At 44.1% G+C, this 105,153-nt stretch overlaps 4 protein-coding genes, 1 long non-coding RNA gene, 2 other non-coding genes and 1 pseudogene across 10 annotated transcripts in view; 7 read left to right on the forward strand and 1 right to left on the reverse strand.

Moving 5' to 3' along the window:
* The window catches only part of CCR8 (C-C motif chemokine receptor 8), a 6,488-nt gene extending 4,339 nt beyond the window's left edge, over window positions 1-2,149 (forward strand). The window contains exon 2 of the mRNA XM_027587212.1: window positions 1,052-2,149. Coding sequence (XP_027443013.1) covers window positions 1,082-2,149 — 1,068 coding nt within the window. The 5' untranslated portion in view covers window positions 1,052-1,081. The remainder of the gene's footprint in view (window positions 1-1,051) is intronic.
* Window positions 2,150-22,620: 20,471 nt separating this feature from the next.
* Window positions 22,621-32,993, forward strand: SLC25A38 (solute carrier family 25 member 38). 2 transcript variants are annotated; one of them, XM_027587629.2, is made up of 7 exons: window positions 22,686-23,007; window positions 27,069-27,190; window positions 27,771-27,855; window positions 28,546-28,725; window positions 28,970-29,138; window positions 30,606-30,772; window positions 32,201-32,993. In XM_027587629.2, the coding sequence occupies exons 1-7, from the start codon at window positions 22,939-22,941 to the stop codon at window positions 32,321-32,323; spliced, it is 915 nt and encodes a 304-aa protein (XP_027443430.1). In that variant the 5' UTR covers window positions 22,686-22,938; the 3' UTR covers window positions 32,324-32,993. The 2 variants fall into 2 exon arrangements, with proteins under 2 accessions (XP_027443431.1, XP_027443430.1); XM_027587630.1 differs by lacking the exon at window positions 30,606-30,772 and having other exon boundaries at window positions 22,621-23,007.
* Window positions 32,994-37,424: 4,431 nt separating this feature from the next.
* On the forward strand, window positions 37,425-62,661 carry LOC113918852 (caspase-14-like). Of its 2 annotated transcripts, none has more exons than XM_027587737.2 (7): window positions 37,425-37,954; window positions 39,432-39,484; window positions 40,691-40,840; window positions 44,865-45,090; window positions 45,536-45,652; window positions 58,812-58,921; window positions 60,626-62,661. In XM_027587737.2, the coding sequence occupies exons 1-7, from the start codon at window positions 37,600-37,602 to the stop codon at window positions 60,725-60,727; spliced, it is 1,113 nt and encodes a 370-aa protein (XP_027443538.1). In that variant the 5' UTR covers window positions 37,425-37,599; the 3' UTR covers window positions 60,728-62,661. The 2 variants fall into 2 exon arrangements, with proteins under 2 accessions (XP_027443538.1, XP_027443537.1); XM_027587736.2 differs by having other exon boundaries at window positions 62,287-62,661.
* A 2,676-nt stretch (window positions 62,662-65,337) lies between these two features.
* RPSA (ribosomal protein SA) lies at window positions 65,338-70,910 on the forward strand. 2 transcript variants are annotated; one of them, XM_035722025.1, is made up of 7 exons: window positions 65,338-65,488; window positions 66,279-66,444; window positions 67,364-67,482; window positions 69,075-69,320; window positions 70,067-70,195; window positions 70,303-70,468; window positions 70,737-70,906. In XM_035722025.1, the coding sequence occupies exons 2-7, from the start codon at window positions 66,312-66,314 to the stop codon at window positions 70,829-70,831; spliced, it is 888 nt and encodes a 295-aa protein (XP_035577918.1). In that variant the 5' UTR covers window positions 65,338-65,488; window positions 66,279-66,311; the 3' UTR covers window positions 70,832-70,906. The 2 variants fall into 2 exon arrangements, with proteins under 2 accessions (XP_035577918.1, XP_035577919.1); XM_035722026.1 differs by having other exon boundaries at window positions 65,429-65,556; window positions 70,737-70,910.
* LOC113919086 lies at window positions 67,147-67,297 on the forward strand. Its single transcript, XR_003518819.1, has one exon. It is a non-coding gene; the product is annotated as a small nucleolar RNA SNORA62/SNORA6 family (small nucleolar RNA).
* Window positions 69,385-69,540, forward strand: LOC113919085. The gene has a single exon (XR_003518818.1). It is a non-coding gene; the product is annotated as a small nucleolar RNA SNORA62/SNORA6 family (small nucleolar RNA).
* Window positions 70,911-78,882: 7,972 nt separating the features above from the next.
* On the reverse strand, window positions 78,883-83,342 carry LOC113917959. Its single transcript, XR_003518398.2, has 3 exons — window positions 82,439-83,342; window positions 80,124-80,268; window positions 78,883-79,518 (listed from the first exon to the last, which is right to left on the reverse strand). It is a non-coding gene; the product is annotated as an uncharacterized LOC113917959 (long non-coding RNA).
* Window positions 83,343-86,942: 3,600 nt separating this feature from the next.
* LOC113916014 lies at window positions 86,943-88,308 on the forward strand (annotated as a pseudogene).
* The last annotated feature ends 16,845 nt before the right edge of the window (window positions 88,309-105,153 follow it).

The following is a 105,153-nucleotide window of genomic DNA, read 5'->3' on the forward strand; positions in this document are numbered from 1 at the left end:
AGTATCATAATCTGTACCAGTCAGCTCAGGCTGCCATACCAAAGTGCCCCAGACCGGGTGGCTTAAACAACAGAAATTAATTTTGTCATGGTCCTGGAGGCTAGAGGTCCAAGATCAGGGTGCCAAGAGGGCCGGTTTCTGGTAAGACCTCTGTTCCTGGCTTGCAACCCTCCATTTTCTTGCTGTGTCCTCATTGGTCTTTTCCCTGTGCGTGCAGAGAGAGAAAGAGAGAGAGAGAGCTTGTATGCTCGGGTGACTCTTCTTCTTATAAGGACACCAGGCCTATGGATTGGGGCCCGACCCTTATGATATATTTAACTATAATTACCTCCTTACTGGCTCATCTCCAAATATAGTGACCTAGGTGGTGTCTTGGTCGGTTTGGGCTGCTATCACGAAATAACGGAGGCTGGGTGGTTCATAAACAACAGAAATGTAATTGTCGCCATTCTAGAGGCTGAGAAGCCCAAAATCAGGGTGCCAGCAGGCTCTGATGAGAACCCTCTTCCAGGTTGCAGACCGCCGACTTCTCCTTATAACCTCACGTGGCTGAGAGTGGAGAGAAGAAGCAAGCTCTCCTGTGACTCTTATAAGGGCACCCATCCCATTCATGAGGGCTCTAGTCTCATGACCTCATTTAACTCAATTACTTCCCAAAGAACCCACTGCTTAAAATCATCACAAGGTGGGGTAGGGCTTTAACATAGGAATCTTGAGGGGCACCTGGGTGGCTCCGTCGTTAGGCGGCTGCCTTTGGCTCAGGTCATGGTCCCAGGGTCCTGGGACTGATCCCTGCATCGGGAGGCCTGCTTCTCCCTCTCCCACTACCCCTGCTTATGTTCCCTCTCTCAATGTTTCTCTCTCTTTCTCCATCAAAGTAAATAAATAAAATGTTTTTTTTTAAAAAAACATATGAATTTGGGGAGGAAACAAATGTTCAGTCTGTAACGGGGCTTTAGGGCTTCAAAATATGAATGAGGTGAGGGGAGGCAGTTAGAATTCAGTCTATATTTTTAAATGAAAATATTTTTAAGGAATGAATCTCTCTTAGGCACCTCTCTGACCTGGTCCTCCCGCCTTGATGGATTATACACCGGAGCCCAATGTCACCACGGTAACTGACTACTACTATCCTGATGACATTGCAAGCCCCTGTGATGGGGAACTTATCCAAAGAGATAGCAAGTTGCTTCTTGCTGTCTTTTACTGTGTCTTGTTTGTATTTGGTCTTCTGGGAAACAGCCTGGTCATCCTTGTCCTTGTCACCTGTAAGAAGCTGAAGAGCATCACCGACATATACCTCTTGAACCTGGCCCTGTCTGACTTGCTTTTTGTCTTCTCCTTCCCCTTCCAAACCCACTATCAGCTGGACCAGTGGGTGTTTGGGACTGTAATGTGCAAGGTGGTCTCTGGTTTTTATTACATTGGCTTCTTCAGCAGCATGTTCTTTATCACCCTTATGAGTGTGGACAGGTACCTGGCAATCGTCCACGCTGTCTATGCCATGAAAGTGAGGACAGCCAGGATGGGCACAGCCCTGAGTCTGGCCGTGTGGCTGATTGCCCTCATGGCCACCAGCCCATTACTAGTATTGTACCAAGTGGCCTCTGAAGATGGCATTCTGCAGTGTTATTCGTCTTACAACCAGCAGACTCTGAAGTGGAAGATCTTCATCCACTTTGAAATGAATATCTTGGGTCTGTTGATCCCATTCACCATCCTTATGTTCTGCTACATTAGCATCCTGCACCAGCTGAAGAGTTGCCAAAATCACAACAAGACCAAGGCCATCAAGTTGGTGCTCATTGTGGTGATTGCATCTTTACTCTTCTGGGTCCCATTCAACGTGGCCCTCTTCCTCACGTCTCTGCTCAACATGAACATCTTGGATGGATGTGTCCTGAGCCAGCGGCTGATTTATGCCACCCATGTCACAGAAACCATTTCCTTCACTCACTGCTGTGTGAACCCTGTGATCTATGCTTTCATGGGTGAGAAGTTCAAGAAACACCTCTCAGAAATATTCTGGAAGATTTCCAATCATATTCTCTTCTTCATAGGAAGACGAATACCTAGGGAGGGCTGGGAAAGATCCCCCTCCTCCTGTCAGAACACCTCCCGTTCCTTCACCACAGACTACATTTTGTGACAGGGGTGCTTCTTTTAGGAGACAAAAATGATTTACACTGGAGTCTGAGGCTACATGAAGGGATACTCTTAGAAATGTGGTTACAGGCACAAGGCATATTTCATGACAGTTAATGAACTCCGACTATTGCAAAATAATCTTCTCAACTTTCAAAGATTTTGTTACTTTTTTCTGGAAATAGTCTATATATCTCACTATTAAGTATAATGTTAGCTTTGGGATTTGTTTTTTAGTTTTTGTAGTGTCTTTATCACATATCAATTTAAATTTTATCAAACGCTTTTTCACATCTATTAAGGTGATCATATAGCTTTCCTCTATTATTCTGTTAATTTGCTGAACTACATTGTCTGATTTTCTTATTTTAAATCAACCTGTATTTTCCCCGGAAAAAAATGACCTATTGTTCACGATCATTTTAATAAATAATTAGATTCTCAGAATTTTCATATCTGTGTTCATGAGAAATATTGACCTGTAATTTTCCTTTTAAAATGTCCTGGTGAGGGGCGCCTGGGTGGCTCAGTCGTTAAGCGTCTGCCTTTGGCTCAGGTCATGATCCCAGGGTCCCGGGATTGAGCCCCACATCGGGCTCCCTGCTCGGTGGGAAACCTGCTTCTCCCTCTCTCACTCCCCCTGCTTGTGTTCCCTCTCTCGCTGTGTCTCTCTCTGTCAAATAAATAAATAAAAATCTTTAAAAAAAAATGTCCTGGTGAAACACGCAGGACATATCACCACTGCTGTTCAATATAGTACTAGAAGTCCTAGCCACACCAATCAGACAACAAAGAGAAATAAAAGGCATCCGAATTGGCAAAGAAGCCAAGCTCTCACTCTTTGCAGATGACATGATACTCTATGTGGAAAACCCAAGAGACTCCACCCCAAAATTGCTAGAACTCATACAAGAATTCAGCAATGTGGCAGGATATAAAATCAATGTACAGAAATCAGTTGCAACGACGTGGATGGAACTAGAGGGTGAAATAAGGCAATCAGAGAAGGACAATTGCCATATGATCTCACTCATATTTGGAATTTAAGAAACAAAACAGAGGATCACAGGGGAAGAGAGGAAAAAATAAAACAAGATGAATTCGGAGAGGGAGACAAACCATAAGAGACTCTTAATCAGACGAGATCGGGCGCGTTCAGGGTGGTATGGCACAAACTGAGGGTTGCTGGAGGGGAGGAGGGTGAAGGGCTGGGGTAACTGGGTGATGGACATTAAGGAGGGCACGTGATGTAATGGGCACTGGGCGTTATGTAAGACTGATGAATCACTGACCTCTACCTCTGAAACCAATAATACATTAAATGTTATTTAATTGGGGACACCTGGGTGGCTCAGTTGGTTAAGCATCTGCCTTCAGCTCAGGTCATGATCCCAGGGTCCTGGGATCGAGTCCTGCATCGGGCTCTTTGCTCAGCAGGGAGCCTGCTTCTCCCTCTGCTTGCCGCTCCCTTTGCTGGTGTTCTCTCTCTGTGACAAATAAATAAATAAAATCTTTTTTAAAAATGTTAATTAGGGCGCCTGGGTGGCTCAGATGTTTGAGCGTCTGCTTTCGGCTCAGGTCATGATCCCAGGGTCCTGGGTTCGAGTCCCGCATTGGGCTCCCTGCTCCTTGGGAGCCTGCTTCTCCCTCTGCTTCTTTCTCTCTCTCTCTCCCTCTCTTCTCTCTCTCCCTCTGTCTCTCATGAATAAATAAATAAAAAATTTAAAAAAAATGTTAATGAATTGAATTTAAATAAAAAATTAAAAAATTAAATAAAATTGTAAAATAAAATAAAATAAAATGTCCTGGTCAGATCGGCAATAACATGGATGGACCTAGATGTATTATGCTAAGTGAATAAGTCAGAGACAGAAAAACAGATATCATGCAATTTCACTTGTATGTGGAATTTAAGAAATAGAACAAATGAACAAAGAAAAAAAGAGAGGAACAAAAAAGCAGATTCTTAAATACGGAGAAAGAACTGGTGGTTGCCAGAGGGGAGGTGGGGGAGGATGGGTGAAATAGAGGATTAAGATGTACAAATGTCCAGTGTTAAAATAAACCAGTCAGGGAGAAGAAAAGCACAGCATAGGAAATACAGTCAGTAATGTTTTTTGGTGACAGATGGTGGTGACTACACTTACTATGTATGATCACCGAGAAATATACAGATCTGTTGCATCACTATATTGTATACCTGAAACTAATATAATACACTGTATGTTAATTACATTTAAAAAAAAATGTCCTGGCCAGATGTGATCTCCAAAAATGTGTTGGAAAGTATTCCCTTCGCCACTACTCTCTGAAAGAGTTTGTGCAAAATATTGGGTGTTACTGCCCCCATAAAAGTTTGGTAAAATCCATTAGTGAAGCCATCTGGCATTTCTCTGTAGCAAGATTTCCAATTATGCATTCAGTTTCTTTGGCAGATAAAGATTATTCAGATTTTCTGTCTTTGCTTGTCTCAGTGTTGGAAAGTTGTGATTTTAAAGGAATTTTCCCAGTTTAAGTTGTCAAATTGGCATAAAGTTGTTCCAATATCTTCTTATAGCATTTTTATGAGAATATGAAGTAATGTCCTTTTCACTCCTAATTCACACCAAATCATTGGTGATTTGTATTTTCTCTCTTTTTTGTTCCTGATCAGTCTTATGAGGTTTATGAATTTTATTAATCTTTTCAAAAAACAGCTTTTGGCTTTGTTGATTTTATGTTTTTGTCTTTACACTGATTTCTGCTCTTATTTTTTAAAGATTTATTTATTTATTTGAGAGAGAGAGAGCAAGTGGGGGAGTCCTGAGGGAGAGGAAGACAGAGAAATCAAGCAGACTCCCCACTGAGGGTGGAGCCTGAGGGGCTCCTCCCTGCCCATGGCTGGACCTCACGACCCTGAGATCATGACCTGAGCCAAAAGGAAGAGTTTGGATGCTTAACTGACTGAGCCACCCAGGTGCCCCTGCTCTTATCTTTATCTTACCTCCTTTCCTTAGGTTTAATTTCTATTTTATTCTAGCTTCTTGAAATGGAATCTTAGATTACTGATTACCAATCTTTGTTCATTTTTGAAAGATGTCTTTAGAGCTACAAAATTTCCTCCAGCTCTGCTTACACTGCATCCCATACATTTTCATACAGTTGATTTTCATTGATTTCCAATTTAAATTATTTTCTATTTTCCATTGTGAATTCTTTTTTTTTAAGATTTTTATTTATTTATTTATTTGTCAGAGAGAGAGAGGACAAGCAGGGGGAGTGGCAGAGGGAGAAGCAGGCTCCCCACTGAGCAAGGACCCCAATATGGGACTCGATCCCAGGACCCTGGGATCATGGCCTGAGCCGAAGGCAGACGCTTAACTGACTGAGCCACCCAGGCATCCCATCTACTGTGAATTCTTTGTATCATGAGTTGTTCAGAAATGAATTTAAAATTTCCAGACATTTGGGAGGTGGGGGGCACCTGGGTGGCTCACTCAGTTAAGTGTCTGCCTTTGGCTCAGGTCATGATCCCCGAGTCCCAGGGTCCAGCCCCACATCGGGCTCCATGCTCAGTGGGGAATCTGCTTCTCCCTCTCCCTCCGCCCCTCCCCCGATCCTTCTCGTTCTCTCTTGCTCACTCTCTCTTTCTCTCTCAAATAAATAAATAAAATCTTTTAAAAAAAATTTCCAAACATTTGGGGATTTCCTTATGCTTTAGTTTCTAGTTCGACTCCACCGTTCTCAGAGAATATATATGTGTGCATTTGGTTTTTTGAAATTTACTGAGAATTGTTTTATGACCCCAAATATGGTTTATTATGGTAAATGTTCCATGTACACGTGAAAAGAATGGGTGTATTGAATGGTTGTTGGAGCTGTTTAATCAGATTGCTCTTTATGCCTGCTGATTTTTGCTGTTTGCTTATTCTATGAGTCACGGCAAATAGTATATTAAAATCTTGAACTGTGATTGTGAGTTTGTCTATTTTTCACTTTAATCCCATTCGATTTTGCTGTATATATCTTGAAACTATGTTATTAGGTCCATGCAAATATAAGATTTGTATACCTGTCTATTGAATTGACTCATCATTTTTTGAATTTATTTATTTATTTATTTGTAATCTCTATACCCAACATGGAGCTCAGACTCATGATCTCAGTCAAGAGTTGCATGCTCTTTGGACTGAGCCAGCCAGGTGCCTGGCTCTTTTATCATTATTAAATGTTTCTTTTCCTCCAACAATACTCCTTGTCTGAAAGTTTGCAAAGGTCAGCATTAATATAGCCACACCAGCTTTCTCTGGATCAGTGTGTGTCTGCTGTGTCTCTCTATACTCTTCTACTTCAAACCAAACTATTTTCTTATGCTTAGTTTCTCCCCTATAAACAGAATTTAGCTGGGGCTTTTCTTTTTTTTTTTTTTTTTTTTTTTTTGCTTTTTGCACAGTCAGGGTTTCATTACCATGAAGATACATAATATGTATAAAATCTAAAAATCACCTTTAGATAGACTATTCTGTTGGATCCCATTATATAGTATACAAAAGGTTGATTTCTGATTTCAGAACAATTTTTTCTTTTCTTTTCCAAGTTAACAACATAATTTCAATAACAGATGATACATTCTGCAAAATTGACACACATTATATTGACCATATTGCAAATAAATGCCTGGCGGGCAGCCTACTCATTTTAGGAAAGCATCCAAACAGCTTTATCTTGAAATGTTTAAATATGTGCTTAGGATTCACACACCACTCCTCCAAAAAGTGTAACTCCTGAAAAACATGAGAAGGTTGCTTCTTTCTCCTGCTTTAGACACAAACTGACTTTATTCTGACTCCTGTGAGCTCCATTATTATATTAGGTCACTAATAACAAAAGACAAACTCCTCATTCTGAATGTGCAGACACGGAAATTCCAGTTAAAATGTAACCATGTAGCAATTTCCTGATAACCTGTGTTTTGCTAGAATTTTCATTATAAGTCATCTAGGTGCTTGGTAGATCCTCTTTTCCTGGAGTAATTTCTTACACTGATGCAAGTAAGTGTGATATGTGCTTCATTAATAGTTGTTGCATGAATAAAGGAATGTGCCCCTGAAACAAGACAGGGTTAAGAACTAGGGTGAGGTAGGTACGCAGAACTTGTACCTGGCTCTCAGGCTAATGCAAGCCACACCAGAGAGGTGGGAGATGCTCTGGGGCACAGAGCATCTTTGAGGAAAATGCCCACACATAAGCAAAGTTTTGCCAACAGTTCTGCATTATTCAGAGCCCCCCTCCAGCCCACGTTAGGCACTCCCGATAGAGAGGTTCAAACTTATCAGGGACAGCTTTAACAATCCTAGCAAGGCCTGCCTCTTTAAGAAACTGCACAGAGCACCAACCTGAAAGTCACATCCATGACCCACACACCATCTTCTCCATGAGTTCTTTATAAAGCTCCACCATGGTGGGGCTCCAGGCAGCATTGGGATGGGGAATAATCCTTACACTGGACTGCAAGTGGCTGCTGGAAACCTGAAAAGTCCAAAAGAGGTGGCAGACTACACTTGATACTATCCTGATTTGACTCATTAATTCATGCACATATATAATACATGGACCTGTTTTCTGCAGGCAGAGCAAGTACCAATGTCCAGAGGTGAGAGGGAGCATGTCAGGTTCCCAGAACTGCAGAAGGAGAAATGTTTAATGGTAGGGAAGGGAGGCCAGGGAGCAAGTCAGAGAGAAAGCCCGGGGCCTCACCTGCCACGTTAAAGAATTCGGGCTTTATCCAGAAGAGTTATGGAAAGGAGAACGAAATGGTCAGATTTGCATGTTGGAAGGATCCCCACTTGCACATGGGGACTTATAGTCTAGTTAAGCCTCAGTGACCCAGTGGTACAAAATTCAAAGACACCAGTCTTTTCCCTGCCACTTTCCTGCCCTGCTCCCCCATGTCGTCTGGCTTTACTTCTGAGATGGTTCACCTTGGTTGGCCATCTGGCTTATCATGCCTCCTTACGGGTATGCCTCGCATTACAACTGGAGGCCCAACCAGAGACTCCTTTTTCTGGCAGACAGAGGAGAGGACCAGATGTAGGTGGCCAGCCCTCCTCCCAGGAATGCTGGATAACCCATCACATGGCAACACCTTCTTGTACCTTCTACCTGGTTACTGTTCATATTCACTGGTGTCAATCAGTCCTTCCTGTTCTTGGACAGTTTCTACTTTTTTCTGGCTTGCTTATTGGCTTACTCACAGTTTCCTGTACATGCCCTTCCTCACCTACACAGATGGAAAGAAATATAGATTCTCATTTATAGGACAGACAGGCCCGTAAGGGGGGAAAAAGCCTAGGAATGATCTCTAATCCTCACTGCCCTCCTTTTGGGGCTCTTTTGCCAGCAAGTAGATCAGCATTTGAATGCAGTCTCCATAACTTCTTCCCATTAGTACACTGTACTTCCTGCTGCTTGTCCCTTAACTGCACTGAGCATCAGTTTTCAAGTCTGTAATATGAGAGTAACACCATAGTCTGGTATCCTACTGTCCCAGAGTCCAGGAGCACAACCTGCGGGGGACTGGGCTCTTGCTCCCTCTAGTGGTCAGTTTGAGCCGCGCTCCTGAATGGTTGTGAAGGAAAGGGCACCCACGGAAGGGAAGGGCAGAAGCTCAGAAGTGGCCTTGAAGGGGCAGGAGGAGGCAGCTGGAAGACTTCTGATTTTATATGCCTAACCCGTCATGAGAATTTCTGCGTTGAGATGCTGGGCAACAATGCAGGTGTTCGACGAGTGTTTGGAAGCTTCACCCTTGAACTCTAAGTCGTCTAAACCTTCCCCATGTCCCTTGGAGATAATACTGTACAGGAAAATCTTACCTAAATTTCAGACCTTGGTAATGAGAGGAGGGGCATATTTGCTTACTTTACAGACAGGATTTTCGCCTGCCAAAACTCAGCGCATTTCAGATTAGTATTTGTTATTCAGTTGATAGAAACCGTGGCATCCCAAATCCATAGGCAGTCCACTCCTCACACTGCTAACGTCTTCTCCCCGGAAGCTGCTCTTCTCCCTCAGAGGAGTGCGGGGCTATTCCAGGAGGTGCAGGTGGGAAGCTAGGGCAGTGGGGTTGCCTGAGGGCCTTCCCCAGGGGCAGGGCTTTTTTACCTTGGAGACCTGCACCGCCTGAATTGTCAGTCCCCAGCCTCAGGTTCCCTCCCCTACCCGACTCTTCTCTCTAGTCCAAATGACAGAAGACGCCCATCTCCTTCTCTGGATCACAGAGATGGGGAGCCTTGGCTTTGAACATGTCATTTTCTACAGTGACTCAGAGAAGAAGTGTGTCTGCTAGTTCTAGCCTGGGCCCCTCCTGGAGGGGCCATCTGGGTGAGGCTGGAGGAACAGCTAAGCCGACAGCTCGGATGGGCTTTCTCTTGGCGGAAGAGCAGGGAGGGGGCCCCAGGCTCGCTGGTGAGCAGGTTCTCAGTTACTGTCCCACTGAGGAGCATCAGCATGCTCATTTTACTGGCTCCCTGGAGAAGGGTGGCTCCACGGGCCCCTCACTGACCCACCCCAGAGGGGCCCCTCCCTGTTTAGGGATTTCTTCACTGATCCTCAGCCTCCTAAATGGCTGTGGAACACACAGTGGATGTTAAACATGATAAGGGAGAAAATTATGCCTTTTCAGTGAGAGTACACACCCGACCCTGTATAGGGAGCTTCGGTTATGTAAATTGCTCACAAAAATTCTTAGAAGGAGACATTCCTTTTTCCTATCTTGCAGATGAAGACACAGATGCCCCCAGTGGTTATGTGACTGAGGTCATGTGGCTAGAAATGTGGGATTCCGAGTCGGGTCTCTATTGCTGCGTCACTCTGGTTCCACCAGAACTAACCCGGGCGGGAACGCAAGATTCAGCAAAATTTGAGGTTGAGGCTGGCGGTGGGGTGAAAGGCTTCTTCGGCCACTTTGAATAGTTCATCCCCTTCTAAGCAGGTGCAGCTTGTTTCAGACAACACTGCTTGTCTTCCCCTGGCATGGGTTTTCTCTGGCTTCTCTGCTCTCCCGGAGGGAGGTAAGAATCTGATCCTGGATGACAGGAGATCTTCAGCATTTTGCCTCAGCAGCACCTAGCTGTGCCAGGTGAAATCCCAGGTGACTATTTCTCCCCTCATCTGGCCCTGCAGGATTATCCACAGTGGTGCGCTGGGCACTCTGATAGACACCACGTTTTTCATGATGGCATACGACAGTGCCAATGCAGTCTTTACAGGGACTGTGAGCATCACCTTCAAGAGGTCTGTTTCCTTGGGGCACCTGGGTGGCTCAGTTGGTTAAGAGGCGGATTCTTGATTTCAGCTCAGGTCATGATCTCAGGGTCGTGAGATGGAGCCCCACCTCAGGCTCACACTGGGTGGAGAGCCTGCTTAAGATTCTCTTCCTCTGGGGCGCCTGGGTGGCTCAGTTGGTTAAGCGACTGCCTTCGGCTCAGGTCATGATCCTGGAGTCCCGGGATCGAGTCCCACATCTGGCTCCCTGCTCAGCAGGGAGTCTTCTTCTCCCTCTGACCCTCCCCCCTCTCATGTACTCTCTCTCATCCTCACTCTCTCAAAATAAATAATAAATAAATCTTAAAAAAAAAAAAGATTCTCTTCCTCTGCCCCTCTCCACCGCTTCTCTCTTTCTCTCTCTCTCTCTCTCTCTCTCGTACTTTCTCTATTTAAAAAAAAAAAAAAGAGAGAGGTCTGTTTCCTTGCCTGTGTCCAAGTTAGGTGTGAGCTGCTGTGGGGTTATTCTATGTGTTATCATGGGAAATAAGGGCTCATGCAGCAATCCTGATGGCAAAGAGAACTTAGTGCTTTCGCTTTTCTCGTGGACCAAACTTAGATGTTCCTTTTTTCTTCAAGGACAAGGTAACAATCTTGAAGATGGGTTATATGTTCAAACATAAACAGAAGCTACATGGGATGCTGATGAGCTATTTTTGGCCACCTCTGATTTAGGGAAACACCAACCAATGTGCTTGTAAATATCTAAGTCGGTCTACAAAAAATTATTGGGCCCCTACTGAAATGATCATTCCTTACATTTAATTCATCTCTTACTTAACACTTACGTGTACATTACTTCATTTGATCTTTACCGTAATCCTGGGAGGTAGGTACTTTTATCTCCAATTTGAGAAATGGGGAAGCTGAGGTGAATGCACTGCTAGCAGGTGACAAAGTCAAGATCAGATGCAGGCCTCACTGCCTGCTCCCAAGGGCCACTTTCTTTCTTTCTTTCTTTTTTCACATTTTTAAAAATTTTTATTGTTATGTTAATCACCATACATTCCATCATTAGTTTTTAATATAGTGTTCCATGATTCATTGTTTGTGCATAATACCCAGTGCTCCACACAGAATTTGCCCTCTTTAATACCCATCACCAGGCTAACCCATCCCCCCCCCAGAACCTTCAGTTTGTTTTTCAGAGTCCTTCGTCTCTCATGGTTCATCTCCCCCTCCGATTTCCCCCCCATTCATTCTTCCCCTCCTGCTATCTTCTTCTTTTTTTTTTCCTTAACATATATCGCATTATTTGTTTCAGAGGTACAGATCTGTGATTCAACAGTCTTGCACAATTCACAGCGCTCACCATAGCACATACCCTCCCCAATGTCTATCACCCGGCCACCCCCTCCCTCCCACCCCCCACCACTCCAGCAACCCTCAGTTTGTTTCCTGAGATTAAGAATTCCTCATATCAGTGAGGTCATAGGATACATGTCTTTCTCTGATTGACTTATTTCACTCAGCATAACACCCTCCAGTTCCATCCACATCGTTGCAAATGGCAAGATCTCATTCCTTTTGATGGCTGCATAATATTCCATTGTGTATATATATCACTTCTTCTTTATCCATTCATCTGTCGATGGACATCTTGGCTCTTTCCACAGTTTGGCTATTGTGGACATTGCTGCTATAAACATCGGGGTGCACGTACCCCTTCGGATTCCTACATTTGTATCTTTGGGGTAAATACCCAGTAGTGCAATTGCTGGATCGTATGGTAGCTCTATTTTCAACTGTTTGAGGAACCTCCATACTGTTTTCCAGAGTGGTTGCACCGGCTTGCATTCCCACCAACAGTGTAGGAGGGTTCCCCTTTCTCCACATCCCCGCCAACATCTGTCGTTTCCTGACTTGTTAATTTTAGCCGTTCTGACTGGTGTGAGGTGGTATCTCATGGAGGTTTTGATTTGGATTTCCCTGATGCGGAGCGATGTTGAGCACTTTTTCATGTGCCTGTTGGCCATTTGGATGTCTTCTTTGGAAAAATGTCTGCTCATGTCTTCTGCCCATTTCTTGATTGGATTATTTGTTCTTTGGGTGTTGAGTTGAATAAGTTCTTTATAGATTTTTGATACTAGCCCTTTATCTGATATGTCATTTGCAAATATTTTCTCCCATTCTATCGGTTGTCTTTTGGTTTTGTTGACTGTTTCTTTTGCTGCGCAAAACCTTTTTATTTTGATGAAATCCCAATAGTTCATTTTTGCCCCAAGGGCCACTTTCTTTGCATGCTAGTGCTCTGCCTCCGTGGGCTCCCAAGGAGGGGAAACCAGGTGCATTGGTCAGAGTTCTCCAGAGAAATATATATATATGTGTATACACATACATATACACTATCATATTAATATATTAATCAATATAGCTAGTATATAATATTAATATATTTATAGATAGATCTTAGATTTATTTCAAGGAATTGGCTTTTGCAATTGTGAGGATTGGCAAACCTAAAATCCACAGGGCAGGCCATCAGACTGGGAACTTTTGGGAAACTAAAGCTGTAGTCCTGAGGCAGAATTCCTTCTTCCTCGGGGAAGCCTCAGTTTTGTTCTTAAGGCCTTCCAGATGATTAGGTTAGGCCCACTTAGATTATTGAAGATAATCTCCTTTGCTTATAGTGTACTGATTGTAGATGTTAATCACATCTACAAAATACCTTCCCAGCAACTCCTAGATTGGTACTGATTGAATAACTGGGGATTGGGGCACCTGGGTGGCTTAGTCAGTTAAGCCTCTGCCTTCAGATCAGGTCATGATCCCCCGGCTGAGCGGGGAGCCTCCTTCTCTCTCTTTCTGCCCCTCTCCGTGCTCGTGTGGTCTCTCTCTCTCTCATTCTGTGCTTTCTCAAATAAATAAATAAAATCTTTTAAAAAAATGAATAACTGGGGATTATCACCTAGTCAAGTTGACCCATAAAACTCAGCATCTCACAAGGAATACTTGTTTACTGCTAGGCCCATTCTGCTGAAGATGAAGACAGGTTGCCATGTGTGGGTAGAGCTACTTGGGAGTAGATGGACTTCTGCAAGTGGGTCCTGCTCACCCCTGTGGGCAATTCAAGCTGGTCAGGAGCTGAGAGAAAACATGTGCTTTGTAAACTTTGTAAACTTTTAGCCAAAATGTAGTATATGTTTCCTCACTGGGAAGATGATAGGAAAACTCGAGGAGCTTGATCGTTGCAGAAGATAGGGAAATGGTTTGTCACAATGCTGATAGAAAGGTTTGTAACTTCTATGTGATGATTAAACACAAAATGCCACATGGCCCGGGTTTGCTTCGCAGCTGCTTTCTTTCATTGATCCTGATATTTGGCCATTGGAGTAGAATCCCAGGATCCCCAGTCTGCAGGGGCATCCCCCGCGACACACACACCCACCCACCATAGAGTCTTCCACTGCTTTCTTGGAGACCAGCCCATGAATAGCTCTACTTCATTGCTCTCTCTCATGGTCCACTCATCCCCGGCTCAGTGATGAGGCTGGAGGCAAAGGTCACTGGCACAGAAGGAAGAAAGATATCTCATCTCTCTCTTGCAAAACCCGAAACAGCGACAGGACTGTCCTCATTGCAGAAGCTTCTGGTAAAGGCATTAGAATTTTTTTTTCCTTCTGGTTGTGCCCATCCTTGAGACCAGGCACAGGGTGAATTCCTCCATTGCTGAGGTCAGTGTGTGCCCTTGGAGACTCTTTTTTTTTTTTTAATTTTTTATTGTTATGTTAATCACCATATATTACATCATTTGTTTTTGATGTAGTGTTCCATGATTCATTGTTTGTTCATAACACCCAGTGCTCCATGCAGAATGTGCCCTCTTTAATACCCATCACGAGGCTAACCCAACCCCCTACCCTCCTCCCCTCTAGAACCCTCAGTTTGTTTCTCAGAGTCCATCATCTCTCATGGTTCGTCTCCCCCTCTGACTTACTCCCCTTCATTCTTCCTCTCCTGCTATTTTCTTCTTTTTCTTTTTTCTTAAAATATGTTGCATTATTTGTTTCAGAAGTACAGATCTGTGATTCAACAGTCTTGCACAATTCACAGCGCTCACTTTAGCACATACCCTCCCCAATGTCTATCACCCAGTCACCCCATCCCTCCCACCCCCAACCACTCCAGTAACACTCAGTTTGTTCCTGAGATTAAGAATTCCTCATATCAGTGAGGTAATATGATACATGTCTTTCTCTGATTGACTTATTTCACTAAGCATAACACCCTCCAGTTCCATCCACGTCGTTGCAAATGGCAAGATCTCATTCCTTTTGATGGCTGCATAATATTCCATTGCGTATATATACCACATCTTCTTTATCCATTCATCTGTCGATGGACATCTTGGCTCTTTCCACAGTTTGGCTATTGTGGACATTGCTGCTATAAACATTGGGGTGCACGTACCCCTTCGGGTCCCTACATTTGTATCTTTGTGGTAAATACCCAGTAGTGCAATTGCTGGATCGAATGGTAGCTCTAATTTCAATGTTTGAGGAACCTCCATACTGTTTTCCAGAGTGGTTGCACCAGCTTGCATTCCCACTAACAGTGTAGGAGGGTTCCCCTTTCTCCACATCCCCGCCAACATCTGTCGTTCCCTGACTTGTTAATTTTAGCCATTCTGACTGGTGTGAGGTGGTATCTCATTGAGGTTTTGATTTGGATTTCCCTGATGCGGAGCGATGTTGAGCACTTTTTCATGTGCCTGTTGGCCATTTGGATGTCTTCTTTGGAAAAATGTCTGCTCATGTCTTCTGCCCATTTCTTGATTGGATTATTTGTTCTATGGGTGTTGAGTTTGATAAGTTCTTTATAGATTTTTGATACTAGCCCTTTATCTGATATGTCATTTGCAAATATTTTCTCCCATTCTGTCGGTTGTCTTTTGGTTTTCTGGACTGTTTCTTTTGCTGTGCAAAAGCTTTTTATCTTGATGAAATCCCAATAGTTCATTTTTGCCCTGGCTTCCCATGCCTTTGGCGATGTTTCTAGGAAGAAGTTGCTGCGGCTGAGGTTGAAGAGGTTGCTACCTGTGTTCTCCTTTAGGATTTTGATGGACTCCTGTCTCACGTTTAGGTCTTTCAACCATTTGGAGTCTATTTTTGTGTGTGGTGTAAGGAAATGGTCCAGTTTCATTCTGCTGCATGTGGCTGTCCAATTTTCCCAACACCATTTGTTGAAGAGGCTGTCTTTTTTCCATTGGACATTCTTTCCTGCTTTGTCAAAGATAAGTTGACCATAGAGTTGAGGGTCCATTTCTGGGCTCTCGATTCTGTTCCATTGATCTATGTGTCTGTTTTTGTGCCAGTACCATACTGTCTTGATGATGACAGCTTTGTAATAGAGCTGGAAGTCCGGAATCGTGATGCCGCCAGCTTTGCTTTTCTTTTTCAATATTCCTCTGGCTATTCGGGGTCTCTTCTGGTTCCATACAAATTTTAGGATTATTTGTTCCATTTCTTTGAAAAAAGTGGATGGTATTTTGATGGGGATTGCATTGAATGTGTAGATTGCTCTAGGTAGCATTGACATCTTCACAATGTTTGTTCTCCCAATCCATGAGCATGGAACGTTTTTCCATTTCTTTGTGTCTTCTTCAATTTCTTTCCTGAGTATTTTATAATTTTCTGAGTACAGATCCTTTGCCTCTTTGCTTAAATTTATTCCTAGGTATCTTATGGTTTTGGGTGCAATTGTGAATGGGATCGGCTCCTTGATTTGTCTCTCTTCTGTCTTGTTGTTGGTGTATAGGAATGCCACTGATTTCTGTGCATTGATTTTATAGCCTGCTACTTGACTGAATTCCTGTATGAGTTCTAGCAGTTTTGGGGTGGAGTCTTTTGGGTTTTCCACATACAGTATCATATCATCTGCAAAGAGTGAGAGTTTGACTTCCTCTTTGCCAATTTGGATGCCTTTGATTTCTTTTTGTTGTCTGATTGCTGTGGCTAGCACTTCTAATATTATGTTGAATAGCAGTGGTGAGAGTGGACATCCCTGCCGCGTTCCTGACCTTAGGGGAAAAGCTGAAAGCTTTTCCCCATTGAGAATGATATTCGCTGTAGGTTTTTCATAGATGGCTTTTATGATATTGAGGTATGTACCCTCTATCCCTATACTCTGAAGAGTTTTGATCAAGAAAGGATGCTGTACTTTGTCAAATGCTTTTTCTGCATCTATTGAGAGGATCATATGATTCTTGTTCTTTCTTTTGTTAATGTATTGTATCACGTTGATTGATTTGTGGATGTTGAACCAGCCTTGCAGCCCAGGGATAAATCCCACTTGGTCGTGGTGAATAATCCTTTTAATGTACTGTTGGATCCTATTGGCTAGTATTTTGGTGAGAATTTTTGCATCCATGTTCATCAAGGATATTGGTCTGTAATTCTCCTTTTTGATGGGGTCTTTGTCTGGTTTTGGGATCAAGGTAATGGTGGCCTCATAAAATGAATTTGGAAGTTTTCCTTCCACTTCTATTTTTTGGAACAGTTTCAGGAGAATAGGTATTAATTCTTCTTTAAATGTCTGATAGAATTCCCCTGGGAAGCCATCTGGCCCTGGGCTTTTGTTTCTTGGGAGATTTTTGATGACTGCTTCAATTTCCTTAGTGGTTATAGGTCTGTTCAGGTTTTCTATTTCTTCCTGGTTCAATTTTGGTAGTTGATACATCTCTAGGAACGCACCCATTTCTTCCAGGTTATCTAATTTGCTGGCATAGAGTTGCTCATAATATGTTCTTATAATTGTTTGTATTTCTTTGGTGTTGGTTGTGATCTCTCCTCTTTCATTCATGATTTTGTTGATTTGGGTCATTTCTGTTTTCTTTTTGATCAGTCTGGCCAGGGATTTATCAATCTTGTTAATTCTTTCAAAGAACCAGCTCCTAGTTTCGTTGATCTGTTCTACTGTTCTTTTGGTTTCTAGTTCATTGATTTCTGCTCTGATCTTTATGATTTCTCTTCTCCTGCTGGGTTTAGGCTTTATTTGCTGTTCTTTCTCCAGCTCCTTTCGGTGTAGGGTTAGGTTGTGTATTTGAGACCTTTCTTGTTTCTTGAGAAAGGCTTGTATGGCTATATACTTTCCTCTCAGGACTGTCTTGCTGTATCCCAAAGATTTTGGACAGTTGTGCTTTCATTTTCATTGGTTTCCATGAATTTTTTTAATTCTTCTTTAATTTCCTGGTTGACCCATTCATTCTTTAGTAGGATGCTCTTTAGCCTCCATGTATTTGAGTTCTTTCCGATTTTCCTCTTGTGATTGAGTTCTAGTTTCAAAGCATTGTGGTCTGAAAATATGTAGGGAATGATCCCAATCTTTTGGTACCGGTTGAGACCTGATTTGTGACCTAGGATGTGATCAATTCTGGAGAATGTTCCATGGGCACTAGAGAAGAATGTGTATTCCGTTGCTTTGGGATGGAATGTTCTGAATATGTCTGTGAAGTCCATTTGGTCCAGTGTGTCATTTAAAGTCTTTATTTCCTTGTTGATCTTTTGCTTAGATGATCTGTCCATTTCAGTGAGGGGGGTGTTAAAGTCCCCCACTATTATTGTATTGTTGTCAATGTGTTTCTTTCCTTTTGTTATTAATTGCCTTATATAATTGGCTGCTCCCATGTTCGGGGCATAGATATTTACAATTGTTAGATCTTCTTGTTGGATAGACCCTTTAAGTAGGATATAGTGTCCTTCCTCATCTCTTATTACAGTCTTTGTTTTAAAATCTAGTTTGTCTGATATAAGGATCGCCACCCCAGCTTTCTTTTGGTGTCCATTAGCATGGTAAATGGTTTTCCACCCCCTCACTTTCAATCTGGGGGTGTCTTTGGGTCTAAAATGAGTCTCTTGCAGACAGCATATTGATGGGTCTTGTTTTTTAATCCAATCTGATAGCCTGTGTCTTTTGATTGGGGCATTTAGCCCATTTACTTCAGGGTAACTATTGAAAGGTATGAATTTAGTGCCATTGTATTGCCTGTAAGGTGACTGTTACTGTATGTTGTCTGTGTTCCCTTCTGATCTTTGCTGCTTTTAGGCTCTCTCTTTGCTTAGAGGACCCCTTTCAATATTTCTTGTAGGGCTGTTTTCGTGTTTGCAAATTCCTTTAGTTTTTGTTTGTTCTGGAAGCTTTTTATCTCTCCTTCTATTTTCAATGACAGCCTAGCTGGATATAGTATTCTTGGCTGCATATTTTTCTCGTTTAGTGCTCTGAAGATATCTTGCCAGTCCTTTCTGGCCTGCCAGGTCTCTGTGGATAGGTCTGTTGCCAATCTAATATTTTTACCATTGTAGGTTACATATCTCTTCTCCCGAGCTGCTTTCAGGATTTTCTCTTTGTCTCTGAGACTCGTAAGTTTTACTATTAGATGTCGGGGTGTTGACATATTATTATTGATTTTGAGAGTGGTTCTCTGTGCCTCCTGGATTTTGATGCCTGTTTCCTTCCTCACATTAGGGAAGTTCTCTGCTATTATTTGCTCCAATATACCTTCTGCCCCTCTCTCTCTTTCTTCTTCTTCTGGGATCCCAATTATTCTAATGTTGTTTCGTCTTATGGTATCACTTATCTCTCAAATTCTGCCCTCATGATCCTGTAGTTGTTTCTCTCTCTTTTTCTCTGCCTCTTTATTTTCCATCATTTGGTCTTCTATATCACTGATTCTCTCTTCTGCATCATTTATCCTAGCAGTTAGTGCCCCCATTTTTGATTGCACCTCATCAACAGTCTTTTTGATTTCGACTTGGTTAGATTGTAGTTCTTTTGTTTCTCCAGAAAGCGTTTCTCTAATAACTTCCACGCTTTTTTGAAGCCCAGCTAGTATCTTTAAAGTCATGATTCTGAACTCTAGGTCCGACATTGTACTAATGTCCGTAATGAGTACGTCCCTGGCTGACGGAACTACCTCTTGTTCTTTTTGCTGAGGTGATTTTTTTCGTCTTGTCATTTTGTCCAGAGGAGAATAGATGAATGAGAGAACAAAATGCTAACAGGTTTACAATGTCCCCAGCAAATATACTGTATACAAATCAGAAAAGACCTTCCAGAAAGTGGTCGCTTCTCTGTTCAGAGAGTTGTTGCTACTCTCCTCTTCGATCTCCTGTTGAGTTCGTAGGTGTTCAGAATGGTTTGATCCCTATTCAGCTGAATTCCTGAGACCAGACGAAATCCAGGTCTCCTACTCCTCCGCCATCTTGCTCCGCCACCCTTGGAGACTCTTAAGACTGCTCTTTCAGACTGTGTTTGGGGTCAAGGGGATGTTTAAATGGAGAGGAGCTCCTTTTCTTTACACAATGGAGCCCGTTATAACATATCCATTCACCTCTCTGGGAGGCCACTAGTCTAAAGAGGCTCATGGAGATGGAGGGGAGAGGACTGTGCCCATACCGTGTGCATCATGTCTCCCCTATTGACCCCTCCTAGCGCCACCAGGCAAAAGTGGACTCATTGCTTTGCCAACAGTAGAGGGACTCTAGATATTTCCAGAAGTAACTCTGGCTCCAGGCACACAGAAAGGAAAAGTCTCCCTGCGCTGGTTTCCTGGAAGCATGGGGGGCAACTCATCGATGTGCTCTTCAGGATTCCAGCCACCTTCTTCCAAATGAAGGGACACAGGTTCCAGGTGCTGTAAGGCTCATCTCCTGCCCTGGAGGGCAGGAAACCGAAGCTTGGGAGCAGATTCTGTCTCCCATCCATCTCCGGTTTCCCATGCTTACTCCAGCTTTTTCCTTCTTGGATGGTGGAAACTCCTCCAGATGTCAAAGCTTGTTGTGAATAAAGCTGTAAAAGGGAGGTCATGTATTCAAATCAAAGTATGTGTATTTCTTCCTGGATTGAAAGTGACTACAGTCACCGGGATGGGAAATCATCATGAAACCTTAATACCCAACTGAGAAAAAAAGGGCCAGATTGAGTTTGGGGGATCAAATGTGTAAGTGGGGGAAGTCAGGTCATAGAAGCAAAAATCACCTTCCAGCGACTGCAGACAAGTCAGGGAAGCTGTGACTGATGTTAATGACCTTGTTTTGAAGTAAAGTCACATGCAATGTTTTCACCATATATTTTTCTTTTATTTTTTAACTCACCGCTCCAAGTTTTGCCATTAAGTAAATAAGTATTGCTCCAAAACCCTCTGTCATCTGCTAATGGGTAATGCTTCTTTCACGTGATCTCATACTCCACATCTCCAAGAACATGCGAGAAGGATTGAAGAGGATGGGGGGACTCTGAGTTCCAGGTTTGGGAGTGTAGCAGGAACAGATATAGTGGAGGAAAACCCAGCAGGCACCTACTACCCTTGGAAGCCAGCCCATTTCTTCTGAGCCCACAACCAAGCCAATGTACCTGCTGGTGGTGGGGCAGCCAAGCAGGCAGCAGGCTTTCATTGTGGGTTTCACCTCTGCCCCAACCCCAGAGTGGCTAAGAGCAGCCTCTGAAATTCACCAATCCACTGTTTCTCAAAAGTAGAAATCCTTGACCTCTGGGGGAAAACATAGCTGTTCCTCGAAAAAAGAAGTTTTAGCTTAGTCATCCACACTGCACAAAGAAAATGAAACTCACGCTTAAAACAAGGGGTAACAAAGTATTCAACAATCACCAGACAGATTTGTTTATGTATTTCTTACTGTTTATGCTTTGCTTAATCCCTTCTGAGGACAAAGAGCCACTTTTTTTTTTTAATTTATTTATTTGACAGAGAGAGACACAGTGAGAGAGGGAACACAGGCAGGGGGAGCGGGAGAGGGAGAAGCAAGCCTCCTGCTGAGCAGGGAGCCCAATGTGGGGCTCCATCCCAGAATCCTGGGATCATGACCTGAGCCAATGGCAGACGCTTAACGACTGAGCCACCCAGGCGTCCCCAAAGAGCCACTTTCTTGCCTGTTCCTTGTGCCTCAGTGGCACAGGAAAAAAATCTTAAAAAACAGCATCTTACTCCCTGAATTATCAGTTTCTTCCCTGACCTAGATTTCCCGGGTGAGGACTGGATACTGGAAAGTAGTGAAGCCTGTCACCATGACAAGTTTGCACTTTATTCTGCAGTTAACCAGGGATGTTGAAGGTGTGTGCCTGCTTTTTTCAACAGGCATGTCAGGGTCTCTGCAGCAATACCTTTCAAATGCTCCGCCAGACAGGAATAATGGGAAGCTAGGAGACCATAAATGTTATTCCCAGAGTCCAGATGAGAGATACACCATAATCTTAAACATATAGACCAGTGTGGTCTAATAGATATGTAGTGTGAGCCACATGTGTAATTTTTAATATCCCAGTAGCCGTATTGAAAAAAAGGAAAAAGAGTGGTGCCTGGGTGGCTCAGTGGGTTAAGGGTCTGCCTTCCACTCTCATGATCCCAGGGTCCTGGGATCCAGTCCCATGTTGGGCTCTCTGTTCAGCGGGGACTGCTTCTCCCTCTTACTCTCCCTCTGTTCTCGCTCTCTCTCAAAAAAATAAATAAAATCTTAAAAAAAAAGGAAAAGGAAATATGTAAAATTAATTTTAATAATATATTTCACCAAATATATCCAAAACATCATTTCAACATGTAATAACAATTATTAATAAGTTATTTTACCATATTGCTGTAAATCTTAGAAATGGGGGTGCCTGGCTGGCTCAGTTGGTTAAGCCTGGGACTCTTGATTTCCACGGAGGTCATGATCTCCGGTGGTGAGATAGAGCCCTGAGCCCCCGCGGAAGATTCTCCCCTCTGCACCATTGCCGGCCTTCTTCCCCGCACTTGTCCGCGCACTCTCTCGCTCTTAAAAAAAAAAAAAGAGAGAGAGAGAAAGAAAAAAGAAATGCGGTGTATGGATAACTTAACAGCACATGTCAATTCCTTCACTAAATTTTAAGCGCTCAAAGGGAAATGTGGGTCTGCCAAAACAATAAAGTTGTTTAACAGAAAAATATTCCATAGTGCTTCAATTTTTAATACAAATTAACTACAATTAATTACAATTTAAAATTCTGGTCGTCAGGCACACGAGTCACATTTGAAGTTTAACAGGCACAGATGGCTACGGCAGAGCAAGTCTGGACTGCAAACACGTTCACAGCTTGCACCAGACCTTGGAAACCGCGGGTCCTGCAGTTCTGGACATGTTCACCAGGTGGCACTAAAGCTAACACCCTCACCAGCTCGAGACAGGCGCCCAACCCCGGAAGCGAAATCCCACGGTTGCACGCCGTTTCCTCCGGCTTTCTCCACCTCCGGATACACCCTACCTGATCTGGGGTCGAAAAGCGTGCAGCCGGGCAGGATGGGCAGGAGAGCAGAGCCGCGGGGTCTGCAGAGCGAGTGAAGAGCTGTTAGCAGGTCCCGGTGTGCCACGCGGAGCCACGCAGGGGCGGTGGGCGCGCAGACCCGGCGTCCGACCGCGCGGACGGCAGAGCCCCAGCCTGAGAGCGCGTCGCCTTCTCCCGCGAGGTCGCCAGCGCTGGGCCCGAGCTTCCACCAACGGCACCCAGAGCCTGGCGTCCTCTCCAATGTTTCAGAAGTCACGCCCGGCGCTGCTGCAGCCTCAAGATGTCGGAGACAGGGTGGAGACGCTTATGGTAAACTGCGGGGAAGGGACACAGGGGTTCCGAAACCGCCGGCTCGTGGAGGGAAATTCTCGGGAGGTAGCCAAGGGTCAGCGGCTCTCTGGGAACCTTTTCCGCTCTCTGGGTGTGCGCAGAACGGGTGGGGATGTGGCGCGAGAGGGATGGATTGATCAAGGGGATTGAAAAGGGAAGGGCGAGGGAGGAGAGGAGTTGCAGCCCCCTTGGGACAGACAAGCGACGGTCTCGCTGCTGCTTTGGCGTCCGGGTAGAGTGGGCGGAATTGCCGGGACCTTGGGAGTGCGAGGGAGTGTGCCGGAGCGAACTGAACAACGTGCGGGCGCTACCGGACGTTGCTTTGAGTTGGATGCCTAGGGCGACAGAGGTGGAAGGACGCTCGGGCAGGTATTTGGACCATCGCAAGGCTCGGTAGTCGCGCCAAACCTGAGAAGCGGTGGGTGCCCGAGGGAGGTGAGTTAGGACCGCACAGGGTCCCCGGGCGGGGAGGGAGGACACCCTCTGGGCCTCCACCTCCTAGCCGGCGAGGAACTGGTGGGGCCGGTGATGCCGCGAGGCCACACCCCTGAGTCTGGATTGGCTGCCGCGGTCGTGCCGCCGGGCCTCCATTGGTGGAGGCGGAGGCGGGGCTGGACAGGCGGGCCCGGAGGACGGTCTGGCTGAGTAACCGCTGGCGGTGGGTGGAGGCGCGAAACGCAGGATTAAGCCGCGAGCGCGGAGTCGCCGCCACGTTTGCTCCGAGGTCCCGTCTGTCGGCGCCGGCGGGCGGGGTATGGGGTTGTTTTTTTAATCGTTAAAAAAGGTAGCGGCTGCGGCTCCACTTTACATCTTTGAAAACGTGCTTAATCTATTTCTCTTTCTGGGTCCTCCCGCTCTGGCCTGGAGACTTTTGGATTAAGAATTGCTTGTGGAACCTGTTTGCTAACTACTTAAGTACTATTTACTGCCTTTGTATACTGTATGTTATTTGGTTGTTTTTGCTCTCCTCCCTCAAAAAACCGAATTGTTAGTCATTGTTTTTACCTTGAATAACTTTAGGCTATTTTCATCCCTGGGGGCCTCTGCTTAGATCGCTGCTGTGGCAAAGCCCCTAAACCCCCCATTGGCATTCAGTGCTCCTCCTCAGTACTTAGAAAAAAAATCAAACATGCCTTCAAAGGATGCTCCATGTGACAACATCTTAAAACTATTCAAAATGAAAAGTGTAAATTCTGTTTTTTTTGACTCTTGGGCACCTACTGTGCACCAGGCTCCGTGGTCAGTGCTGGAGGTACCATCGTGAAAAGGACAGGTAGTGGCCTCTTCTGTACTGGATCCTAAGGGAGATGGGCTCAGATGCAGTGGAAGTACTGAGGAGGCGTCCTGAATGCCAATGGGGGGATTAGGGGCTTTGCGGCAGCAGAGGAGATCTAAGCAGAGGCCCCCCAGGGATGAATCAGACATGGGAGGAGCCAGGATGGGAAGGCAGAGAATTCCTGATGGTTGCACTGTGAGTTAGAGGTAGGAGGCTGAGAACACAGGCTGAAAAAGTAACAAGGGGCCACATGATTCAGGAAGGACCTTGTAAGCCTAGCCGGTGGCCTCAAACCCTGTGACGTAGGACACGTTCGTGACCTCTGTGAGCTCCATTTCTTTCTTTCTTTTTTTTAAAGATTTTACCCATTTATTTGACAGAGAGAGACACAGCGAGAGAGGGAACACAAGCAGGGGGAGTGGGAGAGGGAGAAGCAGGCTTCCTGCCCGAGCAGGGAGCCTGTTGCGGGGCTCCATTCCAGGACCCCTGGATCACAACCCCAGCCGAAGGCAGACGTTTAAAGACTGAGCCACCCAGGCGCCCCTGTGAGCTCCAATATCACCTGTAAAATGGGTTTAAATACCTAGCTTTTAAGAGTGTTGTGAGATCTCAAGGAGGTGTACATAGATGCCTTATCCAATGCTGCTCCGGGAGCTCGGGAGGGTGGGTTGGTAGGGTTGAGGCTGGAGACTGCCAAGGAGGTCACTGGAATAGATCGGTGTGGGCTGGCTCTGGCAACACTGAGGGGTCATCAGCAGGACTGGGTCATGAAGCCGCAGGTACAGTGAGGATTTTTATGTGTCTCCCAAACTTGCCGCAGGAATATCTTGTGGATTGGAGTAGAGGCAGGAGTGTGGTGAAGTATTGACTGGGTTTCCATTTTGGAGTGAGTCGGAGCTGCCTGGGGGCCTCTCAGGGAGGGGGTTGCTGGGCGTTACGGGCGCGGTGCCCTGTGGTGTGGGTGAGGTGGCCTGAGGGGCTGTGGCCGGGCGGAGATAAGAAGAGCAAGGTCTGAGGCTGAGGTAAAGGAGCAGCCTGAAAAGGAGCCCCAAACCAGCTGTTTGAAATGCACGGGAGCAGCCAAGTAAGAGAAGGCCTAGGGTGGGAAAGGGCTCCTGGGATGGGCAGGTCTTTGGTGAGCAGGAGAGGCAGCTTTAGCTGGATGGCAAGTGGTGGGGGCTGAGGGGTGACTAGCCCAGAGGGAGTGGAGGTGATGTGTCTTGGGGCTGGAAAGAGAGGGGCTTTGCCCAAAATACCAATGGAAGGATGAGACCTAGAAGCACAGACTCACGGGAATAGGGCTTAGCATTAGCCACTCCCCACCCCCTTGGGGGACAGGGAATGGTATGCTGACAGACTGGCAAGGCAGACACATTTTACTTGGTTGGATGTGTTGTGTTACCACTTTTGTCACCCCTGGATACTTGACAAGCCATTTGAACAGAGTTGTGACCTCCGCTATTACGTGAATTTTTTTATCTTTTAAGTGATTCCAGTTCTAATTTGAAACTTGCTCATTTGGTAGAAATGTGGAGTGATCCCTGTGAAACAAAAAAACCCACAGGTTACAAACATTTTAGTTCTGGGTTGGTGGCTATATGGGTATAACCAGCAACTTCATCTTCCGAGTGTCTTAGGACAACAGTTGTCCATGCATTCAAGAATAATAGTCCGAGTACCATTTAATGAGGAGAGATCTTTTTGGATGGAGTTTGCCAAGCCGCTTGTTTGGAGAAGAGCACTTTTCTTTCCTGGTTGGATTTTTAAACGTGTCTTTTCACAACCATTTGTGATCGAGTGGATTCTGAGGCAAGCCGTGAGGCCTCTAGCGTGGTGGGCTCAAGGAAGTACATTTAGTCTCTGCCCTTCCAGGTGGTGCCTCCAGATTAGCCAGGGTGTGCAACTGGCCTGGTTTAAGGGAGAGCCAGCAGACCCAGGGGGAAGAGGTGACTGCTGGTCTACCACACCATCTGCGATCTGCTTACGTCCCAGTGAGAGGCGTGGGTATAGGAGAAAGGGAAAGCTTTTAAATTAAGGAAATTCAGGGGCGTCTGGGTGGCTCAGATGGTTAAGCGTCTGCCTTTCGGCTCAGGTCATGATCCCAGGGTCCTGGGATCCAGCCCCACATCGGGCTCCTGGCTCAGCGGGTAGCCTGCTTCTCCCTGCTCATGCTCTCTCTCAATCTATCTCTGTGTCTCAAGTGAATAAATAAAATCTTTAAAAAAAAAGTGTTAAAAAAATTAAGGAAATTCATAGGTTTCACAGGGAGTGGTCCATGTTTTACATTGAACCTGAGCTTATGGTTTCATTTCCTATGTCTCGCTCCTGTAAATATCTACAGGTCCCATAACCAAGAGAGCCTAACAACCAACAGTTCAGACACTAGGTTCAGTTGATTTTGCTTCTGTGAAGATAAGGAGATGGCCAATAACTTTTAGCGTCAGGACAGAGAGGGAGGTGTAGTTGGCAGCCTAATTCACAGGTGGACATAGACATGCTGCTCAGGAGGATCCTCATTGCCCATTCTCAGTCCTAACGCCAGAGAGATCCCCTCCAGCTGGGTATTATGTTCTCCACACGGCATTCCAGTGCTGTTAATTCCTGGGTTCACTTTTGCCTTCTCTGAAGTGGGAAGATAGATAATACAGGGCACCAGCAGGTGGTTTTCTAAGCCACCCTTACAGGGGAAATGACTGGTCTCGGTGTGTAGAAAGCTGAGGCCCGCGGCCGAGAGTTGCTGACTCAGTGTTGTCTTGTCCTGAAGTTGCATCCGGTGATCAAGGCTTTCCTGTGTGGCTCCATCAGTGGGACCTGCTCCACCCTCCTTTTCCAACCCCTGGATCTCCTCAAAACACGTCTGCAGACTCTTCAGCCCTCAGCCCATGGGTAAGGCCCACTGTCCCCCCGTTTCTTTGAGGAACCGGTTTCAACAACTTCTCTCAGACACAGGAGCATCTCAACTGTGTTAAGTCAACTGCTGTTCTGTTGGATGCTTCAAGAGAAACACGGGCCATGCCCAACTTCTTTGACATTTCCTGTTAATGATTCTCTGGGGGCACCTTCCTGGGATCTGCCCTGATGACATTTGCATTTTATTGCGCTAGCCTATAATGTCATACTGTGCTGTCTGGTACGAGTAGCGTGGGTGATTTTCTGGAAATAACGTGTGTATTAAGTGTCTCTTTTATGCCCCACATTGGGCTCAGCACTGTGGGAAGTATACCAAATGCATATAACATGAGAGGTCATCCGATTGCTTGTGGTGTGAATCAACAGATAAAACACGTATGTACCAAATCATGAACATATGGGAACTCAGTTATTCCAAGATGTGTTGTAGAGATTCTTGAGTGCTCTTAGGGAAGAAGTCAAAGAAAGAAGTCTTTGGATGGGAAGTTCTTTTATGAGGATGGGGTCTGAGGGATTTTTTTTTTTCCTTCCCTGCCTCCATTTTGTCTGCTTTCAGATCCGGACGCATTGGGATGCTGGCTCTGCTCTTGAAGGTGGTTCGCACGGAGAGTATTCTGGGCCTTTGGAAAGGGATGTCCCCTGTAAGCTGCCTTTTGGGTCTTCTCTTGCACCCTCTGCTGTCATAGCTAGCCCTTTCTCACGCACCTCACATACCCCCTCTTGTAAGGATAGGTGAGTGCCGAAGCGGTGGGACGACTTAACGGTCTTCTCCCTGTCTCAAGCTACTGCTCACTCCTGTTGGAGGGCTCGGGGAAATAGCTTTATGCCCTAGATGCAGCTTGTTGGAGCTATAGCAAGTCTAGAGCAGACGCAGCTGGTGCCCCCAGCTGCCGGCGTATCCTTGCACTTGCCCTCCGATGCAAGCAGGCCACACCTGCAGCTCTTCACCTGCAGGCTTTTTCTGGCCCTAGGAACTCAATTTGCTGGGAGTGCCAGGGCATGAATGCTCACCCCAGCTGAATGGAAGATGACAGTTGACGTTTCCAAACCTCACTCACCCTCCTCAGCTGGAGGGCCAACTCTGAGGTGTGCCCTACACCGATTCCCAGAGTTCCCCCCAAAGGGATTCCATTGTCTGGGGCAGTAATGAGTTAGGTAGCCTGCCCTTCATGGGCTGCCTTCTCTCCTCACTTCCCCGTTCTCTTATTGGCGTTCCCTCCACACCTTCAATCAGCTACTTGGATGCAAATCTCCGTCTTTGGAAAACCCAGCTAAGACAGTATCTTAGTGTCAGTCTGTGATTTCTTTCCTCCCTCTGACTTGTTCTGCAGTCCATTGTGAGGTGTGTCCCTGGCATTGGCATCTACTTCGGCACTCTCTACTCCTTGAAGCAGTACTTCCTGCGAGGCCACCCCCCCACGGCCCTGGAGTCGGTCATCCTGGGAGTGGGCTCTCGTTCGGTTGCAGGGGTCTGCATGTCACCCATCACTGTGATCAAGACACGTTACGAGGTGAGTCCGACTGCTTTTGGCCTTCAGGGTGGGTAAACAGAGGCACTGGGCTTTTGTCAGGTGGCCACCGATGTCAACTCCGGATTTAGAATCCAAAATAGAGGCCGCTGTGGTCAGAGAATGCAAGCCATGTGGGAACCAGAGCCCGTGGTGCCTGGTAATGCCACGTAACCCGAAGTCAGGTGGGTTCGTTGCTCGAACCCAGGGTCGCCGCGCCAGCCACTGGTTCTGTGCTTCTTTGCAGAGTGGGAGGTACGGGTATGAGAGCATCTATGCAGCCCTGAGGAGCATCTATCGCAGCGAGGGGCATCGGGGACTCTTCAGCGGCCTGACGGCAACACTCCTTCGTGACGCACCCTTTTCTGGAATTTACCTGATGTTCTACAACCAGACCAAAAACATCATGACCCATGGTATGGACGAAAGAAGGTGTGGTGGGGAAGAGCTCTCTCCGAGACGTCATATCCTCACCACTTTCTCTGCAATCGGAGATTGTTTATTGATCTTAGCAGAGTTTTAGGAATGGAACCATGTCGGCCTCGTGTCAAGCATCAGACCGGGTGCTAGGACACAGTGGTGGTCGTGACAGACTTGGCCCCTGCCCGTTGGAGTTTATAGTCTATTAATGGCACTGTACTGGTAGTACTGTAATTCTTGAGTGGGGTGGGGGAGGTATAAAGCATGTTTTGCAATAATACATCGCAGATATGCCTGATTCTTTAGGTTGCTGGGTCCCGCCCTAGGGCCTCCTAAAATCAGAAACTTTGGGGGAAGACCTGGGAGTCTGTATTTCTCAAGAAGCACTTGATCTGATTCTTATCAGACAAGTTTGATGAGGTTAGGGAGGTTAGCACCTCCGCTTGCCGTGTTCCCAGTTAAAATGGTTTTGAGCCCTCTATTTGGGTGGAGAGCAAGGTGTCAGACCGCAGGCATTCTGGCAGACCCACACTGCCAGGAAGCTCAAGTTGGTCATGACAGGGGTACAATCAGTGGGCTGTGAACATCTACCCGAGCAGAGCCAGATTCCGATAGAAACACATCCTGTGGAATGAACCTGCATTCAATAAGGTGTCTCTGGAGAATTTGAGCAAGGAAATGCAACCAAAGTCGTGTAAGTGGAAAACCGGCATGCCCCCATCATGACAATGGTGATCAAGTAGAGTTGGGGTGCTTTAGGAGTTTGCTGCTCCGTCACAGGCACCAGGAGGCGTGACACTGCAGGTCACACCCTTATTTTGCCACAGAAAGGGCAGTAAGGGAGCTTGGTGTACATTTTTGACCTCTTTTTATGTGTAATTGTTTATTGCAATCCATTTAAGAGTAAGTTGCAGGAGTGATGCCCCTTTACCCTTAGATACCTCCATGTGTGTTTCCTAAGAACAAAGGTAGTCTCATAGAACCATCTCCTCAAAATTAGTAAATTTAACATAGATACTGTTCTTTAGTCTCCAGTGCCTATATCGGGAAGCTTGTGACATCGGTTTGACTATTGTGGGCGATGTTTAACTTTTTATCACTTGGACAAGATGGTGTCTCCAATGAAAACTCTTTTGTAATTGGGAGACATCTGGCGGGGGGGAATACTTCGAATCTGTATAAATCTATATAAAACATCCTGTTACTTTCTCCCCAGTGTTTGAGCCTCAGTCAGTGATTCTTTCCCGAATCAATTATGATGGTGATGGTTGTAAAAAAGGCAAATTTTAATTCCATGACTCCCATCCACATTTAGTTATACCTTTAAATGTTTACTTCTTAACCCTGATTGAATCTAGACCCTTCTGACTTTGCGGAAGAATTACTGGGCAACTTGGTATTGATATTTATGTGTTGAATATGAGATTCATTTGTCACTGAATGTTGCCTTTGTCCTGTTTCAGACCAGTTGGATGCAGTCCTTATTCCTGCTGTAAATTTCAGCTGTGGGATCTTTGCTGGCATTCTGGCCTCCCTGGTGACTCAGCCTGCGGATGTCATCAAAACTCATATGCAGCTCTCCCCAATGAAGTTTCGGTGGATTGGCCAGGCAGTGACACTCATTTTCAAAGTAAGGCTATGGAGTAAATATTGTTTCTTATTGTGGTTAAGGCTCTCTCTCTCTCTCTTTCTCTAGAATGGTAGCTCATGTCCTTTACACATTAGAATCAGCTGGGGAGCTTTAAAAAGTTCCCACCCCCAGGTCACAACCTGGGCTGCTTCTACCTGAATCTCTGAAGTGGGGGTGAAACCCGGATCAGTAGCTAAGTTCCCCACCGATTCCAAAGTGTTGCCAAGGTTGAGGATCACTGTTAAAAACCTATGGTTGGCCATGTGTTGTTTTTGTTTTTGTTTTTGTTTTTTGGGGGGTTTTTTGGTGGTGGGTGGGGGGAACTGACTACATTAGGACAACCTGTGATAACTAGTTAAACTTGGCAGATGGCTGGACTCCACCCCAGACCTATCAGGTCAGGCAATCTGGGAGGGCCTAGTCAGCTGATGATCAAGGACCTAGGAGGAACTCAAGTCAGAAAAAAATCACACACACATTATTTGTCTCTAGAAATTTGCTCTAATGCAATGGACAAAAGGTATTATTAAAGATAAAAAGTACAGTAGACATAAAGTACACTTAAGCATCATTTAAAAGCCACTGAGTTGGTCCTTTGGAAGCATGCACTGTTATCACATACCAGATATTCTTGTTCAAGCTAAGTTTGTCCCTACATTTTTATATTTTTCTGTACATCTCAGTTTTTCCACGTAGCAGAGGAAACAATGTGAGCATACGCATCATGTAGCTGTCTCGCCCTAGATGTAAACAGATATTTGTGAATCTGATCATATTCCTCACCCTGCTTGGGTTGCCTGCTTTCTTATTCTCTATACCTAAAAGCGTAAACTTTGAAAATAATATTCTTCAGTATGTATGAAAATGGAAGGAATAACGACAGGAATGAATAAATCAGTCCAGATTATGAAGGAGTTGGAGGTGTTTTGTCTTTAATGCTTATGTAGGATCGACAAGAGCATACAGTGAATTATGCAAATTAGGCAAAGATGCTTCCTCCAGGCAGACAAATCGCCAAAAAGACACCTTTTCCTCCAGCCTGGAGCCAGGGCCCAGGGCTTGGCATGCAGACTGTGGCCTAGATCTTGGCTGCCAGCTGGGGCTTGGTGCTTATGTGAGCTGCACAAGCTATCCAGCTCTATACGGCCACCCTGTAGAAAGATTTTCAGCTGAGAAATAAATTCTCCTGGATAAAGCAAACCTAAAAAGATAAAGTTTAGCAAAAAATAATTTTTTTCTTTCTTTTTTTTTTTTTTTTTTTTAGTTCATCGTCACCTTGGATCCATTATTCATAGTTTTGGCATTATCTATACAAATCCAAAACCCGAGGCTCACAAATGGGGTAACAGAGACCCTCAGTCTCGCACTAGGTGTGTTCATTGTTTTGCTACTCTGCTTCCAGACTGTTGACATTCGTTTTCCTCGTAGGATTATGGGCTGCGTGGCTTCTTCCAAGGCGGCGTTCCCCGGGCCCTCCGCAGAGCTCTGATGGCAGCCATGGCGTGGACTGTGTATGAAGAAATGATGGCCCAGATGGGCCTGAAGTCCTGACTGAGAGGGACTGGGAAAAGACGGGCTCTGTTGCCCTGTTGACCTCCCTGGCTCTTGCCAAGGGCTGCTTTGTCTCACTGTCCTGGAGTTATGAAAGCCAGGCAGATGTGTCCCCTTTCGTTACCCAGTTGGAATAGAGAGTAGATGGGCCTGACTCAAGCCTTCAGAATCTCCCCAAAGAGGAGTTACTGATGCCTACGGCACACGGGGAGTTAGAAGAAGGGCTTGCACATCCTGCTAGACTACTTGAAAAGGCATTTCTGGAAAGAGCTCTGTCAGGTGCTTCTGCCACCCACCGATGCTAGGCTGCCTGTTTGGATCTGTTCTTGGGCAAGGCATCGCACAGCCAGAGTTGCTGTGGCTGAAGAGCTCCAGCGGGGGAAGCCAGGTCCACGGAGAGAGGGCTTATTGTCACCCACCAGGCTGTAGTCTGTGTCTGGGATGCTGGTAGGATGAAGAAGAAAAGATGTCATTACTTAATTGGCTACTAATCCCCTTCTCAGAGGCCCTGAAGAAGTGGGGAGAGTGGCTTCTTAGCGTGTAAGTGTCCAAATAACGAATTTTGTTTTTGGCCTCTGCACTGTTTCAATTCCAAATTGTTCTGGCATTTTCCTGCAGCTAAAGTTCGCATAAATAAAAGTGAAGCACTTTATCATTGAAAACTGGAAAACCTAAATAGTGTCCTTCCTGTGTTCTAAAATAACCCAATCGTCTAAGGTGGCTGGCTCTTGACCCATATAGGTCCTAAAATCTAAACGTTTTTTTAAACAGCTTTATTTCACACATTGTATAATTCACGCATTTCAAATAAGCCATTCAATGATTTTTAGTAACTTTACTGAGTGGTGCAACCAATCACTATGAATCTGTTTTAGAACACATTCATCCCCCAAGAAGATCTCGGATTTACAGTTAATCCTCATTCTGAGCCCCAGCCCTCGGCCACCATTGATCTGCTTTCTGTCTATAATTTGCCTTTACTGTACACTTCATATAAATAAGTCATAGAGTTTGTAGCCTCTTGCATCTGGCTTCTTTCACTTCACATAATGTTTTTGAGATTTCTCCACGTGGCATGTTCAGCACTGTCCTTTTTTGTTTGTTTGTTTATGGTCAAATAATACTGTATGCCCCTATAAGATTTTATTTATCCATTCATCTGTTGGTGATTATATTATTTGAATGGTTTCCACTGGGGCGCTTATGAGTAATGCCACTATGGACATTCATGTACAGGTGTTTGTGTGGACCTATGTTTTCATTCCTCTTTCGTAAACAGATGCCCAGGAGTGGAACTGCCAGATCATGTGATAACTGTTGAACCACTTGAGAAACTACCAGACTGTGTACCATTGTACATTCCCACCCGCAGTGCAGAAAGGTTCGGCTTTCCCCACATCCTCCTCAACACTTGTTATTTTTTGTTTATTATAGCCACACTCGGGGGTTCCCAGGTGTTTCTATCAACTTTCAAACTTAGGAAAGAGCCATTATATTATCCAAACTGCAGGAAGGGGAATTTGGGTCTCCTGGTTAAGAATATGGGCTGTGTACTAGGCGGTTCTAGATGGAAAGCCTGGTTCTCTACTTTTTTTAGACACACTTGCAATTGTTCCTGGAAAGTGGTAATGGTGAAGGTGAAAGGAGATATTTCTGGCACCCTAGGTTAGTCTCCTAGTGCTGCCACAGCAAATGACCACAAACTGGGTAGCTTCTAGCAGAAATGTATTCTCAGTTCTGGAGCCTATGAGTCTGAAATCAAAGTGTCAGCAGGCATGTATGTTCCCTGAAGGCTCTAGCGGAGGATAGCTCTGGTCTCTCCAGGCTTCTGGTGGTTGCTGGCAATTCTTGGCATTCATCAGTCCAGTCTGCCTCAGTCTCCACAAAGCCTCCTGTGCATCTGTCTCTGTGTCCCAATTTCAAGGACACCGGTAGTTGGATTAGGGCCCACCCTCCTCTAGAATGACCTCAACCCGATTACATCTGCAGAGACCCTATTTCCAAATAAGGTTACGTTCTTAGGAACTAGGGTGGGGGTTAGGAGTCCCAGGATATTCTTTCGAAGGCCGGTCATCATGGATGTAGTGGCTGCCTCCCAAGAACTTAGGCTCTGACCCTCATCTTAGGCCAGGAGAGCCTAATGCCAGTGGGGGCCCTCCCAGGGGCCCTTGGCAGGGGAGGGGCAGAGATGAGGCCCAGAGGTCTAGGCTTCAATTTGCTCACCTTATACTTAGCTGGTGAATTTCAGTCACAAGGGTCACCTTCTAAGCTCATTGTGATGTGGTTTTGGAATATAAGTGAGGTTCGGTGGGGGGGGGGGGTCCAGAGCCGACGACCAAGAGAGACGTCTTTGGTGGTTTATTAAAGCACAGGGACAGAACCTGTGGGCAGAAAGAGCTACTGCAGTGGAATATGAGGGGTGGCGGATTATATACTTTGGGGTTGGGGGAGGTAAGGAAAAAGGTTTTCAAAAGGATTTTATATGTTAAAGTAGACTCTCGGAGGCCTTGCCATTGTCAAGTTAAGGTTGTTTTTCCTTCTAGCCTGGCATTAACATTGGGATAGTTGGGAACTCCCTGGAGGAACTTTATACTCTGCCCACTTCAAGTATTTGTCAATGGACTGCAGATTATAAGGGCATTTAATTGTACCTACATTTCCTACTGGAAGATAGGTTATTGATAGAAATGCTTTGTTCTTATAAAATGCTAAGACATTTGTAAACTGAGGGACACTCTTGTCTTGCAGGATTGTGATCTCTATTAGTTAACTGTTTTTCCTTTCCTTAGTTTTAGGGCAGCCAGGAGTGCCTGAGGAATGTCATGTAAATCCCATCTCGGGGGGAGGGGGGTTGTGGGGTGTCAGCTTCTGCTTTGTCTTCAGCTTGCCTTCTGTTCCATCAATTAGAACGTTCTTTGGGGCAAAAAAAAAAAATCATTAAGATTTGGAGAAACAGTCTAATTTCCTCTACACATGGAGTAAGACTGGAATTTGCCCTTTTTCTAACCTTGATTCCAAAGGCAAGTGGCCCTGGGTATCTCCATATCCCAGGCCCCAAGAATTTTTTTTTCCTCTTTTGCAGTCTGTCACAACTATTAAAGTTTGTGAGTTTCAGCTGGCTGGAAACAGTGCCCAGTGCCTTTTTAAGTTTATTTGTTATTAACTTAAATAACAAGTTGGCTGCCTCAGACTTAAAGCAAATTATTTAGAGGCAGAGCTTTGTGGAAGGAAACACTCATCTGGCCACTACAGATAAGGCCTGGTAAGGCATTCGCTAAAAAAGGACAGAAGCAAAGCTCTCAAGCTGATGTTATATTCAGTTTCCAAAAACATATTACAAAATATTTCAGTCACAAAGAGTAGAGCAAATGGTACATTGGCCCTTCATTCCCATCACTGAGATGAAATGATTAGCAGGATTTTGCTACCCTCATCTCTCTACACTCCCCTTTATGAAGTCTTTAAAAAAGCAGATTCCAGACATCACACCATTTCACCCTTCCATAGTTCATCTCTAAAAATTTGCATCTATAAAAATAACATTTTTCTTACATAACTACAATGTTATTATCCCACCTGGAAAACGTTAACAAATTTGTTGCCTATCATCCAATACCCAGCCCATATTCACATTTCCAGTGGTCTCAGAATGGATTTTTTAGGGGTGCCTGTCTGGCTCAGTCCGTGGAGCAAAGCCCCTAGATCTCAGGGTTGGAGCCCCACATTCAGTGGAGATGATGTGGGATACAAAGGCAGAAGGAACTGTAGATAAGATTAAGTGTCCTTATAACCTGCAGCCCATTGACAAATACTTGAGGCAGACAGAGTAGAAAGTTCCTCCAGGAAGCTCCCACCTCTTAATGTTAATGCCTTGCTAGAGGGAAAAACAACCTTAGTTTGACAATAGCAACGCCTCAGGTTTCCAGCGATTCTTCTTTAGCATATGAAAATCCTTTTGGAACTTCCCTGATCTTTATTTCCCCCAACCACAAAGCACGTAATCCGTTGCTCCTCACAATCCTGGGGTAGCAGCGGCAGTAGTACTTTGTGCCCTTGAGTCCATCCTCATGCTTTAATAAAATCACCTTTTTGCTTGAAAGACATCTCAAGAATTCTTTCTTGGCCCTTGACTCCGGACCTCACCAACATTCCAAAACTACATTATAGAGATTACTTAAAAATAAAATCTTAGGGGTGGCTCAGTTGGTTAAGCCTCTGACTCTTGGTTTGGGGTCAGGTCCTGATCTTGGGGCTGTGGGATGAAGCCACCCTGGGCTCAGCTGGGAGTCTGCTTGAAGATTCTCTCCCTCTGCCCCAAACCCCACATGTGTGCGTGGGCTGTCTCTCAAATATTTTTTAAAAATGGGATCTTAAAAAGAAAGGAAAAGTGTTTTTTACAGTTGGCTTATTAGAATCAAGATGCAAACAAGGTCCTGAGTTTCCTTCACCAGATCTCCCACAGGGTAAGTGATTCTGAGGCGAACCACAATTAGAGTGAGTTCCTGAGGGCCTCATCAAATCAGATAACCTAACAGCAGTGACAGTAATGGGCAGTCACCAAGCTGAGATCTGCTACCCCAAAGAAATGTCCCTTCCATGCCCCACAGGCTGAACAGTGGGCATTTCCAACTTCTTGCTGACTTCAAATTCTCAAATCTCAACTTTTCCACCACTCGGTCTCCAAAAAAAGCTGGCTGAATGCAGTAGTCTCTAGGTGTTATTTCAGCGTCCAAGGTCTTCCCAGTGGTTCTTCCAAGTGGGATCCAGGGGGTTAGGTAGCTAATAAACACTCTGGATCTAAGATCAGTAGTTCTTAAAGCAGGCTGCACATTGGCATCACCTGAAGAGCTTTAAAAACAGCTGATGTGTGGGTCTGCCACCCAGAAATTCGATTGTAATCAAGCTCGGTTGTGGCCTGGGCACGAGGTGTTTTAAAAACGTTACCCAGGTGACCCTAACGCGCAGCCGTGGCAGAGAACCACCGAAGAGCCCTGCAGGGCAGGGTTCCCACTTGGCTCTCCGTAACCTGCTCCAAGGGTTAAGCCGGAGCTAGCGGGGCGGGGGCGGGGCTTCGGGGCGGGGGCGGGGCCGAAGAGGAAACCGGGCGGGAGAGTCCCGGTCACCGCGGCCAGCACGCCCGGCTGTTGCAGAAACGAGCGGAAACGCCTCCGTTTTACAAAACAAAGCGGAGAAACGGAAGGCGTGCGCGGTCCGTGGGGCACGGACCTCGGCGGAGGGTCCCTCCAGTCCGGGCGCTTCGGCATCTTTGGGTGGCGATGGAGAGAGGCCTTGAGAGCTGCCGGCGCTCGGAGTCCAACGGCCTCTGGGCGCCTCGGATCACGGCGGTGGAGGAGCTGCAGAGCCGCGTGCAGAAGACCCTGGACCTGCTGTCCCCGCAGGAGCTGAGCAACTTCCGCATCTTCCTCAAGTCGGTGGACGAGGAGCCGCGCGTGACCCCCTGGCGACTGGAGTTGGAGGGCAAGAGCACGAAAGGGCTGGCCCGTCTCCTGGTCCAGCACTACTGCGAGCCCGCCGCTGCGTCGCGCGTCCTCATCAGGGTGCTGCAGCAGCTACGCCGCGCCGACCTGCTCCAGTGCTGGCAGGGCGCCGCCGCCGCCGCCGAGGACCGGGGTGAGCTGGGGGCTGCCAGGTACCCGGGCTGGGGGCGGGGCCTGGCGAGCCGGGGGGCCGCGGGGCCTGGGGCTGGGGGTGGGGGGGCCGGGCCCGTGTAAGCGCGGGGTTTGGCGGCGCCTCCCGAGCGTTCCGGGCTCGGCTTGGGGGCGGGGCACCCGGTTTGACTGGGGCTGCGGAGGCTTGCGGAGCGAGGGGCGGGCGGGCTTCCTGGGACCCAGTGACGCGCGGCGGGAAGTGGGAGCCTGGGGTGGGGGAGGTGGTCCCGAGAGTCGCAGTTCCCGAGCGCGGAATCCGAATGAGCCGTTGAAGAGCAGCCACCAGGATCTACCAGCACATTTTGGGATCAGATCGACTCAGCAGGCCTGAGATGCTTTGTTAACATGTACCTTCAAGAGATGATGATGTGGGAGATTTCTAAATGATGCAGTGCGGAGCATGGTGTTGGAATTCCCGCTGTAGCATCACCAGGGAGTGTATTTACGGGGGCGGGGGGGGAGGGGCCCTGTTCTTGCACACCATGAGACTGCCATTAATCTATGATCAAGAAATGCAGTATGTAACAGGTTAAGGGAGGTTGGGGCTCCCCCCCTCCAGATTTAATAAACGTATGTACACGTAATATGTGTGTGAGAGAGACAGAAAAAGCAGCTCTTACATGAGAGCCGTCGAAGTAGACACGAAAATATACCGTCCGTGACCTCTGCCATTAGTATGCTTACGACCTGATCTGATTGAGCTTTGAGGTGTGTTACGGTTGCTGATGTTTACACTTGTAATGAACGGATCACAGCGGTAATGGCTCAACGAACACGGCGTGTAGGCAGAATACCCGCTCAGTGGAAACGACTCTCCCTGCTTTGAGTCGCCTGTACAGAATTTGTGTTGTCCCTCCCAGCTCAGCTGTTCAGGTATCACATGAACACCTCTTTAGACTTTGAGTCTCTTACTGTTGGCAAAGTGTTTTTTTTTTTTTTTTCCCAGAATCATCCACACTACACAATATTATGGCTGTACCCTATCGGCACCCAGTAAATATTTGAATTAAATGCTAAGAGGTTATGTTAAATTAAAAAAAAATACCTAATTCCTTTACTTTATCTGTCCCTTTATTGATGTCTTGATTGCCTCTTCAGAAAGTACATGTAAAGTAATGTCAATCAATTACACCTTGTTCTTTTTATCTCTCGCCAGGCTCCTTCTGGCCTTGTGCCTAACTGGGGTCTAAGGGAGGTCTGTTTTAAGTTTCTAGCCTTGTAGGAGTTTGAAAGAGGGTGGGTTCATAATCCAGGGAACCTGTTCTAAAATGAGGTTAAAGCCTACAGGACCTGAAAACGTAAGGCAACAGAATTCTCTGGGAGGAGCTTCCTGTTAAGAGTAATGACAGTGGATTGATTGAAAAGAAAAAAAGTGGGGAAAAAATAATGCAATAATGCCCTTTTTTTGTTTTATTCTCTTTTCATGAAAATTCATTCAGGGATTCCAAGAAAGATTCCAAAGAGAAGCTATGATTGTGTGGATGGTGAACTGGTAAATATTTTTGCTCTTACTCCAGCACTACACACTGGTGAGGAACAATGGTATTTAGCCACTTTAGCTGACATTGGAACATTTTTTTGTGCTGCTGTCTTGTTAATTAAAGGAAACTGGTTGTCTCAAGTGGTCAGATCTCACTGCTTTCTGTTATGATTGTGAAAGATAAACATGAGCCATTTAAAACCGCTGTGCCTGCATTAACCAAATAGGTAGGCACTGCTGTTATTTCTATTTTATAAATCAAGAAAAATGAGGCACTTGGAGGTTCGAGGATGACAGGCTGTGTGGCCTTGGACGGCTATATAAATTGCTGGTTGTAGGGTTTTTTGTTTTTTGTTTTTTTTTTTTAAGTTTTATGATGGAAATTTTCAATAAATACTAAAATAGAATAGAAAAACAAATCTCTCAAACTCCAGCCCATTGTACTTATGAGCCTGCTTCAGCAAATTGGTAACATAGGGCCAATCTTGTTTTGTCTGCTTCGCGGCCCAATTATTTTAAAGCAAATCCAGATAACCTATCATGTTCATCTACAGATACGTTTGTATGAATCTCTAAATCTTTAGTACGAGAAAGAGGTTGTTTGAAACAACCACAATGCCATTATTCTACCTAAAAACAACTTCCTTAGTGTGTGCAAAGATGTGGTTGGGATTCAGATTTCATTGACTGGGTCCTATGTCTTTTGCAGGTGGTTTGTTTGAATCAGGATGCTGACTCATACAATATGTCAACACAATTACAGTCGATTGCTTTGTGTCCTAAAGCTCTTAGGATACTTCTCCCTTTAACCTTTTTTCTTATTGTTTAATTATTGAAGAAACCAGGTTATCTTGTAGCATGTCCCATATTCTGGATTTTGATGACTACAGCCCTGTGTGGTCATTTAACTCTGTTCCTCCATCTGCCATGCTTCCTTAAACTGATAGTGATAGCTATACATAGGAATTTAAAACTGAGATTGGCCTATTAGTCCTGGTGTAAGGAAGATATTTGAAAGAAGTATAAATCCAGTCATGCCTCCCCCCACCCTCCTTCCATAACTAATAAGAGAGACAGGCACTGTTGCAACCCTGATCCAAACTGGGAAACCTCACCATTGATCCCAGAAGAAACTCATTATTTCAGATCGATGACGTATTTGGATTTCTGAGTTTGGTTTGGTTTGCTTTAAATATTACTGGCTTTCCTGGAAAATAGGACTGTTATGACCTGAGGGGCAAGCGGAAGGCTTTTGTCATGTGCGTGGAGAAGAACAGACCAGGGGCTCAGCGGGACATCCATCTAATGGAGGAGTGGCTTGGCCAGTGCCAGTTTGAGCATACACAGTGCATCGATCCTAACAAAATGGTATAATTTTCCTTTTTTTTAATTGGGTTTTGGAGGGGCACCTGGGTGGCTTAGTCGGTTAAGTGTCTGACTCTTGGTTTTGGCTCAGGGTCCTGGGATCCAGCCCTGCGTCCGACTCCATGCTCAGTGGGAAGTCTGCTTTAGGATTTCTCTCCCTCTCTCTCTGCTCCTTCCCCTGCTTGTGCTCCCTCTCTCTCAAATAAATAAATCTTAAAAATAAATAAATAAATAAATAAATAAAAATTGGGTTTTAGTACCTGGCAAGAACCAGGACCTGCTAAACAATCCCACGCGTGTCCTGATAAGATTCTTGATGCTTTTGTAATCTTAAGTGTGTGATACCCTACCTCCCCTTCCAGTCAAGCAGGGACCTCTTGGGCTCCAGTCTTGGCTAGGGCTATGCAGTTGAAGAGGGAAGGGGACCCAAGAAGGTGTTCTAAGCAAGATGGGCAAGGAGGCCCAAGGACAAGGCGAGAGTCTGGAGTAGGCAAGTTCCAGAGCCTTTGGGAGCAGGAAGGACCAAGGAAACCCCTTTGAGAAGTCACCAGGAGGCAGGCCAGAGGCGTTGCAGCACTGTGAGTCCTTGTGGGATTCATTTGGAACCTGGAAGAGGTGTAGAGAGGGAGCTGATAGCCCTGGGCAGAATTGCACTGTGACCTAACTAGTTGATACTGAAAAAATAAGGTGAAAGAGCAGTGGTGGGAACTCCATTTGACCTCTCTGACTCTACCTGAGTCATGACCTAGACCTACCATTTTTTAGGGATAGTAACATGGGAAAGCCCTTCCTAGATCCCGGGAGTCCCTGCTAATGAATGTCCAGGAACAGTGCAGCATGGGGCTGTGGATGCCACATAGACTGCCTGGGCTGGAATCCTGTCTCTTCCTAGTTGTTACCTTAAATCTGGTTCTCACCCGAGGGTGATTTGTCCCCCTCACTTGGCCGTGTGTGGAGATGTTTCTGGTTGTCACACGTGGAGGGTACTGCTGGCCTCTGGTGGGTGCTACAATGCCCAGAAGAGCCCCCGCAGCCAAGGGTTTTCTGGCCCCAAATGTCCATAGTGCCATAATTTGAGCAGCCCTGCCTGAAACTGACTACTTTCCTCTCCCGGAAGCGGGGTTGATGAGAGTGGCTTATTTTGGAGGGCTGTGGTGATAATGAGCTGCTGTGTCAAAATGCCCAGTAGCGGGCTTATAGCAAGTGCCCAGTAAGCTTTGATTTTATTATTATTTCAAAGGTAAAAATAGACTCATTTTCGCCAAGGATTGTACGAGAATCTCTTACCTGTTGCATGGTTTTGAATCAGATGACAGATACGCTGCCGGTGTTCCTTTCGTTTATTCTCTTAGGGGTCTCCGGTGGCCGTTTTGCCTACATCCTGGCAACATTTAGTTTATTTGTAAATATTTAGCAGTATTACTGGCAAAAGTATTTCATCGTTCTTAGTTTCATTTTCCAGATTATTAGTTTGGTTAAACATCTTTTGGCCATTATTTTCCTTCTGTAAATTGTCTGTTCTGTTTCCTTTGCCCTTTTTCCTACCGGGTAGTCTTTTTCCTGCTCTTATAGTTATTTTCCTGGACTTTATTCATTTACAAAACGTAGTGCACATACTTCTCTCTTGTGTCTGTTACTTTTTTGATTTTTTTTTGTTGTTGTCTTAAGTTGTATAGAAGTCTTTTTTAAATTTTGTGTGAGTAAACCTGTCAATCTTTTTTGGTGGCTTCTTGATTTTTGTGTCTTGATTAAATCCCATGCCTTACCAACTTAAAAAATGTTTAAATTATTTTTCTGTACTATTTGTGTAGTTTAAGGTTTCCTTTCTAACTCTCTGGAATTTTACTTTTGACGTGTGAGGTAAGAAGTCTTACCTTATGTCCAGATGTATAGTCAGTTGTCTCAACGTTCATTGAATGATGTGTCCTTCCCCCACCTACTTGAAACTCCACCTTTATCGTGAAATAAAGTCCTATAGATAATTCGATTGGTTTCTGGAATCTAAAATATCCCATTCATGTGTTTATTTATACTTCTGCCAGTATATCACTGTTTCATTCACCATGATTTTTTTTAGGACATTTTGATGTCTGACAGGACCTATCCCTCCTTTTTTTTTTCCTGTTTGACTTCTGAATATTCTTGGCACTTCTTGAACATCATCTGTTCTCTGTGAGCTTGAGAATAATCTGGCTAAGTTCCACTGAAATCCTTTGGGAGTTTAATTGCCATGACACTGAACTGAGATGCATTTGGAGTGAATTGGCAAATTAATAGTGTTAACAGAGCATGGGCATGCATGTGTATGTTTCCTCTTCTCTGAAGCTTTCTTTATCCTTTTCCTCATTGAGGTGATGTGTGTTTCTTAGGTTTATTCCTAGGTATTGTCCTTGTTTGGGTGTGACCATGAACAGGACCCCCTTTTCATTATGTGGTTTAAATGATTGTTGCCAGGGCGCCTGGGTGGCTCATAAGTCGGTTAAGCATCTGCCTTCGGCTCCAGTCATGATCTCAGGGTCCTGGGATTGAGTTCTGCATCAGGCTACCTGCTCAGTGAGGAGCCTCCTTTTCCCTCTGCCCTTCCCCCTGCTCATGCTCTTTTTCTCTCTCTCTCGCAAATAAATAAAATCTTTAAAAATTAAAAAAAAAAAGAAATGATTGTTGCCAGGTAACTGGGGCGGGTGGTGGGTGGTGGGCATTAGATCTTTGTGAGTTAATCTTGTGTCCGGTCAGCTCGCCGGTCGCTAGTTCCAGTAGTTACTTGGTTGATTATTTTATATTTCTAGATAGTCATGGTATCTGTAAGTAATGAATTTTAGCTCTTTGTTTCTCGTATTTAGACTTCATTTAAACAAATTTTTTTATTTAAATTCAATTTAATTAACGTATAGTGTATTACTAGTTTCAGAGGTAGAGTTCAGTGATTCATCAGTTGCATATAACACCCGGTGCTCATTACGTCAGATGCCCCCCTTAATGTCCATCACCCGGCTACCCCATCCTCCCACCAACCGTCTCTCCAGCAACCCTCAGTTTGTTTCCTAGAGTTAAGAGTCTCTTATGGTTTGCCTCCCTCTCTGCTTTCATTTTATTTTATTTTTCCTTCCCTTCCCCTATGTTCATCTGTTTTGTTTCTTAAATTCCACATATGAGTGAAACCATATGGTATTTGTCTTTCTCTGACTGACTTATTTCGCTCAGCATAATACCCTCTAGTTCCATCCACATTGTTGCAAATGGCAAGATATCATTCTTTTTGATGGCTGGGTAATATCCCATTGTATGTATATACCACCAGGGTAGCTCTATTTTCAACTTTTTGAGGAACCTCCAAACTGTTTTCCAGAGTGTCTGCACCAGCTTGCATTCCCACCAACAGTGTAGGAGGTTCCCCTTTCTCTGCATCCTCACCAACATCTGTCGTTTCCTGAATGGTTAATTTTAGCCATTCTGACAGGTGTGAGGTGGACTTCATTTAACTTTTACTCACTTTACTGAAGTGAGGAGCTAGGATCTTGGCTACGAGGGCCATGGGAGCTGTGATAGTGGCCATTTCTGTCTTGCTTGCCTCTCTGTGGGGCTTGATTCTGATGACGTCTCCCCATAGGTCCTGGCAGACCTGTATTAGGTAGACACTTCCATTCCCTTCCATTTCTAGCTTTTTGAGGGCATTCGTTTTTGAGAATAACAATTTTTATATGTTAAAATAAGTTAATAATATAAAATTTACATACACTAGCCCCTTGGGGAGCTATCATTCTGTTGTATTTTGTGGTAGAGAATTGGAAATGCCCTAATTCTGTCCAAGAAGAACCAGTGGCACAAGAGGAAATCGTGTGAAATCTGAAAGCAACCGAAAGGGAAGTGACCAGTTAAGGAACTGATATTTATCTCATACTAAGCCTGTTTGAGATGTGATTATTTTTGTATTTGTCATGTCCTCCGATTGCCTAGGAAAGGGGCCATCTCTAGCATTTCTGGTTTTTCTTACCTCCAGTTCTTTTGAATATGTTATCCTATTTTACAGGTGTTAATTGAGAAAATAAGATCATTCCGTGATGGACTCAATGAAAGTAAAGATGATGTTGGCTGTTGTCTTGTTACCCTTATGTCCCACGGAGAGAAAGGGTTTATTAAAATGGAAGATGGTGAAAAAGTCAGCCTGGAGGACATTTTTGAAATGTTTAATAATAAAAATTGTCCAGCACTTCAGGAGAAACCAAAGATCTTTATCATCCAGGCCTGCAGAGGAGGTAAGTGAAGACTTCTTTGTAACAGTCATGTTTCTAGGAAATTCTACGGATGAGTGAGAAAAGAAAAAGAAGTTAAAAATATTTGTTTGTTTCTTTAAAATCAGAGGCCCCTCTGCTGCTGTGACTTTAGTTGTGTAGTGTACTAGCGGCTTTGGGCTGGGAGGAAGGGATAGAAGAAGAACTCAGGCTGAGGAAGGGTCCAAGTCCCTCACGTCGTGAGGTGGGCCAGGGAGCCTCACGTCTGAGAGAGATGTGTGCAGTTTCCAGGGGCCGTCCCACTGTCCATGGGATGCCAGGCGGCCGGCCTACGGGGCCGACATCCAACTTCTGTAGCTTCTGCGGATATTTCTGTCTCTTGTGGAGATACAAGCTTGTTGGGACTATGATTGAGGGCTCCTGGTGTCTGTGGTGTATTACTATAGTTTGTATTTTTGTTCTTCAACAGAGAAAAGAGACACCGGTGTTGAGACAGACGATGAACCCATGGAGTCTGACGACGTATCCCAGAGGAGGAGGCTGCCCACCTTCAGTGATTATTTCATCATCTATCCCACCCAGGCAGGTGAGACTTGAGGGTAGATGACAGTGACACACACTTTCTTTCAGAAGGCTTGGGTCAGGGGCGCCTGGGTGGCTCAGTTGGTTAAGCAACTGCCTTCGGCTCAGGTCATGATCCTGGAGTCCCGGGATCGAGTCCCGCATCGGGCTCCCTGCTCAGCGAGGAGTCTGCTTCTCCCTCTGACCCTCCCCCCTCTCATTCTCTCTCTCAAAAAAAAAAAAAAAAAAAAAAATCTTTGAGGAAAAAAAAAAAGAAGGTTTGGGTCATTCGTACCTTTTTTTTTTAAATTTTTTAATTATCGGTGCTTTACAAATTGACACGTATAAGGAGATTTTTCATTAACCCATCCATCTCTCTTTACAAGTGTTCCCACTTTTAGAGATGACAGGTTGGCATCTTACTGTTCATTTCTTCCGGGAAGGCACGAACCTCTGAGCAAAGTATCACATGGTAAATAAGATCATTGGCTCTCCTGTGAAAAAGATCTTGGCCCAAAACCTAGTTCTGCCACTTGCTATATGGGAGAATTTCAATAGTTTTTGATCTCTAGATATATCAGTTTCTTCATGTAAAACGGGAATGATGGAATTTACTTATGTCATTGAGATGTTACATAAATTGAATGCTATAACCACAGACGTGCTTATCATAATAACTGGCATAATCCAAAAAAAGAAATTAGCTACTGTTATTACTAATACATTATGCTAATAATATCATCACCATTACTTCATTACTAATACTATTATTAATAAGGTAAGGTCCAAAAGAATCTTGTGTGTGAAGAGCCACCCCTTCACTTGATTCACTTGTAGGAGAGAGAGAATTAAGAGGTCAAGGACATTTCTTTAGCTGGGCTGTTTTTTTGTTTCTGTTTTTTGTTTTTTGTTTTTTTTTAAAGTCATGTCTGCACCCAACATGGGACTTGAACTCGCAACCCGGAGATCAGGAGTCGCATGCTCCACCAACTAAGCCAGCCAGGTGCTCCCCTTTAAATGTTTTTATCTTAACAAAGAAGATTAAGGCAGTTTACAAAAATGTATATGGAATTCAAGATAAATTTTATTTTTTTATTTTTTAAATTTTTTTTAGAGATTTTATTTATTGATTTGACAGAGAGAGAGAGATCAGACGGGCAGGCAGAGGGAGAAGGAGAAGCAAGCCCCCCCGCTGAGCAGGGAGCCCAATGTGGGGCTCGATCCCGGGACTCCAGGATCATGACCTGAGCCAAAGGCAGACGCTTAACAACTGAGCCACCCAGGTGCCCCCAAGATAAATTTTAATAAAGAAATGTAAGCAAAGGAACATAGGGCAACAACTTAAAATGAAACACACTTAGTGGTAACATGTGAAAAACACCTCCATTAAAGTGAGATGTCAGATTTCACTCCTTGGTTATTTACCCAAGAGAGATGAAAGCATGTGGCCTCCCAGAGTGGCACACAAATGTTCATAGCAGCTTTATTTGAAGTAGTCAAAGACTAGAAACAACCCAAATGACCGTCAACAGGTGAATGAATAAACAAATCGTGGTATGCCATATATGGAATACAGCTCAGCAATAAAAAGAAATGAGCTGCTGATATAAACTAACCACAGAATTATTATGGAGCAGTTAAGGGTCAAGGTGAGGAACTTCATGTTCCAGTTTTATTGAATGAATGAATTTTATGACTGTGTGCTGGGCTATACATATTTAAGGGCTAGAGATTCAGTATTGAACAGAAGAACTAAAAATCTCTGCCTCCACAGAACTTATGTGCTAGTTGGAGACAGACAATAAACACATAGAGAAACTATATATTGTGCTATTTTATGATCCCATTTGTATAAAGTTCAAAAACAGGCAAAACTGATCTGTGATGTTAGAAGTCAGGATAGTGCTCGCCCTCCGGCATACAGTGCGTGGGGTGGTAAGGACCAGAGCGGGCAGGCAAGAAGGGGACTTCTGGAGTGCTGGCACTATCTTGTTTCTTGATGAGGGCACTAGTTACAGGGTGTGTTCGTTCCATGAAAATGTATTGAGCTGTTTTATACCCCTAAGCTTTGCACTCTTTTCTGTGTGATGGTTACCTTTCAGTGAAATGTTTACCAAAAATAAAGTATGTTACATGGTGACCATTGCTGTGGAGAAAAATAAGGTAGGGACAAGGGATATAGGGAGTGTCCAGGGGCAGGAGTGGAGATTGCAATTTTAAAAAAGAGACGTATAGAGATGTCCCCACTGAGAAGCTGATTGTTGTGTAGACACTTGGGGGACATGAGAGAGGGTGAGCTATGCAAATATTTGAGAGAATTTGTTTTGTAAGATAAGAATACTTCATATAGGGCGCCTGGGTGGCTCAGTTGGTTAAGCGACTGCCTTCCGCTCAGGTCATGATCCTGGAGTCCTGGGATCGAGTTCTGCATTGCGCTTCCTGCTCAGCAGGGAGTCTGCTTCTCCCTCTGACCTCCCCCCTCTCATGCTCTCTCTCTCTTTCATTCTCTCTCTCAAATAAATAAAATCTTTAATAAATAAATAAATAAAATCTTTAAAAAAAAAGAATACTTCATATATAGCAGTATCAAAAACTCTATGTATAGCGTGTCCCCACTGAGATAGAAGAGAGAACCTAGAGGCAGAACCAACTATGCAGGGAAACGAGACATGTGACAAGCCATTGCTGATCAGTGTGGAGCGAATGGGGGGCTGTTCAATATAGTGCTGGGAAAACCAGCTTCCCCGTGGGAGAAAAGTAAAAATTTATTTTCAGATTTCTTGGCCCAGGGTTCAGGGCCTCTTTAATCATGTGAAATGTCCAATCTATAGTAATGCTCCTTTTATCTCTGATATTTGTGGCTTTCTTCTTTGACTCTTTATCAGTCTTACCAGTAGTGTATTTAGTTAAGAACCTATTTTTAGTTTTGTTAATCCCCTCTAGTATCTGTTTTTGATTTCATTAGTTTCCATTTTTCTTCATTTGGGGGCTGTTTATGCTACTCGTCTTTCCCTGGCTATTTCAGTTAGGTACTTGGCTCATTATTTTCTATCTTTTTAAGCATATGAGCATTTTTAAAGCTTTAATTCCCTCTGAGGACTGCTTTCACTCTGTCCTTCACATTTTAACATGGACCAGTTTTATCCTTCAGTTCTAAGAGTTCTTAAATTTCCATTGTTCTTTTACATGTTAGAACTGTCTCTCAATTTTTGTGTTGGGATTTTAAAATTTGTCCTTTTGTTACTGATGTCTGGTTTATTTGTGTGAGGAACTGAGAAAGAATACGGATGACGGTACTGATCTGAAATATGTTGAGACGTGGGTTATGCTTTGGTCTTTAGTAAACTTATTTTAAAGATTTATTTATTTTTTAGAGAGAGAGAGTGAGAGAGAGCATGTGAGCCCCGGATGGGGGTGGCGGGGTGGAGGAGGAGCAGAGGGAGAGAATCTTCACATAGACACTATGCTGAGTGGGGAGCCCAACCCAGGATTCAGTCTCAAGACCCTGAGATCACGACCTGAGCCGTTTGAAACCAAGAGTCGGACGCTTAAGCGACTGAGCCACCCAGGTGCCCCTCTAGAAAACTTGTTAATGGCAGTTGGACTCTCCTAGATATTCTGTGTGTGCTTAAGAATATGTGTCCTGCACTTGTTGAATGCAGGGTTCTAAATATTTCTATCAATTAAGCATAATTGTGTTCCATTGTTTTATGTCTCCACTCAATTTGCTTGACCTGCCAATATCTGAGATAAGTGTTTCCATATGTCATGTTGTTGTGGTAGGTGTGTCTGTTTCTTCTGTGGTCCCAGTGTTTTTGTTTTCTTTATTTTGACACAACCTGAGTAGAGGCATACAATTTTAGAATTGTGAAATATATAGAAGAAATAAGATAAAATGTTCTAAGCACTCTTTAGTGAACCCACTGTCCCAAGTATTGCTTTTTTTGTGTTAGTTCCTTTTGTCTGGAATTTATATAGATACTTGAGTATTCTTTTGCTCCATATTGGCCTGGTATACCTCCTTCAGACTGCTTTCTATGAACCTTTCTGGGCCGTTATGTTTTAAGTGGGTCTCTTTTAGATAGGATATAGCTGGGTTTTGGTTTTGTTGTGTTTTTTTTTTTAATTCAGTGTGACATTATCAATCTTTTTATTGGTAAATTAGGGCAATTTGTCTTTATTGTGACTATTGATATATTTGCCCTTTTGCCATTTTATTTTGTGCTATTTATTTTTCTTTGCTTTATTTCCTTCCTTTATGGGTCTTGTGTTTGCTTGATTAATAGTTTAGTATGTTATTCTAACATTTTTTGACCCCCTACTGACCTAGAAGGTAGGCATCCCATAATTCTTTTTCTCATGGTTACCCGTGAAATTTTATACATGTGCAGTTAGCCTAAAGTTAATTTTAAAAAAGCTTATTTTTACTCCCTGATGATTCAAGGAACCTTAGAACACTAATTCCCATTACCTTCTCCCATACCTACGTGCTACTTTTAAGATTTATTTCTTTTCTTTTTGTATCTTGCTTAACATTGTTTATATAAAAATATTTATGTGTTCTTAAATTGCCTTAAATTATCCTTCCACTGCCCCCTGGTTTTCTTCTGAATTAAGACATCAATTTAACACACTTTCATCAAATGTGTTGGCACACACTAGGGTGGCAAGCACTGTTCTAGGTAATACCTAGTCCTTTTTTTAAAACCCCACAAATTAGAACATTATTTTTTTTTAGGATTTTTTTTTTTTTTTTTTTTTTACAGAGAGACAGCGAGAGAGGGAACACAAGCAGGGGGAGTGGGAGAGGGAGAAGCAGGGAGCTGAGCAGAGACCCCGATGTGGGGCTCCATCCCAGGACTCTGGGATCATGACCTGAGCCGAAGGCAGACGCCCAACCGACAGAGCCACCCAGGCGCCCCTGGAAGGAGGTGGAACCTGAATGATTATCTGAAAGGCACTTTGAAACTGCAGCCATTTAGTAGGTTGACAGTTGAGGAATAAGATCGATAGATCATTCCTCACTTCAGTCCCTTTTTTTTTTTTTTAAGATTTATTTATTTTAGAGAGAGACAGACAGAGCATGACTAGGGGGAAGGGCAGAGGGAGAGGGAGAGAGAGAATCTCAAGCAGACTCCCCGCTGAGCACAGAGCCCCACGCAGGACTCGATCCCATGACACAGATCATGACCTGAGCTGAAATCAAGAGTCAGATGCTCAACCAACTGAGCCATCCAGGCGCCCTCAAGTTAGAACATTATTATTATAAGTTTACAATCCATGTTTGTTTCTGTTTATTCATGTGATTACCATTTTCTTCTCTATTCCTTCTTGAATCTCAGATCATTTTTCTGGATTCATTTTTTTTCTTCCTGAAGTATATCCTTTAGAAATTCATTTAAGGAAGATTTATAGGTGAGAAATCCATTTTAGCACCCAAATCTGGCTGATTATTTGACAGAATATTTGCTTATTTCTTCTTGTGAGTCCATGTTTTATTTCTTTAAACATTTCAGGTGGTTATTTTATATTTTGTACCTAATACTTCCAACGCCTGCTGGCTTTGGGGGTCACTCATTGGGTTGCTTTTGTTGACTGTCGCTCATGGTGGCTTATTTGTGTGTTTGAAGTCTTAGTTCATTTGTCGAATCTTAATCTGTGTGACTCCTGGGAGCATGAATAGGGAATGCTTTTCTTTAGGGAGGATTATTACCCACGTGGACCACTGTAACCCTCTTTGGGGTCACAAGGTGAATGCAGGAATCTTAGGTTCATCTCCGGCACCTCCGGGCACATCTTAAAGGATTTTGTGCCCTCGCTGGAGGTGCTCCTACTCCCTCGGACGGGGTGCAACTCTGTGTTTCATGTTTACTTTCTGCTCTGAGCTCAGGTTTCAGTTTCCTCGTTTGGAGGAATAGGAGCCTTGGAGATTTCCATGAATTTCCGTCAGCCCAGGATAGCAGTAAAAGTTTTATTTTAATCAAGTTTTACATCTGGAGGAGCATTTAAAGTATATGGTATCGGGCTCCTGGGTGGCTCAGTTGGTTAAGCGACTGCCTTCAGCTCAGGTCATGATCCTGGAGTCCCAGGATCGAGTCCCACATCGGGCTCCCTGCTCAGCAGGGAGTCTGCTTCTCCCTCTGACCCTGTTCCCTCTCGTGCTATCTCTCATTCTCTCTCTCTCTAATAAATAAATAAAAAATCTTAAAAAAAAAAAAAGTATATGGTATCAAAAGTGGAAAATTTGGAATATGTGTTAAAATCTCTCAGAGTTACCCACTTTTATTTCAACACATAAATGGCCTGGCAGTACTGAGTATATGTGGGGATATGGAGCAACAAGTACTTCCATACACCACCAAGGAGAGCAGATTAGTTCTACTTCTTTGGGGAGCAATGTGTGATACCTAGTAAAGTTAAAAATAGGTTTATGCCATGACCCAGCAATTTCACTTCCACATATATACCGTAGTGCTGTGGTCCCCAACCAGGGGGCCACAATGAAGTCACATAGCTCTACTTAATTCTGGGAGCTGCTAGCTTGAGATCGTTTATGGTTTCTACAATTAGATTATGCTGCATTCTTTTCAATGATACCATATCTTGGGGGAGTTAAGTTTTGGAGGGTTGCTGAGATAAAAAGCAAGTACTTAGGTATCTTAGGTTGAAAAGTCATGCAATGCCCAACAGGTGCACACATCCCATTAGTAAGTAATTATGGTTCTTTAAGAAAGAAATTAAAATATTATTTGTCTTTCAATTTGTGTGAGTTCTTTCGCCCTAAATAAGTTATTTAGATAATAATACGGAGCTTAGACCTAACTACTTTAGTAAATGGAATTCTTAGATATTTCTTTTGGCCTAGGAGCAGTGCAAAAAAAGTTACAAAGACACTAAGGCACATGAACTGAGAAAGTCTGGGAACTTCTGCGTAGGGGAATCTTTTGCACATGTATATGCGTGATATGGGATGACCAACTGCTCTAGTTTGCCAAGAGATGGTGGGGTCTCCTGGGATACTGGACTTTTCAGTGCTAAAACTGGAAAGTAGGTGAATGAGGATGCGTTGAGCACTCTAATCTGGGCGCTCCTTGAAATTGTTTATAGTAGGGAAAGTGAAGAGGTGGGAAAGCTAAAAGCCACTGGGAGTGGTATATTCATACTGTAGAATATACTATGCCACAGTTGAAAAGAATCCGCGTGGAGAAGTTTTAAATGTAACAATGAATGAAGATAAGGCAGCTGTAACAGGATACAGATAGTATGCCTTTCATATAAAGATTTAAAAACACAATAATACAATATATTATGACTGAATATATAGCTGGTAAAAGTATAAAAATATGGCACAAAGAACAGCCAACACCTTTGTAACAGGGACTACCTCTGGTAGAGGTACAGAAGGCAGGGAAGTGGGGCCAAAAAGTAGTCAGGGAGAAAATTCAAATGAGGCTTCAACTGTATTTCACCAACAGAGAAGGGCTGAAGCAAATAAAGCAAAATGTTTCCTGTTTGTTAGATCTGGGTGGTAGATGCTCAGGTGTTCGATACACTATTCTGTGTTCTTCTTTTGGTATTTTTAAAGAGATGGGAGCTAAAGAAAGAAATTGGAAACTGCAGATGCAGCCAGCTCTGATGGAGTTTTGCTATAAAGGGAGTTGAGAAATAGACAATCTGGATGGTGATGAGGGATCAAAGGTTTTTTTGTTGTAAAGATGGGCAGTACTGCTGCACAGCTGCTGATGGAATGATCCAGTAGAGAGGGGACATTTTTTTTTAAGATTTTATTTATTTGTGAGAGGCAGAGGGAGTGGGAGAAGCAGGCTCCCTGTGAGCAGGGAGCCCGACACAGGTCTCAATTCCAGGATCCCGGGATCATGACCTGAGCCAAAGGTAGTTGCTTAACGGACTGGGCCACCCAGGCGCCCCAAGCCGGGGGGATATCTTTAGGAGAGATTGCAGGTGCAACAGCTGGTGGAGCTGAAATTTTGAGCATAGGCAGTGTATATCCTCCAGGGATTAAGTTAGACTGATTTTTCAAATGGAAGAAAGAAGTTGCCCTTTTCCTCTGTGGGGAGGACTCCAGGAATAAAAAAAGTCACAGTAGATTTGGGTTTGTTTTGGTTTTATTTATTTAAAGTTCAAGCAAAAACACAATGTGTTGTTCAAGAATAGCATACACATGTATGTATGTATATGGTAAAACTGACATTAGTGGTTTCTGTGTGGAGGAGACGGAATGGGGTCTGGGAGGAGCACACAGGTGGATGCTAATTTTCCTAATACCTGAGTCAATGAGCAAAAGACCTAATAGAACATTAGGTTTGGGCTATTAACGGATAATTCCTACGGAACACCATTAACATGGAGAAGATGCTCAATTTAGAAGACGAAAGTAAACAATATTGGAGTACCACTTTTCATCTATCAGATTGGCAAGAGATCAAAAAGTTTGAATGTATACAGGGAATATACTTCTTAATTCCTGGTGGGACTGTAAATTGGTAGCATTTCTTGGGAGGACCACTTGGCATCGTCTAGCAAAATTGTAAATGCACACATAATTCCTTGTCGAGGATTTTATCTTCCAGATATTTAGTACATGTCTGAGTGACATGTGCTCAACGTTGTTCAGTGACATTGTTTATAATAGCAAAAGTATAAGGACAACCTAAACATCTATCTATAGGGGACTCGTTAAATAAATTATGATAAATCATAGAGTAACAATTTAATCAGAGGAAGAAGCTCTTTATGTATTGATGGTGAGCAACCTCCAAGATGAACTGGCAAAAACAACAACAAAAAAATCAGGTCCTAGAACAGCATGTATAATATACTACTGAGATCGGGAGGAGGGTGGTTATGCCCTCAAATATGTATCAGCCTCTTTGTACGCAGCATAGATCTGGAAGGATACACAAGAAACAGGTAACTTTGGTTTTCTTGGGCATGGAATGAGGAGGGGAGGGAGACTTTGCTGGATTCCTTTTGTAATTTGAATTTTAAAACATTTGTATTTGAGTCTGTTTTTTTGGTTTTTGTTTTAATTTTTTATAAGATTTTATTTATTTGAGAGCTACAGAGAGAGAGCATGAACGGGGGAGAGGCAGAGGGAGAGGGAGAAGCAGGCTCCCCGCTGAGCCGGGAGCCCAATGTGGGGCTCGATCCCAGGACCCTGAGATCATGACCTGAGCCCAAGGCAGATGCTTAACCAACTGAGCCACCCAGGCTCCCCTTTTTCTTTGTTTTTAGATTCCACATATAAGTGAAATTATATGGCAGTCTTTCTCTGTCCAGCTTGTTCTACTTAGCATAATACGCTCTGGTCCATTCATGTTGTCACAGATGGCAAGATTTCATTCTTTTTTATGGATGAGTAATATTTTACTGTGTGTGCGCACATGCACACGTGCAAAATACGTAAAGATATATATATATGTATATATACGTACACTCTTATCGATGGATGAATTGTGAGTCATTTGAATGTATTATCCATTCAACAAATAGATTTAATCACTTCTTGGCCTTTTGGCTAAGATCATGTGCAAAAAATGGATTCAAAACGTTTTCAAGTTATCTTCTTTTAGAAATTGGAAGATTTCAACAAAATTCAGGTTTCTGACATCTTAGCTCACCATAGACATTTATACCAGCTACCTGACCGCAGTGAGTCCTTAGAGCTGTCTCTCCTGCTTTGTGACAGAGGCATGTCACCTGTATGCAAGAGAAGCTGCAACGTGCTTTCACCTGCTTATTGGCTATTTGAAGTTAGTCTTGTGATTGTCGCTCATATTCTATGGCCAGAGTTCTCTAAACAACTTATTTTTTTTTTAGATTTTATTGATTTATTAGAGAGAGAGAGAGAGATCATGAGCAGGGGGGAGGGATAGAGGGAGAAGCAGGCTCCCCACTGAGCAGGGAGCCCGATAGGGGACTCGATCCCAGGACTCTGGGATCATGACCTGAGGCAAAGGAGACGCTTAACTGACTGAGCCACCCAGGTGCCCCTCTAAACAATTTTATAATGCAAGTATGGGGAATCCCGGTCCTAACGATATTTTATTTGACCTTGTTTGGTAAATCTCTGGACATTTACTAGCTTTCGGCCAGAGTCTAAAGTTCTCCAATATCACTCATCAGACTCATTTTTTTTGTGGCCTAGAATCTGTCCTGAGGACTGAACCCGTGGCCATGAACGTAGGGTCGCTGATTATTTTCAAAGCAATGAGATTTATAATCTATCATTTGATAAGATACTTGGCAGGTACTCTGATTTTCGTTTTGCTGAGTGGCATGTGATTCTTCAAAGGTGTTGAGACTGTTAGGTCAGAGGTTTTCAAAGGTTAGTTGCCATAACCCACAGGAAGAAATAGCTATTGTGTTTCACTCAGTCTAATGCCTTGATTGTAAGACATACCATTATTTTGTATTCTCCAGAAGCTACCAATTAGTCTATGCCACAGAAGAGATTATACATCACATCCAGATTTCAGATTGGTGGGAAAAAGAAACTTCGATCTTAGAAGTGATAAAATACATAATCCATTGTAGTCTATGATATCTATTTATATAGAAGTATAAATAAACATGTAATACTAGTTTTATAAATCATAGCTGCCCTTGCTACATTTGAGCCACTTTGATATTTTCTATTACAGCCAATTTTATCCCATTATAAAAAAAGGCAGTTTCAGTCTGCTAAATTGATTTCTTGGCTGATTATTGGGTCACAACCAGCAGCTTGCAGCACACTGGACGAGATGGATTGTCAAGCTTTGTGATGAGGCATTTCTGACTCAGATTTACTCTCAGAGGGACAATACTGAAATTCCTGTGTAGTTCCTACACTGAACAGATAGGTTCTGTGGATTTGTTTACAACGTTATGGAGATGTAATTGAAGTATGAGCTGTACGTATTCCACGTATACCATTTGAATGCATAGGAGAATACATTCATGACACCATCACCATGATTAAGATCAGCGTAGACTTCTATCACCCCAAAAAGTTTCCTCATGTTGAAATCTATCCCTGCCTCCATCCCCATCCCTGGGTCACCACAGTTGTACTTTCTGTTACCACAGAGTAGATTACATTTTCTGGAATTTTAGATAAGTAGAATTATATAGTATGTATGTTTCCTGTCTGCCTGCCTGTCTTCCACTCCACATAATGATTTTGTGATTCGTCCACATTGTTTTGTCTATCAATAGTTCATTTCCTTTTATTTCTGAGTGGTATTCAGTTGTGTGAATATAACACAACGTGAACACAGTGTGTTCAGTCATTCACTGGTTGAACATTTGATTTGTTTCTAGTTTTTGGTTATTAGAAGTAAAGCTGCTGTGGGGGCGCCTGGGTGGCTCAGTCGTTAAGCATCTGCCTTCGGCTTGGGTCGTGATCCCAGGGTCCTGGGATCAAGCCCCATATTGGGCTCCCTGCTCGGCGGGAAGCCTGCTTCTCCCTCTCCCTCTGCCCCTGCTTGTGTTCCCTCTCTCATTGTCTCTCTCTCTCTGTCAAATAAATAAATAAAATCTTTAAAAAAAAAAAAAAGTAAAGCTGCTGTGAACACATGTGTGTAAGTCTTTGGGCATATGATTTTGTTTTCTTTGGGTACATACCAAGAAGTGGAATGGTTGGTTCATACAGTAGGAATATGTTTGACTTTTATTTTTATTTTTAAGATTTTATTTATTTGTCAGGGAGAGAGAGAGCACAAGCAGAGGGAAAAGGAGAAGCAGGCTTCCTGCCAAGCAGGGATCCCGATGCGGGGCTCAATCCCAGGACCCTGGGATCATGACCTGAGCAGAAGGCAGACGCTTAACCATCTGAGCCACCCAGGCACCCCTATGTTTGACTTTTAAAGAAACTGCCAAATTGATTCTTTTTCAAAGTGGTTGCGTCATTTACATTCCCGCCAGCAGTGTATGAGAGTTCCAGTTTCTCCACATCCTCATCAGTTGGTTTGACCTGTTTTAAAAATTTTAGACAATCTGATGGGTGTGTAATAGTATCGCCTTGGGGGTTTAATTTGCATTTCTTGGAGGACTAAAGATTATCTTTTCCTGTACATATTGGCCATTCATATATCTTCTTTGGCTGAATGTCTGTTCATGTCTTTTGCCCAATTTTTTATTGGGTTGTTTGTTTTCTTGTTAACTTGTAAGAATTATTTATGTATTCTGGATACAAGTTCTTTGATATGTATTACAGATATTTTTTTCTGGATCTGTGGCTTGCTTTTCATTTTCTTAATAACATCTTTCAAAAAAACAAAAGTTTTGGGAGCACCGGGGAGGCTCAGATGGCTAGGCATCTACCTTTGGCTCAGGTCATGATCCCAGGGTCCTGGGATCGAGTTCCGCATTGGGCTCCTGGCTCAGCGGGGAGTCTGCTTCTCCCTCTCCCTCTGCCTCTCCGCCCTGCTTGTGCACACACACACTCTCTCTCTCTCATGAATAAATAAAATCTTTAAAAAAAAAGTTTTTAATTCTGATGAAGTCCAATTTATCAGCTTTTTCTTTTTATAGTTTATGCCTTTTATGTTCTAAGAAACCTTTGCCTATGCTGAGGTTGCAAAGATGTCCGCGTGTTTTTTCTGTTCCAACCTAGATTTATTATCAGAGGGTACAATTTTGATATTCCCATCAAATTTCCACACTAAACCGACATATTTCATGTTTTTTAATCTAACAGTAAAAATAATTTCACTGAACTTTTGAGGACACCAAAATGAATTCTATATGGGTGTGTTCTGGGGGTATTTAGCTTAAAATCCTAAAGCAAAAGTCAGAAATTAAAAAAAAAATAAAGAGAATGAAGTAAATATGGCAAAATGATGGTAACTGTTGAATCTAGGGGATGATTATATGAGAATTTGTTAAACTTTGCTTTCTACTTTTGTGTATATTTGAAAAAGTTTTATTTAAAAAATTCATATAAGAGAATTGCCCTCTTGAGGGGTTACGTGCTGTGGTCACAGGAGTCCCCTGGGAGGCTCAGGTGCTTCCTCTTTTTGTGTCTGTGTCTCTTACAGCCCCAGACATACTTATTAATGCAAGAGTGCTTCTGTATTCTCAGTTCAAAGCCATTTTCCAGGTTTAAATGTGGGTAAAAGACAAAGTTTGGTGCAAAGGGAGGAGGAAAATGGACGAAATGTCTTGTGTTTGCTTTGTAGATCACGTTGCTTTACGACACCCTCGCACTGGCTCCGTGATGATTGAAGCGATGTCTAAAGTCTTTAAACAGTACGGAAATAAGTGGCACATTGCTGACTTCTTCACCAAAGTAAGTACATTCCAAGGGAACTCGTGCTCCATTTGTGCTGACGGTAATGCACTTGATGAGAGCATTTTCAGGAGAAGGTTGACTTTAGCCATGAAAACACAAGAGATGCTGAAAAGTTGCTTGGAAATGATGGGCCAATCATGAGTTTCGATGATGGTGGCATTCAGAAAACATGGTTGGGCCAGCTGCTGAGGGAAACGGATAAGTGACACTCTCTGTTCATTTGTAATACGAGTGCATTGGATATGAGGTGAGCTTTCAAGTTCCTTCCTGCTCTGTGGCCCACCATTGCAGTCAGCTTTGGCCTGACTCAGGACTTCTTTAATGACCGACTCTGGCTCACATTTGTTTCCCCATTTTGTAGCCCAGAGTAAACATTCACTGAATGAATGGGTGCCCAATAATGGCAGTAGATTTATACACGAACCATAGTTTGTGGAGAATGGCCCAATTATTGTAGTTTATCATATCAGGATTAAAGGGCAATTTTCTTCTCAATCTGAGAGTTTTACATCCAAAGAAAGCTAATTAGAAAAGACTGTCAGACTACAGTAACATGGGGCACCTGGGTGGCTCAGTTGGCTAAGCGTCTGCCTTCAGCTCAGGTCATGATACCAGGGTCCTGGGATCAAGCCCCACATCGGCTCCCTAATCAGTGGGGAGTCTGCTTCTCCTTCTGTCCCTCCCCCTGCTCCTTCTCTCTCTCTCTCTCACTCTCTCTCTCAAATAAATAAAATCTTTATAAAAAAAAAAGTACAGTAACAACAATGCTAACATCTATTATCTGTTGCATGGCTCACTCCATGTCAGTTACTATTCTCTGTGCTACACAGATATTAATCCATTTAAGCCTTCCACACCCCTCAGGTAGCTACTGGGATTCGCATCCACTGTGACAGGTGGGGGCTAGTCAGTGGCTGGGCTGGCATCCCAGCCTGGGCAGAGTGCTTCTAGAGTTCATGCTGTAATCACTGAAAAAATGTTTTGCCTACCAATGTTCATTAAACCTTTACTGAACACCCTTCATTTTTATTTTTATTATTTTTAAAGATTTATTTATTTATTTGTGAGAGAGAGAGAGAGAGAGTGAGTGCATGGGAGGGGCAGAGGCAGAGGGAAACAGAATCCTCAAGCAGACTCCTTGCTGAGGCGGGACTCGATCCCTTGACTCTGAGATCATGATCTGAGCCTAAACCGACAGTTGGCCGCTTAAATGACTGAGCCACCCAGGCACCACCCTTCATTTTTTTAAAGCACTTGCTGAGTAGGCCCTAGCAAAAAAAAAAAAAAAATCCAAAAATGAGCATGATGTGGCCTTTGTATTAAAGGCACATACAGCTTAGTTAGGTAGCAGATGGTAAATGTGCTTATAACCAACCCCAAGATTGTGGAGCTGTGGGATGTTTTGGACATAGCTTTATCCAACCCTTTCATTTTACCACGTGTTCCCAAGGCTTAGAAAGGGTTAATACCTTGCCTTCTATTACCCCAGGGCAAGTTGAGACCAAACCTAGGTCTGTGGACCTGAGTCTACTGTTCTTCTCATCCAGAGTGCTGCATTCCAAGCACTTGGTGGGACATGCTCTTTCAAATGCCATTTGCATCGCTTTCCGGAATGCATAGAATTCGGCCATTTCACTCTGTAGGGTTTACAAAAAGGCTTTTGCTCAGGGCTTTTAGACAGTTTGTGCTTTAATCTTTCAGGTGAATAATAGAGTGGTGCACACTGAATTTCATCTACATGAAGAACCAATTAAAGTATCACTCGTCATGGAATCAACTTTAACTAAATTTGTGTACTTCTGACATCAGGAAGATGAAAAACTAAGGAGTGCTTTGTAACAGACTTTGTAAAGAGCTGAGAGCATTTGTAGCATAGTATTCTTAGTTACCATTTTGCATTATTACTGTCAACAGCTGTATTTCTCCAAATCGTTTTGCATATATATAGTATTTTTCTAAGATTGAACCGTGCTTTTTTGACACTTAGAAATAATTTGACTTCTTTTAAAAGATCACTGTTTTTTGAAAATGATTTTTCCTGAACTGTTATCAAAACATGGAAGTCCAGCTCTATTTGTGGACCATTTTTATCATGTGCTTTTTTTTTTTTTTTTTTTTTACTGATTGCACCCCATCCTCTCCCACTTGGTGCTGGTGTTCGTCCTCATTTTCTTGGCTGTCTTCAAGAACTGTCTTTATGTAGTTTTGTCCTATGTTTCACCTGATTTCCCCCATATTCTTGTCTGTAGCCAGACTTGTCTCCTTTTGACTCCATAAGCCATTCTCTAGTCTTCCCTGGATGTTCTCATTTGCAGTCTGTGCCCTTGATGCCTCATGTTTCCACCTTCCCCCATCCCCCAGCTTCCTCCTGGCTGCACAGTACCTTTGAACTGCTATTTTCTCTGCCTGGAACACTGTTCCACCCCAATCTATTCAGTCCTTCAGAGTTTGGCTCAAGCATCCTTTGCACAGGGAGGCTTTTCGCAACCCCTCATGCTAGGTCAGCCTTTTCTATGTGCTCACAGACCCCTTGCTTTTCTTCTGCAGCAGTTAGCACTACTGTACTTAAGTGACTACGTAGTAGCTGTTAAATCTCTCTCTTCCAGTTCAGTCATAAGCTCCGAGAGACAGAGGCCATGTGTCTCATTCATTGGTGTGGCCCAGCTTCTATCCTTGCCTAAAGACACAGAGAAGCGCTGTGATGAAGGTTTACTGAATGACTGGCCTCTGTCTTTCAATTATTTTGTCCATTCCTCAGACCTCACCTCATAACCTCTGTGCATCTAGCCACCTTCTAGTCATCCCCACCTACTTGGACGTCCTGTGGCCACTTTAACTGAACAAGTTGGAAGTCGACCTTATGTTTCCCTTAAACCTCTTCATAATACCCATCTCATTGTTAATAATCCTTTGACTCCCCACTGCCGGCAGAATACACTCAAATTCCCCTAGGAGAATATCCCAAATCCTTTTCTGTCAGGCCTTAACCTATACTGCTTGTATACTGCCTACTTGTCCTGGGTCTTGACCACTCCAGGTGATTTGCCCTCCCCTCAATAACCCCCTCTCACAGAATCAGGCTTGTGGATTACTGAATGTTGAATGAATGCTCTTGGCTATGTTATCATAGTTCATTCTCTCCTTTCTGCCTGAAATGCCCTTTGTTCTCACTGTATGCTTCCTCTATACCATGCATTCCTTAGGGTGCAAGTTGGGTCCCATCCCACTAGAATGAAAACCTGTATGTAGGCCAGTGTTTTTAGAGTAACAAACTCCGGACTGAGCATGAGTTTTCATTGTAACTGTGTTCTAACTTCCGGTGTAACTTTGGACTATATTAAACCCCGGTTTCCACATCACAGCTGGAGGTCTGGTTCGGCTGGGAACTCATTCCACTGGACTTCGATGAACTTTGGCTTCTTAATAAACTTCGTGAATATCCTGCAGGTGTGGCTATTCCTGAACCTAGAGGTTCACACTGGCAGTTGCATAAGACTGTTGGGCCTGTACAAGGTTACAGGTGTTTGGTGAAAATGCTCTGAAGATTGAGGGTCACGATGACTGAAGCAACCCGGAATCTCCAGGCCTGTCTCCATTTCAAGGGACAGTTATGTCCTTTTTAGTTAATGTGATTTCTCAAGTATACATATGTGTGATTGAATTTTTTAAACTTTGAGTTTTGATATTTGATATGTAACTTTGCTTTTTTATAGAGCATTAAACTGTCACCTTGGTTCATAAAATATCTGGTGAGCCTTCTCTGTTCACTTGCATGCTCTGTGATCCTAGGATTCCCGGCACAGGTGCTCATTTCAGGGGAACGGCAGCAGCTGAAATAGGCAATAGCTCTCATTTCCTGAGAGAGGTTAAAGGACTTCTTCAGAGTCACACCATGTGGCGAAGCTGGGATTCTAATGCATGAGCACTTAACCGACTGAGCCACCCAGGTGTCCCCCTTTTTATTATTTTTTAAAGATTTATTTATTTTAGAGTGTGCAAGCAGGGGGGAGGGGCAGAGGGAGAGAAAGAACCCTGAAGCCGACTGTGCCCTGAGCGTGGAGTCTGACATGGGGCTCAATCCCATGACCCCAAGATCAGGAGCAGAAACCAAGAGTTGGAAGCTCAACGAACTAAGCCACCCAGGCGCCCCAAGTTTTTATCTTTTTAAATATGAACCCCAGAAATCAAAAGTTTACAAAAGATAGGCTCTGAGATTTTTATTAAAAACTGGCATGAACAGGGACCCCTGGGTGGCTCACTCAGTTAAGCGACTGACTTGGTTTTGGCTCAGGTCATGATCTCAGGGTCGTGACATTGAGCCCCTCGTTGGGACTCTGTGCTTAGCTCAGAATCCACTTGGGACTCTCTCTCTCTCAAGTAAATCTTTTTTTAAAATGGGCATGAATAAAAAATGTTGCGAAAACTTGTGCAGAGGACGGGGAGGCAGCAAGGTGGCCACAAGAACACTACAGATATTCTTTGGTAAATGCCTCTTGGGGCAAGGGCTCCTCACCATGGTTTACTGCCACCACAGTCAGGCATTCATCATCTCTGGACTTTTGTCAACTCATTTCCTCGCCAAGGATTTTCATCACACAGTTGAGTTCTCAAGAGCAAAGGTATTGGGGCGCCTGGGTGGCTCAGTCGGTTAAGCGTCTGCCTTCAGCTCAGGTCAGGATCCCAGGGTCCTGGGATCGAGTTCCGCATCGGGCTCCCTGCTCAGCGGGGAGCCTACTTCTCCCTCTGACTCTGCCTGCTGCTCCCCCTGCTTGTGCTCGCTCGTTATGTTTCTCTCTCTCTCTCTAATAAATAAAATCTTAAAAAAAAAAAAGAGGAAAGTTATTTTGTGAGAAAAATATTTTGTGGAGAAACACCTAAACATAATTACAGTACCATGTCCTCCTTGTAACAAAGGAAGTAGTCTTGGGACTGGAGTGTGCATATGGGAGGGAGCCTAGGGTGGCTTGGGAGTGTCCCAGAAGGCCCTCCAGAGGTCATGCAGTGACAGAAAACTGCCCCTAAAAGCCAGCCATTACCTTTTCATATAGCTACTTCTTTTTCTTGTGAAAGCCAAATTGTCCAGATATTTTCAGCAGTTTCTAAGGATGCTTATTGCCATGACTAAATTTACTTCTTTCCATCTGTATCAGGTTTTTAAACTGCAATGGGGTTTTGTTGCAATGTAAAACTGTGTTCCTCAGAAAATTTCAAAAATACTAAAAATGAGAGGGGAAAAAAACTCACCCAGTTTCTCTACTTGTACATTAGCGGTTCTCACCCTGGCTGCACATTAAAATTATCTAGGGAGCTACTTTTAAGAATCAGATTTTTTAAGTCCTGGAAATGCAATATAATATACAAGGTGGTGACTATAGTTAATACTGTGTTGCATATTTGACAGTTGCTTAGAGGGTAAAAGTTCTCGTCACAAGTACAACAAACTTTTTAACTGGATGGTGACAGATGTTAACTGGATTTATTGTGGTGATCATTTCACAATATATACAAATATAGACTAGGTAGTACAAGTGAAATGTTTTATGTCAATTATACTTCAATTTTAAAAATCGGATTTTTAAAATTGAGGCTGGGCATATGTTTAAAAGCTCTCCAAGTGATTCTCAGGTGCGGCGGAGATTGAAACCTACTATGTAATTTAATAACTCGGCTATTTTTTTTACCATCATCTTTTAATGTATAAGGCTTCAATTATTTATTTATTTCCAGAGAGAGACCCCTCCCCAGGGAGCAGTGGAGGGAAGGGAGAGAATCTTAAGCAAGCTCCATGCTCTAAGCAGGGCTCGATCTTACGCTCTGAGATCATGACCTGAGCCAGCATCAAGAGTCGGTAGCTTAACCAACTTAAACTCTTTTTTTTTTTAATTGAAGTACAGTTGACACGGGTTTCAATTTTTTAAAATAATCTCCCTCACCCTGCAGTTGTTTGTACGTAAAGTATCTTTTGAATATTTCTCGGTGGCTGCACAGTACTGTATGAACAGGATACATTTTTCATAACTAACCTATTGATATTCCTTTTCTTCTATTAAAAAACAAACAAACCTTGCCATCTGTACAGTCTTTTCCTTTTAATTATTTCAGGAAATTTCCCGTAAGTCAACTTTAAACATCTGAATTACGTACTGCCAAGTTGTTCTCCAAGAAATGAAAATAATTCCAGCTTTTGTTAATCGAATATTTAGGCACGTTGTGTTCAACAGCTTCATACGTAACGGAAACTGCAACTTAGGACAGATAGGTACCGGCTCAAGCTCCCGGCGACCCAGGCCTGAGCGAAAATCGGAACCGCTCTGATTGGCCGCCTGCAGGCGCTCGATTCTGACGAAGTACTGGGGTGGCGGCTGCCCGGCGAGGAACATCTTTGCGGCGCCGGAAAGCACTAACGGTCGCAAACGGCCCTGCTGAGTTAGGGCGCCCATCCGCCCTTCCGCTCGGCTTTTTTTTTGTTGTCATTGGTTGGCGGAGGAGTATATAAGAACGTCATTTCCGCCCGCCTGTCCTTTCCGAGCTACCCGGGGAAGGGTCCATACGGCGTTGTTTTGCGTGAGTGCCTTATGGGGTTCCCCAGCCGCTCCGAAAGCCACCGGAACAGCTTCCTGCCGGAGTGAGGGGTGCGAGGACTGGGATAGAAGCTAGGAGGGAGAGCGGGTCTGTCTCCTGCCGACGCGCTCCACCTCGGCCCGGCCGCCCGCACGTGGCCGGGCTCCGGCCCGCGAGTTCCCACAATGCCCCGGGAGCGGGCGGAGGTCGTGCTGGAGCCGGGGCGAGGGTGCGGACCGGCCTGCAGCTGGGCGGCGGGGCTGCAGAAAGCATGGCCCACGCCCTGCGCTGCGATCGCTTCGGACCCTGGCGCTCGGCCGTGAGTTCGGGCCCAGGCGCCAGTTTACAACAGCGGTTTAGGCTGTTGGTTTTTCCCGTTTGTGTTAAGATTCTTGGCAGGGTTTTGCAGAAAAGTAGTTGTAACCCTAGAGAGAAGGAATTCTGAAGCGCCCGCCTGCAATCTGTTTGAAAATAGACTTGTTTCGCATCAGCACTCGCGTTGCTCATCCATACCTTCACTCCAGGTTACTCTGGAGTGTTACGTGGCAATTCACCATTTTCGTCGTTTAATTATTTAGGTGTTTTTCCCATCTCCACACTCAAAGATTTGCTGTAATTTTACAATGTGTAGGATATGTCTGTCTCATCTCACTAGATTGTAAACTGAAAGGTGTGGTCCTTGGGTTGCATTTAAATATGAAGGTGTTGGCTCTGGAGTAGTTAATGCCTCTGGTCCCTTAACCCACCTAAGTCACTGGAATGAAAATGAATGGGTCATTAACTTGTTTTTCAGGTTCCCGTCGTAACTTAAAGGGAAACTTTCACAATGTCCGGAGCCCTTGATGTCCTGCAAATGAAGGAGGAGGATGTCCTCAAATTCCTTGCAGCAGGAACCCATTTAGGTGGCACCAACCTTGACTTTCAAATGGAACAGTACATCTACAAAAGGAAAAGTGATGGTCAGTCATTCCTTTGATTTGTGGGGAAGGGCATTCCAACTAAGAAATAAATGAAACCAGATCACTACTTTGGAAATAAGCTTTAAAACTAAGTAAAAGTGGGGTGCCTGGCTGGCTTAGTCGGTAGAGCATGCCACTCAATCTCAGCGTTGTGAGTTTGACCCCATGTTGGATGTAGAGATAACTTGTAAGAAATTAAAGTGTTCTGGTGGTTTTGGGAAGGATAGCTTTCTGGGCTTCAGTGCAAGAGTATGTCTATTGATAGGTTATGGGACTTGGGTTGCTCCATGAAAGAGCTGTGAGATGATGAGGAAACTCATTAGTTTATTTTCTAGAGTGCCTTGTATTTCACAGGTACTGATACAGGTTCGTTTGAGTTCTGAGAGTAAAGTAGAGCAAGAGATAGGAAAGAACAATTAGGCTTGGAAGGTACTAGAAAATGGAAGGTAGGTTGTGAAGCCTTTATAGTAAGGCATGTTGGGCAAGGGAGTGCTTCACTCAGAGATGCAGCCACTGAAGGACATAAGCGTGGGAGTGGCATGTTGTAAAGCAGTTTTGGGTGAATCTGGCATGGAGGTAGGTTGAAAGGAAAGTGTGGCTAGAGGCCAGGAAGTGGGTAAGAACTTGTAGGAATCCATATGGGGGCCTGATGGAGGCCTAATGCAGGAAAAGAAAAAGATGCACTTTGCCTATTGAATCAAGGGTGCACACTATTAAAGCTCAAGGTTGAGGCCAGCCGTGGCCAATGAACTTGTGAGTGTCGGAAGTGTGCTATAAAAATGGCAGGATTTTCGCTAACACCAGTAGAGCTTGCCTCTATGACTGGAGTTTGATAGTACTCTCTGCTACATTCAGTTTTTTAAAAGAAAATCCGTTGCAAATTAGGTCAGGTGTTACAAAGCTTTCTGCTATCACCTAGGTATCTACATCATAAATCTGAAGAGAACCTGGGAGAAGCTTCTGCTGGCAGCTCGTGCCATTGTTGCCATTGAAAACCCAGCTGATGTCAGTGTCATATCGTCCAGGAATACTGGCCAGGTTTGTAAACAATATGCTTGGTTTTTATTATAAAAAATAAGCTTACAGACATTGTGGGATATAGGGGAAAGTATAAGAAAATAAAAATAGTCTGTAATTTAACTACTTAACACAAATCTTATATTGCCAGTATTCTATGTCTAAAATATACATACTAGGCATCTGGTGGTTTGTTGCGCTTCAGTTTTCAAGAAAGGTTTTCTAATAGGATACCAGTCCTCCAAGGCTCATCACGTCTCCTAAGAGTAAGAATCTTTGCCATCACAAGTAACTTAGTTTTTTTTAGTGGCCAGGGGGGATAAAACTTGTATTTTGCCCCATTTCTGTTTTGACAATTTTTCTGTTGAGAAAACTAGTGAATTTCTTGAAAATTGATTTACAGTTGACCGTTGAACAACACTGTGGATTAGGGGCACTAACCCCATGCATGACTGAAAATCTGTGTAACTTGACTCCCCAAAAACTTTACTAATAGCTTACTGTTGACCTTCAGAAGCCTCACGAATAAGAAAAGCAGTCAGTTAACACATTCTGTATATGTATTATGTATTATGTTTTTAGGAATACAGCAAGCTAGAAAGGGAAATACTCTGCAGTACTATAAAAAAAAAAACACATAAGTGGATCAGTGTGGTTTAAACCATGTGGTGTCCAAGAGCCCACTAGATTAAGAGCTCTAGTAAGGATTTCAGTCAGCCCATTTCTAATTTGAAAAGGATGTTTGACTTGGATTTTGACAGGTACTTAAATTGTCTAGTGAGACAAGTTCTTCTGTACTTGTTTAGATTGATGGTAAAACTGGTTCCCATGAATTTAGGGTGTATTTTGCAGGGGGTTATTCCTCAGAGGCTGGCTTGTGACAGGACTTAAAGTTGGGTGCATAGTGGAAGACAGTTTTTGATTAGTACTGTGAATGAACTTAGTGACAACTCATCGTGGCTTCCCTCAACAAAAATTTACAGAGCATGTATATTGACAGTCCAGGCAGTGTTGTTAGGGGTTTGGGATATAGCAGGAAAATACCCAAGTTTGCCTTTCTGAAGGGATGCAGGAAATACATTTTTATGGAGGTAAAAAGGAAGGGAAGGGAAAGAATATGGTATATTCCTGCTTTATATAGGGTAGCTGTGATGAAATTGGACCACATCATGGGAGTGCTTATTGGTTGTCAGGCACTGTTGTATTGATGAATTTAATTTTCATGACCCTGTTGGAAGCACACAAGTAACCTGCCCAAGTCACTCACAGGAGTGGCTTTCTTGGTTCTTGAAGCCAGGTGGTGTGGCCCTGGAGCCTCGGGGATTGAGAGTGGGGAGAGCATTCCAGGCAGAGGGCGTGGGGGTGGGGTATGCTTAGCATTTCTGGACCCTAGTTCTGTAAGTAGTTCTCAGGTAGCACAGAGGACAAAGAATTGCTGGGGGTGTGAAGTGCTTTGATGTTTTCATTGTTGAGCAGGGAAGGTGGGAGGGCTCCCAGCTCCATGGGCTGCTTCAGGTGGTTACAGAACTGGGTGGGTGTCTGCACATGGACACTTGGGGAGTTCTGTGATGCCATCTCTGGAGCACTGCTAACTCTTGATGTTAATTCTTAAGCGAGCTGTGCTGAAATTTGCTGCTGCTACCGGAGCCACTCCTATTGCCGGCCGCTTCACTCCTGGAACCTTCACTAACCAGATCCAGGCAGCCTTCCGGGAGCCGAGACTTCTGGTGGTTACTGATCCCAGGGCAGACCACCAGCCTCTTACAGAGGCGTCCTATGTTAACCTGCCTACCATTGCTCTGTGTAACACAGACTCTCCTCTGCGCTATGTGGACATTGCCATCCCTTGCAACAACAAGGTAACAGTGTGATGACATTTCACTAGAGCCTTGAGTGAATGCTCTTGAAACAGTTGGGCATTCCTCTGCACATTGTTAGAGCTTGGAGTTGAGGCCACTGGCTGGCCGATGAACTCACAAGTGTAGGTAGTGTGCTACACGAGGGGCAAGTCTTTTCGCTAACACCACAAGGGTCTCTGGGCCCAATGAGTGGAGTTTGATAGTAATTCTTGCTACAAGTAAAATTTCAGATGTGTCAGCTTTAAGGAGAAATCCTTTTTTAAATCGTCCGTGTTTTCTTTTCTCCGTGTTTAACTGCTTGGGCCTCAAACATTACTGGGCCTTTTCGATTTTCAGGGCAACTTGATGAATCCTGCTATAAGGTCCTAAAAAGGTGGGTTCTGTATGGTTCACATCGGTCCAGTTTACTGGTCTCAAAATCTTGGTTCCACATAGGAATCATCCAAAGAGATGTTTTAATACCAGTGTCCAGGCACTCGTTCCGGGTATTTTGTTAGATTGCCTAGGATGGAGTCTTGACAGTTGTTTTTTTTTTTTTTAATTCCCATGGGTCCAGTGACAATCAAGGTTGAGACCCACTAATACACAGAGTACTCCTTGTTAAAAACAAGCACTTAACAAACTAAGAGACATGTCTATTTTGTTGATGCCAGGGATCTAGATGATGGGACAAATAGGTGGGATGGGGAGGTGCAAGCTGTTGGGGGTTGACCCAAGTGTCACTTCTTAACCTGGCGCTCTTGCAGGGAGCTCACTCAGTGGGTCTAATGTGGTGGATGCTGGCCAGGGAAGTTCTGCGCATGCGTGGCACCATTTCCCGAGAACACCCATGGGAGGTCATGCCTGATCTCTACTTCTACAGAGATCCTGAAGAGGTAAGCTTCCTCCACAAAGGCCTGTGGTCACATAAGCAAATCAAACATCTTGGTCTGCTTCTTTGAAATAAAATTTGTATCTATAAACTTTTTTTTCGCTTAACCAGATTGAAAAGGAAGAGCAGGCCGCTGCTGAAAAGGCTGTGACCAAGGAGGAATTTCAGGGTGAATGGACAGCTCCAGCTCCTGAGTTCACTGCTACTCAGCCTGAAGTCGCAGACTGGTCTGAAGGCGTGCAGGTGCCCTCGGTGCCTATTCAGCAGTTCCCTACTGGTACGTGTTGTGATAAGTCAGGCGGATGTTTCGGGTTTTTGGTATTAATTTAACTTTTAAAGGATCTCCATGGCTATTAGCATTGAAAGGTTCTCATCCTAGTGTGCTGTAGCTGTGCCAAGGACTTGACAGCTTGAATTCAGGTGTTTTTGACATGGTCTGGCTGGCTTTGGGTGTTTGTCCTTTGAAATGTGTATTTGGTGGAATTCAAGGCCCAGTGTTGGAGGGAGTGGGGCTGACTGTGTGTTTTTTGGTGTTTTCTTAACAGAAGACTGGAGCGCCCAGCCGGCCACTGAAGACTGGTCTGCAGCTCCCACTGCTCAGGCCACTGAATGGGTAGGAACAACCACTGAGTGGTCTTAAGCTGGTCTTCCACAAAGGCACACAAAATGGAAATAGAAATGGAAAAGGTTGACGGAAAATAAACAGTTTGTGAAAGTCGTGTCTGTTTCTGTTTATTTTGCATTCCAGATCAAGAAATGCCTGGTATTACTTCAGGTCCTGACTTGTTTACTTCTAAAGCCCACTTAAGAGAAACTCTCGAAAGATACTGGTTTCTTGAGAGTTTCTCTTCACTTCCTTTTTGTGTAAGGAGCAGCTGTTCTGAAAATAGATTTAGGGGTGCCTGGGTGGTTGAGTCTGTTGAGTGTCCCACTTCTGATTTCAGCTCAGGTCGTGATCTCGGGATAGAGCCCCAGGGGCGTGGAGCCTGGTTAAGATTCTCCCACCCCACCCCCCACTGGTGTGTACTGTCAAAAAAATTGATTTAAATAATGGTAAATAGGTGGTAACCCTGGGAATACTTTTTCCAAGTTCAGACCTGATAACTCTCTCATTGCCATCTGCCCTGGTAAATTGTGGAGCCAGAGTTCGAGCAAATTGCTCTTCAGTGACACCCTTGCCGTATGCCAGTTGGGTGGCCAATCCTCGAGTAACATACGGTATTTGAAAACCTGCCTAGGGCAAAGGTGGGATGCAGTCTTCCCTATTCTGGAACCACTGGAGGGGCCCCAGCCTGTCACCAGGTCAGCTTGCCTACTGCTTCTGGGAGGGTTGTACAGGTGTATAAAAATGTTACAACGTTGTGCTCTCCATTATCTGCCATTTTCTATGTATTTTCCATTCTATTTAAAATGTTAGCTCTCCTGCATTGATTTCACAATAACATTTGACCCATTAAAAATTCCAGAGAAATAGGGTGGACCCAGGTTTTTGACGAACCTGAATGAGTACATTGATTGACTCCCCTCTTGGAAGAGCTATAAATATCCATGTGACCTGATTCCCAGGGCCACTTCCAATAGTGAAGGGATTCCATAGCTCAAGCATCATTGGCTTCATGGGGATTCTGCCCTGGCTCTGCAGAACAAGTTTGGATGCCTCTACCATACAACTGCAAAGCTCTAGTGTGCTTAGGCCTTGAACCCATAGCTCTTTGTAGTGCTGCAAATGGTCATGAACACCAGTTAATTCCTGGAATCAGGATGGCTGGAGGGAGGGACCAGGTGCATGAGGAGGACCAGAAAGAAAATTGGGAGTCGGGGAGAGGTGTAGCTCATTTAACAGCCTATTAGTATGTTTTGGGGTGGAGGGGAGGGGAACAAGGAAAACTGGCATTTCGTGGCAACTTAATCTGTATTCTGGAAAATAATGCTGGCTTCAAAGGCTGACTCCCAAGCTGTGTGTGCTAGTGGCCAGGACCTCCAACCTAGAGCCCTTGCTGTTTCTTTTTGCCCCTTGCTTGGGCACTTGTCCCCTGGCATTCACACGGTAGTTCCACAAACAGGCTTCTTCTTTTCCTGGAATCTTAAGTTCCTAAACAAGTTCAGAGCGAAGACCACCAGCTGACCTCTCCAGGCATGGTTGGTTTATGCCCAGCATGATGCAGCCAGGAGATGGAAGTGGAATTTTTCACAGATCTTACCCACCTGGCTTTAGTTTGCGCAGGGCTTCACACCCTCTTCCTGCCTCCAGGAGAATTATTTGATCTCGTTTCTCTTGTCAACAGCTGCTGAGATTCTGCTCCAGTTTGGGACCACAAGGTGGCCCAGACCTAAGTCACACCACTCTGGGACAACAGCTGCCCCATGGCTGCAGAGCCTGTACCTTTAAGCCAGCACGAACTGGAATAGGCATTTTTAACCAATCCAAACTCACTTCGGCTCGATGGTGCCTACCTGATGGTTAGTCCCTATGGCCTGCTGAATCTAAGTGACAAATTAATGTCCCCCTCCACGTGTTAACCCTGCAACTGGCAGCTTTCCCCCTTGGGTGTTAGCAGCCTTGATCTTCCCCGGGGGCTGCTGGAGGGAGGAGGACCTTCCCTCCCTCCCTCCCCTGCCCTGCATTTGATTTGGCCAAGGGGGCCACCTCCTTTTTTCCCTTGGCACCTCTCCCATCTGGTCACACTAGGACAATCTTCCAGGATGCAGTAACTTAGTTCTCTTGTCCCACCTGATCTTGGAAACTGCTGTGAGTAACACATGGCTTATGATTTTTTTCCTCTTTATTGTGGAAACAATACCATAAGAAGAAATGTCCAGCTTAAGATTTTTCTTGTTTTTATCACAGCTTCCAGCTCTTGATGCACTTCTTGGATTTTTGTCTTCTAAACTTACAGAAAGTGAATTACATCCAGAAGTTTCGTAGAGTTGCCCCTTTTGTCCCTCTGCTTTCCTAAATACCTTGGGGGCTTCTTGCATAGAACACATTTCTTAGTACATCCCAGTACAAAGGCAAATCAGCATCCCCACTGAATTCAGCCTAACACAGACCTTGACGCTTGGTAGATACTAGTGAGTGAGTACTCTGAGTGAACAGAGACGATGGTTAAGGATGGCTCGGTCAGTTAAGCATCCGACTCGACTTTGGCTCAGGTCATGATCTCAGGGTTGTGAGATTGAGCCCCGCGTCGGGCTCCATGCTGGGCATGGGGTCGGCTTGGGATTCTCTCTCTCTCCTCCTCCTGCCCCTACCCCCTTGAGTGCTCTCCCTCCCTCTCTCCCTCTTTCCCTCTCTCTCTGATAAAATCTTTAAAAAAGAATAAGTCTTAGAGATTTACAAAGCATTTAAGAAAGAGCTGGAGGGTTAAATTCCATTTGGCAAGCCTCAGGCTCTCAACAAGACTGGAGGTGCCCACTCTTGCACAATATTCGGCAGCACAGGGCTCACTTCACAGGCAGCTGCATCACCTGCTCTAAAACTTCCCTAGGGTGTTACAGTCCGCTCCCCTACGTCAAAGCCTTAATTTCATACGGTGTTTCAGGGACATGCTACACTCCCCAAGGTTGGCTTGGGTTGAGGTCTTCTGGTGAGGGGGTGGGTGAGACTGGGTCTGGTCTGGGCCATGGCCCCGCACCAAGGACACCCTCACCCAGTGACCTGTGAAAGGATTCTGGCTGTTGCATTACCCTGGACATCATGTGCTATGGGTGAAGCCGATAGCAGAGCATACTTGGGAATCAGCTGTGCCTGAGATGATGAAAGCAAGCCCTGCCTAGCTCCTTCCTCATGTATGGCTCTGGGCAAGAGATGTCTCCCAGTGGCCCAAGTGGCCCCAGCATGGGGATAATCATGGGGTTGTTACGATTATTGTTAAGATATATGTTGTTAAGATATAACAGAATCTTAACATAACAGATTGTTATGCACAGCAATTAGCCTGGATCCTGGCCTGTAGCAAACACTCATTCTACGTATCACATGGTCTTTTGTTAGTGCATAATTTAAAAAGAATTTTTAATTTAAAATGCATCATGTATGCAGATGACTACAAAAGATATATTTGTATATTCTAGAAAAATAAGAATCAAATGAAAGCCTCCGTAATCATTACATGGGTTTTGAAATAGAAAGGTACCAGGACCTGAGAAAGTTGTCAAGTGAGCCTCCTCTTCCTTGCTTGCCCCTGTAGTCACAGGGTTCCTCTCCTACAATCCCTTGGTTCGCCTGATTTACCTAAGTGTGCCCTTTCAATCAAGAATTGTTTAGTTTCCCTGTTTTTGAGTTTCCTATAAATGTATTCCTAGCATATTTTCTTGTGTCATTTGCTGCTTTTAATTTTAATTTTAATTTTTTTGGTGGGGAGGGCAGAGGGAGAGAGAAAATCAACCTCACAACCCTGAGTCATGACCTGAGCCAAAATCAAAAGTTGGATGCTTGGGCGCCTGGGTGGCTCAGTTGGTTGAGCGACTGCCTTCGGCTCAGGTCATGATCCTGGAGTCCCGGGATCGAGTCCCGCATCGGGCTCCCTGCTCGGCGGGGAGTCTGCTTCTCCCTCTGACCCTCCTCCCTCTCGTGCTCTCTCTCATTCTCTCTCTTTCTCAAATAAATAAAATCTTAAAAAAAAAAAAAAGTTGGATGCTTAACTGACTGAGCCACCCAGGTGCCCCTTGTGTAATTTACTTCTTGCCTTCAGTGTTACTTTGTGCTTTTCAATCCAGTTGCCATGTTCCTACAGAATCACCCATGATATCAAAATCCTGCAATGGCCATTTGGGTTGTTTCCATGTTCTGACCATTATCAACAGAACTACTTTGATATTTTTGATATACTACTTTGAATATTTTGATAGATCCTGGTGCACCAAAATTTCCCCACTGTGGCCTTCAACTCTAACTTCACCAGATAATGTCAGATGGTTTCGCAATAGTATACAAAATCCTATGAAAACACAACCACAACCCTCAGTACCTTGTAGTGAAAACACCATCCTTTCTTCACTGCTCAGAACTGCTGCCTCCTAAAATCTAGGGACTGTCCATGCAAGGTCTGATCCTGATCTCTCTATTCTACCCCTGCTCTAAGAGTCAGTCCCTGGGCCAAGGCCACACTGTTCTTCCTCTTTACTAGAATTTTATAACATCATGGCAATAGGTAGAGCAATCCTACTCCCTTCCTCTTCTTGATCATTTTGCATTGTTATGTACATTTTTTAATCAGTACAGTTCCACTATAAATCCAGTTGGGATTGTATTGATTCTATAATTTAGACCAGTATTGACTGACATTGAGTTTTTCAATCCATGAACAACCCATATATCTTGCCATTTTCTCATTTTATGTCCTTCCCTCCGTGAAATTTTATAAGTTTTCCCTAAATGGTTTTGCACATCTTTTGGTAAATTTATTCCTAGACACTCAAGATATTTTAAATTGTACTCTTTAAGAAGCCACTATCAGGAATCCTGTTTTAACAGCTTAATCCATATCCCAAGTAACATAGATACCCAATGGTAAATGGTAAATGTCACTATTGCCATGGGGCTTCTGACTGCCTGAGCAATCCAGACCTTTTGTGCAAGGCAAGAATGACCTTACTAAATTCCATCCATGAAAAGCCTGCTCCAAACCTACACACCACACATTGTACTCATTCAGTAGAGCAGAACCTGTCATACTTCTGGTGCTAAGTGCAGCAGGTTTCACTTAGGAATAACCCAAGAATTATCCAATTTTTATCTCTGCAAAGAATCTCAAGTAAAATAAGAATTCAACATTCAACATATTTATTAAGGACATACTCTATGCCAAACATTATTCTAAGCACTGGGGATAGAGTAGTGAATGAAAACAAAGCTTGTGACCTTGTGACCTATATTTTGATTGGGGAGGCAAGTAATTAGTTAACAAGGAAACCATTTTCTATGGGAACAGAAGTGAGGATGATGGGAACATGGAGAAGATATGTCTAAAACAGAATCATAGGCATTAAGCTATAGAAAGAAGCAAATGGAAAGTACTATTGGGGAGAATCAAAAGAGTGAAGAAAGAAACCCCTCTGGAAGGAGGAGTCTCAGCCCAGTCTCACCAAGTAGAGCTGAGAGAGGTCTACCCTCAGAGGGAGCTGGGGGTCTTTACCATAGGCTCTGGAGTCTCTTGGAGCCCATGCTGTGTGAAAGGTGTAGATCTCCCCTATCTGCCCCACAGAAAAGGCACCTACATTTTTTCCCCTCCCTTTTCCTTTAGATATTTCTGGAAATGAGTTGGGAACCAGGAAAATAATCTCTAACTGCATAGACATCTACCCCAGTTCCGCCCCCTGTTGTACCCTCACTGAAAGACAATGTCCCAAGGAGCACTCTCCCCTCTCCATGGGTGGTTGGCTCAGTTCACACTGGTATGAAGAGCACCCCACATTGCCAGAAGTGCCCACCATCATGTCCCCACCAAAAGGCCTTCCACTACCTCCTCAGCCACTGACCTCTGCATTTCCTTCTATCCAGTATCCTATCCCAGCCCAAAGGTGTCTTCCATTTATGATTTGCAAGAGAAAGTTACAGCTTTGTTAAAAGTAGTCCTCCAGACCATACACAGGACTCTGCTCAGGGCCTCAGAAGCTTTCAAGCCTGAAGGAATGAATGGGCTGGTTTGACATTTGTTTCAAAAATCCCTTATAGAGGATTTTTTTTTTTTGTATTAGTGTATATCATTTCATATAGATATAATTGTGTTAAGTAAATTGGTGTTTCAAAACAATGTCTATTAATACTCTGCATTTGCAATTTAGAAATGAAGAAATATCACAATTTAAAATACAATGGACAGATTTAACAATAAGACACTTGGAGAGAAGTTTGGAGAGAATTTAGAAAAACATGAAAAAATTACAAGGAGAACAGAGACAGGGACAGAAGATCAGAATGAGAAGGTAAGATACACAGAGGGTAAAATGAGAAAGTCAAATATCTAGTTGGGAATTGCAGCAGGAGAGAGAGAATGAGGGCAGTCAGTGTCAAAGAGAAAAGGCTGAAAACTTTCTGAAATTCTCACGAATCCACAAATTCAGGAAACCCACTGTGTATCAAGTAGGATCAATTCTTTTTTAAACATTTATTTATTTATTTGACAGAGAGAGAGCACAAGCAGGGGAGCAGCAGAGGGAGATGGAGAAGCAGGCTCCCCGCCAAGGAGGGAGCCTGATGAGGGGCTCGATCCCAGGACCCTGGGATCATGACCTGAGCTGAAGGCAGGTGTTTAGCTGACTGAGCCACGCAGGTGCCCCAAGTAGGATCAATTTTTAAAAACCTATCCTTTACATTGTTGAGGAATCATGGAAACACCAAAAACAAAAGTGTTCTTGAAAGCAGCCAAGGAGAAAAAGAACACCTGAGTATTCCTCATCAAGAGTGACCGCAGACAGTTGATGGAGAAAAATGAATGGTCAACCCAGCTCTCTTATCCAAGAACTAGGACAATATAAGGACATTTCCAGAAAACAAAAATAAAGTTAATAAGGAGGGAAAAAGTGATGCTGGTAGAGCGACTCACTGCTGGTGGTCCAATGTCCATCCTCCCTTCTTCCATAGTAATAGTTCCCCTGACTTCTATAGCTGGCCACAGGCTGAGAGGCTGGTACCTCCAATTACATGGTGGTAGAATGTTTGGTCAGGTTTCGACGCCTGCATTACTTTGGACGGTAGACTATAATTTGACCAAATCTGTAGCATTAGGGAAATGGTAGGAAAGATCCAGAATGATGGCTTCAGTTGATAATTTTTTGATTGCTTTAAGCGAAGCCATGAGAAAGACAAGAATTCCGGCTAAATCTGGCCAGCCTGTAAAGCAGCAATGGAAGCATCCAGAGTTTTGCTAATACAGGCACATTCTGTCTCTGGTATCCATATACTCAGCCAAATATTTCTGTACAACCAAGTCAAACAGTTATGAGCTATGCAACGGAAGGGGCAAACTTTTTAGGGGAAAACTTTCTTAACTCTTTGGGAAGATGGCATGCAGGAAGGTAAGATTAAGGTGGGTTAAGGTGTTGTTTTCCATTTCAAAGCTACCATAAACAAGAACAAAATCTGGCAAAATCAGATTATGGTTAACAGGGTTATGGAACAGGAACTCTCCTACTGAGTAGTGGGAGTATACATCGGTACAGTTTGGCATTATTTAGTAACATAAGCATCTCTAATATCCCTGTTAGGGATATACGCCAAAGAAACTCATGCACATTTGCACTAGGATATGTGGACAAGAATGTGAATCAACAACCCTGGAAGTGGCCAGCAGTCCACCTACCGCACAGTTGCTCAACTGTCATATATTTACATCACAGAGTGCCAGGCAACCACGAAAACGAACAAAGCACATCTACACAAAATGACATGCATCAGTTTTGAAAACAGCTTTGGGCAAAGAAAGTGGTAACAGAAATTATTCTTAGTATGTGATTCCATTTTTAAGAAGCTCAAAGACAGACAAAGGGAAACTATATTCTTTGGAGATATATTCCTTGGTGGTATACATTAGCATCCAATTTATGGGGTAAAAACCAGAAAAAGAAAAGGGCATCTGGGTGCCTCAGTCAGTTGAGCGTCCAACTTGGTTTCGGCTCAGTTCATGATCTCAGGGTCGAGGGACCGAGCCAAGCACTGAGCTCCATGCTCAGCAGGGACTCGGCTTCAGATGTCCTCTCCCCTCTTCCTCTCTCTCTCTCAAATAAATAAATAAATAAATAAATAAAATCTTTTCTTAGAAAAAGGAAAAAAGCATTCAATAAAATATATACAAAGAACAGACGGAGCATGTTGAAGATAAAGTGTTCCAATGCTTTGTTAATGAGAGAGGTTAAAATATCAACTCTAGAATATAATGTCTTTCATCCCATACGCTCATTGTATAATACAACCTTGCACTACCTCATGGATGGAATCTTTGTTCTCCTCCTCTTAATCTGAGTGAAACTTTGGGATTCTCTCAACTAATAAGGAACAGTGGAAACTATATTGTATGATTTCCAAGGACAGAGCATGAAAGTGCCTTTGGTTTGGATCTCTTGGGACATTTGTTCTGGGAACTCAGCCATTGTCCAGTGAAGAAGCCCAAGAATCTGAGGAGAAGCCCACTTGGAGAAGAAGCAAGGCCCCTTGCTCCCAGACCCCAGACCAGCCAAACTGCCAACCGACAGCCAGCATTAACTTGCCAGCCATGTGAGTGATCCGTACTGAAAGTGGATTGTCCAGTCTCAGTTTGAGCCATCTCTGTGGATGCCATATGGAGCAGATGAAAGTCATTCCTGTCCAGCTCTATGGAAACTGAGTATCTGTGAGCAAAAGAAATGTTGTTTCAAGCAGCTTCGCTTTAAGAAAGCTTGTTATTCGACAATAGACAGATGATACAATGGAAAAATTCTAGAAGCATTTCACTATGGAAAGAAGACATGGATGCCCACTATCACCAGTCCTTTGTATCATAGCAATGACCTTCTCAGGCAATGCGATTAGGCAAAAGTAATCATAGACATAATAATAGCCAATTGACTTTTTCCTATAGAATTTACAATAAGCATTTCTCCATGATATTATGGATATGTACCTATTGTATATGTTAGCTCTATAATATAAACTGTTGACTACCAAATAGTTTATATGTTTATTTTCCTATATTTTACAGAATTTCTACTTCATAAACATAGCTGTCATGAACATCCTTATGGTTAGCTGGATCAAATGACAGGGACATTTTAAGGGTTTGAAATAAAATCATTACATGTTCTTAAATTGCATTTTTAGTGGCATCAAAAGAGAATGCAGAGTTCAATTTCTCATCACCCACAATAATTACTGATCTTTGTTAATCTGATTAATGAAAAATTTTATCTCGGTGACATTTCTTTGCATTTCAACTAGGTAAAAAGCAGTTGCTGACCTGCTTTGATTTGAATATCCAGGAAGAGGCTGCAAGACTTCCTTCATGCAGGGGGAAGTGGGTCTAGGTGGCATAAAGTCCTTTCTGCCAAGAATAATCTATGCATAAGATAATCAAATAAAAAAGCCACTGCCTGCCACATTTGCTGCAAGAATAAAGAGAAACATAACATAAACTCTTACAACTTGTAATTTTGTTATTCAACAATATTTGCTGGAAACCATGTGCTCTTCATTGAGCTAGGAACATGGGATCTGACAAAGAACTGGAAACACTCCCTACCCTCCAGGAATTTGCCTTGTAATGTAGAAAGAAGACAAATAAAAAGACATTTATTATGTGAGGGCGCCAAAAAGCAGAGATATTTATACCACTTTTTTTTCCTGTAAAATAGTAAGTTTATTAATTAAAGATACAGTACTTGAGAACAACCTTCCATTTCATATTTCAAAGAATTTATATCTTTCACCTTACCCATGCCTATAATAGAGACTACCATCTAAATTAAATGGGAAAATAGAGGAATGTATGGCTTTCATTCATCTAAATCCACAAAGGAAAGCCGAGCACCTGACAGATTACGGTCAGTCATTATGTTAACCACGGGAGGGCAGCGGCAGCCTGCCTATGAAATGCTTCCTGGCTAGTACTTTTCCAAACCTTGGTGAAGATCTGTGCCTGTTCCACCATCTGAGAGTTGGTGCTCAGGATCTGAACATGACCCAGGTGCTTAAAATATGGCTTCTCTCCTGTTGGTAGGGTTCTCAGCCTCACAAGGGTTCCACAAGACAGCTCCAAGGTCCCCTTTTGTGACAGATTCACAAGAATTGCTTTGAAACACCTGCATCTTGCCAGTGATGGGCAGTCCCAGGGGCTCAATATCGCAGAGGACTTCCTCCAACTCAGATGGGTGCTCTCGATGAAAAGGTGCCATGGGAAATGGGCGTCTTTCCCACGGGGCCTTCCTGAGGCTCGGGGGGGGGGCACATACTGTCATCACCAGCGCAGTTCCAGTTGTCTGCGCAGGCCCGGAAGGATCCTACTCTCAGTGTGAACAAGCTGCTTATTGCTTTTTCTTGTCTTCTCTCTTAGATGATTTCATTTTATTTGAACCTTCTAGAACCCAAACTACTACATTATTTATCATAGCACAGACCCCAAACACTTGCTACTGTAGAAAATGCCATCTACCATTGTTCAGGAAACCAGAACCTTAAATATAAGACTGAAAAATTCAGCAAGAATATATCCGATTTAACTCTGTACAAAGAACCTGGTACATATTGTACACATTCCAGATTGAAGTCTGCTTTTGTGAAGCAACATAGATAAATCTAATTGAGTTCTTGTTCTTGCCTTCTAAAGAATCCCCTTGGGCAGCAGCTTGGCCACCTTACTTGGGAGGTCACAGCTTATTACCACTCTGGAACTCCTCTTGGGTGCTCCCCCTCCCCAAAGCCCTTAGCTCAAGGGGCTTTGAAATATTTTCCAAGGTGGGAAATCCTTATAAGAGAGTGAACTGAATTTCTGGTACAGACTGAAAGAAGTTTGGAATCCATGAGGTGAATAAAAGGGCAATCAAATTGCATATTACCACCCGGGATGGAAAATGGAAATGGACTCGATAGGAATGAGACCAGGTTCTATGAGTTCTAAGCTGGCTCCAAAGGGTACTTCCAGCGATGGGTCCTAAACATATTTTGAACACCTATAGGGTGTTCCTTCCTATGCAAGTCCAGTCTCTAGGTTAAGGGTCAGTCATGAAATTTCACTCATATTTCTTAGAACTTTGTTAACAGATTGGACCCACTCTTGTAATGGCCAAGCAGCTCCTATCAATCTCCCATGGATAAACACTAAAAACTCAGGAGGAAATATAAAAATCTGTTGCTGGAAAATACAAAAAACAAAACAAAAAAACCCCAAAAGTAGGTTTTGGAAGAGAGTTGACCCCTATAAGAATAAAATCACTAGATGAGTTTCCCACTTTTTGTAGCTGTTATCTTTTGTCAAGCCCAGTCTACTGGCAGCGGGACAGCTAAGCTGGAACAGAAGCCCGCAGTCTTCAAGCATGCATAACCAGAACTAGTTCGAGGCAGTTTAGTTAAAATCACCTGTAACCCTCCTGGCACTTATTGGCTATCATCTCACACAAAGAAAGAAATGCATTTTCTATCTACGTTCTCACACATGCAAGGATGGAATGTGTACCTGAGATTGTTCAAGGACAAAGGACATCTTTATGAAAGGACCAACTACAGGGGGTACAGCGATCATCACAACCAGGCCTTCCTAATTCTATCATCCTTGCTTACCTGTATGCATTTGTCTGTTTCAGTGGTGTGGGTGTAGGAAGCTGACTTGTCCTACCTCCACGGTGCCTAAATCTAGTGGCGAAGCGCACAGCCCAACAGTGTGTCTCTCAAAGCCTTTGTCGACAAGCTCTTGGTAAAAGCGGACAAATCTGATCTAAGCCTGACATGGAGAAATCTTCCCTCCGGAGTTGCGTCTCGGGGGTCAGGACAGCTCAGGGCTTTACAAGATCTAAGTCACCGAGGTCTGCCCTGGCGATCAGTGTTTCAGCCACTAGCGCACAGCCAGTGAGTGAGCACTTGGCAGGGCGGCCGGCGAGACCTCCCGCGCACTCACCCTTAGCCAGAACTGGCAAGAGCCCGTGGCAGGTAAAGGCCCTGCTAGCAGGCCTGGGCTAAGCTCTCCCTTCCACAGCCTCTAAAATTGGGGCCTGTGCTCAAACAGGTCGGGAAAGAGGCACAGGAAGACGGGAAACTGAGCGCAGTCCCACATCCCTCGCCGCTCCCGCGGGTGCAGCGGGCGGGCTCCGGGCGCCTCTGGGCTCCGGGCAGTTGCCACCGGGGACTTGCCGGCGAGCTGAGGGCCGCGGGGTCCCGACTCCCCGAACGACTCGCCAGGGGGCTCGGCCTCCCCGCCCCAAGAGACCTGCTCCTCGCCGCGGGGGCGCCCTCGCCCGGCTGCCCGCAGAGGGCCGGTCCCAGCAGGCTGCTCCGGGGCGCCGCAGTTCTCCCTCATCCGCCCGGGGCCTCGGCGCCTGGGCGCTCCCGTTGGATTCCTCCTCACTCCGGGTCCAGGGCGCCGGCGGGCGGGGATCCCCACCCTCCAGCCCTGTTTGTCTCAGGAGACCCACCCCTGGGTGTAAGCCCGGCCTCCCTCCCTCAGCGCTCGCCGCAACTGCCCGCGCGGCCCAAGATCCCCGGACAATCCCCAAAGGCCCCCAGCCAGCTCCCCAAAGGCACCCAGTCAGCCCCCAAGGGAATCCAGCCAATCCCAATATCCTGGCCAATCCCCGGCGGAACGCCCCCAAAGGCCTCCAGCCAATCCCCAATGGCCCCCAGCCAGTCCCAAAGTCCTCCTGCCAATTCCCAACGGTCTCCAGCCAGCCCTCAAAGGCTTCTAGCCAATCCCCAATGGCCCCCAGCCAACCCCCAGTGACTCCTGGTCAGCCTCTAACAGACCTCAAGGACCCTACATTCGGATCTTAACCTACTTTCTGGACAGGGTGGGGAGGGTTCTGGGAGGGCTCCCTAGAGGATGCTGTCTTTAAGAGGGACAGGAAGGACGAGGAGGAGCTGACAAAGAGGGTCTGCAGGGTGTTGTAGGTTGAGGGAAGGAGGGTGCCTAGAGAAGTCATAACTTGGGGGGCCTCTCTGGTTATCTGCAGCTGGAACTTAGAACCAGGGGAGACGGGAGAAGACAATGCTGGGTAGGAGAGTGGAAACGAGATCATAAGGACTCCATGCTCAAATGGAGAGGGTTGACTGGTGCGGTCAGCTGTGTGGTGTGGAAGGAAGCTCTGGAGACAGGGGGGACAATGGACGAAGTTCGCAAGCAAGTCTGGGGCAGGAAGCTGGCTAGGAGATTGTGTGGGTGACCTAGGTAGGAGGGAAGGTGGCCTGGGCTAGAAGATGGCCCTTCAGGTGGGGAATTGTGGACTTGTTTTTTAAAGCTACAAACAAGAACCTAAGTCACACAAAGCAGGAAAGAATATCCAATGGAAAAAAGACCGTCTCTTCAACAAATGGTGTTGGGAAAATTGGACAGCCACATGCAGAAGAATGAAACTGGACCATTTCCTTACACCACACACAAAAATAGATTCAAAATGGATGAAAGACCTCAATGTGAGACAGGAATCCATCAAAATCCTAGAGCAGAACACAGGCAGCAACTTCTTCGACCTCGGCCACAGCAAATTCTTGCTAGACCCGTCTCCAAAGGCAAGGGAAACAAAAGCAAAAATGAACTATTGGGACTTCATCAAGATAAAAAGCTTTTGCACAGCAAAGGAAACAGTTGACCGAACCAAAAGACAACTGACAAAATGGGAGAAGGTATTTGTAAATGTCTTATCAGATAAAGGGCTAGTGTCCAAAATCTATAAAGAACTTATCAAACTCAACACCCAAAGGAGAAATCATCCAATCAAGAAATGTGCAGAAGACAAGAACAGATATTTCTCCAAAGAAGACAATCAAATGGCCAATAGACACATGAAAAAATGCTCAGTATCACTTGGCATCAGGGAAATACAAATCAAAACCACAACGAGATAACCACCTCACACCAGTCAGAATGGCTAAAACTAATAAGACAGGGAACGACAGATGTTGACGGGGATGCGGAGAAAGGGGAACCCTCCTACACTGTTGGTGGGAATGCAAGCTGCTGCGGCCACTCTGGAAAACAGTATGGAGGTTCCTCAAAAAGTTGAAAATAGAGCTACCATACGATCCAGCAATTGCACTACTGGGTATTTATCCTAAATACACAAATGTAGTGATCTGAAGGGGCACGTACACCACAATGCTTACAGCAGCAAAGTCCACAATAGCCAAACTATGGAAAGAGCTCAGATGTCCATTGACTGATGAATGGATAAAGAAGATGTGGTTCATACATACGATGGAATGCTACTCAGCCATCAGAAAAAATGAAATCTTGCCATTTGCAATGACGTGACTGGAACTAGAAGGTATTATGCTAAGCAAAATAAGTCAATCAGGAAGACAATTATCATACGATCTCATAAGTTGAATTTAAGAAACAAAACAGAATCATGGGAGAAGGGAGGGAAAAATAAAACAAGACAAAGAGAGGGAGACAAACCATAAGAGACTTTTTTTTTTTTAAAAAGGTTTTATTTATTTATTTGAGAGAAAGAGGGAGAAGCAGGCTGCCTGCTGAGTGGGGAGCCTGACATGGGGCTCAATCCCATGACCCTGGGATCATGACCTGAGCCAAAGGCAGATGCTTAACCAATTGAGCCCCCCAGGTGTCCCAGGAGATTCTTAATCATAGGAAATAAACTGAGGGTTGCTGGAGGGGTGGAGGGTGGAGGGATGGGATAACTGGGTGATGGACAGTCAGGAGGGCATGTGATGTAGTGAGCACTGGGTATTATATAAGACTGATGAATCACTGAATTCTAGCTCTGAAACTAATAACACACTATATGTTAATTAATTGAATTTAAAATAAAAAATAACTAGGAAACCATAAATTAAAAAAAAATCCTGTCATCTGCAAAAAAAAAAAAAAAAAAATCCCAAAAATCTAAGTCACAGACCAGGCAGGATGGTGGGCACAGGGCTGTGAAGACAGTGGGCCGAGGGTGAAGGTGGCTGAGTTGCCCCTGCCCCTACCTGAGATGAGGAAGCAGCAGTAAAGGGAGGTAGGGCTGGGGTGGGAGGATGGGTTAGCCTGTAAACAGAGATACCCTGGGCCCATCCAGGATTCACAGGGAGAGGTCCAGGGTGTGGACTTGGGAGTCAGATATGGGCTGGATTCACCGACCTATACTGGAGCTACTGGATGATATCAGAGAGCTGGGCTCAGAAATCTGTGGACAGTCCCATCTGAGGGCTAGGTAGAGGGAGAGAGAGGTCACAGGAGACTGAGGCGGCCAGGTGGGAAAAGATGAAGAAAATCAAATGTAAAGGTGTTTTAAAGGCTGATGGAAAAAATCAGCTTTGGGACGCCTGGGTGGCTCAATTGGTTAAGCGACTGCCTTTCAGCTCAGGTCATGGTCCCAGGGTCCTGGGATTGAGCCCCGCATCGGGCACCCCCTGCTCTGCAGGGAGCCTGCTTCTCCCTCTGCCTCTGCCTGCCACTCCCTTTGCTTGTGCTCTCTCTCTCTCTGTCAAATAAATAAAATCTTAAAAAAAAAATCAGCTTTGGAATGGTTGGCAACAAACATTGGGCAGTGCTCATGAACATTGAAATACAATTCCACTTTTCAGTATCTACCAGGAAGACAGAGGAGGAAGGAGGGAGCAGTCCATTCCTGAAGGAAGTAAGGGGTACATTAAGTGGAATTCAAAAGCAGTTACTGAGTAAATGCATGTCTTCTGCTAATTAACACCATTCAATAGAAATTCTAAACAAAGGCATGGATAGACTCCCCGCCCCCCCCCCCCCCCACTGTAGCGGATTGCTGCCTTATGGCCCTCCAGCTGGGCAGGGGATTATTATTGCTGCATTGCTTATAACAGAGGAACTTCAGGTACATCCTAAATGTCCATCCACAGGGGAAAGGCAAAATCAAAGATGATCTGTGCAGGTGATGAAACAGGACACACAACAGTTACAAGGAATTCATATACCTATATATGTGAATAGATTCTAAAAACACTGATGAACAAGCAAACATGCACGAATATATTCATATTGACACTTTTTATGAAAAAGTACCTCCTATAAAGGAATTTATATATAGGGATGGGCTGAAGCAGCCTGGCTGGCTGAAGGCACCGAGCTGGGTGCTTGTGGCCTGCCAGACTATGCATGCTGAGTGGAGCATGCGGTTGGGCTCGCCTCTGCGCTGTGGGGTCCACGTGTACCACGGTTCGTGGGCACCCATAGATGCCTTCTCGCCTCAGGGTCACGGCCGTCCACAGACAAGAGCAAGAGGACCAGGGACCCGCCCTGCGCCTTCGACCAGGCACTGCTTGAGTTCCTGTGCACCTGCTCTCCCAAGAAGCCACTCAGATATGAAACATCGGCAAATGAACTGATTAATGAAGAGTTGGGAATAGCCTATCCCATTATTGATGGGATCCCTAATATGATACCGCAGGCAGCTAGGAGGACACATTAAAATAAGAAGCAAGAAGAAATGGAGCAGCACTAGATCATAATTAAAAACCACAACACACACAATGAAATTCCTTTTAAAGATTGTATTTGAGAGAGTGAGAGCGCATGAGCAGGGGAAGGGGCAGAGGGAGATGCAGGCTCCCCGCTGAGTAAGGAGCCCCATGCAGCGCTCGATCCCAGGACCATGACCTGAGCTCAAGGCAGACGCCTAACTGACTGAGCCACCCAGGCATCCCACAGACTAGATTTTCTTAATACCACTTACGTTTTTAAAAGAGTGGCAGGTAATAAGTGGGGGAGAAGAATTTTTCTGTCTCTTCCTACAGTGACTGCCCTCATTCCGTTGGTATCTCTAGCAGGACTGTTGGCAGCCTCCGTGGAAGAAAACTCCCCACAAGGCTGCACCAACACAACCAGCTTGTGCTTTCACGGTCTGCTCCTGCCCATTACCATACCAGTTTCTGTGTTCTTCCACCTTTGGACCTGGATGGGTATTAAACTCTTCAAGCATAATTAATACAACCAGAGCCAAGATGATATATATGTATTAATGATACGTTGTGAGCATCTATCTCTGAAAGCTCAACTACATGGAAATACTAGAAACCCACTTAAATTGCAGGAAAATTGCTTTGCCTTGCTTCTCTCAGAGGTTTAGGACTATGGGAGGCTTAAGCTGCAGAAGTTTCTTTTATTGTACTTTTGTTCTGCCCTTGTTTATAACTACTGTATCAGAAGAAACATTTCAACACAGTTTCTTGTTGGAAATGAACAGTCCCAACCATCACCCGATAACTTTCTTACTCCATTCATCTAGAAGTTAATAATTAAAATTTTATATGTTTATTTTAGATTCAAAGTATTTGGCAGAGTCACATGTTAAGGATGACTGAAATAATTCCAAAGGAGTTATGTTGAAGTAGTTGTAGAGAAATGCATTTGAACTAGTGTGGTAGAAAACTACAATAAAATGGAAATTTTATGTACTTGCAAACATTCTGCATTTGTAAAATTACCTTCATTTCTTTGGCATCAATGCTTACATTAGTAATAATAAAATAAGATGACACTTCTCCATTAAAAAGAAAAAAGGAATTTATATATATAAAGTGTAAGGACGGACCTAGAGAGACACACCCGAGAAGGGGTTACACTGAGCAGGACTTGGGGCACTGGGGTTGGTAGCGATACCAAAGAGGATTTGAACTTTGATTTCCAGCAAAGAAAAGAGGCAAATGCAAAGTTAGGGTATAACTAAAAGTGGCACAACTGGAAGTAAACAAGTATTTTTTTTTAAGTACCTATGGTGAGGGGCGCCTTGGTGGTGCAGTTGGTTGAGCATCCAGCTCTTGATTTTGGCTCAGGTCATGATCTCAGGGTTGTGAGATTAGGCCCCAAGTGGGGCTCTGCACTGAGCGTGGAGCCTGCTTAAGATTCTCTCTCTCTCCCTCTGCCCTGCCCCCCGCCTCTCTCTCTCTAAAAAAAAATTTTTTTTTAAATGTTAAAAGTACCTATGATGAAAAAAAGGCATCAGCCTCTTTACTCCATTGTTTAGAAAGTACACCACTGTAGCCCACACCAGGTTTCCTTCTGCATTGGCCTCACTCTGGGGACATGAGTGGGACACAGGAATATCATGGCCACCCCTCACTGACTTATGGTCCCACCTGTACATGGAACCTCTCCGGTGCCGTTCAGGCCTTTCCACAGCCCTGCCGTTTCTGGGGACCCTAAGCGGGGTGGGTCCCAAGAGTCATCTGGAAACTGCTGCTTGGGGCCAGGCTCTGCTTCAGGCTGCTGCCTCCTGGGAGGGTGGAGGGATGTCTAACTTGACCTATCAGATGGACCTAGTACATGGGTCAGAAGCTGAGGTAAGACTCAAGGAGTGGCTCACCCTTCGGGCCATGTGGTCCACTTTTCCTCCTTTGTCCTGGGTTCTGTAAGATGGCACTACTTCCTCCAAACCCCCTCCCCAAGTAGTCACCTCTCCAGGCCACCTGCGCAGCCTCCAGGCCAGGTTGTCAGGCTCTCAAGCAGGCCGAGGCAGCGCTCACAGGGAGGTGGGGAGCTTCAGGGCCTTTTTGCTCTCCTTAGATTTACTTGGCTTGCATAAATATTGTGCATTTAAAATTTATTGAAGTTTTAAAAAAAATTATTGAAGTTTTCTTTCTGGCAATGATTTTTTAGCCATACAGGTCAGCTTCCTTAAGGTCCATTTTTATTTTCTGGAATTTAGACTGAGTCCAAAAGTAGGCACCAATACCATCCTCTGCAGTCCAGTCCCTGCAGTGGGATTTGGGTCTCCTTGAGGACCATCCCTCTGTCTACACTGGAGCCCCCACTGACCATTGCAAAAGGCTGGGAATTTTGTACTCTATGCCCCCAAGAAGAAAAAGAAAAGGTGGGGGGAATGATCTTCTTGAATATGGACCGACCTGGAACTTCCCTCCTGTCCTTCCCCCAGCCTGGCCGGCATCCGCTGCTCATTCTGTCTTTTGCACAGTTCTCCAGCTGCACTCGAGATCAAGGAAGCCGAAAGCCCAACCTCGAGAGAGGATGCCTCCACTCTGGAAGAGATGTCTTCAGTCCTCTGGTGGCCGTCTGCTCATCTTACAGGCCTTGGAGGGAGTGTGCCCTGTGGGGTAGGGGACAGGAATTCTTATAAAGCCAGAACCCCATGTCCAAGATGGGAGGGTGGAGTCTGGAAGAGATAGGTGGGCACTGACTTCCTCTCCTGCCCTTTGTCCTGGTGCTCAAGGCCATGGGGAAGGGCTCTGAGCTTAGGCAAGGGCACCACTAGGCTAGAAGGGGAGCTGGAGCCCTGAGTTTTGGTAGGGAGAGGATCAAGTCGAAGCCTTTCCAACCCAACTGTGCCCCAAGGGTCACTCTTGGAGTAAGCACAGCAAGTGAGGTGCTTGTGATTTCCCCCCACCTCCTGTATCTGCCACGCACTCCCTTGTGAACCCTCCTCCCTCACTTCTTTAATCCCCACCCCTCCCCACAAGCCCCTGTCTCCTCTGTGACATCCCACCCAAGCACACCCCCTTCTGGCCCTGGCTGGGAAGTCAGCATATATGCTTTTGCCCCCACAATCAGAATGTTTGTCACAGAAGAGTACAATATCAGGGCAGCATGTGAAGTAAAGGAATTCTGGAAAATGTGAAATGTCCTAACCATCTCCACAAAATATGTTCTTTTGAGAACCTTGAACCATGCAGAGAGCCCAGGGTACCACCGTGAGAAGCAGGTGGGAAACCCAAGGGTCAAGGGGAGGTGCCTGCGCAGGGGGCCCAAAGGACACTGTTATTCTCAGGAAGGGCATTTTTAAACGTGGTGGGGAAAACACAGGTGTTGAGACTGGAGGCTGAGGAGCTGGCCCAGTGGCACTGAGGAGTGGTGGCAGGGATTCTGAAAACAACAGGGTGCTCAGCTCCAGCTCTGGCCTGGCCCTCCGTCTGTGCAGAAGGAAGGGAGCGGTACGCGCAGGTGTAGGTGTGTTTTCAGGATGTGGGTGCCCTGGGATGAGGAGGGGCTGCCCCGCACTCCACACTGTACGCCCAGCCTGCTCTGTGATTCACAGCAGAAGGAAGCAGGAGGGGTGGCACGTGGCTCTGTCTTCCCAGGAAGGCTGGAGTTATTTCTTTAACTATCTTATTTGCTCTCATCTCACTATATAGACATTTTCTTTTTTGTTTGCTTGTTATTGTTTTTGTTTTTAAGTAGGTTCCACACCCAGTGCAGAGCCCAACACGGGGCTCGAACTCATGATGGTGAGATCAAGACCTTAGCCAAGATCAAGAGTTGGATGCTCAACCGACTGAGCCACCCAGGCGCCCCAATAGACGCTTTCCTAAGAGAATACCATGTGAATTGTTCTTTGACATTTCTTTTCTCCCGAGGTCACAGAGCTCCTACTCTTGTGATACCTTGGTTAACTTTATCATTTTACCCCAAAATATGCCCCTTTGATTCATACATTATTCAGTTTTTATGTTTGTTTTTTAAAAAAAGAACCTTATTAAGATCTAATTCACATACCATACAATTTAGCCATCTAGAGTGTACAATTTCCATGGTTTTTAAAATGCTCAAGGAGTTGTGCAATTATCTTCACAATCAATTCTAGAACATTTTCCCTGTCCCGAAAGGAAACCCATGCCCACCAGCAGTTATTCCTTACTCCCCCACTACCCCTATCTCTTTTTCCTACCATAGGCAACTGCTAAGGTGCTGACAGTCTCGATAGATATTTCCATTTTAGACATTTCATATAAATGGAATCCTACAACATATGGTCCTTTGTGACTGTTTTCTTCCTCACAGCATAAGGTTTCCAAGGTTTGTCCATACAGTAGCATGTATTCATACTTTCTTTTTATTGTTGAATAACATACTACCTTATGGATATGCCACATTTGAAAAATCTGTTGATCAGTGATGGACATTTGGACTATTTCCACTTTGGGGCCATTACAAATAATGCTATTATGAACATTTGTCTACAAGTGTTTGTGTGGGCATAGGTGTTCATTTCCCTTGCATATACCCCTAGGAATGGAATTGCTGGATCATACCTTAAGAGATTACCAACTGTTTTCCAAAGTGGCTGCACCATCGTACATTCCCACCAGCAGTGTATGAGAGTTCCAATCCAATTCCCTCCAATACTGCTATTATCTGCCTTTTAAATTACAGTGTTGATGTGCATTTCCCTGATAACTGTATGCCTACTGGCCATTTGTATACCTTCTTTTAGAGAACTGTCTCTTCAGTCCTTTGCCCATTTTTGAATTGGGCCCATTTGTTTTTGAGCTTCCTGTAAATGGAATCCTAGCATATTTACTATGCTTCGTGTGACCTGCTTTGTTTCCTGGATGTTATTTTTGTGCTTCTCATCAACAGTTGACATGCTGCTGTAGTCATTCATGACCTGTCCAGCTATAATGAAACAACACTGCCTGGGTAGTTTATGAACAACAGAAATGTATTGCTCACAGCTCTGGAGGCTGGAAGTTAAGATATCAGGATGGCAGCATGGCCGGGCGAGGGTCCTCTTCTGGGTCAGGGTGGAAGGAATCAGGGAGCTCTGTGACATCTATTTTATAAGGGCACTAATTCCATCCATGAGCACTCCATCCTCATGGCCTAATCCCCTCCCGTAGGCCCCACCTCCTATTAACCATCACTTTGGGGGTTAGGATTTCAACATCTGAATTCTGGAGGGACACAAACATGCAGACCACAGCAACTGGCCATTACCCATAAGGGTGCTTTGAACATTTTTGATAGATTCTGGTGTGCCAAAATTTCTCCACTGTGGGTTTTAAACTCTAACTTCACCAGATAATATCAGATGGTTTCATAATCATATATAAAGTCCTATGAATAGAGCCACAACCCAAGGCAATTTATGTTGAAAACACCATCCTTTTTTCACTGCTCAGAACTGCTGCCTCTCAAAAATCGAGGGCCCATCCATGCAAGGTCTGATCCCGGTCTCTCTATTCTTCCCCAAGCTCTATGAGTCTGTCGCTGAGCCAAAGCTACATTCTCCTAATTACTAAAGCTTTATAGTTTATTATGACATGTGGTAGGACAGATTTTTTACCTATAGGTTTTGGTTACAGAAAGATATTTTGCATGGCATGTTTTGGGATACACCAAAGGCATTGATTAGAATAAGGGAAGGGTGGTTTGGGGGAACTTCTATGAGCAGAAGCCCTGCAGGATCCATTGTCACCAGGTAAAGTGATAGCTGTGATTGGAAGGAACATACTGGCCAGAGGGCTGGTGGTACCAAACAAAAGGAGTGAGGTCTCGGGGTGGAAACAGGACTGTCCGTGATCCTTTGTTCTTCCTTCTCGTGGTCTTTCCCTCCATAGCCTTCCAGAAGTCACAGGATTGTCCCAACTACTTCCTACTGTTCCTTGACCAGTCCCATCTTCTATATCCCAGCATCAGAGAGATGAAAGATTACTTACATCTTGGAAAATAATCATTAAAATAGAAGGAAAGTGCTTTCAGATTTCACCAAGGAGGATTATCACTTTGTACCTCATAAAGAAATGGAACTTAAAAACTCATAGCAAAATTCCCTGATTCCAATTATAGAAGCACCAATGGATTTTTCCACTTTCTTATCAGTATATGTAAGAAAGTGGTGTCCAAACTACAAGGAGTAAACCCTTAATCCTTCTTTTAGCCCACCTAGCGTCTTTATAAAGAAATGGAATAGATTGTGAGCAATATAATAAAATAGAAACCAGAAAAGCGCTCCTAATATGACTGAGCAGGGTTTGGTGAAATTGCATTTCAGTTATTTATAGCGTGAATGAACAAATTCAAGATGCCAAATGCATTTTTTAATTTTTTTAAAGATTTTATTTATTTGACGAGGGTGGGGGAGAGAGCACAAGCAGGGGGAGCGGCAGGGGGGAAGGAGAAGCAGGCTCCCCACTGAGCAGGGAGCCCGATGCAGGATTCGATCCCAGGACACTGGGATCATGACCTGAGCGGAAGGCAGATGCTTAACCGCTTAACTGACTGAGCCACCCAGGCGCCCCAACCAAATGCATTTTTAAATGTAGGTCTTGTCAAAGATTGTTAAATACAGAGTTCTCACCATAGATCTAGGTGTCAGCTCGAGCTGGAGAAACTTCTGAAGTGTCTGTGTAGGAATCTGTCCCCAGGGGGTGGTGGGCAGGATGCTTTGGCCCTTGGAGCCCACTCTGAGTGAGATGTGGGTCCTCCACTCTGGAGTCTTACCTTGATTTTTTTTCTCTTCTCTTCATTAGATATGACTAGAAGTGGACCAGAAAGAGGCATCTATCTCTATTTACCTGGGTAAATGAGGTTAACAGAATTTTCCTATAATTCTTCTTCTGTGGTATAATAAAAAAATATATTTGGTCTTTGCCCCCTGTTCCTGGCACAGTGCTCCTAAAACCCTTGGAATTCCCTAAGTGAGAAAAAGAGGGCCTTGAGTGTAAATAAGATGACTCAAGGTGGGGGCCCCTACATAGCTTCAGGGTGGTAGCCATTCACCCAAAAACCAACCAGATGACTAGAGGGCCAGAACTTTCAGCCCAACCCCAACCCCCAACCATGTGACCTCCAGGGAGGCAAGAGGGACCAGAGATTGTGTTTGATCATCAATGACGGATGATTTAATCAATCATGCCTAAGTAATGAAACCTTTATTTAAAAAAAGAAAACAGCCTTTAAAGAGCTTCTGGGTGGGGGACCCTGGCTGGCTCAGTTGGTAGAGCATGCGACTCTTGACCTTGGGGTTGCAAATTCAATCCCCACGTTGGGTATAGAGATGACTTAAAAAAACAAAGTACTGCTGGGTTGATGAACACATCGTTGTTCTGGGAGTGCGGCTGAACCAGAGAGGACACAGAAACTCTGTGCAAACCACTCCCCTACCCCAACCCCCAAGGGATCTCTGCCCTATGTTTTTCTTCCACTTGACTGCTTCTGAGCTACATCCTTTATAATAAACCAACAATATAAGGAAAGCTGGGGGTCCATTTATTTCTATGTATAATAATTTCTCAAGTGAGCATGTCAAATAAGGCTCACTAAAGAGATTCTTCTCAGGACTAGAGCAGCTCTACACAAAAGACAAATTCCAATCCTACATTTATTGTCAAAAAAGGCAGTTTTAGAAAGCTTGCTTTGTCCTGCTTTCCAGAGATGCAGAAATATGTAAAAAGTTGCAGAAATATTAAAATCACTTTTCTGCTACTGGAGATTGGGTCTTGGGACCCCACAATGATAGAAATGAGGCCAGACCCAAAATTCAAAGGCACAGGCAGCAGCTGGAGCTGAACAGAAACTCAGCAACACCAGAGTGGAGTTAGGTGGGCCTCACCCCAGCAAAGCTGAGGCCCGGGTTCCCGCTCAGGTTCTCACACTGTCCATTATGCTAATGAGGGCTAAGAAGGTTGTCTGCCCCTGACTGGTAGATATTGGCAGGCAACTCAGGCAGCTCAGGTAGCTCACTGGTGGTTTTGAAGGTTTTTTTTTTTTTTTTAAGATTTTATTTATTTGACACAGAGAGAGAGAAGGAGCAGGGGGAGGGGCAGAGGGAGAGGTAGAAGCAGACTCCCTGCTGAGCAAGGAGCCCAATGCAGTGTTCGATCCCAGGACCCTGAGATCAGGATCTGAGCCGAAGGCAGATGCTTAACGACTGAGCCACCCAGGCGCCCCTTGAAGGTTGTTTTGCAGGTTTGTGGAGCCTCTATGAACTGGCTGTGACTGCAGCTGGGGCACTGGACCATAAGCAGTTTAGTAATCACAGCGAACAGGAAATGCATAATATATTTTTCACTTGGGGCTTGTTCCCAATGGTCCCTGATTGTCTCATTTCTACCCAGTTCTTTAACTCTAAAAAACATGAAGCTAGGATTATTTTAGTGCCTTATTGTATTTAAAAAACTATTCTTTAATCAAGTAAGACACTAAAATAAAGAAAGAGAAAGGAAGGGAGAAAAGAAGGAAGGAGAGAAGGAAGGAAGGAAGGAAGGAAGGAAGGAAGGAAGGAAGGAAGGAAGCAAGCTATGTCAGTTTCAATTCCAGAGAGTGGTAATGCTGTATTTTAGAAATGTTGCATATTTTGTCCAAATTTAAAGTAAAACCAATAGATCTCTGAGATTTCGCTTTATCTATAAAATAAGGAATTTGGTTAAGTGATCTCTAAATTCCTTTTTCTCCCAAGTAGTCAGTGATAGAGCTGCCATCAGAGTTTTTCTCTGCTCATGTCTCCTGGCCCATTTCACTATCCTTTTATAAAAACCTTACCCTCCAGTCACACTGAGGAGCCCATCTCTCCCTTTCAGGACTTCCCAGGAGCTGTTCCCTCTCTTTTTGCAGCTTTTTTTTTGTTTTGTTTTGCACATGGCAGCTTTCACAATTTCCCTTGGAGAAAAAGAAGGAGAATATATTTTTGATTTTTTAATTCAAAGTGTGTTTCATATTTTGGGTCCCTGGCTGGCTCAGTCGGTGAAGCATGAAACTCTTGATCTGGGGGTCGTGGGTTTGAGCCCTGTGTTGGGTGTATATATTACTTAAAAAATAAAAGAAATTAAAATCAACCCCCTCAAAAAAGACCCCACCCAAAATATGTTTCAGTAACAATGAAATACCATATGCCAATAATTCAAATAAAAAGGAAAAACTGTAATAGATACTTGGTTCAAAGATGCCCCTGAAAAATTCAGAATCATAGCTCTTTATGAATCCTCTGATGTCTCAATTATCTGTGCCAAATTATTTATTGTACGGAACCCTATCTGTGGGAAAACTTCAAATCCTAGGTTGCTCTTGGCTTTCTCTCTGGATACAACATCCGGAACTCTTTATTTTCAAGTTAGTATATTCTCAGAGCCTGCAAGCTATTTTGAATGCCTGCCTAAGGAAGCATGAGCCCATTCTAAAAATCATGTTTTTCCATAGCTTAAGAATGCTTTGTAACCAGTTTTCTCCAATAATCACAGAAAGCTGAGGTAGAAAAATGTTGGGGTTCAGAGCTGACGGCCGAGAAAGAATTCTCGAGATATCTTTGGTGCAAAAAGATGGTTTTATTAAAGCATGAGGCTAGGACACATGGGCAGAAAGAGCTGCACAGGGGTGTGAGGAGTGACTGAGTATATACTTTCAAGTTGGGAGGACATTGGGGACAGCAGGAGCTTCCCAGGTATTTTGGAAACAAGGTTTCCAGGATTCTGAGGGGGCTAGCTATTGTTAAGAAAATGTCTTTTATTACTGTTTAGTAAAAACTCAGTCATGAGACCCTTAACCAGCCACATATCCATATGCTTGCAGGATAATTGCTAACATGTATCTTGCGGGGTAGAGATAGAGTAAGTTGCCAAAGGAATTTTTATATGTTAAAGCAGACTCACAAGATCTTGGGGGGTCAGGCTAAGAGTGCCTCTTGCCCTTAGGAAAGTGTCAACGTCGTCAAGGCAGCTGAGCTCCTAGAGGAAGGTCATTCTGCCTGTTTCAAGGACTTGTCAATGGTCTGTAAGTAGGAAGGAAATTTATTTATTTATTTATTTATTTATTTATTTATTTATTTATTTATTTATTTATTTGCTTTGCTTCCCACATCAAAATCAACTGGCTGAATTGAAAGTGCTGAGGTTATAATAGGTTCCACTTGTCATCCAAAGAGAAGAAAACCACCCCAACATCTAAATTCTTTAAAACCACAAATCAGGGGCGCTTGGATGGCTCAGTAGGTTAAGCATCTGCCTTCGGTTCAGGTCATGATCCCAGGGTCCTGAGATGGAGCCCCACATCGGGCTCCTTGCTCAGCGGGGAATCTGCTTCTCTCTCTCTCTCTTCCTCTGCCCCTCTCCCCCTGCTTGTGCTCTCTCTCTCAAATAGATAAAATCTTTAAAAAAAATAGTCAAGAGAAAGTCCTAAATACCATAAAATGTTTATAAAGAAAGGCACTATAACTTGCACTATATCTCGAGGGAAAAAAATGGAAGCAGAGGTTGAATGACCAGCTTTGAAAACCATAACATACTGATGCTGGCAGCCCGGTCTGAGGACCCAAGGGATGTGTCCAGCGGGACCAGCCAAGAGGGTCCTTGGCTTCATGGCTTCATGGCTTCATGTAGGATGGAAATCAAACTTGAGCCAGCAGAAGGTGAAAGCAAAGTTTATCGAATATATACATATATATATATAGAGAGAGAGAGAGAGAGATGAGATACAGAGCCTTGTCTTTGTTCAAGGTCTGGGGTTTTTACTGAGGCCAGTGGTCTGATGTATGTGTCCTCTCAGGCATCCAGGAACCAATTAGAACAAAGACAAGGGCCCAAGTGTTATTCCTTGGAGCCAGGGGCCTTGGCGTCCAGATGTCTAGCTCTGGTGATCTGGGATATATATATATATATATATATGAAGCTTCATCTGGTCATTCACACCTGGTCCTTCCTTAGATGTTATTTGTTCTACAGAATCATTAAGTCCTTCTCCCTTACAAGGAAGATGTAGGCTACTTACATTACAAGGCATGTGTAGAGTGGAGTGGGTGTACAGATCCTAGCAAGAATAGAAGCTGGAAGAGAAACAAAGGAAAAAAAACAGATTTTCCTAAGTGTTTCTCAGAATTAATCTATGTTTACCTGTATGTACCCTCTTCATGCTCTCAGACCAATATGTTGGACATTCTGTCCATTGATCTATCTTGTGGATAATTGCAAATTCATATCAATCAGTATTGTGAACAGCAAACAGAAATGGTCATTTCTGAAATATTTGAAAGCTCATTGCACCCAAAAAAACCCCCATAAAAGTACTTTTTATGCCTATTAAATGCAGCTGGCTGTATTTTAAACAGTCTACTAATTTCTGGACTGTTGGATTTTGTAATTATTTATTTTGGTCAACATAATAAAAACTTCAGTTTGGGCGTGACCAAATGCACCAGTTAGAATTTTGCCCTGAGAACCCTCCTACACTGTTGGTGGGAATGCAAGCTGGTGCAACCACTCTGGAAAACAGTATGGAGGTTCCTCAAAAAGTTGAAAATATAGCTACCATACGATCCAGCAATTGCACTACTGGGTATTTACCACAAAGATACAAATGTAAGGATCTGAAGGGGTACGTGCACCCCAATGTTTATAGCAGCAATGTCCACAATAGCCAAACTGTGGAAAGAGCCAAGATGTCCATCGACAGATGAATGGATAAAGAAGAAGTGGTATATATACACAATGGAATATTATGCAGCCATCAAAAGGAATGAGATCTTGCCATTTGCAACGATGTGGATGGAACTAGAGGCTGTTATGCTGAGTGAAATAAGTCAATCAGAGAAAGACATGTATCATATGACCTCACTGATATGAGGAATTCTTAATCTCAGGAAACAAACTGAGGGTTGCTGGAGTGGTGGGGGGGTGGGAGGGATGGGGTGGCTGGGTGATAGAAATTGGGGAGGGTATGTGCTATGGTGAGCACTGTGAATTGTGCAAGACTGTTGAATCACAGATCTGTATCTCTGAAACAATGCAATATATGTTAAGAAAAAAAGAAAAAAAGAAAAAGAAGAAGAAAATAGCAGGAGGGGAAGAATGAAGGGGAGTAAATCGGAGGGGGAGATGAACCATGAGAGACTGTGGACTCTGAGAAACAAACTGAGGGTTCTAGAGGGGAGAGGGGTGGGGGGATGGGTTAGCCTGGTGATGGGTATTGAAGAGGGCATGTTCTGCGTGGAGCACTGGGTGTTACGCACAAACAATGAATCATGGAACTCTACATCAAAAACTAATGATGTAATGTATGGTGATTAACAATAAAAAATTTAAAGAAAAAAAAAGAATTTTGCCCTGAGGTTTGCATTATGGAATATAAATTGTATAAATAAAGCTTGGTTTTTCGTCTGAAAACACTTGAAATGCATTGGCTAAGAAAAATATCCCTCAATACAATGGGTCCTGTTTTCTTTATTCTTTAAGTCAGTGTTCTTTACAAGTTTCTCCAGCAAAGAAGTCCCTCCCCTGTAGAGGATGAAGAAGAGATGAGTCTGAACTCTGATCTAATGGGGTCTAGGAAAATGAATCTAAATAAGGAAGAAGGGTGTTTCTTTATTTTTTTTAAAGATTTTATTTATTTATTTGAGACAGAGAGAATGAGAGAGAGAGAGAGAGAGAGAGCACATGAGAGGGGGGAGGGTCAGAGGGAGAAGCAGACTCCCTGCCGAGCAGGGAGCCCGATGCGGGACTCCAGGATCATGACCTGAGCCGAAGGCAGTTGCTTAACCAACTGAGCCACCCAGGCGCCCGAAGGGTGTTTCTTTAAAAGCTTTTGTTTTGGGGCCCCTGGGTGGCTCAGTTGGTTAGGCATCTGCCTTTGGCTCAGGTCATGATCCCGGGGTCCTGGGATCAAGCCCTCCAGCTTCCTGCTCAACAGGGAGTCTGTTTCTCCCTCTGCTTCTGCCCCCTCATGCTCTCTCTCTCTCAAATAAATAAATAAAATCTTTAAAAAAAAAAAAGCTCTTGTTTTTGTTTAAAAGCTCTTGTCTTATTTTACTCCATAATGCACCTGAGTAAAATGGACACTGCATGAAAATAAAATCATTTTATTCCTGAAGCCTCAACTTGGGGTCCTCTTACTCTCTACCTCAATAAATAAAGCATAAACACATTCTCCAAACTGTGCAGAATCCTAACACTGTTCAGAATTAACAAAACAGAGCATACACATTTTGCTTAAGACTGGGGATAAGAGGGGCGCTGGACTGGCTCAGTCAGAAGAGCATGTGACTCTTGATCTCCGGGTTGTGAGTTTGAGCCCCATGATGGGTGTAGAGATTATTCAAAAAGGAAATAAACTTAAAAAAATATTGGGGTAAGAGAAACTTTTTTCTTAAGTACTCTCTCCTTAAACATTTCTAAATAGAGGAGGAGCAGCTCCAACTTCTTTCTAAAATTCAGCAAATATGCAGAAAAATTAGCAGGTGAATTTGAAATAGAAGCAAAATCCTGTGGCCATTTGTATTTTTGCAAAAGCAAATAAACTACCAACTGAGAGCTTTCCTGTAATGCCGATTTGAATTACTGAATACCACCAACAATCCCTGGTGCATTATCATGTGAACTTTGGAATTATTGCTAAATTGTTAGGTATGAGAATAGCATTGTGGTCACTTTTAAGAAGTCTTGCTTTGTTAGAGATCCATGCAGTATATTGAGCAGATTTGTGGGAGGAGTAATTTGATTCTTGGGATTTGATTTTTAAACTTCTGATCCTCCCTCACTCCCCCCACCAAAATAATATGTGTGGGTCTGGGGGGAGTAGTGAGAATGGGGGGTAAATGAAACAAGAAAGGAAAAGGCTGTTAATGGAAATAGGTAAAAAAACCAGAATTTCCCCCTAATTTTGTGTATATTTAAAATTCTTCATAATAAAAACTATCAAGTTATCATGCTGAACACTGTAATGCACTGAAATCTACTGAGAAAAAAATAAAATCAGATTAATATCCAATATTTAAGTGAAGATACTGACCATAAAATACAGCTTCCCCAGTATGTTTCCTGAAATAAAGATTCTGTGTTCAACCAAAGTATTTGTTGAGTCTTGGGTTTGGCCTTGTTTTTTTGTTTTAAACCAATCATTGCCATTAAGCAATATTCAAAATTTTAATTATTTGTGAAGAGATCAGAATCCCATGATATAAAATAACTATGATTGTGACCCACCATGCTCAAATCTGTACAAAGACTGAGGGCATTTGTCATTGGAATGTAAAATCACACTTTCTGTGACTAACAAAGACACTGCAGATGTTGAAAGATGCCTCAAGTTCCTTATTTGCATGCCTGAGTGCCCTGCCTTTCAGTATTTCTTTCTTCCAGTCGCTGGTTCCATGAGACCAAGTCTATAGCCTCATGAGTGTGGACTTCACAGCTTTACTTAATTGCTTTCTCACTACAGTTGGATATGCGTTTATTTGTAATCTCCAAATGTTCAAGCACGAAGTAGTTTTCCTTCAGTAATCAAAGAGAATGTTATACATTTATGATTTAACATACACTATATGCATAATCTGTTCAGATTTTTTTTAAGATTTTATTTATTTATTTGACACAGAGAGAGAGACAGCGAGAGAGGGAACGCAAGCAGGGGGAGTGGGAGAGGGAGAAGCAGGCTCCCTGCTGAGCAGGGAGCCCGATGCGGGGCTCCATCCCAGGATCCTGGGATCATGACCCGAGCCGAAGGCAGAAGCTTAACGACTGAGCCACCCAGGCACCCCTCAGATTATTTTAAATCTTTATTATTTTTCTTCTTATTTTTTTTAGAGAGGGAGAGGGGTAGGGGGAGGGGCAGAGAGAGACTCTTAAGCAGGCTCCAAGCCCAGTGCAGAGTGTGACGCAGGTCTCGATCTCATGACCTTGAGATCATGACCTGAGCCGAAGTCAAGAGTCAGATGCTTAACCAACTGAGCCACCCAGGAGCCTCTGTTCATATTATTTTAAAAAGAGTATTTCTTGAAGCTAATAACAAAGTAAAACTGAGTGATGGGTAACACCTCATAGGGGGATGTCCCCAATCTCGGCAACTGTTAATGGAATTGTTAGAGCCCCAGCTGGTTTCAGGAACAAGGGCTGGGGTAGCATCTGCCTTAGCAGCGAACAGAAGCAAACACTTGGCTAAATCAAGCCAAAGGTTCAGGATGGGAGCCTTGACTGGCTCAGTTGGTAGAGCATGTGACTCTTGATCTGGGGATTGTGAGTTTGAGACCCACCTTGGGTGTAGAGATTACTTAAAAATAAAAATAAAATCTTAAAAAAACAACAAGGCACACACACAGCAAAGGTTCAGGATGACCTAGGGCTCAGTTGATCCAGGTGGGGAAATCCTTCCCATAGAAGGCAGACAAGTTCTTCCAGGTTTGATGAGGCTCCACATTATATGAAGAAACAAAGGGCAAGGCTCCCAGGAAGACCATCCTGTGGTCTGTCCTTAGGTTGGGATTCCCCTGAAGCAGACCCAGGGACAAGGATTCTAGGACTGGGGAGGCACTCCCAGAAAGCCTGCGCACTTAGGAGAGTGGGGGAAGGGAGACTGGACTGGCGCATCACAGAGTAGAGAAGTGCTGTGGCCAAGTGTGGCTCTATCCACTGGGGACTCTGGAGGCAGGTGAAACTCAGGGGATCTCAACAGAGGGGTGCTAGGACGGGGTGAGAACTAATGAACAGGTTCCTCGGGTATAATGACAATTGTGATTTGCTAAACCTTCAAAAACTGAAGTCGCTTGGTACTCCACTCATTGGATATTTTGATTAAAGATTGATTTTGAACAAAAACACAATGAAAATTTTAAACAATTCATTTACAAAAGTGAGTAGAGACACTTGGTTTGATTTACAAAGTCATTTTGCGAAGGCTCAAACATTCCTAAAATCTGACGATTAGCACCAAACTTTGAATGAGAAACGAGCAAATTTAGAGGGACAGTCATTTGGGGGTGCCTGGGTGGCCCAGGCAATTGAGCTTCTGACTCTTGGTTTTGGCTCAGGTCCTGATCTCAGGGTCAAGGATCGAGCCCCGCATCAGGCTCTGAGCTCAGCGCAGAGTCTGCTTGAGGTTCTCTCTCCCTCTCCTGCCTGCCCCTCTCGCTTGTGCTCTCTCTCTCTCTCGAATAAATAAATAAAATCTTTAAAGATCTAATTTATTTATTCGAGAGAGAGAGAATGAGAGATAGAGAGCACGAGAGGGAAGAGGGTCAGAGGGAGAAGCAGACTCCCTGCCGAGCAGGGAGCCCGATGTGACTCGATCCCGGGGCTCCAGGATCATGACCTGAGCTGAAGGCAGTCGCTTAACCAACTGAGCCACCCATGCGCCCAATAAATAAATCTTTAAAAGGACAGTCATTTGATCTAAATGAAAAGTCACTTTCGTGGAGTGATCTGTAAATTGCACATTCTGTAGGTGCCCATGATAAAGGGTCATTTCAGGACGCAGGCTTCTCAAAACACCTGCTTACTTTTGAAGTGGACCTTGCTGCTTTCTCAGCATATTTCTATCGTTTTTGGAGGGGGTTGTGGGAGGACCAGGGACAGCACCTGATGTGATGTGGGCCAGGATTGAACGGTCAAGAATTCTTGAGACGTTTTCGGGCAAAAAGGTGTTTTTATTTAAGCACGGAGACAGGACCTGTGGGCAGACAGACCTGCACCGAGATTGAGAGGAGCTTGATTATATACTTTTAAGCTGGGGGAAGGGTGGAGATAAAAGAAGTTCCCAAAAGGATTTTCGTATGTTGAAGAAGTCTTATAGGATCCTGGAGGCCTGGCTATTGTCCAGCTAGGATCGCTTTTTGCCTCTAGCAAAGTGTTAACATTAAGGCAGTTGTGAGTTCCTTGAGGAATGTCACACTCTGCCTGTCTCAAGTATTTGTCAATGGGCTGCAAGTTGTAAGGAGTTTTAATATTTTCTACATTTCTCTTGCTTTTGTTCTCCTCACCAATCTATACTAATATATATGTAATATATGCTAATGTGTCATACATGAAAATCACTTCAGAAACGTATTTAACATAGTTGTGATTGCTAGCATGTTCATCATTTACTCGTCCACTGAAATAGATCACAGAGTTTGGATGAGATACATCAGACTTAATAGCTGATGTATTCAAGTTTTATGACATGGATATTTTATTACAAGTTGCAACTGTGTTGCCTCTTTTCCATTCCTCATGGAGCCAGCTTGAATCACTTTTTTAAAAAAGATTTTATTGCTTTATTTGACAGAGAGAGAGAGAGCACACAAGCAGGGGGAGCAGCAGAGGGAGAGGGAGAGGGAGAAGCAGTCTCCCCGCTGAGCAAGGAGCCCAATACTGGGCTCTATCCCAGAACCTGGGGATCATGACCTGAGCCAAGGGCAGACGCTTAACCGACTGAGCCACCCAGGCGCCCCCTGAATCACTTAAAAATGGTGTGACTGTTGGGTACAGAGGCTTAAAATAACAGCGGCTTAATTAACATGGGGGCATATATTTCACTCTCATAAAGTGACTTCCAGAGCCTTGCAGCTCAGAGATTTTCTGTGTCCCAGGGTCTTCTTGTTTGTGCTCTGCCCACCTTAGTTTTTATTCTCACGGTTGTCAAGATGGCCACCATCCCCTGTTACAGACAGGAGGTAGGGGAAGGGGCAGGGGGAAAGAGTGCTTCCCAGCCAAGTGAGCCCCCTTAAAGAACCCCCCAAAGACCCTCAAGGCTTCTGCCTTCTAGTTATTGGCCACCAAAGGTGGGAAGGCTGGACTGTGCAGGTTCTTTTATTTATTTTTTATTTTAATTTTTAAAGATTTTATTTATTTATCTGACAGAGAGAGATACAACGAGAGAGGGAACACAAGCAGGGGGAGTG

The sequence above is a fragment of the Zalophus californianus genome, chromosome 1 (assembly GCF_009762305.2).
Source record: "Zalophus californianus isolate mZalCal1 chromosome 1, mZalCal1.pri.v2, whole genome shotgun sequence".
Classification (NCBI taxonomy): Eukaryota; Metazoa; Chordata; class Mammalia; order Carnivora; family Otariidae; genus Zalophus; species Zalophus californianus.

Coding starts and splice junctions, on each gene's coding strand:
- SLC25A38 (XM_027587629.2), top strand. CDS start 22,939: ATGTTTCAGAAGTCACGCCCGGCGCTGCTGCAGCCTCAAGATGTCGGA. Junction 23,008..27,068: donor ACAGGGTGGAGACGCTTATG/GTAAACTGCGGG, acceptor CTTGTCCTGAAG/TTGCATCCGGTGATCAAGGC. Junction 27,191..27,770: donor CTTCAGCCCTCAGCCCATGG/GTAAGGCCCACT, acceptor GTCTGCTTTCAG/ATCCGGACGCATTGGGATGC.
- LOC113918852 (XM_027587736.2), top strand. CDS start 37,600: ATGGAGAGAGGCCTTGAGAGCTGCCGGCGCTCGGAGTCCAACGGCCTC. Junction 37,955..39,431: donor CGCCGCCGCCGAGGACCGGG/GTGAGCTGGGGG, acceptor AAATTCATTCAG/GGATTCCAAGAAAGATTCCA. Junction 45,653..58,811: donor CATCTATCCCACCCAGGCAG/GTGAGACTTGAG, acceptor TTTGCTTTGTAG/ATCACGTTGCTTTACGACAC.
- RPSA (XM_035722025.1), top strand. CDS start 66,312: ATGTCCGGAGCCCTTGATGTCCTGCAAATGAAGGAGGAGGATGTCCTC. Junction 66,445..67,363: donor CTACAAAAGGAAAAGTGATG/GTCAGTCATTCC, acceptor GCTATCACCTAG/GTATCTACATCATAAATCTG. Junction 67,483..69,074: donor CGTCCAGGAATACTGGCCAG/GTTTGTAAACAA, acceptor TTAATTCTTAAG/CGAGCTGTGCTGAAATTTGC.